This window comes from Podarcis tiliguerta (assembly GCF_965153285.1).
Source record: "Podarcis tiliguerta genome assembly, chromosome: 7".
Classification (NCBI taxonomy): Eukaryota; Metazoa; Chordata; class Lepidosauria; order Squamata; family Lacertidae; genus Podarcis; species Podarcis tiliguerta.
Window position 1 is genome coordinate 32,471,672 of NC_139540.1, and position 144,179 is coordinate 32,615,850.

General features: G+C 39.9%; 1 protein-coding gene and 2 long non-coding RNA genes across 16 annotated transcripts; 2 read left to right on the top strand and 1 right to left on the bottom strand.

The window, feature by feature from the left end:
* Positions 1–22,604: 22,604 nt before the first annotated feature.
* LOC310682573 lies at positions 22,605–25,944 on the bottom strand. Its single transcript, XR_014514010.1, has 3 exons — positions 25,809–25,944; positions 23,756–23,810; positions 22,605–22,678 (listed from the first exon to the last, which is right to left on the bottom strand). It is a non-coding gene; the product is annotated as an uncharacterized lncRNA (long non-coding RNA).
* EYA1 (EYA transcriptional coactivator and phosphatase 1) lies at positions 24,264–105,298 on the top strand. 14 transcript variants are annotated; one of them, XM_083451119.1, is made up of 20 exons: positions 26,237–26,558; positions 26,667–26,705; positions 31,817–31,866; positions 33,355–33,482; positions 34,785–34,847; positions 51,199–51,276; positions 52,969–53,038; positions 53,338–53,480; positions 57,218–57,355; positions 63,626–63,708; positions 64,084–64,270; positions 65,592–65,731; positions 66,326–66,409; positions 71,443–71,532; positions 90,842–90,900; positions 91,093–91,253; positions 91,431–91,545; positions 92,770–92,891; positions 94,898–94,998; positions 102,087–105,298. In XM_083451119.1, the coding sequence occupies exons 4-20, from the start codon at positions 33,359–33,361 to the stop codon at positions 102,165–102,167; spliced, it is 1,839 nt and encodes a 612-aa protein (XP_083307245.1). In that variant the 5' UTR covers positions 26,237–26,558; positions 26,667–26,705; positions 31,817–31,866; positions 33,355–33,358; the 3' UTR covers positions 102,168–105,298. The 14 variants fall into 14 exon arrangements, with proteins under 14 accessions (XP_083307237.1, XP_083307243.1, XP_083307244.1 ...); XM_083451114.1 differs by having other exon boundaries at positions 26,239–26,558; positions 65,589–65,731; XM_083451117.1 differs by lacking the exons at positions 26,237–26,558; positions 26,667–26,705 and adding an exon at positions 24,406–24,424 and having other exon boundaries at positions 65,589–65,731.
* Positions 58,457–59,682, top strand: LOC310682596. The gene is made up of 2 exons (XR_014514036.1): positions 58,457–59,357; positions 59,404–59,682. It is a non-coding gene; the product is annotated as an uncharacterized lncRNA (long non-coding RNA).
* Positions 105,299–144,179: the final 38,881 nt, after the last annotated feature.

Consider the following 144,179-nt stretch of genomic DNA (forward strand, 5'->3'; position numbering starts at 1 on the left):
TTGTGTGCTTGGGTGAGGGGCTCTCTGAGTGTGGGGCAGCAGCACAGCCCTGATTTGTTGTCCTTGATGACATTTCCAAGGTTGTTGTGGGCGCCTCTCATGGTCTCAGTCCATGTTTGTATTTTCTACTTGTGTGTTTCCCCCTTCCGTTCCTGAGCTGCACTCACATTGGAATTGGCAGTCATTCCAGCAGCATAGCAGCAGTGCATGCTGGGTTCCTGTGTAATGTGAGTATGGTATTGCTCTTTAATACTAATAACTCTGGAGCAAGCTTAGAGTTTTGTTCGCCCTCCTGCAGGCAGCCGTGAAGGCCTCTGGTTTCACCTCTTAAATTTATTAGTATTCAGCTTCACTGAAACCTACATGAATAATTGAAGAAAATAAACACCCCTAGGAAGTACAAAAAGATGTACAGAGGAAACGGCTCTAAAATTTGTTAGGAAATCTGATGAGAATTTTCTTTATAGTTTCTGCTAGGGAAATGCATCATAGTGTCTGGGATGTTTTAAATTCATGTGCTCATGTTGCTAAAATGTTAGAAGGGCAGAGACTCTCATGAAAAGAGCCATACCTGCAACTCATAGGAAACTTTCATGACCAGTTGAATGCATCTGAAATGGAAAGCATATGGTCTTTGTTAAGTTTAATGGCTAGTCTTTCCCTCAGATTAAGGTAATTTTTATTAGGATACAGAATCAGAGCAATATAGGTGGTTGTGCAAGAGGAACTTGTGCACAAGAAAGCTTCTATTTTGGATTGTTTTTAAATGGGATCTTTCCAGTTTGCAGCCATGTAAACAAATAACTTCATCACACCATGTCTTCATCCTCGATATAGGCCAAGGTTTTGGCATGTAAGAAAGCTGTGTTTGTATTTGAGGTGGATGGATGATGGATTATTTAATTTCTATACTGCTTAATATAGTTAAAATATCTCTAAGCAGTGTACAGAAAACTGAAGCATATTGCAGACAACTTAAACATATTGCAAAAATCCATATAGAAATGTTACATTAATACAAATTTACTAATATATATGAATAAATACCAGTTCATTTTTCTTCTGACACACCCTGTATTTGCTCAGAACCATAAATGTCAGGTATTGATTGCCCATGTTCCATGTAGTGTAGTGGTTAGAGTGGGGAACATGTCCTGGGACACCAGGGTTCAAATCTCTCTTCAACCATGAAACACATTGGGTGACCTTGGGGCAGTCACTGCCTCTCAGCCTAACCTACTCACAGGGCTGTTGTGGGGATTAAATGAGGGGAGGAAGAACCATGTCTTCCACCTTGAGCTCATTGGAGAAAAAGGTTGACTGACTGCACTTCTATTCCATTGGATCTGAAAATGCCATTAAAAAAACACTGCAGCTTTACTTATTTTTGTAGCGTTCACATTTTCAAGTAAAATACAATTGGCACTAATTTTGCTACTAATAATTTATATATTGTCATCTTTGCGCATGGTACTACTATGCAGACTGGTTAGACTCCTATCCCCAAGGAGCATACGATCCAAAAGCAGACCCAAAAGAAACAACAGAGGAAGGAGAAAGTGGGGAAAGAACAACAGTATGGGGTCATTTTAATGATGTGTACAGTGGTACATCTGGTTAAGAACTTAATTCATTCTGGAGGTCTGTTCTTAACCTGAAGCAATGTTCTTAACCTGAGGTACTATTTTTGGGTTAGCAGAGTCTGTAACCTGAAGTGTCTGTAACCTGAAGCATCTGTAACCCGAGTTACCACTATACTTATCTTACAGTAAAGTTTGGTGACAAGGAGAGTGTCAACACTGGATGGGCTGGAAGAAAATAGGGGATTTGGTCACACAGAAGCATGATGGAAGTCTGTTTTAGGCATTAGGGGCAGCAAGAGTGAGAGAGCAGTGGAGTCATTTCTGAGAGCAGGAGGACTGAGGATGGAAAAGAAGTCAATCTTGGGATTTCAGGATAGTTGATACATGGAGTGGCAAGAGAGATGGATAGCTATTATTATTGTTGTTGTTGTTGTTGTTGTTGTTGTTGTTATCATTATTATTATTACGGCAGTCTCCAACTAAATTGTTACACTAAAGCAACAACTTTTTGTGGAGCCATGTAACTTCTATACCCTCCCCTCTCCCCACATGCCCCATAAATCTGCTCTGGAGGCTCCCCTCAACCTTTCTGAGCAAATTTAGGAGGGACATGGGGAAGCCTGTGGTGAGAAGATAGAGTATAGAAGTTACATTGTGCAGGAAAAAGTAGTTGCTCTAATATAACTGTTTAGTGGGTTACTGCCCTTTGTTTATTTAATCCATGTATAGACCACTTTATATTAAAAAAATACACCATTAAGCAATTTACAAGGTAAAAAGCTAAAATGCAAATTACACACACACACACACACACACACAGTGGTACCTCAGGTTAAGTACTTAATTCGTTCTGGAGACCTGTTTTTAACCTGAAACTGTTCTTAACCTGAAGCACCACTTTAGCTAATGGGGCCTCCTGCTGCTGCCGTGCCACTGGAGCATGATTTCTGTTCTCACCCTAAAGCAAAGTTCTTAACCCGAGGTAATATTTCTGGGTTAGCGGAGTCTGTAACCTGAAGCGTATGTAACCCGAGGTACCACTGTGTGTGTATATATGTGTGTGTGTGTATTTATATATATATATAATCAGATAAATAAAGCTGATATATAATCAGATAAAATAATGAGAATACAAACAAAATGTTAAAATCTATAAAAATGGCAGCTTAAAAAATAGAATAAAAACCATACATTCAGGATTAAAATCATTTATATTTTCCTCAGCATGATATATGCTAAGGTTTAAAATTAAATTATTTAAGTAACTTATCTTAATATTTTCATCTCAATAGTGATTTTAAAAGATGGCTCTTTTCAGGCAAAGGAAACAAAAGCAGCACCAATTGCCCCCATTTACTGACTTTCTATGTGGTTCCTAAAAACTGTTGCAGTGAAAACAACAACAACAAACTCTTCCAGGTTTACTTTGCCTTCATTCCTATATTAATTCTAGTTACATGACACTTACAAAAGAGTCAGTTACCAAAATAATAAAATAAAGCGGGGCGGGGGGAATCTATAATTTTGAAATAAAAAGAAACCAATCAAAGTTAGATGTGGGAGTTGCCATGTGTATTTGATGTGGTAAAAGGGGTAATTTTTATATAGATATGTGCAAACCACCATTCAGCCATCTGGCAGCATAAATATCAAGGTGATCAAATGCCTAATTGGCTGCCAAACCTGAATGTTTAAAGGACCTGGCAGGAATTAACGCAAAGGAAAGTGAATACAAACATGAGGAGAGGTAATTTTGCCAGGAAAGGTTCTTTGTTCTGTGCTTACCTCCCACACCACAATTCCTTTTATCTCATACATCTTTTATTCTCCTTCTTTTAGCTCTTCATGTGTGCAACTGTGGGTTATAAAACAAAAGTTCCCAGTTGTAATTATGATCCATTTTATTGGCCATACCTTGTTCCAGATATGCTTGTCCGCAATGCCGTTTGTTCTATCACATGCTAGTTTAGAAGAGGGATTCCCCATGATCAAGAAACCTCTGGAGATGAAAGTAGTGGAGTGAAATGAAAGGTGCTCATTTAAATACAAATGCCAAATTATGTGACTACATCCTTATCCTTTAGCACTGATTTAGGCTAGAATCCTAAATCACCACCTACCTGGGAACAAGCACTATTTCAATGGAACCTACTTCTGATTAGATGTGGTTAGGATTGTACTGTTAGTCCTGGAATTTAGATTAAAATCCTATGCCTGTTTACATGGGAATAGGCCCCACTGATCTCATGTGGTTTACTTCTGATTATACATACAGTGGGACCTCGGGTTAAGTACTTAATTCGTTCCGGAGGTCCGTTCTTAACCTGAAACTATTCTTAACCTGAAGCACCACTTTAGCTAATGGGGCTTCCCGCTGCCGCTGCGTCACCAGAGCACAATTTCTGTTCTCATCCTGAAGCAAAGTTCTTAACCCGAGGTAATATTTCTGGATTAGCGGAGTCTGTAACCTGAAGCGTATGTAACCTGAAGCGTATGTAACCCGAGGTACCACAGTATATACAATGGCTTGCAAAACTGAAAGTTATCATAGGGACTACTTTCTCAGAGGTAGTTTGATATTACATCAGGTCCAGCAACGTTCCTAAAGAGCCGGGGGCATTAAAGTTGAATGGAGAATGTAAAAGCCAAAGATTATATTGGCCATTTCAAACAATTTTATATAGAAGTTTGGGGATCTTGTTTCGTCTGCGTTAAATAGTTAGATTCCTAATTATAATGCATGGATATCTACCAGCGCCTGGCCCCCACATGTTGCATGCTTGCTTAGTTACCATTACTAAGATCAGGGATTTCATTACATCTTTATCAGCTCTCAGATCACCTGCAGAGGATATGGTGCACCTAGAAATATTTAAACACGTTTCTGATTGGCAGACCCCAATGTTGAGTGAACCGGAAGGTCCCCAATATGGCACCCATGGACACCACAGTGCCCCAGTCAGGCTTCCTGAGGTCCCTTAAGAAATAGAGGTTTGGGGGTTGTTTGTTTCTGCTGAGCAGCTTCTTTTCTGGTCTGCATTTAATTTGTCTATGGGAGTGTGTAAGTGTTTTGCTTCTTTTTGGAAGGGTTCTGAGCATTGCCAGCTTTTCAGTAAAATCTCTCTCTCATGTGTACATAAATACACACACACACACACACACACACCCCTTAGATTTCCACATTTCTTCCTGAGCATATGAGGAAGAGTAATAGAACAGAAGGGGTCTACGGTTATCATCTATAGTGGTGAGCCAGAAAGAGGAAGCAGGAGAGGGAGCTGGAAAAGCTAGCAGGAGAGGTAAATGTACAAGTAGAGTCAGAAGAACTACGTAAGAGAAAACAGGAGAGACCACAGTTTATATAAAACGAAATGAGTGGAGTTCTGTAATGAGAGGGGGCAATGGAACCCTTCAAGTAAATTCTCCACCAGGGGATGCTCTGAGTACAAGGGATCACGTAGGGTTCTGAGGACCCCTGAGACCAGGAGCCTGAACGGAGTATGGTATACCTTCAGGCGTGTGAATGAAATAAAGCTTCATCCCAATTTTTTTTCATGGAGAAGGAGGCTGTCTGAATGATCCTGCTCTAAAATACTTCAGAGCAAGGGAGTGGTCCAGATTTTACATGGGGCAAAAGGAGGAGACTGGGATGATTATCAAATTAGGAAATTGGAATTTTTATAGAGAGCTCTGCATGTATATATCTTGTTATTTATGAAGCCACCCCATCTACGCATTAAAGTGGACAGAAAACCCCTGAGTATGAATGAGATCTTTGTTCATCTTGAAGCTGTCATTGGATTAGAGAAAATGTGTCCTTTGGCAAATTAGATGCATGAAAATGGACAAATATGAAGCCAGTCGGAGATTTGGATCACATTGCTAAAACAGTTTCATAGTAAATTGGCATAATTTGTCTAAATAGAGTGCAAAAAGAATGACATACCAGCCTGGTTCAATAGGCTAAGCCAAACCTTGGCCTAGAGAGTGTGAGGTCTCCCAGAAAAGAGCACAGCTCCCTTGCTCTTCCCTGGTCCTTTTTGCTGCTGTACCACGCTAAGGTAAGCCAAACTTTGTCTTGGCATGTCATCTGAACTAGGGCTCCTAGTGAGCTCACTCCTCATTGACCATGAGCTGGAACCAAGGTTTATGCTACAAGTCCCAAACCAGCTGTAAGATCCTCTCCAGGAGCCTGCATCATGCTCACATGGTCTCACTGGCCAGGCCAATGTGTGATAGCTCCTTCTGTATTATAAAGGAGAATGTATAGAGATGCATAAATTCTAAACATCTTCCAGGAAAGCTAAGGAGCAGCAGTTATAGTTCATTGTCGGGTATTAAAGAGATACATTTCCAAAAACTCTATTTATAACTGCTGTTTTCATGCAAAAGCCATTAACTTATTTTTGTTTGTTCCTTTAGCCTGTGGTCTCTTCTCTTGAACCTTTATTTGAAACACACCCTAACTGTAGCATGATATTTTTGTTATATATTCTTCAGATATAAACCACTGTTTTCATTAGCAAAGAAACTTTATGGTTGCATCTGCTGTCATGCTACTTAGAAATTAATTTATCCCAGATAACTTCCTTTTCCTTTTATTAACGTCTTGTATCTTGATCACTGTTGTTCGTAGAATAACATTTAGCCCCAACTTCAGACGCACAATTTGCCATTCATATTAATTCATAACTGATCACCTGTAAATAAGATAACTACTTAGTCTACATGGCTTGAGCATCCTAGGGTAGCTAAGTGCTCCTGGAGACGAAGCCCCAAACTCTGCTCGCCGAAAAAGCTTGTTAATGGGTCCCACATGACAGAGCTATCAATTTTTTAGTATCGTATATACATGCTGTATCCATTATAACTTTCAGTTAGACCTAACTGTCCAGTAGCTTGCAAGGTTTTGCTTTTATTTTCACTCTGACATGCAGACAAAATTTAATAATGTGATAATGTAGCAAAAGTATGCCTCTGAAAAAAGGAAGGATGAACATGTGACAGTAAGAATATGGCTATCTTACAAGAGAGCTGAAAAGTCTCTCCCCCCCCCCTTGAACATTACTCAGTTTGTTTAAATGTGCTTTGTAAGCAATGATAACTTGTCATTTTATCATTGATCTGTCCTTTCTTCTATCTCGGAGGGATTCATTAAATAATGCATGCACCCCTGTGAATTACCCTTCTTCACTCTAGCATCCCTAGACCATTAGCCAAATATAGCAACACCAGCATCTTTCAACCCCTAGAAACCCTTTGGCTTTCATTTAATTAAATTATCCCATTATGAAAACTCTTATAATGAGATTAAATTTAATTATTTATTAGACACTTATTTGCACTAGGGAGCCTATCAATTATGCATGGTTGTGCTAAACATTTTTCAATCCATCACCTTTTCTTTTCATGGAAGGTGCAATTTATTAAGTGCATTTGAAGTACCATGACAATAGATATACAGCAAAAGGATGCAGGTCATTGCAGTACAATTTAGAGCAAATTACATAGGAGAGGGGGGGGGGAGGAATTAATTTTCTCCCATATTTACAATGTTTTCTGATGCATGTATGAATGATATCATAGAGCAGCAGGGTTATTTTTTTAAAGGGTTGTATAATAAACTTTAGCCTTTCATATACTGCAACGTCAGTGGGCCAACAAGAAAATTAAAATTCCAGTTGGGCCACACTTTTGTACATTGCAGCCATGTTGATTACAGTCGAAGCTCCTTTGTATAAGGCTGCAGTCTGTGTTTGGGGGAAGGTAAATCTAGACACTGCAAAAGAAACTGCAGTGAAGAAGCATTTATTCAGTGTGTTGGAAAAGCCTTGATTTGAGAATATGTCCTACATGCCTATGGAATCAGCTGCATATGACATCACACTCAATGAATGTGCAGGACAAAGCAGATGTAGCTAGTTCTCACACTGGGCAGCTAGAACTGTAGCAGTAAGAGCCCAACATAATGTGAAGTATGTAAATCTTCCAAAAAGGGAAGGAAGCAGAAATTCATCTTCCTTGTGGACACGGAAAAGAAGTCATTGGTCCCAGTGCAATCCAGACCTTCCCTTTTATCGGACCTTGTCAATACCCAATTAATTATTTAGCTGCCGTTCTGTGTTGCTGAAGGCAGGATTTCAAGAGAGCTTGTAATGCTTAAAATACATTGTCATCATTAGGTGACCTGCTTTTTCACTTCTACCAGTGGTTTCTGCATAGGAGAACAGTAGCGCGTGACAGGGGAAAGTTACAGTATAAATGAAAGTTGCAATAGGCATGTTGCTACAAAACATAAACAGACAAAGCTTGTTACTTAAATACTTGGGTGAGAGGGTTAGTTGAATCATTAAGACACTATGTTTAACCCGCTCTAAATCAACATATGCAAACAAAATTAATGAACAAAATACCTGCTGAAAATAAACTCAGTCCAAGGCATAGCAAACAGAAGTCTTGGAGAAAATAATTTGAATATGCTAATCAATGCACAGTTTTTCCAACTCTGAAAATGTCTTGGTTTGTCAGTAAGAATATCTTGCTTTCTTCAGAGAACATGTGGAAGCAGACTTATGTATGCAGAGTTCATGTTGTTGTGTTTGGTGTCTGAATGGGCCTTTGCACCTGCATTCCAGTGCTCATCCCGAGTCCCAATGAAGTGGCTGGATGCCTCTTTTATATAAAGGTAAAATGTGCGGCCCCATCTAGTGTTGCTACTAGAGCTAATTTGTCCATGTCCAGTCCTCTATGCTGTAGCACCCAGAGAGAGATGGGGCAAGCAATTGGACAGAGGCTCCTGTGCCCATTTTCTCTGAAGGTGGCACTGTGCGACACCCTGTGTGAGTGGGTGAGGTAGGAGCTCTTGCTACCTTCTCTTGCTTCCTCACATCTCTCATCAACTACCAGAAACAGCAAGACTTGCAGCAGGAATTACAGGGGAACTTCCAGGAGAATTTCTGTTTGTCAGTGCCCTTGTCCACTGGGCCCACTAGGATCCTTTACTGCTGTTTTTTTCAGGCTGTCTACACACCGCAGACACTTAAGGAACATCCTCCTGAGAACTGTACTTTACTCTTCACAGAGCTATAATTCCCAGCACCCTCAACAAACTACAGCTCCCAGTATTCTTTTTTTGGAGGGAGGGCATGCAGGCAGCCTCAAACTATGGGCCCACCATTGGGCCACTTTCAGGTGAGTCTCAAGTGCCATAGCCTGCACGATGTCTCCTCATTTGCCTGCCTTACCCACTAGCTGTGCCATAGTTGTTTGGTTGGGACAATGCCAGCACCAGCACCAGCAACTCTTTCCATGCTGAGTAAAAGTGTCTGAGAAGCATAGGAGCTGGGCAGGGTAGGGGAAGGAAGGCTGCCCCTTTCTGAAGTAAAAAGAGGCAATGTTGGGAAGAAATCAAATAAAAAGATTAGCATTTACCTTTTATTTATTAATAACAGAAATAGAAAGGGAAGATTATGAGATAGGATATTGCTTGTCACGAGGAAAATGCAGTGGCAAATAATGTAGCTATTTCAAAACAAATAGATTACTGTCGCTAGAAAGTGATGTTAGTGCCTGCAAGCTGATTATACCAAACTCTGCCTCCATCTGCCACCATTTTGTGACTGGTGGGCCTATGTAATTTTCAGCTAAGTGGGCCTTGTGGGTAGAAAGTTTGAGAGCCCCTTTTTGCTATCTCCATTGTAAGGCAAGGGAATGGAGGAAGGATGGCTATTTACTGTTTTCTGTCTGATTGCCTCTTTTCACTAGCAGCAGCTGCTGATCGGCTGCTTTTCCTCCAAGTGAAAAGTGGTAATGTTAAGCATCCTTTAAAAAAAAGAAAGAAGTGTGCTTAATGTGCAGCTTGACCCTGACATTGGCCAAAGGGTATCCTCCTGTAGCCTTTCAAATGTGCATATTAAGAAGCAATATGCACAGATGTATGCACACATCTATAATGGGCACGGACTCATATGGCAGGATAGAGTGGTGTGGAGCCAAAGGTTCAAACTTACTCTTGAGAATTTTGACCGAATTTTCATTCCAAGGTCAAAAAAAGCAAGACAGTGTCAGAATTAGCTAAAACAGCATCAATCATTTAGAAACCTATTCAGAGAGCTACTTACCAGTAAGGTGATATGTCTCTGCAAAACACAATTCTTGGCCTTACATTTTGCATTCATTCATCTGGATGCTGCGTGTATCTAATCCCTTTGCTTTTTAAAATTAATTTGTTTACTTTAAAAAGAAAACAGCTTTTCTGCGCATAATTTCCAGTGAGGGAACTTTATTACCCTCACGGCTTCCTGGTCACAGAAAAAGGTAGCTATCAGGTGCTATGATCCCAAATAGGTGTTCTAAAAATGATTGGGGAAATTTGAGGGTGCCTCGGTTTTATATAACATGTAAAAGATCAATTTATCAATGGCATGCGCTAGTATTTTTAAGCATAGATAGGTGTTGAGGGTTATATCCATGTGGATATTATTACATTTGTTCCAAATAGATTTATTACTAGGAGATCATATTGGTTGGGATTCAACACACAAAAATAAATAACATGGATCTAAAACTGGCTAAAACCTAACTCCTCCCTCCCCCCCGTGCTAATATGAAGGGTCTAGCTGCACATACCCAGTTACAATGCCCTTGTTGAAGCTATTTTACAAAGTGCAAGATTGCATCAGCCATATCTTCTCTGGGATTTGACTCAATGCCAGCACACTGTATGTGTTCTTCAGCATCAGGAAGACCGGCCTGAAAGAGCAAGATTCATAGCCTGCTTCTCTGTCCCCTCTCTCTTTTTGAAAATAACACTGATCCTATGAGGGCATTTGAGATGTGCAAACATTTCAGGACTAGTGGAAAACTGAACCAAATAGGACCCATTTCTAGTCATTCTTAAATGAATGACAAGTAGAACAAATGGGTAAATATGGCAAATGTTAGATCCCAGACACAAGGAGCCCTGGGATGTGTTGTTCTCCAGATTTTTGATGTTAAGGACTCTGATGCTCAGGACATTTCCCAGAGTCCCTGAAAAATGTTGATTTTGTAGCATTTGGAGCACCAGAGGAAAGGAAATGAGCAAAAGTCTTGCAAAGAACAATGAAGGTGCATCTGGAGGCTATCTGGAGATGCTGAAGTATGATGCTCCGAGTCAGGATGGAATCCCCTTTATAAAGTTTTGCTAAGTCACAGTTAAGGTGAGGGGTCTGAGCTGTCCGCAGGACTTCTCTAGTATTGAGTCATACAACCCCCAGTGGCAGCAGCATCCCTTTTAGCCTGGGAGCTCTCCTAGGTCCTAGAGAGTTCAGTCTATGCTACTATCTTATGCACACCATACATTTAAAATACATTTTTTAGGAAAGTTTTTAATATTTAATGCTGTATTGTTTTTAACACTTGATTGGGAGCCACTCAGAGTGGCTGGGGAAACTCAGCCAGATGGGCGGGGTATAAATAATAAATTATTATATTATTATTATTATATTTAAAGCACACATACACCCAAGAATCCTGGCAACTGTAGTTCATCCGTCACAGAGCTACAACTCCCAGCATCCTTAACAAATTGGTTTCCAAGATTTGGGGTGGAGGATGTATGGAAGCCTTCCTGGAATCCAGTCTGTTGCTTGATGCCCAGTGCTGAATCACACCAGTGTCTCACAGGCTCTCTACCTGGTCAGTTAAAAAAATAGATAGACAAGTTAATAAGGCAGGGAGGAAATATTGTCTTGTTGCTGTGAAAAAGAAACATTTCAAATCAGTTAGGGTTGCTGTGTCTGCTGAAAATGGGATCTTCCATCCCTAGCTATAGTAGAATTAGCAGAATTAGGCTCCTTCTTGTGTTCATCCAGCTGGAGTCTGTGCTGGATTGCATTCCCTGCTTGGGGTGGAAGGGCAATTCAGGATCCAACCCTTAGCTTATCTGCTTGACTCAAAATGGACAATGATGGCCAAGCCATTATGGCGAGCAGCTACACATGGACACTGCACCGATTAATTTTTACAGGCATCTGCATAGCATTCTGTGCATGCATGACAGGTCTATTGTCACACACCCACGCCTTCACTCTGTTTTGAGCAGATGAGTTAAAAAAAGCACCACGTTAACAGGATGCAAGTTTATTCCTTACATTATTTATGCAAAACAAGTGGCAAGATGCCCGAGGCTTTATAACAATACCTCATTAGTTACAATCAATGTAAGCACCTCTGTATTGCTTGCAATTATGAATCCTGTTACTTTATGATCTGCTCAAAATATCTCTAAATAATACAGTAGAAGCATAAGTATCTGTTGTTTATGCTTGGTTTCTTTCAGTAGCATATTATAATAATTACTCAATTCCCCAATTAAAGTGAAAATATAATCTTAATTTTGCTTGTTTTACGGACTGAAGATCTAATTCAGGATAATTTAAGCATTTGTGCTTCTGACTGAGTACCAGTGTACAGTTTGTATATAGGATATACAAACTTTTTTCTCAGAGTAGCATTGGACACTTTACAAGTTTAGAGTATATGCTAGTTGAAAAGGAAAATGTTTGTGTTAGCTACAATTATTAAAAGATAGTTTTTGTTGGATAATTAACCAGTTCCCACTTTTAATCACTTTTAACTGTTTTTCCGAGAGAATCTCTGTTAAAGTGAAATGCTGATATCAAACCAGCTGAGTTTCATTTGTCTTCAGTGTGACTAAATTAGAACTCAGCTCCAAAAATGAAACAATTGATGACTCGGCTGATCTAAAACCATTGGATTTCATCTACTGATTGCCACTTTCTCTGCATCAGATCCCATCGGTCCATGGGGAGAAATAATTTTCAGAAAATGCTGACTGTTAATGCATAGAGGCGTGTAGCAGATGACTCAATGATCCCAAACATTCAGGATTATTTCCTTAATTTCTTTATTTTCAAGATGTCTAGACCACCATTCTGACCGAAATTATGCAAGGCAGTTTACAATAACGTGAAATCAATAACAATAAAAATCGAGGCATATGACCACAATATAAAGCATCACTCTCAAATGACCAAAACGATAATGCAGCACCTGCCAATAAACCCATACCTGTCACAGTCAAAATATGAAAAAGGGTGGTGGAATAAAAATGTTCATTGCATGCCAAATGCTATAAGTGAGCTGGCCTAGCAGGCCTCCTGGGAGGGACACTTTAAAGCAACAATAGCATCATGGATTTTGCTTGATCCTAAAAAGGTCTTGCCCAGCAGATTGTCAGCACCTCAAGTGCTCACATGGCAGAAGACATTCAAGGTTTGCTTGTTCAGGTCATTTAATGGCAAAGCGAAAAACCAGTGCAGCCGAACAGGAATGTAAGTATGTTGGAAGCTGCCAAATAGTGTTGGAACAGTGGTCCATCTTGCTCAGTATTGTTTACCCTGACTGACACACAATCTCCAGGGTTTCAGACAGCAGTCTTACCCATCCCGTCCTGCAGATGCCAGTTATTCAGCATGTGACCTTCTGCAAGCTCTGTTACTGAGGACCAAACTAGGTTGGTGTTAAATATGTCTTTGCACAGGGGGTTGGACTAGATGACCCTTGAGATCCTTTCCAACTCTACAATTCTATGATTTAATGTACACATTTTTATTTAAAAAATAAAATATAAATTGCTGTGGGGTGATAATTATCAGCATTATAGCAGGTACTGCAGTCCTGACAAAAAGTGCTGCTGCTATTTGCACTGGGAGGAAGTCCTGCACTGGCACTAATATTTAAGTAAGTGGGATGTAACTGCTGCTGTTGAATTATGGGAAGGGGGATGAATAATAATAATAATAATAATAATAATACATTTTATTTATATCCCGCCCTCCCCAGCCGAAGCCGGGCTCAGGGCGGCTAACAACAATAAAACAGTACAAACAACACTCTAAAATCATTCATTATAAAATTAATTAATTCAAAATTAAAATTAATTAATTCAAGCCACTGGCAACCATTGGGCCAGAGCTCTGCGAAGATTGCCGATGGAGGGAGTCAGGCTGTGCCCTGGCCAAAAGCCTGGTGGAACAGCTCTGTCTTGCAGGCCCTGCGGAAAGATGTCAAGTCCCGCAAGGAAAGAAGGCCCCAATTTTATTTTGTGATACCTGTCCTAGCAGCTGCTTTTAACAGGGACAAAGTGGGAGGTGATTTGGCTAAAGTTGGGGATATCAGATGGTCAGACTTGTGGATTTCATTAAGAGCCCAGTGACATTTCCCCAATAATTCAAAAACTCTGATTGTTTTGTTTTTTTACACACATACGTACATAAAATCAAATACAAAAGTTAACCATGTTGAATTGATAGTGTGCATATTTTTTTTAACTATCTTCAAAGATACTGTATGTGAAAATAGCAAAGAGGTGAGGTTTTCATTCTGCAGCCTTCCCAGTAGCCTATGCTTCCTGAAAGCCTCATGACGTCCACTGCTGGGCTTTCCTGTAAGCATGGGAAGCCTGTCTACCTGTGTTTCAGATGGTCCTCTGTTAGTGCTGTTGTTGAGAGTGGAGTCTTTTCACCGTTAAGGAAATCATTGCAGAAAGTGTTTTTGTCTTTCTTTAAAGGTAAAAGGGAAGTGTTGGCAGGCTGCTAGCTGCAAGAGCCTGGGAGGCATTTCGCTCCAGTATTGACTATGGTTTATTTTGCAATAAAAGCAAGGAGGCTGCTGGATGCCTGCCTGGTGGAAATTGGTCACCTCAACTGAGATGATGTTGCAATTGACATGCACAGGACCTCAGGCAATGAAACCCTGTCAAGCCAGTATTACAATAGGGCATCGCTCCAGAGATGAGGCTGGTCTAAATTTAATTTAATCATGCTAACTAAAGAGTGCATAACACTATTGGCCTCCACAAAAGAAAACTCTGCAGGGTGGGGACCCCATCCTGCCAATAAGTGCATAGTTACACTGTGCTGCAAGAAAGGCTGCCCAGGAATTACACCTCCCTATAGCAAATCAATTTTGGAATTCGCTTCAGAGATTTTGTTTAGGGCAGTATATAAACACCAGGCTTCGCAGCCAAATTCTTCAGTTTGCTGCTTGAAACCACTCATACTGAAATCACTTTATTTCAGCATGGAACTGGGGGACTGATTCCATTCTCTTCTGCAGCTTTTCCTCAACTGCCTCCAGTTTTCTGCCTGCCTGGATCCCTACTTGTTGGTGGTCCTTGTTGGTGGTCAAGAGTCCTTTTAAGGGCTCCCTTTCAGTTGCTGCATCTCTGGATCCTAGCTTGCTGAAGCAGAAATCTTTGCTCCTTGTTATCAGGCATCACTGTACTTCCCTTTCGCACCTACTAAAAACAATTTTGTTTTGCCAAGTCTATCCAGATATGTAGAATGTTGACGTCCTACACCTTCCTTATGAAGAGTGGTGTCAACTCTCTTTGTCTTATTCTTCTCCCTTCTCCCTGTTGCTGTCCTATGCCTTCAGCTTGACTGAATATGGTGTATGCTTCCATTCAAAGAGCAACAGGGGTCTGTTCAACCTGGCACATCCCCACTCCAAGACAAAATTGTGGTGGGTTCTTATCTGAGAGATGGTGTTTGCAGATGACGCAGCCTTGACAGCGCACTCCAAGGAAGCTCTACAGAGACTCGTGCCCAAGCCTGCATGGAGTTTGGGCTCACCATCAGCCTGACAAAGAGCAATGTCCTAGGTCAAGACATCACCAGCACTCCACACATCAGCATTGGTGACTGCTCTCTGAGTAGCTCATTCTTTAAAAAAAACACCATTGCCTTACACAGACCACTTGTTACTCACCCATCTTTCTCCTATGCCTTGTGTACGCCCTGTGTATTTGTTTGCTTCTTGTATGTGCATGTTAATGTAGTCCTAGTTAGATTTACCTAATCCTCTCAGTCCAAGGAAGTGTGTGTGTACACACACATATAGTTGCCTCATTAAACATGTGGGTGGAATTCAATGCAGTGCTAAGTGGGGTAGACGTGAGTAGAACAATTATTACTGCAGAGTACACAAGAACAGGGACGTGGGTGGTGCTGTGGGTTAAACCACAGAGCCTAGGACTTGCCGATCAGAAGGTCGGCGGTTCGAATCCCTGCAACAAGGTGAGTTCCTGCCAACCTAGCAGTTCGAAAGCACGTCAAAGTGCAAGTAGATAAATAGGTACCACTCCGGTGGGAAGGTAAACGGCATTTCCGTGCGCTGCTCTGGTTCACCAGAAGCGACTTATTCATGCTGGCCACATGACCCGGAAGCTGTACACCCTTGGCCAATAAAGTGAGATGAGCGCCGCAACCCCAGAGTCGGCCATGACTGGACCTAATGATCAGGGGTCCCTTTACCTTTACACAAGAACACTGGATAGCAAATCAGATCATTGGTCCCTCTAATTCAGTATTGCCTAAACCAGGCACCCCCAAACTTGGACCTCCTGCTGTTTTTGGACTACAACTCCCATCATCCCTAGCTAACAGTGGTCAGGGATGATGGGAACTGTAGTCCAAAAACAGGTGGAGGGCCAAGTTTGGGTGTGCCTGGCCTAAACTGACTTGCTGTAGGTCTCCAGGATTTCAGGTGGAGACATGCCCAATCCTACCTGGAGATGACAGGGATTGAACCTGCAACATTTTGCATACAAAGCATGTGCTCTAACACTGACACACAGCTCCTCTCCCTTGTAGTCCACACTGAGACATGCTGGCTGGTCTAAAGTCAGCCATTGTGTTGCATAATCAAATGGAGATTTGAAAGCAGGTCTCCCTGGATTTAGCACACTACACGAAACTGTGGTTCTTCAACATTTTCACTAGTACTAGCATGCATTTTGGCATAGGGCCCCATGCTACTGTAAACTAGAAAAACATGGGCTTTCAACAAAGTGAGTAAATACTATATTAGAAACTGGGCTAAATTATCCCCTTAATATTGCCGAATGAGTATTGTGCTGTATGAAGCAAAGTTATCAAAAGTTTCACGTTTTAATCCGTAACTTTAACTTCTGTTCAGTTTGCCCCCGCCTAGGAGTTTCTGTTTGGGAATGAATTCATATCTCACTGGCCAAGAAAAGAAAGTGAACAGCCTTCCGATTAGGCCTCAGCTAATTGGAGCTCTATAGATCAGCCAGCAGGGGATGACATGATAGCAGCACTACTATTATCCTTCTGCTTGCTTCTCAGTGATTTGTTTTCCTGAGGTAACTTGAATCCTAGACAGTCTCTATCAGCACAGTTAACAGCTTTTATTTTACAAATACTGGAGGAAATGTCATTTCCAGTTGTAGTTTGTCGTTTTATTTGGTCTTGTTCATCTAAACTAATAACCTGCAAGAGAATAAAACTCCATTCTTCAAGGCAGAATCCCTGATTTTTATATGATACTTCCTGAAACTGGTTTTATAGAAACATAAAAACAATTCACATTGATTATAAGAAAGGACATGCCCTTTAGAATTCTTAAATGGACCCATTTGCAAACAAAATTAAGACACTCATATTTGGCAAAATAATAATCATTTCCATATAATTTATTTCATATTCTGTCATATAAACTTATTGTGTTGGCAAAATGGCTGGGGATATGACTGAAGCAAAAGAAGTGGGAATATAATTGAAGGTCAGTATAAATATACAAATAATCCCCCCCCCCCCCTGAAATTTATGTCACCTCGTTCTCAACTGCAAAACAAATTTCCAGGTAAATTTTGTTCAGTTTGTTGTGCCTGAAAAAACCAGTTTCTCATAACAGGGTTAAATCTTTATTTATTTCTATATAATCCGAAATGGCTGGGGTTATTAGAAGGATATATTAATAGAACTGTCTCTCGAGTGCTTATTTATTATTTTGTCTAATTTTTAGTACCATGAAAGTATGGTACTAAATAAGATCTTAACCTTTGTTTACATTTGAGCTGGAAAAGGTACCTCTTTTAAGTATTTGATAAAACAAACCAAAGCTGTTGCTTTTATTACCAAATAACACACAGTCCAGTTTCCTCACCTCCTAGAGCACTAAAGTAAAATTCAGTGGCATTAGGCTACTTGATCTCTTGCAACCGTAAGTTAAGGAAAGGTTTTTTCCCTTCTCTCTCTATTTTTTTAATATAAATGTTTGTGTGTGTGTAATATGTATGTATATGTATAAATGTACTGTGTACAGGTTGTATACTTACTGACATTGCTTAATATAAGCCTCAAGAATGCAAATACTCCTCAGTGTGTTTCCAATAGCAATGTGATTGTAGTGTTCTGTGGATTAAGTTACCAGCCCTTTGAATTCTGACCTTCAGTCTAAAACAGCTTTAGAGGTTACTCTTTTTCCGATTTGTGAGACTGAAGAAAAAGAGCTAATGCTGCTGGAACGAAGGAGGAGGGGTAAAACTTTGAAGCTGCTGGATTCCTCCACCCCTACCATTGTTCTCCAATTATAACTCATTAGATTTCCCCCCCATTATTATTAAAAAATTTAAAGGAGAAATTTAAGCCACTGTGCAATCATTACACTTTAACTCTGAGATCAAATCCTGCTTGCATTGAATTTGGTTGGAATTTTGACATTGTATTCAATGGCAAACTAATGGATCTCTGGTAAATACAATTAAAATAATATTACGTATATGATATGAAGTATTGAAGTGAGTGACTACGGTTAATTGGAGTTAACGAATTAATAGGTGGGGGGAAGTATACAGCAAGTGATCCATCTAACTATACTTTTAATACATACAGACATCCTTCTTTGTCATTTACAGTTGACACTTCTACATGATGGTGTTGTTCATTCACCCCAAAACAAACAATAACCAGCCATGAACCATCCAAACTGAAATGATTGGTTGCAATAGCAGCAAATTAAGCATGTGCTTTTCTCCACCATGTGCTGCAATACAGACTACATTGAAAGATCAATGACATTGCTGCATTGGATCTGGGTTATGTGGTTGTGCATCTCCCACCCCCACCCCCCAAGCCCCACAATTTGATTCAGAGCCTGATTCAGCTATTTATACCAGCCCCAACTCGGGCAATCAAGATCCAGCCTGACCTGACACACAGATCCAAACCACAGTGGAGGAAAAAACAAATCAGCTGAAATGCCATTGACTTGGAATGGGAAACCAAAACAGCCATAACTTTCTTTGTTTTTAACATTGGTGCATGGACTTGGGATATACGGTTGCCCCTCAAGAAGGGGTTAATCCTGTCAAATTTCAAAATGGGTAGTTCCAGGTGTGTGTGTGTGTGTGTGTGTGTGTGTGTGTGTATTCAAAAATAAAAATAAAAAATACACTCATGTATGTATTATTGCATTGCATGTGTGCTGCTTGTGCACTGACTGTGTACAACATAGGTAGGCAAACTAAGGCCCGGGGGCTGGATCAGGCCCAATCCCCTTCTAAATCTGGCCCGTGGACGGTCTGGGAATCAGGGTGTTTTTACATGAGTAGAATGTGTCCTTTCATTTAAAATGCATCTCTGGGTTATTTATGGGGCATAGGAATTCGTTCAAACAAGTTCTGAAGGACAGTGGACCGGCCCCCTGCTGAAAAAGTTTGCTGGCTCCTGGTGTACAATGTACTCACAAGACTTACACACACAAAAGTACTAATAAACGGGAGGACGGAAACAAGAGAATGGGCCTTTTCTGCAGTGGCTCCCCATTTGTGGAATGCTTTCCCAAGGAAGGTTTGGCTGGTGCCTTCATTATAGACCTTTTAGGCACCAGGAGAAAATGTCCCTCTTTAACCAGGCCTTTGGCTGATTGACACCTAAGAGACAGAACTTATTGAAAGAGAGATGCTGCATTCTGACACCACCATCCCTCTGTCCAAGCACTGTGACTGGAGAGTATTTGGCGAGATTCTAGCCCTGGATTGGAAGCTAGAGCTGTCCAGCTCTCCTTCCTCTCCCCACCCAGCATTCTTCTTATATGGCGTGCTTAATAATTACAGCAGTGGAGACTGTCTAGCTTTAGAGATACTAATATTTAGTTTCAGACTAGCACGAATTGTTACAAATTTATTCGGGCACATGCAACCCACTCTGTGGTGTTTTGTAGCTGTGTCAATCTGATCCAAATTTGGCACAAATCTGTACAAATTGGCTGGTTCAGTTTGTATTTGGACAAATTGGTTGCACAGCCTTGAATTGCCTCCAGGGAAGAGTATTGTAAGCAACACTCTTTGAAATAATAATTAATGAAATGTATGTCATGGGCGACAATGTACTTTTCTGAAATAGCTGCCTAACCCTTTCCTTGGTGAAAAAAGAAAATACTTTAGGCCACCAAGTTTAGTCCAAGTTAGGCACTTAAAAATACAATTGACTTTGATGACAGTTAAGCATGTGCTTAACACTCTCTGAAATTAATGACTGAATTCCAGAAAACTCTGTATTACAGTATAATTTTGTGCATGTTTACTCAGAAGCCTCATTAAGTTAAATGGGACTTACTTCCAGGTAAATGTATATAGGACTGCAGCCTTAAAAGTACTTAGCCTTGGCTGCACTACACACATTGCTAATTTTTATTCAATTTTACAAAGAAAAATAATCTGTTTTATTGTTGATTTCAAAGTAATTTTTAAAAGGCTAGCTAACATTTCATAGCCACATGCATGCAAAACTTCTGTTTTTATAGTTTTGGTGAAGGCCAAGGAGCCAATAAAGTATTGGAATAGATCTGATTATTCTAGGAAGTATAATTCAATCTGTTGTTTTTCACACAATTAAATGTATTTGGAAGCATATACCCATAATAATTATGATCTAGTCACAAAGCGTGCTTATTATCTGTGTTGAGTGCTTTATTAAAATGAATAACCAAATTACCGTCAACTCATGTAGCAAATGATTATTATATTATGTTTCCCCCCTCTCATATTGAGAATGCATTAAAATGTTAATATAAATCATTATCAACAGTGTTTTGTATGGAGCCTATAATGTTCCCGATCTGTTTTCATCTTGGTCTTACAGTCATTTAAGTAGTATACAATGCTTGGTTCAGGAGCTTTAGACCCTAGTGGAACTATGCAAACGAATAAAGTTACTTAACTGAATCTGTGTGTTCTGAACTGGATTTTATTGTTCATTATTAAGTGACTTCTACGGTGACACAAACATTGTGTTTGAGAGAACTAGTGCTTTTAAAGCTAATAAAAGATGTTTTACTTGATGGAATTACAATGGCGTGACACAGACAATACCTACAGACTCCAAGAGCATTGTTTTGATATCGGGTCACATTATAGTGAACATACAAAGACATAGCCATGCCTTCTCAACCTCAAAACTCTACTGCAGACAGTGGCTTGCACATTTTATCACTAAATCCCAGTGAGCCTTTTCCAATAACTAGAGTTCCTTGTCCCCCTTTTCCTCAAGTGTAAGTAAAGAGCTGCCTGTTGCTAGAGATCTTGCTATTATTACAAGCATAGAGCCAGGTAGACGGATCGAAAAAGAAGGAAACAATAGATCTACTACATGGAGTGTTGGTGTATTTTAAGATTCCCAGAGAAAGACCCAAGGAAAGCCACAAACTGCTGTCTAAACTACATGAAAGGCCATCTTTCCCCACATGAACTTTCCTATTATAATTGTCCTTGGAGGCCCTTCTTCAGGTCTCACTGTCATTAGAGGAAATACAGGTGGTGAAACTTGTCTTTTTAATGCCCAGGTTATAGAATTGTTTCCCAAGAAGATTCATCTGACGCAAAGCCTCATTTTTAGAGGTTTTAGTGGATGCAACCCACTCTGAAAGTCTTTTGACCCAAAAGTAGGTTGTCAAGAAAAGCCAGGGCTGGGCATCTGTGGCTCTCTAGGTGTTGCTGGATTAAAGCTGCCACCATCCTTGACCATTTGCCATGCTGGCTGAAGCTGATAGGAGTTACAGTCCACAGGTTCCCTAACCATGACTTCTAACACCAAAAACCAATGGTTTTTTGGGTGAAGCACACAGTCTCCTGTATTACATTGATTAGGATAGGGTGAGAAGTTGCAAATGAAGATGAGAACCACTTTCTTGACCAATCAAGGTGCATCCAAAATCTGATGCAGAGCTATTGCTTTTGCTTCCTTTTGTTAACTGCATTGGCATATGTGCAATTATGGTTCCATACACATGATCTGCCTTGGTGGATCAAGATAAGTAATTTAGGAACAGAGAGTAAAGATTCAAACATCAAAACTATGAGTTCATAGAATCATAGTTGTAGCCAACATTATTCATATTCAGAATGAGATTACGCATGTCTATTAATTTCAGTGCGTCTACTCTGAGTATGATTCACACACACACACATTCTGACATGTATTTCTGACTAGGAGAGTCAAGATCCATTATGCATAGTGGAGTTTCAAAAGCAGTTTTTTTGATACAGCTTTGAGGGCTTCTGTTCAAAGATAAAAAAATTAGAATATTACACTGGGAATGTGCAATCTTTTGAGGGTGTTTAAATCAGCTCCTTAAGATGAGTGGGAGGGAAGTAATTTGTAACATTTGCATACTGCAAGATTTGCATTCCAGTACATAGTTACCAGATTCTGTTAAACAAGGACTATTTATGGAGTAAATTGCTCTTTAAGGATTTAAGAGATGGCAGGATATAATTTGAAGATGCCTTAAGCAAATGTATTGCCTTTGTTTCACCTTTTGCAAGTGATGCAAAATGCTGCTAAATATCAAACTCTTCAGCTTTCAAAATTCATTTGCTGAGATTTGAAGGAGAGGACCAACTTCTGTGTCTGTTGGGAAGGACATCCTACAGGACCTTCTTGGTTGTGGGGCCTGCTCTATGCTTTCTTTTCCTAGAGGAGCCTGCTAGAGTTCTTCCCTGTAGATTTTTAAGAGTCAGGTGAAAACTTCTAGTTCAAACCAGCAGTTGGCATGTGATTTGAATTAAAAAAAAAACTTTTTCTCTGCTATATTTATTGATTAATGTTATTTTACTATGTCTTATGAGTTATTGTGAACTGCTTGGAAATTTCTGAATTTGAGGGTGGTTTAAAAAAAATTAACACCATTTGACTTTTTTATTGCTTTATTGTATTTTGTATTTTTTTTAACAAAACAAAACCCCAGCTATGTCTCCTCAGAAGGAGTCTTCTCCAGTAACATGTCTGAAAATTTATTAGACAAATAAATAATATGTAGCATGTCAGTGGGATTTTAGAATGCTTTTTTCAGACTTCTCAAGCTTAAAAAGGCATATAAAGAAATAATTCCCATTGATTTTAGTAGAAGAGCATGTCCTTGCTTGGGATCACAGGCTATAAAGTTTCAGGATCATTGTCCAACACCTTGATCTTAAATGCATGTGTTGGATTAAGTCCTACTGATATTAATATAATTTAGTGCCAGATAAGTTGCATGCAAGAACTGTGAATTGGAGAGGGTTGATTGGACCTTGGTGACATTAAGAGCAGAAACAATGTATGAAAATTAACACATTTCCCTATGCAGAACCCAGGAATCTGCTCATATAAAGTCAAGAAGGGCGCTTCAGATAATATAAATAAGGCTCATAGTGAAATCAAACAGAGCTTATTTTACCCTTGCTGAAAATAGCAAATCTGTGGTTTGTAAATTACATTTAAAAAGGAATGCTTATGCTGAAACAGGTATTTTTTTTCAGATTCTACTGGCATTTTGTCAAATAATTATATACAAATAGTCAGATCAGGAGTTTAACACAGACCTACAAAGCTATGATCCTTTATATCTCCACTCACTGTATGAAGTATGAATGAATGCTTTACTAAAGGATTATTAAAATGTTCACCAATGAATCTCTTGCAAATCCAAGGTAGATTAGTCTTTCCAGACTTGAATATATCTATCTTGTACATAAAATTAGCTACTTGTCTGTCAACCACTGTAAATACATATTTGAGTATAAATGATTTTGACATTGGATACATTCAGACTGAATTCATCGTGTAACCTTCAAATGATTTCAGTACAAATTTTTAACCATGGAAAGCAATTGCTTTAGTATCTATTGTAAAACTTCTGAAAGAGCAATTTGATACATGACTTCTCGGAAGTAAGCCCCACTGAGTTCAGTAAAACTTACTCCCATGTAAGTGTATGTAGGCTTGCAGCCTTAATGTAGTTAATAAAACTGTATTGGGGGGGGGGAGACTGGGTTAGTATTGTATTTGTATAGTAGAAATATATCAGGCTTGGTACATTACCTCACTTTTTTATTCTTTGCATATTTGCAAAATTATTTCCAGCAGTTGTGTGTTTCTGGGGAAGAAAGCAAGGTTTAATAGTTATCTACATACAATGTGTACCAACTTTTCTAATGTTTTCATTTTAACAGTGTGCTGGAGAAACAAATTTATGCTGATAAACATCAATAACATATTCTTTTAACAGATTGCTTAGAATGAAAATAAAACCCAAAGCAATGGCTATTCCTTGTGTCATAGTAAATATAAGGATTTCGTTTTAGTAAAATCTTGCCTAAGAAAATTAAAATATTGCAAATAAATTTATTTCTAGTGCAGTTTAATGAACCATTATAAAGAACACTTTGAGTATGACGTTTAAGCGATATAAAGAAGGCAAGCATCTCTGTTTATACTGGCTCCATGAACAGATCCAATAGAAATATGTGGATTTTGACCTTAACCTTCCATATATGGTAGGTGTCTATCCCATGATATTTTTTTTTGCCAGCGCTAAGCAAATAGAGACCCTTGGTGTATCAGCTTAAGACTGTTAGGCACAACTTTTTTGCTTGGTGGAAAGTTTTATTGATAGATTTTCTTCAGAATGTATACCAGTTGGACATTGCAGCCAGAAGGTATTTTCTATTTATGAGAGTTGTTTTCAATCACAAAGTTTGTTAATGGAAGGTAAGGCTATACTCAATATATGATAACAGAGTCTGAGACAAAATTATGAATGTGAGTCGGAAACCAGTTTTAGTTAGGGCATTTGAACTTGTATAAGTAAGCTATGTGTACAATTCACAGTGTTTATCTCCTTGTGAGAAAATTATTTGTATTGTGGAAGAGGCTGTGCTTATTTATAAACGTATATCTTATGGTGAGATTGGTTTAAATAGCTCAGAATAACTCTGTTATTGTGGGGGGGGGGCACTGCTTCTCTGGTGATGTGTAGTTCGATTTTTCGAAGAACGGTAATTGTATTAAAATATCATTCTTTTAAAAAGACATCAGTTACCAAAAATATTCCCACTAGATTCTTTCCTAGCTTGAGTTTTTATGTACACAAAGGACAGATAAAAACACAATTAATGTAAAAAGACACTGTGCACCACCAAGTATGAATAAGGATGAGGTGCAATTGCTCTAAAAATGAAATCCAAGTCGAAGTGTGTTTAAATGATTCATTTTGCCCACCATCATTTGTATCTGCACATTATGAACTGTTGAAAGGTTTGTGGTTATCGTGTCAGATTGCTTGATGTTGGCACAGGGCAGGGTTTAGTGTAGGTTAAATATTTCTGAACTGACTTTTTATGTGGATATTTTTGCCCCTTTCCTTACGCAGCAGAGGACGAATCTGCTACGCGCGCCCAAGTCAAGTTCAGACGTGAATGTTGCGTGATATTATTATTATTATTGTAAAGAGTGGACTCGATCGTCCCCTTCCTTATGGAGCTTCTCCCGGCTGGATCCCGCGTTTTGTCGTCCGCTTCGGGACGGTAAGAAACCTCACTTAAAAGAAACTGCCCCGTTCAGAGGGGCTTAAATCCGCCCCCGCCCCCCCAGTATCCCCCAAGGCTCTCGGCTGAGGAAAGCTAATTATGCTCTCTCTAGCTCGGAAGGTGGAGAACTGGCTTTCCCGTGCCTCTTCTCCGAAGCTATAAATGGTTTGGTGGTGATGGTGCCTCAGAAGCAGCAGCAAAGAGAGAGAGAGGGAGAGAGAGAGAGGGAGAGAAATCCCGCGCGCTTCTTGACAGGGCGCGCTCGGGCCGCATTCTTCCCCCACAGCTGTTTATTCACATACCGCGGGATCCTTCATTTGCATACCCAAACTGCTCGCCAGCAAAGGTTTGCCTCTGAGGCAAGCCAGCCCAGGGCTCTCTCGGTTCGATTGTGTTAGCATTTATTTATTTTTTAAGGACAAGAGAATAGCTGTGGTTTGCATTACAAATAAACAAAAGGGGGAGAAGGAGAGAGAGAGAGAGAGAGAGAGAGAGAGAGAGAGAGAGAGAGAGAAGCCTCGAGGCAGACCTACAAGACTGGGCAAAAAAATAAAATATAAAACCACCTATATGGAGAGGGGGAAGAGATGAAGATTGGGCTGCCGCTCCTTTGTCTGCTCAGCTTCCCCACAGATAATATCTCCGGCCGCCTTCGCTGAGGAGCCGAGCGGGAGAGGGAGAGCGCGCGCGCCGCGGCTTCTTCCCGAAGCGGCGTTTGAGCGGGAATTTCGGAGCGGCGGCGGCGTCCTCCTCAGAGCTGGGTGCTGCCGCTGCCGGAGACGGGCCCCTCGGTGCCACTTCCGACTTTAAGCCTTCCTGGGAAAGCCCTCGGTGGCTGTTTTCAATTTCTTCGCCGAAGACACAGCGCCCTCCCTCAGCTCCGCTCCCCACAGCCACCCCACCTCTCTCTCCCTCACACACACACACACACACACACACACACACACACACACACACTCGCTTGGCAGGCACAGCCCGCGGCGGCGGCAGCAGCAGCAGCAGCAACAGAAGTCAGTCAGTCCAGTCAGTCTCTCGCTCGCTCCTCAGCCACCCTCTGCTCTCAACTCGGATTTTTCCCCTCCAGACTGAGCTGCGCTTCTGCTCGAGGGGGGACTTAAAAAAATAAAATAAAAAGTAAAAACTTTTTTTTTTTTAAGCCCAAACCAGGCTAGAGAGAGAGAGAGCTTTTCACCCAGGAATTTAAAAAAAAAACAACCAAAACAAAACTATGTGAGCAACGGTTGGTTGGGCTTTAAGTTAAGCGCCAGCGTGAAGGCAGCCCATAATACTTGGTGGATGCAGCAAAGCCGTTCACTGTAAGTACGAACCCGGCTGTTTCAAAAACTGCATGGATTTGACAACAGCTGCCCCATCTTGCAAAACAGGGAGAGAGGACACTTTTTTGTTTTTGTTTTTGCTTTCAGACGAAAAGCACCTTCGTCCGTGGCCTGTTTGCAAAACAAGTTTGTACTTTTCCAAGAATCTCAGTAATCTTCCACGACTGGATCTCCTGCACGTTTCTTTCTTTTTCTTTCTTTCTCTCTTTCTTTCTCTTTCTCTCTCTCTATCTCCTCCCCCCCCAACTCCCAACTCCAATTAATATCTAATATACGTCACTTTTTGCAGTTAATTGTGTTTCCCGGCTGGCTCCCCCCAAATCAAATGCTACATGGCTCTCAGCTCTTTATTTGTGTTCAACTTGCATTTTGTGCCTTGTGTTTGGGTTTTCTAAAGTGTTCGAGGGTCACTGAAAATAAAGAACACAATGCTGAGTGACTATATATATTCATATATATATATGAATTTTTATAGACGTGGCTGAAAGGCACAAGAATTCAGAAGAACAGAGAAAGGGGGACATATGGCAGAGACTGACAGCTCTTGCCGAAGCAGGAAATCCTGCTTAATATGTTTAAATGCTGGCAAAGCTCTGCTGAACCTTAAAGGAGGGCTTTATCAAAATGGCAAAATAAACAGCTCCCTGACAATATTATATATGACGTTAGGTACTGCTGGAAACTCAACACTTCGAATTAGGAAACGACCTCTTTAAAGCCCAGGCATACTTTACATCATGCTTATGAATCTCCTTACTCACAAATTTATAAAAATGTTTTTCTTGAAGCTGTTTTATGAACGTCAAAATATTCTTTAAAAAAATCCAAAAAACAACAACCAGCCATCAAATTATATAAAATTACCCTCGAGCCCAAATTTTAGGTGCACTTTAATGGGGAGGGGGAGTGCAGAAGTCACTTTTAAAGCCAATAATAAATGTAAGTTTATCTTTTAATGAAAGGAAAGTCCAGATGGTCAGCTTTAGGGATAATTTTTTTTAGATCATCAGAATGGTGTGAGTGTGTGTGACTTGTTTTGTTTTTTGTCTCTCTTCCCCCTCCCCTTCATGCATACTTTCTGGAATCTGCATTTTAAGGTTTCTTGGAGGTTTCTTTCTACTAGCCTCAAGAGAATTATGGATTTCATAAATGCATGACGCTGCGTGTGTATAAAATACATATTAATGGAATTTTGGCATTACCTGAGGTTCAGCTTTGTTGCTTAATGACCTATCTTTAGCTTTAGGAAGCTGAAAACCCAGCACAGTGACAGATTTTTTTTAAAAAAAACAAGCCATTGTTTCAGTTGTGGTGGTCGCAGCAGGGGTTAACACAGATCCAAATGAGAGGGAACAAATGAGTGGGGTTTTGTTGAATGTTTAATAGTAACTAAAAAGTTGTTACACAAAGTGCAACATACAATGCAATGCTGGGCATGTTTACTTGGAAGTAAGTACCATTGTGTACAAACTAAGAGACTTTAAGACTGCAACTTCAAAGTTACATTTTTGTTGTTTCAGAAGCATTGTCACAGTGACATATGTCTTCTGTTTTTAAATTTCAGTGATATGTCAAAATTTCAGATGTATTTAGGGAGATTATCATTATAATATTCTGTTTGGGGGATTGATGCACTAATTTAATCTAGTTTTAATAATACGGTTACATTTTTAAAGCACATGGTTTTAAAAAGTGCATTTAAATACTTTAGCATTTGGAGGTAGCCCATATTGAAGATTGGCAGGGTTTTGTAAAATACTGAAGTTAAGAATTGTGGTTTTCTTCATTTTTTTTATTTCCATTTTTGTCAATGTTTTATGTAGAAGGTGTTAACTTTGCGGGGGAAAATGCAGTTTCAGATATAAAAAAATATGATTAGAAAGTTCCCATTGTCTTTACGATTTCTGGTTTAGATCACAACTGTGGTTGAAAGTAAGTTACTAACTCACATGTGAGCTATATTTGTTTGAATAAGCATAGCATTTTTTACTTTGATTTTTTTCTTTCAGCTGGAAGAAATGTTCTAAATTATAGTCATTTATAAGAATTGCTTCTAGCAAGTGAAAAAAAGTCTGGAAAACCAATAATTTAGACAAGTACCTACATTTTATTTGTTCTATGGTGCTGAGATTTAGAATCCCTTCCCATTTACAGTTTACTTTTCACAGAACATTATTAACTTTTTGGCTTCATACATGATTTTCTGTCAGATGCTTTTGATTTGTAATTTACCAAAGTATAATAAACAGTGCAAAAGTCATGAATTTTCTCCTGCATCTTGAGCTCTGTGGTAGGGAAAATGTGATAAAATGTGTACCTTAAGTCTTGTTTGATGATCTCTCAAAGCAAGTTTGCCTTCTGGAAATAATTTCTGGGGTTGAAGAGCATGGTATTAACAGATTTAATGTGGCTATTCAGTGGATTGGTGGAGTACTATGTGAGGTTTAACAAAATGAGAGCGACAAATTGAACATCAACAAAACCTACATCTGTGAAGAATTATAAATTTAATTAGAAAAAACCCAAAATTAAAAGATCTCATTAACTAATCAGAATTAGACGTTACTGCTTTAAGATACTTAAGTGTCATTTTGGTGTTATTTAAGATGCTAGTAGCTTTGCCATCACAATCCTTTCTTTTTCATTTTAGAAATACTAAGAGGCAATGTTAGTCAAACATTTTTTAGCCTTTTAAAGCCACTTCCTAAGTAGTAATCATGTGATTTTTCCGAATGTTTTATTTAAAATATTGTTGGCCTGATTTCCCTGCGCATGGCATTTGCTCATTGTAGCAATTCTCCCTCCCATTTTTAAAGTATTCTTTCTTGAGTAGATTTTAATTATTGCTGTAATCTTCCTACTTGTGCAATAATTAATGAGCCATAGAAGACCATATACTTTGTTGGTAAGGCTGTATTAGATGACAGTAGATGCAGACATATTAAAGTAGCAGTAACTGTGAAACGCTATTCATACATATGTTGCTTTCCAAAAACTGGGCATCCTAAGTGCAGTTACTCACTGCACTGTAATTTCGCATCCTGCATAAAAAACTGAAAGCATGTAAAGTGTAGCATTTTGTAAATTGTAACTAATTTCACCAACATCTGTGTCTAATTGTTGTCTGCATTTGCATTCTTGAGAGTAGATTTATTTTTCCTGTACCACTATGTGGATTCACTTGACCAATCTAAGTAAGGATTAGTAGTTTTAAAGTTATTTTGATTAAAGAATCATTTTTAAATACCATAACACACAACACATGGTTTAAATAATCCTTAATAGGAAAAGGACTGTAACTGAAGTATGACGAATGAAAATGAAGGTCTTGGATATGAACTCTCACAGCTTACAGAATCTTAAAAAGATATGCTAATATCTGCAGCATATGAGATATATATATATACACTAGTAGTTATTTAAAGACAGAGGTAATAGAATATTTTCAGAACAATTTTTGTTCATTGAAATTGACAAATTATATTCTACAACATCAGCAAAATAATATACAAAACATTAATACATATTACTAGAAGTTCAATTAAAATTATTATATTTAAATGGCCTTCCATATTGTTAATAAGAGATAACTGTAAAGTATGCATCGTTCCCTCCTATAATTTATTAAAGGTGTACAGAAGTACAAGGAGAGAACATATCCTAAAGCCATTCCACCGCAGTGTCTAGGGTTAAGAGTAAAAAGTTTCCATCTTACACTTGGGTCCTTTGTATTTTCCTTTTTAAAAAATGTCTTAGCTGTTGCAAATACACATTTCATACTCCACTTTGATTTGGTTTGCTATGGTCTATTAAAAAGCACACTATGCAGCATTTTAAATACCTTTGGTGGGGGGAGAGTTACAGTTTTCCTATCTGTGTTAGTACATGCTTTTTGCTATTGTGTGTAACATTATATGTTGTCTGGCTGCTTATACGAGTGGTGTACTCCTGCTAAAGTAGTAATTCTGTCTGTGATTAAAAATAACAAAAACTAGAGGCACACAAGTGAGATTTTCCTGGATGACTTTTATGGCACTTAAAATGCCTCATCTTGCTTGTCTTTGTTCTGTGATCATGTAAGAGATGTCAGTTCAGGTTGGGTGGAATTCTGAATTCAGACATTTAGACAATGTATGTCCTTGCTGGGGAAGTTTTGTTTGTGCTTTCAAGCCAGCAGCCAGTCTTCACCTGGGCTTTATCACCTGCTGGCAGTTGTTAGTGGCTTTTTTGGCGTGTGTGTGTGAGAGTGAGTGTGGAAACTGGTATCAAAGGCTATTCATTTAAACACAACCTTACACATTTTTTAATAACATGCAACAGCACTGCACTAAACCAGTGAGGGTCTAGATTTCAAACATTATTGAATCTCTCGCCCACCCTAGTCCAAAGAGTGTACATTCACAGAGAATGCAAAAGAGCAATTCATGACCACAGAGTTCATTTTAGAAATATATTTTTGCGTACTGCTCATATTCATTCATTCTGAAGTGTATGCTCTTCTTTTTTGTTTAACTTGATTGTAGGAAGAGGTGCAGATAAGAGGAAGGGGAATTTCTGGCCTAGATAAACATAAACATTCGGAAACTTTCAGTCAAATTATAGGAGCATAGCATTGCATTTGACTTTAAATCCTTCAGCGTTGGTTTGCAGTCTTCAAAGTTGGCTGGAAACTGGACTTGCAAACTTAAATGACGGAGTGGAAGGAGGAGGGAGGGATGAAAACTAACATGATAAGGATAAGAGACTGTCAAGAGTTAAAGGAGTGGGAGGGTGCTGTGTTTCAGCCAGTGATAACAAAAACTGAAAGATCTTCAGAGGATGCTGGGGGAAAGCATTAGGGAGCTTCTTCCCTTTGCTAGATATATTTTCTCTGTTAATAGCTACCTTACCCAGGCACCTCTTCCTAAACTACCTTAGCAAGACTGCTTTGCATGTTGATTGGGGGAGGGGAAATCCAGTGTGCAGCTGTCATAGGCCAGTGATGAATCACTATCCCGTCATTTGGCTGCCTTCCCCATGACATGGGCAAGGGGGGGTGGATAGACCTGCTGGAGGAAACAACAGTTGAGGCTTCAATTTAAAGACAATATGTCTTTCACTGCAGCAGTAACCCCCTCCTTCTCTTTTGGTTAAAAGACAGCATTACCATCCCCAGGAAGATTTCTTTGTTTAGTTAGATTAAGACCTGACATGAACGTAGAATAACAGAGGCTTCTATTTGTGTCCCTGGTTTGCAGGTGCAAAAATCCCAAACCAGTTCAGATGTTGCTGTTTCATCCATTTGCAGGTAAGGATAAGATCAAAGTGGCCTTTCTGTAGCGGGAAAAACTACTTAGAATGAAGTTATTTTACTCCATGTGAAAGACATATGAATGATATTCAATTGTTGTTCATTTTAAACTGGAGAATATTGTTTCACTGCTTTGAGACGTAATTTAAATATGCACTTTTAAATAAAGGTTCTAGTCAGCACTAAAATGTTTTATAATTCATGTATACACTTCTGTGTATTTTAAAATTGTTTGGATTTGGTCATGAAAGTAACACCAGTAGTCTAGCATTTAAAAAGACTCCAACTGGTAATTTTTAAATGGAGCATTATTAGTGAGAAAATTTGTAGTGTAAAAGCAATATAACTGTGGAAAGTAAAATACATTTTTATGTTAGAAAATGTGCAATGGAATTCTGTGCACGCTTCCTTGGTAGTAAATTCCACTGAGTTGAGTGGGGTTTACTCTTAAGGAGGTGCACAGCTTTGCAACCAAAGTTAAACTGATTTGGGGGACTTCAAGTATACTGTGCAAACTTTTCCTGATAATATTTAATCCAAAAATATTACGAAAGCAAAATATGTTAGCATATTGTAAACTTTGGGCTTAATGCAAACTGATACTTCATTACATAGAAATGAATCAAGTGTTCCAAAACTTTCTTCATGCCGAAGGGCCCTTATTCTAGAGTGCATGATTTGAACATTGCCCCTTAACTATATTATACAGATCTTCTATTCAGTATAAATCTAATGAAAGTTGAGTATTATAAAAGCTATTATGATCAGGAATCGTAAGCACAGTTAAGATACAAGAAAGGCAATATATTCTATAAAATATTGACAATTTGCACTGATTCTGTTCTTGTTTCACTTTAAGTGACAGTTCAAGTACTGCAAAGTGCTAAGGCATACTAATGCCTGTATGGATTCACTGTATATTGGCCTTATCCCTTTTCAATTGGGCACGCTTTATGTAATCCACAAAGCAAACAAGAGAGCAGACATAATAATGTTTTAATGCTGCATTTGTTTCAACGGAAACAGAAGAACAATTAAGTAGTTTGCCAGAGTAAACACATACATCAGGAATATCTCATTCCTTGTCAGTTGAGCGTAGGTTCAACTATTGCTTCAAGTGTTTTATTTGGTTTGGAGGCCCATTAAATCGTAATTGGGTGGTAAATTATATGCAAGCGAACAGTGTGACTGTATTGCACTTGGGATGTACTTTTCAATGCATTTTAATTTTTGTCTCTAATTTTGCGCTTTATAAAAATGTGTAGACAAGCAGGTATAAATGTATTTTAAATCTGTTAAGGATTGTGTATTATACAGAGCCATTATGAAATGAGTGTATGAAATGACTCAAAAATGTAAGGCAAACTAAGGAAGTAATGAATGTGAATGAAATAGTAAAATCAATGGTAGGACATGGGTTGTACTTCCACAGTCAGATCTGAAAGCAGTAGTCAATTTTTCTACTCACTTTTTTTTTTTTTTTAGGTCTATGGAAATGCAGGATCTAGCCAGCCCTCATAGTCGACTAAGTGGTAGTAGTGAATCTCCCAATGGTCCAAAACTTGATAATTCTCACATAAATAATAATTCCATGACACCCAATGGCACAGAAGGTGAGTTGTTGGTGGGTTTTTTTGTGATATGGTGGGTTTACTTTAGACCTCAATTTTCACTGAGATGGTAAATGTGTGTCTGGACTATGCCACTTTGGACTAAAGGTGGGGGCTTTCATGACAGAATACTCCTTCAAACAACAACAGTCTTCTGCACATAGACAAAGCAGCATGTCAGGGAAAGTATCCTTCAGATTCCTGTCAGCTAGCTTTCTATCTGGTGGATTTTACTATTATTTTGGATGGAGGAGCTCCCATCTGGAAACTGAAATGGTAGAGCCTTTACACACTAGTTTACCACCTCAGATTGCCAGGCCTTACCTTTCTATTAGATATGAAATACTGTATAACTAGATAACATTCCAATGGTTATTCATGAGCACTTACTGAAGTTTGACTATAGCAATGACAGTGATGAGAAACATCTATCAAATGAGTTATCCATTTACTTACTATTCCCATGCCCTTTACCCAAAACATTTGTTTGGTCTCAGTTCTAACTGAAGACTATTTGGGTTATCAGATTATACTTTTAGCCTCCATTCCCTCTAAATCTAATGGAGCTGCATTGTATTTTGTCAGTTAGACCATTTTTGTCCCCTTTCTCTAAATTAAAATAATGCAAATTTGTATCTTTAGGATTGCAACCTTAGTCAATATTAATGACTGACCACTGCCTTTTGGATAAAGACATCTGATTGAGGATGTAGTCATAGCATACTTACCTGTGAATAAAGATCTTTAAACACAGAGACTTGATTCCAGACATGCAGAGGACTGTCCTGTTCATCTTTTTTTGTGTGCGCATACACCACTGACTTCTGATTTTAAAATTGGAATGTAAGCATACTGTTTTATCTTAACAAAATCCAGAAAACTTTTCCCGTTGATAGACACACTTACATCGAAGTTAAGTTTTAATGTGATGGCTCCAAGTAAAGAGAAAAATGGTGCACTGGTAAGGAGAAAAAGAACTCCTTTAATAGGACCAACCAATGTGTTATGAAATTGTGATTTCCCCAGAAGTCTTTATCAGGCAAGATATCCCCCAGAGCAAGGGATAGTGGGTGCATGAGGAAATGAGGAAAAATAAAAAGGAGTACAAAAATTAGTCTGGATGTTGAATCAAGGTTATATTTTAGAGATTGTAGACTGCAGGAACACAGCCTGAAGCACTGCCAATTAATTAGTTAACAATTTTAAAAAGAAATGGAAAACTTCTATACATTTTTGTACGTATTCTTTTGGGACATGTGTGGAAAAGGTACTAGCTTTTTCATTTTCTTTGCAATTTTCCTTTAGGTGACATGACTCTGCTCAGCACTGCAGACTGGTTGTTAAATACTAATACACAGACCACTGCAGGTTTGTGTAGTAACGGTGAATGCACAGTTATTAGCATGCATTTTAAGGTTTGCAAAATATGAAAAGGTTCTGACTGATTGTATCTTATCAAAACTGGAAATGCTGTGGTTTGCCCTCATTGATAAATAAGCAAAGTCATAACCCTTTATATGATTTCCATAGGTAAACTCCCTTGAACACTACAGCTTCCAATTTGGCATGCATAGGGTTAGGGTATAAATATAGTTTTCAAGCAAAATGTTAGCACAAAAGCCAATTTCTAAATCGGTTGCTGTGAGGCGGGATAAGACTTTGCTTCACAATTACTTATATAGTAACTAAGGAATACATGAGAGCTGTTTTATCTCCTTAAAATGAATTTGATGTTTTTTGTGTTGGGATGTATTAGTTACCCTTGTCCCTATTTGTTTTCCTTTTGTTTATCTGTTGGGGGTAGAGGATAATAATGGTCTAGGACAGACAGTTGGATAGTAATAGTAACTTGGAGGAGGGCAAGAGAGTATAAACTAATAAAAGGAAATCTTACTTTAAATAAAAGTATTTTGAAAAATCATAGGATTGATGGAGATGCTGTTAGTGTTTGGTTTCCACGTGCTTCTCTTGAAATTAATGTACATAATGTGTAATCTGCTTGTTTGCTGCATGTGAGATAGAAAGATGTCACTGAATAGTCAGGTGGTCAACGTCTGATGGTAGAATGGATCAGATTCTAATGTGAACTCTGATGTCACTCCTATGGCAATCTTAATCCTGTTACAGTATGTGTTTTAAATTAATTCTGAAGTAAAGTTAAGTTTTATGTCATTATAGACAGGTCAAGCTGCTTTCACTGATTTTTTTTTTTAAATGCACTAAATAAAACAGCTCTGTCCAAACCCCTTTGATTCCTTTCAAATGTGCTGCAGGAGGATGTGGTTGATAGATATCTATCTGTTAGTAGCTAATATTTTTCACTTCACACTTAGTGGTTAACCTTTCACGGCAAGAAATTGGGATGTAGATGGGTGCCAGTGGTCTGGTATAATCAAAGTTTAGTGTTGATTCCTGCAGCATTAGTTCAAGAATGAACTAAATTATAGAAACTCCTTGTTGCAGTATGTGGAAAATGTTACTTTCTTAACATGATCCTCAACATATTTCTGCAGAAGGGCATCAGGATGTGAAAGTATTTACTTCAGCATTAAGTATAGTTGCGACTGAAGTTTATTCATTTAGTTGTTTAACAGAGACTTAGCCATTCTTGCAATAAATCAGTTATAGAAATACTGTAGTTGTATGCCACATCTAATGGGCCATAAATTCATGTTAGGAATATACGAAATTTTAGTTTTCATCTCTCTCAAGCCTTGCTCTGAGCCAAGTTGGAAAACAGTAGCTTATACCTGATACGGGGAAAAATAATAATTGGTAGTTGGTGGAACTGCATAAGTGCTTCCCAAGAAATAACTTTTGTGGATAATGAATGGGAACAGAATTTACCAATACAAGATGGGATGTCATGATTGGCACAAAAAGCCTTGATTGTTCAACCAGATAGTGGGCATTCCGGCAACAGTCTATCAATATAGAACTACCTAGTGCAAGATGTGAATACTGAAGGGAATAAGCAAATTTGAGTTTAAATCAAACTGCTAATGGCATGAAGTGCCATTTTAGGATGTAAGTAGCCATGATTCTCAGAATAAGAAAGGAGAACCATTTCCTCAATTGCTTTCTAGACTACGGTTAGCAAACATAGTACACTCAATACATGTTGGACTACAATGCCCATCAGCCCTTACCAGCTTCTATCTGATCAAAAATATATATGCTACATTCACTTCGCAGTTAAGCTGAGGTGTGTACATTTGAGACAGGAGATGCATATGCATAGAGAGTTTCATGAACAGGAGTTAGGAGGGTGCAGATGCATGGAAACAAAACAGGTAATGCACATTGGTTGAAAATATCCCTGCCTCCTCTCTGGTGTGTACAGCAATGTGCAAGTGTGACTTGAAATTTGAAATGTGACTTAAGCAAATGTGATGTTTAAGCAGAGGTTGGATGGCCATCTGTTATGGATGCTTTAGCTGAGATTCCGTCATTGCAGGGGGTTGCGCTAGACGACCTTCGTGGTCCCTTCCAATTCTGTAATTCTATGAAACACAATTAGGAAGAACAACCTCACTGAATGATGGGTGTTGTAGTACATAATGTCTGCAGTGCACCTGGTCTGCTATACCTGCTACAGAATATATATATTCTTTTGCATATATATACTGTGCTAAAGTTGTCAGTTGGTTTTAATACTGCGGTAGACTAGCTGATATTAAAAGTTCTGTTTGGCTTGTTTTAATAGAAAATGGATAACTGTATGTGGCTGTTGTATGTGCTGTTATGGAATGTGTTGAGTATGTGATTTATATTTACGTGTGTACTGCTTCATTGCAATTACTTCTTTTATTGTATGCCTGCTTATGTAGTGGTATTGTGAGAAATATTGTGCAATGTTGTATTGGACATAGATACCTTTTACAGGAAAGGTACACTGTACTCCTTAGCCCAATATCCCCTTGAGCAATAGGTACAGCTCGCAAGATGAATCCATTTTGTGAAAGGGATCCTGCTGTAGGGCAGGCAGTTTGGACTTGATAACCCACTGAACTTTAGAACCTAACACACACAATATATTATTCTGATGCCAGCAGATCTTTTGGGGAGTGGCTGTGTGTAGGTGGGTGCTTTATAAGAATTAATGTATTTTAGGTGGTGGAATACTAACACCCTGGCAATAAATGCAGTGGGTGAAATCCAAGAGCTATGGGGGCAGTTTCTATGCATTCTAAGTTGCAGCTTCTAAGTTTACCTGCCTATTGAATCAGTTTATGATACCCAAAACACTTTTTATGGAAGTCAGGGACTTTTTGGGGTGGCCTCTGACGCAATATGTGCTTGGAAGAGGACACAACAAGTATTTGATCTTTATATCTTTTCACATCCCACATTGGGACAGCTGACCTAAAAGCCATTTTTGCAACAAACTCTGGCAATACATGTGGGAAAGTTGTTCTTTAGATCTGAAAGGAATATGGTTTGCATTTTCTGAATGAGTCATTTTATAGGCAAGACATATCTCAAGTTTTATGTTTCATTTATTGGACTGAAGGTGCAAGGTGTTAGATTCTACTGTGTATCTTAAGGAAAGAGGAAGGATAGCATTTGTTTTTATTGCAGGAATTAGGTTTTTTGTAATATTGTTTTAAAAACAATAAAACAGCTTATTAAACATGTGTATGATACATCTTTCTTTCCCCCTTTTTCTAATTGAAAGAGCAATCCAGTGCAGTGTTTGCACAAACTGACCACAGTTAAATCATATAGCAATATCTTGTTCTTTGAAAGCATTACTTGTGAAGGTGCATCTATTTTATTGTATTTTTACACTGTCATGATATTTTATACAGGAATTCATAAAAAAGAATACCTGTTGCTATATAATATCTGGAAAAGATACAGAGATAAAAAATGGGGGGATCAGAATTGTTACCTCCTTTAAAATCTAAGGATTTTAGGAAGAGATACATTTTTTTCTCAGAATGGATCAAGGAAAAGTTATATGTGTTGCCACTGTTCATTGATACCAAAGTTCTTGATACCACGTCCCTTGAAAGTTGGTTAGACAAATAGATTAAGAACCCTTAAATTTTTAATTTGTGGAATTAATTTCTGCGTTCTCAGAGTGTGTGCAGATATAAACAACGAGCATACAAACCTTTATGGCAAAGTTACTCAAGCATTTTCAGCTTGGGCTGTGACTTCAAAACTTACTCTTCTTTTGGAGCCCACACTCTACATAAATAATATTTTACGCAGATGAGCATACAGACAACTTTGCATGCAATCACAGCACTTTCATTATGGAAAGGCCAGAACGAGATTTTGTATCTCTTGCTCCACTCCTAGTAACATGTGCAGCAATTTAACAGGAGATGCTGTATGTTCAAATATCAGAATCCTCATTTTCAAATCACAATGGGATGGTGAGGAAGGTGCTGTCACCTCACAAATCCAGTGTTGATCAATAAGGGTCCTTGCCAGGTCCTAGAGAGGAAGAAAGGCAGCGCCTACTAAAGGTCCTATCCGTCCCTATAACTTGGTCCATTCTCACATCTGAATGGGCTTTGACCTATAAATATTGAAAATAGAATAATAATAAAATATAAGGCTGGATTCAGCTACCCTGTTCCACTAGTAGAAGCCAGCTTGAGGACCCCTGCTAGTGTAAAGGGGCTTTCTGTTCTTCCCCCCTATGACTCTCACCTCCCCAAAAAAAATCCACTCTAAGAGGTCAGAAGACTTCCCCACCTTGACCAAGGTACACGGGACAGAGGGGAAGTCATTTCATCAAGCAAGCAGAAATGACAGAACAATTTCTTCATTGCTCTGTTGAATTCCACCCACATACTTTAACAGATGCTTATTGCAATGGTTTTATGTGGACTTTTAAAGTGTTATCTAACATGGGGCATTTGAATGAGGTAATTGAAAATTCTAATAAATAAATTAAGAGTGCTATGAATGTCCAAGAAAAATAATATGCTCACTGAATATCACATACACACACATTCTGGCTCAGTATTATTATTATTTTAAGACATGCTAGTGTGAAGTTGTCCATTATCAATGGGAAATGGGAAATTATGGAGTATTCATGGACAGGAAGAAATTTCAGATGAAATTTTGGGATACTCAGTGCTGTTTGGAGGCTGAGCCTGCTCTGACGTATTGTGAAGTACAGTCGCTGCATGCAACAGGGAGAATGCAACAGGGCATGCAAAAGGAAGATGCTTAATTGTGATGGGTGACAAAAACGTCTTCCAATTTTTCAATATATTTTTGCTTAAACTTCAATAAGTCAAACAAATTTAACAATTAATGTATTTATTTTTAGTAAAACAACAGCAAAAGACTAAGGGTGGTGTCCAGTGTTAGTCATACTCAGAGTAGACTCAGTAAATCAATAACTGGCCCACTGAGTATGACTAATGTTGGATACCAGCCCAACAATTTTATTGTGGCTAAATGTTTGTGGGTCAGAATCCTTTTCATTGTATCTGAATTCATTAGGCTTAATAGTACCACAAAATTTCTTGCTATTTTTGATACAGCGAACTAACATAGCTGTTCCTGAAGTTTATTTTCTGTGAATATCATCAATAGTAAATCTATTTGGAAAATTGAATAGAGACAATAAATATGATATTTAGGTCTGCAATTGTATTTCTTTTAGTAGTAATCTCCATGAATGCAAAGATCTTTCTGCATAAACTGTTCATTGTGCATAGGACTACAATGCATTTGTGCTGTCAGATATTGTAGTAAGTACTTCAGTGGTCTGTGGGTCTCCTCAGATTTGTGTGGTCGTACATGCAGCCAATTTACTGCTGCGTCAGCCACTGTTAGTTCAGCATTACTGTAATGAGAATAATAAGGGAGTAATGCAGCAATGTATTCTGAAGTAGCAAAAAAACCCCACTTGTGCCTGTATAAAGCTGTAGGAAGAATGGGATCATCATAGGCTATGTTTGTAATCCACAAGCCTTTCATGTTGAGTGGTCCTGTTGTGGTTAGACATAGTACTACATAATAAGTGTTTGGGTTGATATGCATTTAGAAACCTTAACTCATTTATTTTGAGTAACCTTGTCATCTCATACTAATGGATGATGCATGCAGCCTTCATCATACACCTAAGCATTTTCGCCAGGAATCCATGTGGAGCTGTTATGTATAGTGAAGGCAGGGGTCTTGCTTTATCTTAAATTATTTCCAACTGAGAGCTGGCATTAGGAACATCTCATCAGTACTCACTAGCCTTCAAGTTGCACTGATTTAAAAAAAGAGGGATTACTATGAAATCCTATACATGCCACTCAGAAGTAAGTCCTATTGAATCCAATATGGATTACTCCCGGGTAAGCAGGTATAGAATGACATCTTTATAAAAACAAAATGAATTATTTAATAATTTACTTAAATCAAGTTGTTCAGTAAGTTACTCATGTATTTTCTGAACAAGAGCTTATAGTAAATGGCTGATGAAACAAAACATATTTAGTTGGCATATTTAGTTGGATCACTGGGGAGTGGAGGCTTTAAGGCCTTCTAGTGATCCTGATGCAGCCAAGATCACTATCTGCAATGGCAAAAGCAAAATGAAAACAGTGGCATGGATAGTTCTGGGATTTCTGGAGGGAGGTACACTACCCTGCAATTTTGCATTAGTAGCATGGGGACAGTAATCTTTTGATCACTGCGATCTCCTTTATATATTCCCACTCACCCACTCCAGTCTGTGGGACTAGCACTGTTACAGGTGCCATATAATGCTTGTTCTTCAATTGTAATAAATCAATCTTTTAGTGTGGTTCCCTGCTGTATAGAGGAACTCCCTGCCTGTAGACATATGGCAGGTGCCTGCTTAAAACCTTTTTGTTTAGGCAAGCTAATCTAGACATGCAGAAGGTACTTAGGTTTTAATCTGTTTTTAGCTGATTGTTGATTATAATCAGTGTTTGAATTTTTCAATACCTGTTTTTAACTGTCTTTTTGTTGATATTTTAAATGTTTTGTTTTGTAAACTGCTTCGAGGTTTTATTACAATCAAGCAGCTATGGAAAGTGATTGTTTTTCTTTGCCATCCAGTTGCTGCCCAATGAGCTGGAGGGAGTTAATAGGGCTCCCCGGGAACTTGGCAGGCTGTACAGAGTACAGCCAAGAGCTGCTTGCAGCCTATGGGTTACTGTGTGTTTTATCTTACTACTGTTGTTGTTGTTGTTGTTTAGTCGTTTAGTCATGTCCGACTCTTCGTGACCCCGTGGACCAGAGCACACCAGGCACACCTGTCTTCCACTGCCTCCCGCAGCTTGGTCAAACTCATGTTGGTAGCTTCGAGAACACTGTCCAACCATCTTGTCCTCTGTAGTCCCCTTCTCCTTGTGCCCTCAATCTTTCCCAACATCAGGGTCTTACCTAGGGAGTCTTCTCTTCTCATGAGGTGGCCAAAGTATTGGACCGTAAGCTTCAGAATCTGTCCTTCCAGTGAGCACTCAGAGCTGATATCCTTCAGAATGGATAATAATAATAATAATAATAATTTATTATTTATACCCCACTCATCCATGGGACTCTCAAGAGCCTCCTCCAAGACCATAATTCAAATGCATCAATTCTTTGGCGATCAGCCTTCTTTATAGTCCAGCTCTCACTTCCATACATCACTACTGGGAAAACCATAGCTTTAACTTTACAGACCTTTGTCAGCAAGGTGATGTCTCTGCTTTTTAAGATGCTGTCTAGGTTTGTCATTGCTTTTCTTCCAAGAAGCAGGCGTCTTTTAATTTCGTGACTGCTGTTACCATCTGCCATGATAATGGAGCCGAAGAAAGTAAAATCTCTCACTGCCTCCATTTCTTCTCCTTCTATTTGCCAGGTGATGGGACCAGTGGCCATGATCTTAGTTTTTTTAATGTTGAGCTTCAGGCCATATTTTGCGCTCTCTTCTTTTACCCTCATTAAAAGGTTTTTAATTCCTCCTCACTTTCTACCATCAAAAGTTTTGCCATCTGCATGTCTGAGGTTGTTATTTTTCTTCCTGCAGTTTTAATTCCGGCTTGGGATTCATCCATTCCAGCCTTTCGGATGATGAATTCTGCATATAAGTTAAATAAGCAGGGAAACAATATACAGCCTTGTCATACTCCTTTCCCAATTTTGAACCAAACAGTTGTTCTTTATCCAGTTCTATCTGTAGCTTCTTGTCCCACATAGAGATTTCTCAGGAGACAGATGAGGTGATCAGGCACTCCCATTTCTCCCATTTTACTAGGAACATCTAAAACTGCTAGTCATGACACTTCCAGTTACAGTAAAATACAAGGATACTGAGCAAGAACACTTATTATTTTTGTTGTTTGTTGCTTGTTACCTGGATGTCTGCAAGCGACTTACAGCATTTACTTGGGGAAAGGCTGTGCCTGAATAGAGATGAATGACTTCTTCCAGCACCACCAGATCATGTCAGGTTGGCTCAAAAATAGGTGAAAAATCAGGAAAAAGCTTATGTCTGATCTAATCTGATTTCAGAAATAAGCCGGCCTCCCTCCCTGAAACTCTCCTCTCTCTCATGGATTCTTTCTCCCTCCCATCCTCTGATCCCACAAATTCATTCTCTCCCTCTCTTCAACCCCACTTATCAGATATGGTGATTGTCGGGTGAAAGGAAATTGCATATAATTTAATTTATCACTGAACAGCAAAAAAAAGTGTAGCCTATTAAGGGCAAAAGTGTAGGCTATTAAGGGGACCTATCTGCTGAGCTGGTGGGGAAGGTTTATTTTTTAGAGGTTTGGGGGGATGGAAAAATATGCAGAACCGTGGTAGGACTGGCATCTCCAGATAGGACTGGAAAAGACTCTTGTCAAAGCCCCCCGAGAGGTTATGCCAGTCATTGTAGACCATACAAAGTCAATGGCCTGACTTTGTAAAAAGCAGCAACTTACTATATACTGTATAAATCAGCTGAAGGTATTGGTCTCAATATCATTTGAAATGGCTATCTCATGGGTGTTCCTGTTTTATTGTGGATGTACAGCATTCTTCAATGTGTTCTTGGCACAATAATAGTGGTGAATTTATTCCACTTTAGTTTCTTTTGAGGTGCTTTCACAATGCTATCATATTATTGCTGTTCGAAGTGGCTATAGCACAAAAAAGTGGGACTGAAATAACGAAAAACATTTGTGGTACATAAAGTTAAAGGATTCCAGTAGGAAGTTAGTACTGAAATCAGGCTTGCGTGTAACTGCCCCAGTAGCATCATGAGCATGGCTTATCATGATGCGTGATAAAAAGGACATCTGGAGGGGCCCTGGGTAGTTGTTTTTCTCATGGAAGGTGGATAGGAAGAGATATCTAGAATTTGACACACTTGCAACCCTTTCTCATGGCATAGCCTTGGTCTCCTTTTCTGCTCACTTTCCTCAAATGCAATGGTACACAGCAGGAAGAAGGATGTGTGTATTTCTCCTCCTATATTCCCATATTTCCAGTTCTCTCTTCCCCACTGCCCCAGCTCCACTCACTAGCCTCCACCCTTCTTTCAAAAGGAAGTATAATCAGGCTTCTTTGTCAACATGAACCATGAGAATCTATTTTAATTGGTAGTGCTTTTGGATAACCGAGGGCAAATGAGACATGGTACTAGATGTGTCATTAGCAATTATGTGTGTGCTTCTGTGTTTAAGTTAATAGGTACATCTGGGCCCAGTTTTCATTGGGACCACAGTGTGTGGTGGAGTGCAATTTGGCCAAAAATGCTATCTAAGCTGCTCTTAGGAAGGAAAGTTCCCATTGTCAAAGGGAAATTTTCATTGATTTCACAGCAGGAAGAAAAGGTTAACCCTTATCTCCCCATGCACAGCTGCTGTGATGAAAATAATATACACACCTGCTGTTTAAGGTTGTTGTTTTTTCCTTAAGGGGGCGTGCTAATGATGTGTATAGCCATTAGTCATCTAATTTGGTCCTAATATCTGCTAAGAACCAAGTTCAGATGTTATTTCTGAAAACCTAATTATGGATGTATGCACATGGGCCATATTCATGAATGGAGAGAAAGCATGTGCACAGCTTGAGCTGCTTTGAAGTTTTTTACTGCAGCTAGATCACTAAAAAGAATTGGCAAGCTATTTTCCATTTAAAACAATCTGCTTGCTCAGATGGGTACGTTGCAACAATCAATGCTGATGTGCTCCATGTCATGCCTTTCAGCTAAATCTACTCTTTTCTGTTCACATACATGGGCAAATGATTTGGGGTGGTCCAATGTGTTTTCCTTGAAGTGTCATTGTATGTAGCAGAACTTGTATGTCATTCTTTGAAACTGAAGCACTTTGTTGTCTTCAGTGTTCCTAAATGCTTAACTTCAGAGCATATGGTGGCTGAAGAACTCCTTTTTCATGCTGATGGGCATGAACACTAGGACACTGCATACATGTGCAATATTGTATCAACCCCTGAGAACTATAGTTTGGTTAAACCTGGCGTGACTCAACGCCACAGCACCATCCATTGCAGAGAGATCCTCCTGTAAGCAAACACATTTGAGAGCAAAAAGCGTTTTGAATCTGGATGGGGCACAACAAACAAGCATAAAATATTTCCATTAAACAATCAGGATAATTGGTTGAATTGGTAGAGGAGATGTGCATCAAAGGGTTAATCTGACCATGTGTTTCGCAGCAACCTGTGAGATTCATCAGATGTCAATGACTAACTGAAGGGGGGGGGGGGACTTCTGCAGATGCAGTTACCAAGTAGCAGAGTATGCAGTCATGTAATTTCACAGCAATGAACGAGAGAGGTTAGCTCTAAAAATAACCTATACAAATTCACCCACAAAGCACAGCTGGGTTGGGGTACCTGGTCTGTTGAATGCTAACTGAGCATGCACAACATAGTTTAACATTCTGAGTTAACTTTTCAGGGATATGATATACAATTTGTAACACAGTCAAGCATTACAGGCTGGACAAGTCAGTTTATGAAACCAGGTATTGAGCATTTCAGTGCCATCCCTATTGAAAAACCAAATGTAATGTGACTTTAACTTTGTACTTTCCAGCCTTCTGTAGTATGAATATTTAATTATTATTAAGAAAGTTATGTTCACTTAAAGATTATGGGGAATTACTCTCTTAGTATTACTTAAATAATAGTATCCTGTGATTCTTCATGTCAGGGATGTAGAATCTCTGACCTTTCACAAGATGAATTCCAATTCCGTAAGCCCCACCCAGCAAAGTTAATGGTCAAGGATGATGGCAGCTGTAGCCCAACAATACATCTCAGCTTTGCCTTCGTTCAGGAATTAGGAGTTGAGTGCCAGGCAGGCAGAATATGCTTTAAGTGGGTACACCTACACCCATACATGCTCCAGGGACTTCTTGATTGGCCATATTAGTGAAAGTAAAATAGATTATCTCCACCTGCTAGGCTTCTTTTCATGCTCCATAAATTTAGAGGAACCTCCTCATCCCTCCCAAAGTCTTTCCTACCTGCATTTTCCATGGATCAGGATAGGGAATTTTCAACCTTTGTGACAACTGCGATTAAGCAGTATAGCTAAATAAAAATAAATAAATAATGAGATGCTCAGTATAGTAATTTACCTGAGCACTGGAACGCTAAAGACATCTGCACATCTCAGTCTCATCATAGCCATGCTTTTCCCGCAGTTCTGCAAATTGTATTCCAGTGGAAAATAGAGGGCACACTTTGTTATCAGAAGCTGTAATAGTTCTGCATTTTATGAGTGAATCTAATGGGTGATTAAAATTATAGAAATATAATAGGAGCGTGCTCTGGTCCATGGGGTCACGAAGAGTCAGACACGACTAAACGACTAAACAACAACAAATGTTACCTAGAAAAGAAACATATGTTAAATGTTATTTACCTAGCATTTAAAATTAGGTTAATTTTTGCTGTAGTAATCTTTCAGTAATCAATTTTGGGGTTTATTGTAAAGATTGGCTAAATGGCTAATGCATTTTGAAGTTTGAATTTGTACTTTTCTTCCAAAAGCCCATGACCTATTTCTTCCCAAAGCTTTGACCTATAGTAGTGTGTCAACAGCACACAAAATATGGGTGATATACTAGCTGCTGTAGGAAGGACTGGATGGAACTCATAGGGCCAAGAGCAGGGGGAAATTCTTCAGAGAAGTATCAGAATATAAATATGGTTTTGGAAGAAGAAACAATTGGCAGTACAGGAAAAATGTATTCAAGGCTGGACCGAATTCCAGCATTGCTTGAGTAGAGTTTCAGCTTACTTGGATAGTGTGGTTTCTAAAATGTGGTAGAAGTGGTTTTAAGCACATTCACTGCATTCTGAGGCATTTGTTTCAGAAAAGAGGGTGTACGTCAAAACTCTTCTTTTCCACACTTAAAATATCTATTTGTTTTTAAGTTTGGAGCTCCTTCGGGAGTGTATTTTACTGCCAGATTTTGGGGATCCTCCAAAACTCTTACACCTGCAATAGGTTACAGTGCAGAATTGCTTATCTGCACTTTGGCAATGTTTTAATACAATGTGTGGGTATGGAGCAATCTGAGAAGGCGAAGCCCTTACAGCATAGCTGCTGTGTATGCCCTGCTGAGTGCTATTTTCTTCCTGATGGCCTTGGTGGTCTTTTGCGCATCAGGCCTTATGAAAAAAATAGGATGAACCGACTGTATGAAAACCCAGTTTCATCTTTGCAGACTCTAGTGTGCAAACTTCTAGTGTCATTCCCAGTAGTCTACAACTCCTATCATCCCAAACTATCAGGACCAGGGATCAAGGATGATGGGAATTGAAGTCCAAAAACAACTGGATATCCAAGTTTGGGAAACACTGACAATACATGATTTGAAGTCTCACACTTTTCCCACTCCACTGTGTCAGAAATATCCAGTTAACAGGTGATGTGAATGGGTTAATGTATCACAGGTGCTTCAGGTCTAAAGGGCTGGGATCATATAATGTGTGGCATAAAGTTGAAGGTTTAAATTATTATCCTCATTGGCCTGGTTTTCTCAGTTCTCACTAGCATTGCATAACACACTCAGCCAATAGAAACTCAAACTTTTACCCACAAGGGAAGCTTTAAATTAGGAAAACGTCTTTGGATATTGGTTGAGGAGAGGTGCTAGTGTGGTATAGTGATAATTAAAAGTGTTTTCAAGTTGGCTTTGGGATTTTTGTACTATTTGTAACCAAATGAAATAAAATTGTCTGCCAGCTATAATACCTGGCTAGGTATGAACTTCGTCATGGTTGCTTTTTGAACTGCTCGTCCTTCCAACCTGGTGCAGTTTGGGCTAATAGTACCAACTGCCCCTGTAGGAGTGTGGGACCCATTATTATGGTCTGTCCCTGGAGACTTGTGGACCACAATGGATTCCTGTGAAATTTTCTGGTGAATAGAACTGGCAATCCTGCAGAAGACCTTATTTTGTTATGGAATGACAAGACGCAGAAGGTTGTAGATATGATAGATCTTGAGCATTCTCTCCAACACTGTGGAGCATATTCAGCTCCCTGGTATACTGGGGGGCTGCATGTGATGAAAAAGACCAGGCGATAGCTAGAGTGCAGGTGGTGGAAGTCCCACTGCAAAGATGACCAAACATGTGAGAGCACCCTATTGTGCTTACTGCATGGGGGTGAAAACAACAAAGAAGACCTACATCATTGATTCCACTGGGTTCTCTAAAAGTCAGCAAGCGGAACTAGTGAATATGTGGTTCATAGGCTATTGACACCCATATTGGTGGATGGAGCCCAGGGTACCTCAGAGACCCTTTGTGACCTGCCTGAGGACAGTGCCATTCGTCTCCATGGCATGTGAGATGCCAATACTCCATCAAGCCATGTTTAGTGGGAGCAGTTTGTTTTTGCAGCCTGATTGAAGCTAGCTAGGGAAACATGGCTGTGTGGGTTCAGTGTGTGATGTATGCAACTTCATGATAGGGTGGTGCTAGCCACTGTGGAGGTGATGTGTGGTCATTCATGGGGGGGGGACCACCCGGTACCCAGTGGTATTTTACAACTACTACCCAGTTTTTAATACCCTTTTTGGACAAGAAACTTGAGAGGGTGACCCATTACAATCTGTCTTCAGACCCAGGTTCAGAACTGGGCATTCCTTGGTCACCCTACTGGATGACCTCTCTCAGGAGAGGGACAGGAGGAGTGTGATGTTGTTGCTGTTCCTCCTGGACTGTCATAAATCCTGGGAAGATGGAGCCTTGGTGGGTGAGTGACTCCCAGGTCAGAGAAGTTGATACGTTGCCTGTCCTAGATGAGGTTGTGCTCTCACTGAAGAAGCAGGCGCCTATATAGTTTGGGGATGTTCCTGGTTCCAGCTCTGTCATTGGGGGTCCAGCTGTCCCCAATGGCTAGGAATGCCTTTTACCAACTTTAATTGGTAAGACAGCTATGGACATTATTGGATCCAGATTGGCTTGACCACGGTTGTGCATGCATTGGGAACCTTACAGTTTGATTACTGCAATGTGCTTTGCTGGTGCAACCCTTGGGGTTAGTCCGGAAGCTGCTTGCAGGATTTGCACTGGCAGCCGATTGCTAACATAAGGCTCAATACAGCTCAGGACCAGGTTACTTGAGAAACTTCCTTATTGCTTATAAACCCTGTATGTCGCTGCAGTCTGTGGAAGATTTCCTCCTGCAAGTTCCAAAGATCTGAGAAGCCTGTTCCACAGTAACTGAAAGCAAGGCTTTCAGTGTCACTGCCCCTGTTCTGTGGAATAGCATTCCTTACAAAATATGACAGGCACCACCCACTATCTGCACTTTCCAAAACAATTGAAGACATGTTTGTTCCCATAAGCTTTCACAGCTGGATAAATTTTACTACAAGTGTCTGTTTCGTTGTATTTTAGTCTTGTTTTAAATGCATTTGCTGTTTTTGTGTTTTAAATTATCTCAGGTATAAATGGTTTTATAATGTGTAGAAGATTATTAATAAATCAGTATTAATAATGATCATTCTAATTTATCAAGTGCCTGTAAATTTCAGATTCCATAAATATATTCATGTTTTACTTTATTATAAGGGCTTTAGTTTACTCATGAACCGTACTAACCCACACTCAGCTTATGCTAGTCAAATTCTGGGAATCCTCTCTACTTACAGGGCATAGCTCATGCCCCACACCCTTCCCAGATTTGCTCCAGAGAGTTGGGGGAATCTCTGCAACAGCTAATTACCGTATTTTTCGCCCTATAGGACACACTTTTTCCCCTCCAAAAATGAAGGGGAAATCTGGGTGCGTCCTATGGGGCGAATGCAGGCTTCGCGGACCTCTCCGCAAACAGCAGGAGCGCTCCCGCTGCTTGCAGAGAGGTGCCTGCATGCTGAAGCCTGCGCGCGCTGAGCTCAGCGCGTCCAGGCTTCGCGGACCTCTCCGCTAGCAGCGGGAGCGCTCCCGCTGCTGGCGGAGAGTTGCCTGCATGCTGAAGCCTGCGCGCGCTAAGCTCAGCGTGTCCAGGCTTTGCGGACCGCTCCGCTAGCAGCGGGAGCCAGCACTGGGCTCCCACGGCTTGCAGAGAGCTGCCTGTTTGGGGGCTGGGGTCGGGGGAAGCTCGGGCTTCCCCAACCCCGCGCCTGGGGGGGAAATAATTTTTTTCCTTTATTTCCCCCCCAAAAAACTAGGTGCGCCTTATGGGACGGTGCGTCCTATAGGGCGAAAAATACGGTAAACCCAATCTTCCACTCCTGTTGCAAGACCAACTATGCATCTGCCACTATCCTAGCTAATAAACAAGGTAGGCTACAGTTGCAAGGGGCACTGTGGTAGTTCACATGTTTTGCATGTAAAATGATACAGATTTAATACCTGTGATCTCCAGGTAGGACTGGGGAAAACTCCTGTCTGAAACTAGGTGAGCTCCTGATAATGTGTACAATAGTCTTGCTCAGTGCAAGGCAGCTTCCTTTGAAATGTACAAAACTTGGAATATTAAAGATACCTGTAAATGTATAGTTTAGCAGAATGTAAAATAACTAAGAGTACTGCATTGTCTGTGTGTTTGTTACTGTATCATGAAATGTCCTGAAAGTTATAAAGATTAGGTGTAAAAAGTTAGAATAAAGTACAGGCGGTGGCCATTTTGCACTATCTACATACAGGTCCTTTTGGTACCAGAAGAGGACAGAATGGGGGGCAGGGCAGAATGGGGGTTGATTGGGGTTATGCATGCTCCGCCTACACCAGGAACAGAACCCCTGTGCAAAATGGTCGACGCCTGTACACTAAATTATATAATTGGTTTAGTAACAGCAGAATTCTGTTCCCGTCTACCCAAGTTCAAGTGGACTTGCTCCCAAGTAAATGCTGTAGGATTGCAGCCTAATATTGTACTGATCTGACAGTAACTTTTTGGCAGTTATGTAGATCACCTCAGAGACTTGCTAGAAAGGCAATAAACAATTCTGTTGTAATGGTTTTTACTCATTTCAGACAGATGTACATATTTTTGTGTATAATATGTTTATAAAAAATAAATGTACAAAATAAGCTTTGTGTTTCTTAGAATTAGTGCTGCATTAGTATATATGAACATAAGCAATTAGTGTACGAGTGTGTTGCACGTATGCATGAGTGTTTGTGCACAAGTATGAAATTCTGTGCATGTCTACTCAGAAGTAAGCCCCACTGAGTTCAGTTTTACTGACTGTCAGGGAAATTTGTCTGGACTGCAGTCATAGTGAACATAAAAACACACTTTATTTATATTTTAGTTAAAACAGAGCCAATGAGCAGCAGTGAGATTGCTACTACAACAGCAGACGGGTCTTTAGACAGTTTTTCAGGATCAGGTAAGGAAGCATTTGCCATGTGTAAATATGATACCCATATATATTTCAGATAATTAATTAGAAAACTGTTTCTGAGTAAAGACAACCATACATTCTGTGGATTTTCATGTGTGTATTCCCCTTATTGGCAGCGGTTGCCACTTATTAGCTGCCAAGTCTATTTTGAAATTAATAGTGAAATTCTATACATGTCTACTCAGAAGTAAGTTCTGCTGAGTCCAATGGGGCTCCAGTTCCAGGTGAGTCTAGCAGCCTCAGTTTGGTCTAGCAATATTTTCTTCTGTGTGTTCTGCTGTTCTTAGCTGAAATACAGAGCTGTTACTGGTGACATTTACTGGGCACCCTTTAGTCTCAGTGTAGTCCAAGCCCACATTTTATTTGTCATGTGTAAAGCAGATAGCTTTGCCTCAAAAAATCTAAGTTTGTGTGAAGACAAAAGTTTATCAGCTGTGGTGAGAACCTATTTTTTTAAGTGCAAAGCTGTCCCGGTTACTGCAGCAGGAGGTAACAGCCAATCTGCACTGTTCATAGCCAGCTACTGCTGCAAACTTAAAAGATCCTCCTACCGACCCCAATCTTGACAAAGAAAAAGAAATGTACATTTGAACAGTGAAGGTGCTTCAGCCGTTTTACTGCTGAAAAAAATGGGTTGTATTCCGTGTTAATCCTACTCAGAGTAGGTCTATTAAATTAATGGACATGAGTAAATTAGGCCCTTAATTTTAGTGAGTCTGTACTGAGGAGCACTTAGCTGGATGCTGCCCACCATGCCTGGCTGCAATACTTTTTGAAGGCCAACCAAAATGTCACAAAATATTATGCAAGGTTTCAAGTTTTATACGTCAGTTTTACAATCTCAGTATTGGTACACTGTCATTTTTTTTTTAAGATTCTAGCTGATAAAATCCAACAAGGAATGCTTCCTTTTTGGTTCCATAGCAGTGTGAATGTCTTCAGCCATCACTGTGCTTGAAAACATGCTTTGCGATGAAAAGGTTTTGAGTCCAATCGGTGGCATATCTAGATTGAATGGGGAAGTCCCTTGTTGGTAAAGCTATGGCTAGTCACTGCAGATAATACTAAGTTGGATGGCCTAGTGGTCTGACTCTGTATAAAGCAGCTTCCTAAGTCACACCGTCATTGGAAGGAATAAATAATAAAACGCTGAAGAGGAATTGCTCTCTTATTGGCATTTGTTTCATTCCTCACTACCATGTGCTAAATAGCTGTTTTCAGTAGTGGCTATAGTTCTTGGGAAGGAAAAATGGAAGTATGATTGTGGGTTTGAAGAATATCTGACTCACTAAAATGTCACCCTTGTATAAAAATGCTGACAATTTACAGCATTTAAATTTAAGAACCATGCATGGAGTAATTCATTTAATTCAAGTGCAAAATTGTGAGAAAAGTGGAGAGTTAATTAAATGGCTAGAAATATGACAGGGTGTGTTAAAAAGGCCTTAAAGTGTGACATATTTTTAAAACGGTCCCTTAAGAGCAATTGCAAAAGCCTAATTTGCAATAAAGATGTTGAGAATTGTTGTGCTAGCCTGGATCTAGTAAAGTATTACTTGGCGCTGTTTTAATTTTATTAAACTTCATTAAATTTCTAAAGTTCCTTTAACAGAAATAATATTTAGGTTAGATGTGTGTGTTTACACTTCCATGTGCTTTCTTTTCTCCTCTGTACAGCAATTGGAAGCAGTGGCTTCAGCCCAAGACAAACTCACCAGTTTTCCCCACCACAGATATACCCGTCCAAGTAAGATGTCTGTTACGTTTAAAAAAAAGAAAAAGAAAAAAAGTGGAGTTAAACCTCATTTATAATTATAATTGAATCCATCTGTTAAATCATAATTGAAATCAGTTTACCCTTGAGAGAGGTTGTACTTTAGAATAACTACAAATGTATCTTTAGACGTAGAAAATAGTTTAATTAATTAATTTGTTTTGCACAGTGGCCAAGGAATTTACATTCTGTCATGCAGCTTAACCAAAACGTTTGCATGTTTCTATCTAATACAAAGGCTTTCCTGTTTTCTGTCATTTTGCAACGAACAGCAGACCATACCCGCATATTCTTCCTACTCCTTCACAAACGATGGCTGCATATGGGCAGACGCAGTTTACCACAGGGATGCAACAAGCTACAGGTTATTCAACGTACCCACAGCCTGGTCAGCCCTATGGAATCCCATCATATGGTGAGTAAAGTTTTTGGGGAGGTGGTGACAAACAGTTCTGCATTGGGCTGTGAAGTCGCTTTGCTGATGAGTGCAGCGTTACTTAGTGACAGAATACCGCATTTTAGTAGCTTAAGCATAAGTATGTTGCAAAACCACTGAGGCCTGAAAAGAAGCAGAACATTGTTCCATGATTTTGGAATCGCACTCCTCAGTATTTAGCAGCATCTTAACTTTCACATCCCTATGTCTCCCACTTTCTTGTTGTGGGCTATTTCCAACTAATGTCCTTGCAGAAACACAAGAGTTTTTGATCCAGGGGGAAGTATCTGCTAGTAGAAGAGGGGAGGTTATTTTTAAAAAAATCCCTTGTCCCATCAGCAGTCCCCAGTGTCCCACAAAAATCTGTTCTGGAGGATATGCAAACCCAGTAGAACGGATTTTCAGGACGCTCCTGAAAATTTCCCCCTCCCCCTCTGTTGTCAGATGCCTCCAATGGAGTAACAGAGCAAGGAGGGTCATTTGGTTCCTAGTCTGTGGGTATATGTTGCTATATTAGGTACTTGAATGTCTTATGACAAGAACCAAGCTATATCTATGGTTTGTGTAAAAAACAGAAAGATCGGTGCACATTTTCTTTATGGAGCATTAAGAATGTTAAAGACGCTCCCAGCATGCATGGTGCATGTAGATGCCCTTGCTGCATTTGACTTATTAAAGTATTTCTTATGAAATATAGAAAGAATAATTCAACCAAACTTAAGTCCCATTAACATCAGGTGCCCTTTTAAATGGGTTGTGGGATTAGTATTGGTTTGTTTTTGTTCCGGTTTTATTATATATTTTGCGTTTTTTATCTTGTATTTTTGTGTTGTGAACCACCCTGGGATCTACAGATGAAGGACGGTATACTACTACTACTACTACTACTACTACTAGATTTCCAAGGCAGTTATTAAACATGCCCAATAAAAGCAACCCACAATTTTATTTAAAACAACAGTTAATAAACCAAGAAGTACTCAGAAATTGAAACAGGAACCAAAGAACTACATAATAATATATCCAAAAGTACTGCCTCATATAAAAAGGCTTTACACTTTCTCTCCCTAGATGTTGACTGAGAAGGGCACTGGCTCATCTCAACTGGAAGCACATTGCCCTAAAAGTTTTGGTGATCCCCACTGTTGAGCTCACCATTGAGGACTTCTGAACTATACTATCTCCCTATATAATGGAAAATAAGTCCACTGGGGTTTATTCTCTAATAAGGTGTGACAGGATTTCCGTCTTAACCAACAAATAAATTGACTGAAACTTGGAAAATAATGGGTTATGTTTTCTTTAACTGGCATTTACAAATCCGTTTCTTTTGTATTTGCTTAAATCTAGCAAATATAATCTTGTGACCTGTTTTAAACTTCATCTTAGTAGAGTGACTATCAGGATTATACTTTCAAGTTTATTTTTAAATGAAAGTAAAAATTAAAACTTTGGTCACTTGTGGTTTATTCCTGTAGTGTTAGAACTGATTTTTTAAAAATACATTTTTAAAAAATAATTGAAATTTATTCTTAAACTGTTAGAATAGGAAAATTGATCACAATGCAGTTTGGTTATTTGTTGCTACTTTGTTATGTTAATACAGTTTACATTCTTGTTTTAGGGTTCATATCCTTTTTTTGTAATATTGCCAGTTGGTCTGTTTTTGTGTTTCTTTCCCCCCTTTTTCTGAACAGCAAAATTTTAAAAACTCCTTTTGATATATTTATATATACTTGATAATGATTCAATATGGTGTGATACATCACAAATATAGGTGTAATAACAAATCAGAACTGAATTTTTAATTGAACACTGATTAATTTAATCTGTAGTAACTAAACATTTTATGGAACACTCTGGCAAAGGCTTTTTGTTATATTGTACAATGAGAGAATGGAGAAATAATGTTTGTAACAGAGTGAGCTTGGTTGGTGGAGATGATTGCCACCGACAGCTGGTTGCTAAGACTTTCTTGGCTCTAATGCTTCAGCAAAACTGTTAAAAAGACTTTAAAATGCAGCTTTCCCCCATTGCAGGATGGTTTTCAGTTACTGCTTCTTTATCAGACATGCTGTTGGAAGTTTATTATTTATTTGAATTAGGTTAAATACACATATTAACATACATATATTCATGCATCAGCATAATTCCCATCACTACCATCATACCATTCATGAGTTTTCCCTCTTAATGCAGAGAAGAGGTTTAAAAGAGTTAGGATTGCTTTTTCACAATAAAGGTGCCACGTGGGGAATGAAATTTTACTCCCCAGCTGCTTGCAATGTTATCATGACACTTGCTTCTCCTTTTCAATGCACCCTTGAGAGTGGATGATTTGCAGTGGAAAAATAATTGAGGGTTTTTATAAAGGAGAAGCAGCTTACACACCAATACATGGTCTACATGCAGCTTTGTCAGATCTAAAATTGCAAGTGCATAATTCACATGGTGATTTTATTTTGTATGCCAAATCACCAGATTAGCTCCAACAGATTTGTTGGTGTTCCTGACACCACCTGCATGCGTCTTGCCTCACTTCAGAAACCCGGGGCTGAGCTTTGGTTGCATTGCCGAATGTCGCTGATTCTCTGCAGCAGTTAAAGCTTACCTGTACAACTGGGCTGCAGGCAATACCCTTTTCCAACACAACATAAAATAATGGCCTATTATGGTGTGGATGCAAACCAGACAGTGAGGTGCCAATGCATATGGCAGGCTTCAAAATGTTATTTTTGTCTCTATCTGTTTATCAGGCTAAATACATTCTAATTTTCTGGATTGCATTTATTTAATGAAAACATTTGCAGGGTTGTAGATGTTTGAATTTTGATGAAATTCAATAAGAAAAGAAATAAAAAAGACTATATAATGTTACTCCAGTCTGAAGAGACATCTCAAAGGTGTGGGATCTGTATTGTTTACATGGCAAAAAGGCTGTATCCCTTTTGCAGTTAATAATGGATATGTGCCTATAGGCCCAAGCAATAATTTAAAAAGAGATAATTTTCCCACTTTCACCCCTGTTTGAAAATGTCTAGGAAAAATCTTAAAACTATTGAGTTGTAAAAGGTGCTTACTGTATGTGTTGGCCCCTGGTAACTAAATCAACTAAAGCGTTGGGACCCAGGTGGTGGAAATCCTGTATATGCAGTTGCCCAGTTACCTTGAAATCATGTACAGGATTGCACTGTAAAACTTGTCAACTTTGGTAGCTAAGAAAGTTTTAACTCACATGCTGGACTTTGTAAATATGAAATTCCCTATTGATATTGATATTCTGACCCTCTTTAATTATTAAGCTCTTGCATGTGAAAAGCTATAGAAGAAAGAAATACTTATATTAATAAAACAAGTTTTCTAATGTCTTTCTGAATGAGGCGAAAACAAAAAAATGTATAATAGTATCAAATGTGCTTTAAACATCTATAATTTCACAATTTTAAGCTAAAACTCTCACTGTTCCTTCATACTGCCCACTATTTCTAAACTGATAATGTAACAATTGCTAAATAGGTGAATCTACAGTATGCTCATGCAAGATTTAAATTAAACAAGAATTTAAATTAGAAAGGTTGCGTCAGTTCAGATAGTGCAGTTTAACTAGATTATGGGTTGGTGTCCTTTTGCATACTTACATGAATACTTGTGTGATTTTATTTAATGCCCTCTGTTAAAATATGAACAACTAGCTTTGCTATCACTAACTGATTTAGGTGCATTGTGGGCAGGCATCAAGACAGAAGGCGGATTATCACAAACACAGTCACCTGGACAGACAGGCTTTCTGAGCTATGGTGCAAGTTTTAGCACTCCCCAGCCAGGACAGGCTCCATACAGTTACCAGATGCAAGGTCTGTATAAAGTAATTAGAATTCGTTTGCTTTTCACATGTTGTTTTGGTTTTGTGGGTTTTTAAAAAATAATAATAATTGAAAATGCAGGTAGCCGAATGAAGATGATAGCAGTGTATATTACCATATGTGCAAAACTAGATAGATTTTAAATGAAATTTTGCATTGTTGATGATAAATTTGTGTTTTTAATTCAAACCTAAGTTTTAAAGGTCTCATCAACATAAGCATTTTAAACATGGCTATTTTATTATGTGATTCCAACATTACAATGACCTTTATTGTAAAATTCCATTTCTTGCAGCATAGTTCTCTACTGTGATAGAAAACAGAGCAGTGTGAAAATTTGTGTCAAGAATACAAATATAAACTGACATAATTTCATCCCTTAGGTGTGTTTTCTTTGTCTGTAAATTTAAGATGACATTCCCTACAAGTTAACTTGTCAGAATTATTTAGGTAATGTTGGCAGTATAATTTGGAAGTTCTATATGTATTAGATGCTATCAGTTGTGGTTTCTTCCCCAAAGTAATTTGAATGTTTACTTGATATTATACATAATGCCTAATGTATTGTATATTTCTTTGTGTTGGTACTTATGGAATCCAGTTCTCCTTAGGAATAGAGAAAAGGATTCAAAACTAACCAGAAACATGATCTCTAATTTTAGACTGGGTCAGTGGGAGCTATGCATGTTGAATCCCTTGGAAACCTTAGAACAGATGTTATGAAGCAGAGAAGCCTTAATGTCTTAACTGTATCAGACTTCGTTGATGCAGAATAGCTTTTAGGATGTATTGATCTAGTCCTTAGCCAGTAAGCAAAGGAAACATTTACCTTTAGAACTGACAGCAAACTTAGAATGGCAGAGGTGATGATCTGACATAAGGTCTGGATTAAGACACATTACCACCAAGTTTTCAACAGAAAGAATAAGATTTCTTTCAACTGATTATTATTTTTTTAAAAAAATGGAATTATGTCTGAGTCACATCTTCTTTTGTAGGATCTGGCAGCTGCTTCAGCCTTTTTTAAAATATTGTTTAATTTCATCGTCTTTTTTCTTTTTGTTTTGAATAGTGGCCTTATCATATAATAATTCAAATATGGTTAGCAGCAACATTGCTGAGAGCAAAAGCAGCAGAGTCAGGACCGTGATTCCTGCATCCTACATTTTTCGTACTCTAAATGCACAAGCACTTTTGCATCCTGCTGAGTTTTCACAAATCACCAAAGAGCGATTTTCACAGAGGTTCAAAGGGTTCAAAAATGTGCCTTGTCTTCTCTTAATTAGTATAAGTTGAGGACTATAGGGAAGTTGCATATGTTGATAGCTGTAGTAAAATAGTTTGAAAATGGCATTTGCTTCTTTCTTATCCATGAATACTGATTTGTACAATCTGAAATGGTACAGTGGATCTCACCTCTGCATAGGATTGATAATTCTAATCTGAGGTTGTGATGGTGAAAACTGAAATAGCTTTCTTTATTGTGGATAAGTTAATGCAAAACACTTTTGCTCCGGCTTTGCCCATCCTTGGTTTTAGCTCCGCCTGCTGCTGGCATGCAGCCTTCAACAGATTACCCCTAAAGAATGTGGAGTTCAGCAGAATAAAGGTTGCTCCCCTATATAAAGCATAATTAACATGGCCTTAAGTTTGGAAAGCTAGCTCTGGACCCTGTAATGTATATTCTGTTTTTGTTTTTTAATGTTACAGTTTTGTTGTCCTAAAAAAATAATAATGGGTGTCAGACCCTCAGTAAGTTAGGGACTTCCCCTGCATGTGACTCCAATGGGTTGAGCAGAAAAGACCAATAGTGAGTCCAAAAGTTATGAAGGTGGTTTCTGCATGTGCTGTAAAGGAAAGTGAGGGGCAGATGGGGCTCACCAACCTGGGAACGTAGCCCATCTAGGAGAAGGAGAACTCTGTACCAAAACCTCCGCTGCCTTGCGGGATACCTTCGGGAGAAGAAAAGGCCAAGGAGTAAACCCTAACAGGAGTCCCTGAGACGGTTGGATGGCGCCTTGGACACCTCTTTCTGGCAGCTCCTGCAGCCACGCTTGTGCCAAATGTATTGCTCTGCTTTCCTTTGGACCTCATCAGCGAGGCCGAGAGAGAGGTTTTGTCAGGATATCCATACACACTGCTCAGGTTTGCATCCTGGGGAGGTCACTTTGGTGCTTATAACACAGCAGTTTGACTTCACCCCCAGAGGTGCCCTCCATTTTATCACAAGACAGACGGATGCCAACAATAACACTGAAAGAACTTCCCATTTATTCTTACTCTCTGCTTCCTGTTTTTAACTAGTTGCTGTTTTTAACCAGTTGCTGTTTTTAACAAACAAACAAGACTTCTGTTCTTATCCCATGACTGCTAAGCTTACTCAGGAGTCTTTGGTGGGGTATATTGTCAAAAGTGTTCTGAAATTCTTACAGACACAGTGTTGTGGTCCTAGCATTACTCACGAGCCAATTGTTTCAACATGATTACTTATTTATAAAATGTACTTTTAATTTGTAAAGCTGCAAAAATGATTTTTGTATAATTTTATAGTTCATTGGGTTAGATGGTGGCACTCACTCTTTTTTTGTTGATCTTCATATCATCTGATACAATAGCACTGTGCTTTTGTGGCATGACATACCTTATTAAAATGTGGCAAACTTTAAAGAATGTTTTAAGTACTCCTAAACTGATGTCCTTGGGTGGTCTACGTAGCAGTTTTCAGAAACCTGTTTCACATTTGTTATGGTCTGTGAGACCCTACTTGCTCTCCATAGGAGTCAGTAATGGCATAAGATGAAAGAGATGTTTGTTGTAATATGCTGGCCTAGGTGCAATAACAGTTTTCATTGGCTCTTGTGAACTTTCTGCCAATATGCAAGAAAGGCAAGTTTACAATCCTAAGCATGTTTACTCAGCCATAAGTCCCAATAAGTTCAGTTGGGCTTACCTCCAAGTAAGTAGACACAGGATTGCTGCTTAAGTGTTATTTTAGATGTTAGGTATTTTTCTTGCATTTCTGTGAAATTTATACATTAATTGATTCTATATAGGAGTACTTCTATGTACATATCCAATTAATCACAAACAATAAAATGTTTATTCTTAAGAAATGTTGCATAAAGTGGTTACTTGGTCAGCATGATCCCACTCATGTTTACTTCAGAGTAGGGATATGGATATCTATTAGACCTCTTCACAGTTCCAGAAGAAACAGTAGCCAACAAGAATCTATGCTGAGCAACATTCGACAATTATTTTAATCACTGCCCCGAAATATTGTCCTAAATGCTTAGGCACTGATATTTATTTTTATTTTCCGTATTAATATAAAGGTGAATGCTTTTACTAAAAGCAAGTATTTGAAAAATTGGGAGTTGAAACCCCTTATTCCTGCTACTGAAATATCTCTTTGTTCTACTAAAATGTTAATGTGTGTCTGTTTTTTCATATACAACTAGTCCTGATTTCTCCAAAGGCAGTTGGTTGGATCCTGAGAACTGCAAGCAGAAGAAAGCTCACAGAAGGGGATTTTCCCCACTGCAGTCTTCTGCACTCCCCGCTCAAAAGCAATCTTTCCTGAGGGTTGCAGGATCATACAGAACAGGGTGAGATTGAACATGAGAGGACTGCTGTGGAAGGGGTGAATTGACACCTTCTGTGAGCCCACTATTCATTAATTCTCTCTTTCTGTTAATTTTCATTTGCTCATCCTGTTCTGTTCTGTGGGGTCCCCAACCACAAGGACCAGCTTTTTCGGGCAGGGTGGAGAGGGCCACTGGGAGGAAGTTTGTAAAGCCCCCTTCTGCAAGCTTGTTTCTGCTTATGGTTGTCAGGATCCAACCTGATGTCTTGAGGTATCCATAGTAAGTGTCTGCATAACTGGATGGCTCATGAACATGAGTATAAATAACTTTTTATTTTTTTCTCTAAGGCATTTAGAGAGAACACTAGTTATGCAGACTAGTTTATCTAAAGGATTACCATGTAAGTTGTTTATGCAGTAAATCTCATACTTCAATATGGAGCCCATTATATGGTGTTTACAAAATTAAGGAAGGAACATTTCTAATATACTATGTAGTTTAGATTTCCTTTATAGACTTTTCAAAGTGAGGATCTTTTTACAAAATCATTTAATTACAATCCTATGGAAGGGCCAAAAGGCAGTGCTATTTTTCTAGAAAAAGAGGTGCTGAAACTCACCATGAACGCCTCCCCTGTTCTATTATAACGGCGATGTTGCCCACCTGAGAGGTGCCGGCTGCAAAAAAGCCCTACCAAAAGAGATCGCTAGCCTTGGAAGTGGCTGGGATCTGAAGGATCCCTCTACCACTGTCTAGCTTGTGTGTGTGTGTCTTAGATACAGTTCCAAGCATATCCTAATGTCATTCTCTCAGATATCTTTGGACCATTGTTCCTCTCATTGGTTCTCCTTTTGGTACCTTAGTTATTAGCTATTCTGTAATCATGATAAATGAAAAAGGCAGATTATGAGGATGCTTTGCTACTTCAGTGCCTCCTGGAAATAGCAGCTTTTTGTATTCCCCATTTCCTCTCCCCTCCTCCATACACTTTCACTATTAAATGTCCATATGTTCACATTTGCTTTTGGGCCTAAAAGGAGGTTGCTGCCCTTTTAGAAATTCAGCTTTGTAGATAAAGGCATTAAAACAAGAGTGCCCATCTGTCCATTTTGGACAGCTAAGGTTGAGAGAGTATTGCAGTGTCCAGGCACATTTAGGCTATGGCCTTTCTACTTGAAATGTCATATAATAATTCTCGTAGTGTCAGGGCAACCATAACTTCTCAAGGAAAGAGAAAACTGCTGCCCAAGGCTGTATACTCAAGAACATTTAATGAACTATAATTATCTGTGCCATTATTGAGAAGCCCATAAGGTTCATAGTTGGTGGTGAAAACTTCCTTTGTGTTTCTGTAGCATGGAGGAAAACATTATAGCAATAATAAAAGGTTTCATTTTTTAAGGACTACAAAGTATAAGTCTTGTCAACAGCAATAGAAGTTTGGAGTTCTCAGTAACTTCCAGAATATGTGTCATTTCCTCCCCCCCAAAAACACACACACACACACACACACACACACAAAATGTGACAATGAGACATATTGTCATAATATTTATTTATAAACAAATAAATCAGTGGGGTTTTTCCAAATAAATGTTTTAGGACCACAATCTCTATGTAGTTTTGCACTGATTTGAAACTTACAAGGCTACATAAGCAGAATAACTGCATGCAGAGATTGCTCTGGATTACTATTTAAGACAATAGGGGGAGATCTCATATTTGAATGCTTATCCAAATAAAAAGCTTCCTCCACATATTTCCAAGGAGTAGCTGTATTCGTCTGTTGCAGTAAAATCAGATAAGATTAACCTATTTATTATGACATGGACTAGAGTTTATTTCATCAGTGCTTGACGTGTTATCCGGATACACATAGTTTGGGAGGGGGTGTAGTAAACAGGTGGTGGGGGAATGAAATATAGAGTGTACAGGAGGTGATAATTATGTCATTAATAAGGGCCAGTCACAAAACATGAGAACAGACAGCCTAGCAATTGATAAGCCAGTTAAAATAGATGGTCACCTCCATTGAACAAAATAACTTCAAACAGAGACCACAATGTGAAATGAATTACACACACCTACACACACACACACACACACACACACACGTGTGTACGTGTATCTGTAACACTTTAGCCTTCTTGTGAAGTAGACTCTAGTCTATGAAAGCTTATGCCATAATAAATGCTAGTTTTAAAAGTGCCACCAGACACTCTTGTTGCTTTTTCTCTTCACATAGAAAATCAGCATGTTAGTTTTCAATAGTGGAGGGTGTCTTTTATATGAGGAAGCATTCTTAACACAGGAACCTTCCACCTGTAGTTTGAAGTGGCACTTAACTGAAAGTGGCACACAGTGAAAACTGTGCCATTGGCTCTACTGATCAAGCTTTGCTCTTATGGGTACCTAACATAATAAAATGAAGCAAAGTGATTTTGACTTCTGATTCTACTCTTAATACATTTCATTTGAATAACTTTTTAGCTTTCATATAATCTAGAGCCCTGGAAGTAATTTATCACTTCATTCACAGTATAGTCTTACTGTGGATTACTTATTGTACCAGCATATGAAAAATTCTGTTTTATCACTGTTGATTTGTTGTGTTGTTCTTTTTAGAGACATTGTATTGACTATAAACTTTTTTCCTTTTTTTGTTCTGTTTCAGGAAGCAGTTTCACTACATCATCTGGAATATATGCTGGAAACAATTCACTTACAAATTCTACGGGATTTAACAGTTCACAACAGGTAAATATGTCAACAGGATGCCAAAAGTGTGTTTTGAGAAGGATAATACAACTCATATCTGTAATTCTACATAAAACCTTAAAGTTCTTTAGAATTTTGAGGATTACCTTAATGTTAGTTGTAACAGCCCCTCTTTATTGTCTTTAAAAAAAATGTCAGGATGATATTTATACCCAATTTTGATATAGTTTTTCTAAAATTCAATTGCCTATTTATGCAAAATAAATACTGGTTGTGATTTCCTACTCTGCAAAATCCAAGATGGCAGAGAAATTGAAGCATCTGTTTGCATTTACATTTTGGAACGCACACCAAAAAGTAAGCAGCATGTTGATGGGAAAGTCTCTAATACAGCTTTTTTCTCCACTCTGGTAGGAGTATCCTTCTTACCCCAGCTTTGGCCAAGGTCAATACGCACAGTATTATAACAGTTCTCCATATCCTTCGCATTATATGACAAGTAGCAACACCAGTCCAACAACCCCTTCTTCCAATGCGACATACCAGCTTCAAGAACCACCATCTGGCATCACAAGTCAAGCAGTTGCAGATCCTACAGCAGGTAAATGCATAGATTTGATTGCACCTATAGGCCACAATTTGGTACTTGAAATTTATTTTTAGAAGAATTCTGAATGTATGGTGGCACTTATTAAGTAAGGACTGGCTCAGCAAGGGTAAGTGGACAGCAGTGAGTTTTTAAATACAGGTTTTCCTATAGTTACCGCATCAAATAATTTATAAACACCAGCATTAAAAAGTAAAAACACAGATTACAAGATGTGTTATAGTCTTTTCAGATGTTGAGCTCATTACTCAAACTTTAGTTAATATTTGCCATCATGACTATCCCAATGTTCATGACTGGTAGGTGGGGTAAGCATGGCACACCATAGCTTCTCTGGTGGCACTGCTGGTGGTGGTGGCTCCACTGCAGCAAGAACCCGAAGTGTTGCCCAGGTGGGTCTGAAACTACCATCCATGGTACCTGGTGGGAAGTTCTGAAATGGGACGTTTCAGGGGTATCCACAGCTCTGCAGATCCCCCAAAGAACTTCTGGTTTTAGGGCATCTTAATTGGACCAGCCTGCAACAGGCATAGCCAAAAAAAGGATGTGTAAGAACTTCACTAGGCTTGCTTAGTCCAGCTGCAACCCTGCGTACATTTACTTGGAGTAGACACCACTGAACGCAGTGGGACTTCTGAGTTGGATTGCACTGAAAAGCTTGACTGCAAGTTGCAAGTCCATATTTAGCTATAATAATCCCCAGAAGTTCCAGTCATCACTAAGCATAAATCCAGAGGCTTAGGGAGGATGGTGGCCATTGGATGATAGTCAATGGGAGAAGCTCCAGCAGCGAGTTTTATCCCACCCCATTTGACCCTCTTTGCCCCATAATATTTATCAGAGATGTTGGTGCCCTACTTCCTCCACACTCCAAAATTTAAGCTGAAAGTTCTCCACAGAAGACATAGTTTTAAACTAATTCTAAACTATCTTTAAACTGATTTCAAGAGCAAAGAATGTGAGAGAACAAAGAACAAATTTTACAGGAATCAGTGAACTTTTAGGTTAACTTTGGCCGGCTTATGTTCTATGAATTCTTGGAAGCTGGAGGATGTTTTGTTTTTTAAGAAATAACCCCTCCAAGTATTGGAAAGCAGAATTTTCAGTTGACTTCATTGTTGTATATATTTGGGTTAGGAAGAATTCTGACTTCCAGCAATTAGTGTACCACTAGTAACATAAATACATATGGTAATCTATTACAAAAGTACACCAAAACTTTGTGTGGCCATTTCAGTGCATCATACTTAAAGAGAAACAAAATCAAAGAACTACAACTAAACTAAAATATAAGCAATTTTTTCTTCTGAAGCAGAGTACAGTACAATCCACAGCCCAGCAACACCCATCAAAGATTCTGATGCAGAAAGGTTGCGTCGCAGCTCAGATGGCAAATCACGTGGTCGAGGGAGAAGGAATAATAATCCTTCACCACCGCCTGACTCCGACCTAGAGGTATTGTATATGAAGTAGCTATTTTATTTATTTATCTCTCATACTCTTCAGAAGCATTGGGGCGAGACAGCATTCTAGGCTAAGAGATGCATAAAACCAAATTCCAGCACATGAAAATCCTCAAAAGCAAAGCAAAATTATAAATCCCAGCTAAAAACCATTCCACTCCTACTTAGTCTTATATTTTGACCCTTCTCACAAGGGAGTTTCCATCCCCTTCAAAATTACTCACCCCTAGACTGTGTCCTCTGCTTGCTGAGAGGTAATAGCTACCCAGGGCATCACTGCAACACTTCTACTGTTTCCTGCTGGAAGGGCTCCTCCCTAAATCTACTGCAGGGATAGGAAACCAGTCACCCTCCAAATGTTAATTCTTAGTAGAAAAGTATGTCGTTAATGTGGAGATTTTACATTACTTATTGACGTTGTTCTGAAATGTATGGGTTTCTCTAAAATAGTAAGAAAGGATAGCTTTGTTATGGTACAACATTCAGAATAGTTTGTTCACGTGTACATCCATTGATCAAAGCTTTTTTTCCTATTTTAATTATCAACTTTACAGAGGGACCCATTGATTTGGTTATCTTTTTACAGAGAGTATTCATTTGGGATTTGGATGAGACAATCATCATTTTCCATTCCTTGCTTACAGGATCCTATGCTAACAGATATGGGAGAGTAAGTACCATGACAGTCAATGTCTATATGTGTTTATGCAGAAAGAATCTATAGTATGGTGTGGTAGTGAAGTAAAAAGTAAAGTAGTCTAATGGTTCCCATCCAGGTTTTCAGTGCTGGTGGCACAAAAACAAAATTAGTAGTATACAAGATTGTCAGATCATAAATTGTTTTGACCTAATTATCAGTGTAATCCCATGCTTGTTTCCTCAGGAGTAAGTCCCACTACTTATTTCCAGTAAGTGCTGTTAAGGTTTTATCCTACAGAGTTATTTGACCTTGTTTATAAATTAGAAGTGAGGCATTAGATAATTATATTCTATTAACGAACAAACCAACCAATATTTGCATGATATGAATATCAGCCACTGGGGAACAACAGCAGAAGATGGCTATTGCACTCATATCCTTCTTGATTGCTTCCCATAGGTATCTGTTTGGTCACTGTCAGAAACACCATGCTGGACTAGTTAGGCTTTTGGCCTTAATTTGCAGAGTTACCCTTAAGATTCTTATTACTGTCTCTGGGAGCTTCCCAGCTGAGCATTCATTCTATTATGTTCACACAGAGGTTATAAGACATCATCAGCACTTGGTTGCTATCCTGCAATTTCCAGTTTAATTTCCCATCAGCTTTTTAATTGGCCTTTCTGCAGTTGGATAAATGATGGGCTATTTGCACTAGAAAGTGTGGATTAACCACATTTGTTTGGATTAACCACATAAATGACCTGAATGCAAGGGCCCTATGACATAAGAAGTCTCATATCATGCAGGAAGATCATATTCTATGGCTCTTCCCATTACATTAGTCCAGTTTTCAACCTATGAAGCTGCCTTATACTGAGTCAAACCAGTGGTCTGTCTAGCTCAGTATCATCCAAACTGACTAGATGTGGCTCTCTGGGGTTTCAGGCAGGACTCATTCCTACATGGAGATGCCATGGACTGAACCTGAGACATTCTGCATGCAAATAGAGCCTCTATCACTGAGCTATAGTGCTTCCCCTGTTCTCCAAGGATTGACACTGGTATGGGAACAGCTGCAGCATGATTTCCTGCCACATAGTCTAGGACTTTTCACAGTATACCAATGCACCGGAATGAGTAGTGCTGCAGCTGCTCCCACAGTGCTAGGCCCAACTATCACCCTCTCCTAATATTCTAAAATTGATAATATACTTGTAAAGAAATGAATGTGTTTGTCCCTATTACTTACGTTGCGTGAAAGCAAAGAACTATGTATAAGATTATGAAAGGGAGTTTGCTATGGCAGATGTCCAAAAAAAAGAGTGCTTGCACTGTATGACTCAGTGTAAAAAAATTATTTTAATTGAAAAAAAGGCACTGAAATTGCCTCCAATACTTTAATATAGATCAAGCAATTTAATCTATAGAGAACTGAATAAATAACTTTTGATGTGTGTATGTCAAAGCTATCCTGCTATTAAATAAATGGGCTCATGTGTATATCTCTGACATGCTTCAGAATGATGATGTGATAAAGCACTGCACGCTACCCTTAAAATATTAGTCAACGTAATCTCTGTTTCTCTTGTTCTTAGTATGAAGTGCTGTTTTTACAAAGGCTAGATAAATGTTTAAGAGCACAATCAAGCTTTACAGTGTTTGCTGGAGGAGTTTTTTCCTTCTCATCAAAAGGGTGGTGTGTGTTTTTTGTATATTGTATTGCAGACCGTGCAATCCTGATCTCCCTTGATGTTGATGTCTGGGGTGCTGGTGATTAGGATATTGTGTACTCTTCCATTTGGTGGCCTCCATTTGCCACCAGTTGGAGAGGCTCTACTGTAGCTGGCCTATTTGGTGGTTTTCCTCTCAGTGGAACTCTCTAAAATAAGGTGGGATGCTGGCAGCTTGGGATCCCCTAAAGGGCTTGATCCTAGATCTTCTCTGCTATTCCAGTTATATAACAAATATATCTGACAAACTGATGTGTTTCGTAACAAAAAAAATAACACTGATGTTGTGGATGCTAGCCATGGGGTGATCATGAGATTCACATTTCACATTTCTTACACCAATCATGATGGCAATAGATGTGGCTGGAGGGGATGTGTGTGCATTTTCTCATTAACAAAATACTGTCATTTGAGCGCAGGGCAAAAGCAATTTCTCTGCAATATAAGTATTATCTTAAATAAAGATGTTTAGATTTCATTCAAAAAAAATGACCAGCAGCTGTGCTAAAAAAGAAAGTGTGGAAGTGCTGGATATATTCTTCAAATGTTTACAAAGAGAGATGCCTTCTGCAGATTTGTGTCTCTAATCAAATCACCTCTTGCAGGGTTAGCAGCTGGCATGCACCACAAAGTGGTCAATGCCAAGTGCTTCATGAATGATTATTTGAAACTATTTTACAAAATCAATTGCTGCATAACATGAAAGACGCTAAGAAAAGTTGTAACATTAAATGGTTCAGATGTAACATCAAACCATGGTTTGATACTATATGAATGAGCAATTTTGGTTTGTCCACTCTCCACTTTTCCCATTTCACTGCCAGATCCTAGTGTTAAATCCTGATTTGCAGGACAACAAAAACCATAGTTAGCTAGTTCAGATGAAAGGAGGTAGGGAATTGCCATGTGCAAGGGTAGAAAAGGAGGAAGAGTGCTAACCCAAGGCTCCTTGACAACTCATTCATGTACCTCCAAATAATGGTTTAACATTATGTCTGAACCACCTTAATAGTATTTGAATTTTTGCAATCCTGATCAGGAAAGTTATTTTCTCTAGGGGGCGGGGAAGCCTACCTGATTTAATTCTAAGAGATCCTTATGTGTGCTTTAATATTCTGTGAAGAGGGGAGGGAAAACAAAAACCCTCTTTCACAGAAGTCTTCAATTGTGGCTTTCCAGCTTAACTGGAAAATAAGCCAAGACACGTACAATAAGTGAACTTTCCTGTTTTTCAACTACTTCTTACCCACAGAACAAAGGGAGTGAACATTTTAAAATCACATACTGATAGTTTTTGTACCCTGACTTCCATGTTCAAGAAAAGAATATGTGGTCTATCACACTGGTATTTCCCCTTTTAAACTGAACATTCACCTGAGATTTGCACCTTTATACCTTATTAGACATTCACATTGAACTAAAAATCCTAATAAACTTACAATGGATGGTAGTTTTCCTTAACTTTCAGTTCCCAGTAATTATTTGGAAACTAATGGTTCTGAATAGCAAAAGAGGACTTGGGTTATAGTATTTGATTACACCACGCTATACACCATTGTACTTGTGTTCAGTGTACACAGGGATTTCAAGCACAAGACTTTTTCTTTTTAAAAAAATCTTTATCCTGTAGATTGCTTGAGTCAGTGCAGTTTGGTTTGGGAACAGAGAGAATCTAGGAGAGCAGTGAGAAATTTATTTCTATAGATTCTTGGTAGTGTCAAAAAAAAAAAAAAAAATATTGCTGTTCCAGAGACTCTAGGTAGGAAAGTAGGTTATTCATAATCATAGGATTCTGCTCTGTGATGCAGGAGAAAAGGGTATAAGCTAATCAAAGAAATGTAGTCCTGGAAATAGTAGTTAAAATTGGAACGAGAAACCAGACTGGAATGTATATTATATAATATAGAAACATGCTTAATACTGAGTCAGTTCATTTGATCCATCTTCCTCCATATTGTCTACACTGGCTAGCAGTAGGTCTCCAGGAATTCATACTCAAGTCTTTTCAGACCCTGAAGCTTTTTCATTCAAAGCATATGCTCTAGCTCTGATCTATTACCCTTTCCTTTGAGATATAGAATAGATATAGATACATACACATACATATATTATAAATAAATCATGTTTATAAATTTTGTCCTGTTCTTAGCATTGTTCTTTGCCCCCACTTGGATGGGCAGCCATGTTAGGTTTAGAGATTTCAAACCTCATTTTTCTTTATGAATATATTCAGAGTAGCAAAATTACCTAAACACATCAGAACATTAAGTACAAAATAGTTGTATTTTGTTGTTTTAATGAATTTAAAGCATTTATGTTGAAACACTCTGGGACGTTATGGCCAGATGAATGATTGATTAATGTGGGAGATATCTATCCCAATCTAGTTTATTTATTAGCTTTTTTAAATTTATAACCCATTCTTTCAAAATTATGTTTTCATGTTCATGACCTTGAAAAATAATTTTGTTAAATTGCATGCCCTATGTATATACTAGGGCCCTGTTGCAATTCATAGATTAATAATGTATATTAAACACACACATCTGTATTGTATTTGCAAACCACAATGCTGAGCACATTCTGATTTTATTAGATCAGTAAGAAGTAACTTGTTATGGTAATGTCTGTAGAGCAATTAAAGTGTGTTGTACATGAATAAAACCCCCCCTATAGATTTCTTCTCCATATGGGTGGGCTATAGCTGAATGATTAGTATTTTATTAGAGTCCTTAAATCTATTGTGTAGTATTTCGGGAGGAGTCCATAGATCTATTTCAGAATATATGTGGAAGGTTCTGGTTCAGTTCCTAGTATTTTTCCAGAATTGAGCTCATGTAGCAGAGCTGAGGAAACTCTCTTGAGGACCTATGAAACAAAGGTTTGCCAAAGTATAAGGAAGCTTCGTATTTCTATTCAATTAGACTACAGTGACCTCCACCCCCCCCCAAAAAAAAACCCTTCATGCATAGGATCTTTCCTGGCCCACCTTTTTAGCAAATCACTTCATACCCCTCCACACCATGTAGCCCAAACTGCTCCAATCCACAATATCCCACATCCTAACTACTGCAGCAACAACAGTACTTCACTGGAGCAGACCTAGGATGGCAGACTCTGGAGGAACAGGAGGAGGGGGAATGGGAGTAGGAAGCTGGATCAAAGAAGCCCTTCCCCCCCTCTGAACACATCTGGCTTCAATGTATAAATAACCTAAATAAATAAATGTAAAATCTGGGCTCATAACAGACTGGTTTGGGTGGCAGAGAACTGTAGAATTCTAGGCTTCCTTTCTATACATTACCGACTATAATTGTTATTTTTTTCTTTGAGGACCCCCCTACTTCTGTTTCCTTGGGACTGAGGATGGAGGAGATGATTTTCAACTTGGCAGACACACATCTATTCTTTAATGATTTAGAAGTAAGTAATTATAGTTCTATCAAGACAAAATTTACTATTAGTTTCTTTTTATAGGCTTGTAGAGGGCAATCATAGCTGGCGCAAGGGAGGAAAATAACACTGGATCTGCAATGTCACTTCTGGTTCATACCAGCCTTGGCAGAAAATGAGGAGGGTTCCTCCTCACTTTTCACTCCAAGCTGGTGTAGCTGCCAGGCCCAAAGATCAGACCCTTCAGAGGATCTGGACGGTTTGGGGTCTGCTCCTGACCTGGTGGTTTGCTACCCATAAAAAGTCCAATTTCTGGGCTTTCCACTTGCTAATGATGGCAGTAGAATTATTGGCAGTAGCTTTCTACTACCTGGATGCAGCTGGAGCCTCCCCAATGCAGCAAAGCCCTACCCTTGGTGACACCTATGTGCCATCCTAGTTCTACACACACCAGCCATCAACATTGGAGTGAGGGTTGTTTTCACCTCTCAGAAATGCTTATTTGCTTGAATATGGCAGGGGTACTCCAATTCACATCAACTCGAACCAGCGTAACCAGTGGTCAGGGATGATAGGAGCTGTAGGCCTACAACATCTTGAAAACAGTATGTTGGATAATCTGGAAATATGCTGCACAAGGGCTACATGAATATATTTGCTCACACAAAATATCAGTTACACAAAATATCAGTTGTAATGTGTTTCACTTCCACATTTAGTAGCTGAAAACGTTGTTTGGACTGTTGATGGCTACATCTTATTCAGTTATAATTTTGATCAAAGTATGCAAGTTCAAACATCGGAACATAATTGTTTATGCAGATAATTGAATATTAAACCTTGCTGCCTTCTTAATGATCACTAGGTGTTTGTCTCTTTCTCAATTGCAACCCTCTGGGAGGAAGTCTGTCTTTCAACCCAAGGAAAATCATTAATGTTGAATGATTGGTAGACTCAGCTGCTTATTAAAACGGTGTTTCTGCATAGGACTAGGGCTGGGCGATGTTGGGTCTTCAACGTTGCCGTATATTGCTGGTGAAACTGCCGCCGCTTGAGTCCCTCTGCCTCTCTCTCCCAGCTAGTTTGTTTCTCCCTCTGTCCCGCTGGGCACTGGAGGCAGAGGAATTCAAGAGCAGTGACGGTTTCACCAGTGATATACCGCTGAATGAAGCTGTCATTGTGGTCTGCCCCCACGTACCAGTCCTGGGTGATATATTGATATATTGCCCAGGCCTACATAGTACATAGAGCTTGTTCCACTTCTTTTCATTAGGCATGCAAGTCTTGTGTGAAGACCAATTCATAGACATTTGTAGTTGATTGTGGTGGTTGTTTTCAGCTTGTCAGTAGACCTTTCCATTTGAGTAATGAAATGTGAACAGAGAACTAGCTGAATACAGCAGCAGGGACCTCTGTGATCAGAAGGATCTCAGCAGTAGAACTATTACATGAACTGGAAAAAGAAAAAGAAAAATGGGAAGTCATTTCAGTTGTCGATGCTGTTACTTTTTGGAACTTTCTGCATAGACTTCCAGTAAAGTGCTTGTCTGTTTAATCTTACAATGGGAAAGGCAATTTCTGTTGTTATTATCATAAAAAGAAAAGAATATATTAAAACAGTCAAGTTTTGCTCCCATCATAATAAAGACAGCTGTTTATTTAAAATCCAACCATTAAACAAGCTTGTGGCAGGGCTGCCAACAGGCATTAATCATCACGTTGTTGTTTTGTTAGAATTTATAAATGTATGTTATTCCAGACAGGCAAAAGAATCCAAAAGATTCAAATACAACTTTTGCTGATCAAAGTTAATTGGCAGCAATTGGCCTTTAAATATTTCCTGATGTTTCCTTTTCTAAAAAATCAAGCAAAATACACCTTATTTAATAGATGAGCCAATATCATTTGAAAAATGCTAGTGTGTGAGGAACCTTAAATGTGGTTTCTCAGACATCTGTCCTATATTTTGATTTCTTTTCATCTGCAAAGAAACTACTCACAGATGAATTGGCAACTTAAGAATGTAATAAAATTATTTAAATGTGCTTTATTTTTTCTTTCATTCCATAGTGAAGTATTTATTTCTTCACATTTAAAATGCAAGAATTCATGCATTTGCAAGTGTTTTCAATAATGCAATTTAATGTTAAAGACATTTATTGTTTTGGTATTGAATGACATGTATTGGATTGTTATTCTTCCAAAAAAGAAAATAACAAGGGTCCTTACTTTCCAAGGCTGTATATGTATTTTTGGTTGCATTCAATTTTATGCAAGCTATAAAAAATAGTATCATATCCTAAGCCTACATTCAATAGTTTATAGTGTTTTCTTTTGTTTTACCCAACCATAAATCTACATGTATACACATGTAAGGCCTTGCAACTACAATTGATGTCAATAGAAATTAACTATAAGTTTAGTGGTTATGACAAAACGCTGGCAACGTTAACAGAGATTTTTGGAATTTACTTCGTATGCCACACAGGGCTTGTGAGCTGAGTTTCCCCTGAGCAGCAGCTTCTCAGCTCACACTGTAAGCTACTTTTGAAACATGGTGACATTTCAAAAGCAGCTTCAGCCAGTCCATTTAAGCATGTGAATTTGTGATCTCATTGTACATGCCTAAAAATATTATGTGCAGTTCTATTGCCGCAAGGATGTTGAACCCAGTATATTGATGTGGAGTGCAGGAAAGTTTCTCCTGCAAGTTCCAAGGATCACCCATGCTTTTCAGAGCAGGACTTTTAGTGTGGCTTCCCTTGTTCTGTGGAATAGCATTCCTGTTGAGATACAACAGGTTTCCATTATCTGCACTTTCCAGAAACAAGTGGGAACTTTTGTTCTGACAGGCTTTTCGGGCTGGATAAATGGGTCTTTAGCACAAGTTTTGACTTGTTAGGGTTTTAGTCTTGTTTTACATGCATTTGCTCTTTATGTGTTTTTAACTGTTTTTAATTGTCTTATGTGTAAATCACCTTGAGACGGTTGTTTAGAAGCTGATTAAGAAATCAATGGTGGTGATTAAGAATGATTATGGCAGTGGTAGTGATGATGCTGTTTTCAGTGGCAGTCCCTTGTTTTCATAATATGTGGCTGTGCCTTTAGTAAATTATTCCACTAATATTTTATGTTAGTTGTGGCCCTGCAGTATTGTGGTAGAGTGGACATTTATATTCTAGATAATAGTTTTGGAATAGAAACTTTAAAAAGACCAACTGCACAGTAATTCTCTGAACTATACATTTTCTTTTAACGCTCTAAAGGACAGAAAACAACATTCTTTCAGAAAATATGGAAGATTTTAATGTGCACTGCACTGCAAAACCTCACAATAGGTTTCAGGAGGGGGGAGTTTCTAGAAAAGGAATACTAATAGTTACACCTCATGTGATCATTATAAATAGTTGAATAGACAATGTGACCGTGTTTGAGAAGTATTTGGTGCTTATGAAAAGTATGTGCAGATGTTTTGAACATGAAAACATTTTTTCTGCTTACAAGATTACCTGTGTTTCCGGCTTCTTGCTGGGTTATGACAACACTCTTTATTAGAGTATTTTGGCACATCTGGTCTCAGGCAGAACCAGGAAGTGTAGAGGCATGAAAAAAAAATGAAAAACAATGGCAAGGAAGTTATCTGAGCCTTTCAAACCCCTTAAACAGGTTTGTTTCCACTCTGCATTGAGTTCTAGGGAAAGCTTTGCGTCACTTTTGATTTAATCACCACTGGATGAACCTTCCTTTAGTTCAGTTTAGTGATGGATTTAACTGTGTGTCCTCCCTGCCCCCTGCCACCCACTGTTCTACTCTGGAGACAGACCAGTTGTAAGGTCATATAAGTTTCTTTCTTTATAGATCAAAGTAGACACTGAGCAACAATGAATAAACACCCCGGCTGCTGGGGTGTTTTCAGCATCAGCTTATTAGGCTGCCTGAAAGCACTGAATTATGTATGGGCTAGCAATACAATATATCTGACCTTTTGGTTTGTCAATTGTATTGTGTAAGAGCAGCATCCATATACATATAAGTTGGCTTCAGCTAGGAGAATTTGTTGCCTGCACTGGTCATTTCTCACTGGTCTGGCATGACCTGAAATGCTTCCTTGCAACTAATTCTTCCCACCCTGCAATGTTTTTCGTTTTCCTCCAACCCACCCTTCCTGCCTGCCTTCCCTCTCACCTGGTATGTTGTAAACTCTGTTTTTAACTTGAGGGAGCTTCACAGATTGCTTGTTATGTGGCCTGGGGGTTTGCAGAGATAGCATTTAGGATAAAAGCAAACCTCTTGGGCATAAACACCAACACTCTCAGTGAGTGACAATGAATTTATATGAATAGATGTTTTCTTAATTTCTTAATTTTCTCTCTCGGAATGTCTACGCCTCTGGAATAATATCCTAAACAGTGTGGTCATGGTGCATTAGCAGGAATACAATTTTCACTCTTTTCATCTATATGGTGTGTTTGTTATATCTTAGGTTTTTTCATCAGAAAAAATAACACTGAGTACTGAGCTTTGCATTTTGGAGTATGATGGAGCAGACAAATCTGTACAATCTCTTGGCAGCAGCGAGGCATTTTCTAGTGCAGCTGCTGAGAAGCACAGATCACGTCCTCCAAATTCAAATACTTTCTCATGTGTATAGTTTTCCTTTTGCATAATATGACTCTACCTCTCAAAACAACTTACTTACCCACCTGTCTTCATATCCATATTATACATTTTCCATGATACTCATTTCCCAACACGCTGAGCATTCTGTTGTAAACACCAGTGCTATTCCATGTTCCTGTTTAGCTGAATTTCTAATTATCCAGATAAGGTGTCATTTACAAACCATTTATCACCAAGTGTACTAGAAAGTAAGCCCCATTGTTTTCAGTGGGATTTGCTTCCAAGTGGCGCTGTGGGTTAAACCACAGAGCCTAGGACTTGCTGATCAGAAGGTCGGTGGTTCCTGCGACGGGGTGAGCTCCCGTTGCTCGGTCCCTGCTCCTGCCAACCTAGCAGTTCGAAAGCACGAAGTGCAAGTAGATAAATAGGTACCGCTCCGGCGGGAAGTTAAACGGCATTTCCGTGTGCTGCTCTGGTTTGCCAGAAGCGGATTAGTCATGCTGGCCACATGACCCGGAAGCTGTACACCGGCTCCCTCGGCCAATAAAGTGAGATGAGCGCCACAACCCCAGAGTCGGCCATGACTGGACCTAATGGTCAGGGGTCCCTTTACCTTTACCTTTAAGTTTTCTTAGAACAGCAATCTTCAGCCATTTGACAAATCTGATTGCTCAGTAGTGGTTTACACTGCTACTTTGTAAACATTTTGTCTTGGTAATGCTATAACCAGTAGATAGGTTTGAGGAGTTTGTTTGTTTTCTATAAAGGAATAAAATTTACTATTTCATTGTAGAAATGTAATGAAATTAATCAAATAAATAAATAAATGATATAGACATACCAATATAACTATATTTTGTTCATCCCTACACACATAAACACATACATCCGCACTGAATTTATACTTACTGATACCTGCTAACATACCTATACTGTGCACATTTTTGATGGGGTAATTGAGATAGGTGATTTAAATGTGGCAGAGATATACAAAGCAAAAAAAAAAAAAAAAGCTGCAATCCTAAATTCACTTATTAGAAAGTAAGCCCCATTAGACAAAGTCAAGCTTGCTTCAGAGAAAACATGCTTAACATGACACTATAAGTTTCTTATTCCAAGCAAACCTTATTGGAAGTAAATCCTATTTAAATTATTACAACTTGTGAAATAACTTAGGTAGGCTCAGTCTGTAGGATACATACTAGATATTTATTTTTTATGCTATTGATATACTGCTTTTTAACAAAATATTTTCAAAGTAGTTTGTCAGTCTGTGTAAAATAGTTGCTTGGAGCTCCACAATATTTTTTTTATTCTCTGCAAGAATATCATAGAGTGCTTTGTCAAAGGTCTTGCTGAAATCAAGATACACTATGTCCACAGCATTCCCCTCATCCACCAATCTTCTAACTCTATCCCCCCCCCCCAAAAAATGAGATTCATCTGGCATGACGTGTTTTGGGGATTTGTTTTTATTTTATTTTTTGCTACAAACAGGCAGCCCAAGTTGCCAAATGGTACTAGCAATGAAGAACTATACAGTGATACCTTGGGTTAAGTACTTAACTAGTTCCGGAGGTCCGTTCTTAACCTGAAACTGTTCTTAACCTGAAGCACCACTTTAGCTAATGGGGCCTCCTGCTGCCGCCGCGCTGTTCTCATCCTGAAGCAAAGTTCTTAACCCGAGGTACTATTTCTGGGTTAGCAGAGTCTGTAACCTGAAGTGTATGTAACCTGAAGCATATGTAACCCGAAGTACCACTGTATTAGCTTAAATGACTAAAATACTAGAGTTCATTTGATAGTGTATTTCCAGTCATTGTGGTTGCAGAAAGAAGCATGAAAACTTTATTCTCCATTCTTGCCCACAGAAAAATTCTAAACCCTGGCCATAGAGCCGTGGAGCAATCGCTGAATTCCAAGAAAGGAGGAGATAATTTTGTCTCTTTTGCTGTACCATCATCCTGCTCTGAAAGGTCCTGTTTTGTGGATTTTCCACAGGCTGTCACTGGTGGGAGAACCAGTGGCAGTAGCTTCCTGATCCCATGGATGCAGTGGGGACTTCTGCAGTAGCAGAGGCTAATGGAGCCTGAAAGAGGGTTGCTCCTACCTTAATCCTAGTCCTTTGTAGCAGCTCATATAAGAGGTTGGGGTTGCACTGCAAGTATCACTACCTGAAGTGCACTGAGCAGGGGGTGGAGAGAAAACAAAACTGTGTCCACAGACATATCCTGACTTAAGCCCAGAGCCCAACAAGAGGGAAGAGCTGTTATTAAAACAAAAACAGAGTGAAAAGTGCACAGTTCAAGCAGATGGACTTTTCAGCAGCTACAGCTGCTGAATTTTATAGTCTTCATACTTGGAATTGGAAGCTAAATGAGGAGCAGCAAGAATTCAAGAGGATTAAAAGCAAACATGAGATAGGTGTGTGTTTGTGGGAAGGAAGCAAGTGAGGGGGTGGAACAGTCATTACATGTGTTTTGCAGTGACTGTAAGAGGAAGAAGTTGTGGAGGCTGAAGTGTTCTGCATTACAGAGTAGTTGGGACCTACTACTAGAGAAGTAGAGTAGTAAGCCCTGGAGTGTGGCTATCTACTGCAACATCCCATGCTTAGACTGAAAACTGTTCTGGATTGGGCCAAAAGCTCTACCTGCTACATTATCCTGTTTCTATCCTGTAACCTTGCTTGTTAAACAAATCATCTTAAACTTATTTGCGCTTTTCTAAACTGGTATACATTCTAACTGAATTTTAAACAGGGAGTCGGATCATTACTTGTTGTTGTTGTTGTTGTTGTTGTTGTTGTTCAATTCTAGTTTCATCTGTAACTAACACTATTCTGGTTTAGTTGTGATTCTGTAACTGGCAGGTCTGCAGGAACTAGCTGGTTCAGTCTGCAGGAAAAAATAAAGGTTTATACCACTTCTTAGTTCAGATTCAGTTTGACATAATGCCCCAAGTTTGTTAAATAAATGTGTCTCCCCTCACTCTCCTTTTTAACTTTACCTCTCATTTTTGACAAGGGTACTCTTTGAAATTTAATATGACCATATTGGACTCTCTGGGCAACCTTCCATTTCTATATATGTTATGAAAGAATGGGAAATGTTGGGCTATTAGGTATTTAAGCGGGAGAGAGTTATTTGCAAAGTTGTCTGAAAACAATAAAGAGGAGTGGTATAATTCAGGCTTCCAGAATGAGCTTTAGATCCAGGGCCCCCAGAGTCTTCTTCTGTTTCAGGAGTACTACAATAAAACCTCTATGTGAGTTTCATTTAGTTCAGTGATTATTTTGTTCAGTCAGAAAACCTAGAAAGAGAATGACAAGAAAGAGAATTCATCCCATGTCTTATCAATCAGGCTTACTTGCTGTAGTCTATAAGTATGGGCTAAAAGAATTTAAAACCAATTAAGACAGCAAGTCTATGTACGCTATGGCCTTGACAGAATGTTTTAGCTGAATACTGCTTGGGAGTTTTTTAATTAAGAAAAGGGTTACTAACCAAAATCTGTTGTTCTAATACATACATATTTTAGTGCTGGTTCTGATAATTCCTGGAAGGATAATTTCAGAAGGTCATGAGGTGAGATAAGCATGTTATCACCTATTGACACCCAGAGAGTTTTATCTTGTTTCTCTATGATGATTAACATACATGAACTGCTGGAGGAAATAATCCAAGAATTTGTAATGTGGCATCCCATGCTATCCTTTCTATTGTCATTTCTGGGTGCTGAAATGTAGAGGTGCTGAACTGCTGTTGGAGGCTGGTAATAGATGGGATGGGAGCAAATAAATTAAAGCTTAATGCAGACAAGACAAAGGTGGTTAATTGAACTGCTGATCTAGTGATATGAGTTTACTTCTTCTCAATGCACATGCTTGCTGTCTGGTAGTACCTCTGGATCCAACTCTGAACCTAGATGACCTTTGTTGAGCTTAGGTTAGTATGCACACTAGAGGAAACAAATCTGGCATGGTGTCAGATGATTTCTTCACATCACAATTAGACTACTACAAAGTGTTGTACATGGAACTGCCTTTGAAAGGTGTCTAAAAACCTCTTTAGGTATGCAGTGCTGCACCCAGCCTACTGATTGGAACTGGTTATCAAGAACATATGACTTCCTTTTTACAACAGCTTTACTTGGTTTAAATTCATTTTTAAGCCCAATCCACAAGGCTGAGTGTGACCTTTCAACCTTTTATCAGCTTTGGAACTGAGATACCTGAAGGATCATCCTCCCTATACAAGACTGCTTGCACATTAAGACCTTCTGCAGAGGTTTTCTTTCACCTCCAACCAGCATCTGAACTGCGTTTCGTTGGAATGTTGAAGAAGGCCTTTCTGTGACTTGTCCTAAATTCTGGCATTTCCTACCAAGGAATACCCATATCACCCACTCTTTGATCAGCTTCCCCTTCTGTGCAAACTGGTTCCTCCCCCCCTCTTTTTGGCAGGCATTTGACTTGATCTAATCACTTCTGTTTTCCTTTCTCTTTTTTAAATCAGATAATCTTGTTATTGTAGTTGTTTTATTATATTGTCAATTACCTAGAGCATTTTTTTAACGTAAAAGTGGTGTTAATTAATAAATATAATCAGTAGGTGAGATGTAAAATGAGTTAGAAACTCATTGAAATCCTAAAATATTTGGTCTATCATACTTTCCTTTGTCTTATTTTTATATGGAATTTTTCAGTAAAGTGAATACTTCTAAACATAGCCTGGAAAAAAATTAATAAGACAAACAAATACAGCCAATTTAATTAGATTATGTAGAGTGCACAATCACAAAATGTGATGAAAATCATAGATTTCCTATTTTCCTTTTGAAATGCCTTTGAGACCTGACTCTATGGAACTTCCTACCATAGTGTATAATGAAGTTCTCAGATAGATGTCACTGTTAAGGAATGCTGCATTAACTATTTCCAGAGAAGTAGCAGTGCCCCCCCCCCAGCAGCACCTTAAAGAGTAAGACATTTAATATGGGATAAGCTTCCACAAAAGTTTATGCCATAATACATTTGTTAGTCTTTAAGATGTCGCAAGACTCTTTGTTGTTTTTGCATCGTCTATAAAACCTTTAACTTTTGCCACCCCTCCTTCTGTAAGAGAAACCCAGTGGTTTGGTTCCTAAAGACAAGTTTTCTCACACACACACAAACACACACACAGAGAGAGAGAGAGAGAGAGAGAGAGAGGTATGTTAAGGGAATTATTTACATAAAGAAATAATGTGTTGCTTTTCAGATGGCAGAATAAGATTGCTTAAGTGTACAGTTCTGAATTAATCAGGGTTCAATACATTTAGTTACAGTGCCTGGTATTTAAATGTCTTCTCAAGCCAAATAAGCTCTCAGTAGCCTATCCCTCTGGCCAGATTTCTCTGACTTTCACTCCAGTCAATTGCTTACAACTAGGAACAGATGCTGTACAATACTTCTTACTGCTGCTTTTGACTGCCTCTAGTTCTTCCTCCTGCTTTTGACTTCTATGATAGTCCAGATGCTTCATGGACTGCTTGCTGAAATTCACCCTTTGGTCAGACCTCTGCTTGAAGCCATCTGGTGATGGACTCTGCTGCCTACCTGAAGCTTCACCACAACTTCACACCACAGGTTCTTACTCTCTCCAGCCACCAGCTCTGGTCTCAGATTGCCAGCCTTAGATTTTTCTGAAATCCAAGTTCTATACTCTCCCAGTCAACAACTGACTGACTCTGTATTGCCTTTTGTTCTCCTGGTCCCCCTCCCATCCCATCAGAACCTCCTCTGAGCAATCATATTCTTGCCCCAACTGGGCTCTCACCTATTGGTCTTTTAGTGACCATTTACTGCTTCGGTACAGACCTTTTTACACCAATCAAAGTTACTGACCCCTTCAGCCAATACAGTTGCTTTTTATCATCCACCTGGTCCATATATGAACAAGTGGCTTCTCACGCTAGTTGTTTTCAGACTGTTACCTTGACATGTCCTTTACCTTTGCAACTGTTACTAAGGTATCCACAACTGTCTTATGCCCAAATTAAAGTCGCAGAGACAGGCTTCTGGGTTAATTAGTTACAGTATAACTCAGAAGTTTTTCACATATATAACATAACATTACGCAACATAAGCATGTTCAAATATATTTTTAAAGCTGTAGTTACTTTAAAAATGGGTTCCATATTGAATACAATATTTCAAGTTTTACATGACCCCTAACAATTTTTATGTCACAGTTTCTGGAGGGGTAGGTGGATGAGCTTGTCCATTAATAAAGTGTCCTGAAAACAAGCCTTGATAAGAACAACCAGTTGGTCACTGGTTCTTTATGGCTAACCAGATGCCCAGAAGACTCCACAAGCATAACCTGAGCACAACAGGGCTCTCCCCATATGTTGTTCCCAGAAACTGGCATTCAAAGGCAATCTGCCTCCAGCAGTATAACATAGCCACTGTGTCACTGATAACCTGCACAAATTTGTCTGATCCTCTATTAAAGCCATACAAGTTGGTGGCCTTGACTATATTTTGTGGGAGATAATTTTGCAGTTTTATCTAGGTGCTGTCCTGATTCTTCCAACATACAGCTTCATTGGATATCCCCAGATTCTAGTATTGTGAGAGAGGGAGAAAAACATTTCTCTATAATCTTCTCTTTTTTTTGACTGATAAATCTGCTGAATTCTTCCAATGGGAAATTATTGATTGCTCTTTCTGCTGCGAAAGAGTGCACAAGAAAAACCTTTTTACAGTGTAATCTGTAAATCTGTCAGGAAAATGCCCATGGCCATACCAGTTTGTTCAGAAAAAGGAACATTGATATGGTGTTTATTGTCCAATGACAAATACTGTTAGTTCAGACAATGAAAAGTAGCAGATCTTTTGGTCATTATTATGCGAGGAGTGCTTCCTCTGTGGAAGGAGTGAGAGTAAAACAGGGAGAATAGCTGCTTTCTACTGTTGCTTATATTAAATTTTATTCGGTCACTCTCTCCCATCCTCACCAAAATTTAAATTAAATTCTGCGTGTATTCAGTTTGCAAAGGAAAATCCTGCCTTTTACTACATAAAAAGACAGGCCTTTTCATGTAATTTAATTTTTGTCTTAGCCTTTCATTAACAGGCATTGTAGTATGAATGTAAATTGTGTAGGTTCATTACACTGAATTTAACTGGAAGTATTTTGAAACTCTTCAAGGTCAGTTTTAATTCCTTGACTGTTAATCCACAAATTGTCAGACGGAATGAAATGGATTTCAAGAGCTCTCTTTGTTCTCTATATCTTGTGCCTGTCCCACAGGTAATCTGCACCTTTCTTCCTACCCTTTGCACAGAATAATTATTGTGGGAAAGTTGAGGAAATGTCCAGGTCACAAAGTGCAGACCAGACAGGGATGACAGGTTCTGCCAATTGAGGGCTAGTATTGAGAACCTGCGAACTGTAGTCTCTCCTTTTTCACATGGATTTATGTTGTATGTTAACAGGAATTTTGTGATGATGGGTTAGGCAGAAGCACTTAAGCTTTTATTGTCAGTAACTAACAGGAAGTCAGCAGTGCTCCCGAATAGAGACGAAGGAGGTACAATTAAAAATAATTTTCCAGTTATTTTGGAATGGCTTTTGCACATAAGAAGACCTATTTCTGCAAATGGATGCTGAATAGGCACTAATAAAAACTAGAGATTTAAATGCAAAATAAGTCAGTTTTAGCTAACCTTGTTCTACCTTTTTCTAATTGGTTTTGCTAAACAGATGTCAGAAAAGGTTTGTTTATTAATGAAATTTGCTATCAGGCTATAAATTAAAATAATCCCAAGGAGGAGTACAGTACCTGTGAAACTCAATAAAATCATACATTCCAGCTATCAATAACAAAACAGGTGTGATCACACATACACCATCAAATAACCATTTACAAAATGCAGCGACTGCCTGATAAATAAGTCTTCAATTGGTTCACTACTTCCATCCTTCCTAATAAATACATCTTTCATTACGGCACTACATCCAACACAACTAAATGTACTCCACACTTTCCAACTAATTCATACTCAAAGTAGACCAACTGAAATTAATGGACACATGACAGGTTAGTAATTACAGTGGTACCTCAGGTTAAGTACTTAATTCATTCCGGAGGTCCGTTCTTAACCTGAACTGTTCTTAACCTGAAGCACCACTTTAGCTAATGGGGCCTCTTGCTGTCGCTGCGCTGCCAGAGCACGATTTCTGTTCTCATCCTGAAGCAAAGTTCTTAACCTGAGGAAATATTTCTGGGTTAGCGGAATCTGTAACCTGAAGCGTATGTAACGTGAAGCGTATGTAACCCGAGGTACCACTGTAGTTCAATATAGTTCCCTCTCATAAAACAACTTCATTTTATATGTACTATCATAGTCTAGAATAAAAATGTAATGCCCTATCCCACATGCCAGATGGCAAGTGAGCATTGATGGGGAGTTGCTCCAACCACGTTGCTGTCTACAGCATTTTTAAATGTTCTCACGAACCTTCCAGCACTGGCTTCTCTGGGGAGGGGAGTGCAGAACCAGAAGCGAAATTAAACAGCAGGTTTTCCAAACAGTTACTTTTTATGGCAGACAGAATGGGAAAAGGAGGCAATACCCTTAAGGCTCTTCATTGGCACATCCTCCAAGGATATTCATTTCTTTATGTAAATACCTATATATTAACAAATTAACTTGGGCATGGAGGTGGTGGTTTCACTCATTCCATGAGAGGAGGAAGAGGAGGAGGAGATTGTGAGCCAATGATAAGTAGGCACTGAACAAAATAGCAATGGATGCACTATTTTGAAATTCTCCATGTGCAGATGGGATCCTTTCCTTCATAGTTTTGTGTAGGAATTCCCTGCAGGTGCAGGGCTTTGATACATGGATACATGGATATTCCATGAATGGGTTTTAAAATTAAGTGCTTCATCAAAGACAAATGCTACACTGAAACATGTAGACAGTTCAAACAGTTCCAAAATAAAGTTGTTTGCGTTTTGTGATTATGATTATTTATGGGGCCATATTTGTATACCTGTCCTGAGGGGTTCACCATCTAAAGGTTGACAGTAGTGAAATAAAAAACAGAGAGGGCCGGAGAGGAAGAGGAGGAGAAGGGATAAATGTTTAAGCACATGCTTAAGTGTTGTTTCAGTTAGGAATGTCAAGGTGCACAAGTTTCTTGAAGTTTGTGCTTTCTTTGGTCTAATAAATTGCAGCATACGAAGAGGCAAGTAAAGGGAAGAATATTGTTGGAACAAACATGCTGTATTTTTCTTTTCAACAAAATAAATGCACGCACATACAAATATAGGTTTGAACCTTCAACGGCTTGTTCTCACACATATTTGGACCAATTTTCTCTACTGTTCGTTCAGTAGGGAAAAAAGTGAAGCAGTGGGGATAATTGCATAATGACAGATACAAGGGGAACAGAGAATCCACTGATCATTTCCTGTGAGTTGGCCAACATCCAGCCAGTCTCAAAGGACACCCTGATGTAAAGGCAAAAGGAAAAGAGCGAGCTCTGAAGGAGTTTTGTTTTTTTCTTTTTTCTCAGCTCATTTTACTTTGTAAAGCAAATCACTGAAACAATTAGTTGACAGCATGGTGTTAGTTTTCTCACGGTAAATTAGGAAGATTAAGCAAACATGGAAGTGTATTTTAGCTGTAATCAGCAGGTTTGGAACTCTGGCCTGTAATGCTTTCACATTCTCAGAGGATATATTTATAAAGTTATTCATATTGTCCCTTTTCATTATGTGCAAACTTGTCCAAAGCCTTTACACACACTGCTCGTTGAGGCTACGAACGACTTGGTTTTACTTTTTTTAATTTTTGAAGTATAAAAGTAGAGCCATTACATCATTGCAGCTGACATGCTTTTGGCAAAGTTAAGAGCCATTGTTACAGGTTTTTTCCCTTTGATTTTACTGCAGTATACTGAATAATAAAATGTATTTTATGTTATCATGTCATTTGTGCACCTTGAAAAATGACAAAAAGAACCATAATAATGTAATTATAGACCAAAATGGCCTCAGTTTAATGTTTGTGTACAAACTCATGTCCAGCTACCAACTTGTCACCTGCCTGAAAGTGTTTATTTCAGTTGGTTGAAAGCAAGAGTTGGGAAATGTAATTGTCTGATCTGGCCAATGAAATGTTATTCAATGAGTTGTGTGAATCATGTGAGCATGTGAAAAAGTGGTTTATTAATGTTGCAGGGCTTTGTGCTTAGTCTGTGATGGAGGAAAGATATTTTGCATATTACCAGAGGCAACCGTTCTTTTCATTATTACATCCTAAGGTCCTGGTCTGAGTCCATAGATAGATAGATAGACGTGTGTAGAACATAATTTACCATTTCAACTAAAACGTGTTCAAGGCAACATCCATAAATTGATACAATTGGTGGATTTAAAATACAACTTCTGTTGTCTTAGTTTCTTGTTCTAGTTAAAAAGTGAAATCATTTGTGGTATATATTGTTTTTGTTGTTGATGTTGTTACTATTCATTTCATTTCAATATCACTTTATATTTTTAAGAAAAAAATCTCAAAGTAATTTACAACTTACATTAAAACATCAAATAAAACAATTAATTCAGAATAAAACACCACAGAAGGAAGTAAGATATAAAGTATACATTCAAAGCAACATAGTATTTTAGTTTCCTGTTAATTACCTTAAAAATTTCAAAATATAACATTACAAAGGAAGTCAACAACAGAATGCACATTTAATGCAGCAAAGTTAACAAAAAAATCTTCAGCATTTCAAAAGAGAACATTACTCAGTATAAACTGTACATTTAAAACAGCATAGTTAATAAGAAATTAAGAACTACTGTAAGCATTGTTCAACTATTCTACTTAAAATCAGTTCATAGATAAATAATCTTCAAAAAAAATTGCATGGATTGGAAGACATGTAAGTTGCACATACAAATCAGAGACAATTGTATTTCTTGTGGAAATTTCATAGAGATTTAAATGTTTGCATTTAGAACTAAATGCTTTTTTTTTTTTTACATTATTACAATGTTGTGACCTGTTACAATTATAAATAAAGCACATGTATTATTTGTATATATCTATGCAGGATACATATCTTAAAACCTCGTTTGTTATCCATTGAAGTTCTTCCTTGTTTATTTTCTGTGAGCCTTTGAAGTTGTCAGTACATCAGAATTTTCAGAAGTGTAGCAATGAAGAGAAGAGATTGACAGGCTGTCAGTCATTCCACTGAAGTTCATTTGACTCAAATCCCAATTGTCCCAATTCAGCAAATTAAAGCTTTCAGAAGTTAAGTCTTGTAAACCTGTTGACACTTAATTATACCTAACCTACACTGAACAATGCTTTGAATGCTTCCTCCTTAGATCAAAAATCCCCAAAAGGCAAAAACAAACACAGGATGTTTAGAGAATAGGCACAATAGATTCATTAAGAATTAGAGGGTAATTGGATTCTATCAGCTGAATTTGCTGTTTAATTTTTTCCCCATCTCTCCCAGTTAAAGAATTTTTCTCTTTCAAAAACCTGGGATATACCTATAGATTTTATATCTTTGCAGTGCCATTTAAAATAGAACCCATCAGCCTTTTATCTTTTGTTTACCTTTCTCCCCCTTCATCCACTGAGCTGGTCATGGTGCCTCTTTTCATTTTCTCCACTTTTCTTTCATTCCTTTCTTGGTGTTACCTCTCTCCATCTTTTCTGACTGTTTTTGTTCTGAATTGCTTTTCCTACAGTTCCTTTTTCACCATCAATATTCTTCCCGCTCTCCTATCCAGAACATTCCACTTCTAATCTGTCCCACTTGTCTTTTTCCTACTCAACTCCTGAAAAAGTATCAAATATATATTTTTTAATTTTAAAAAGTCTCACTTTCCAAAAGTGGCAAATGTTAGGAGATGTTACTGCCTAGTTGTGTGTATTATTGCCACATTTAGAAAATGCATTTTATCTTTATGCGATTGTTCAGAGGCTATAGTGTTGCAAGAGGACCTAGAAGATCAGTCCCAGCAAAAAAAAATAATTCATAGGCTGTCATAAGCAAGCCAATAGTAATTCATTCCAGTGATTGAAAAGGGATTCATTATGACTACCTTGTTTCAGATTGTAAGCCTATATAATTTAAGGATTCTGATTGTACTTCAGAGTTTGAATAATAGTAATAGTAAATAGTGAATAATTGGATTCTGAATGCCTTGGTACTTGGACGTTTTGGCTCCCAAACATCACAAACCCAGAAGTCAGTGTTCCAGTTTGCAAACATTCTTTGGAACCCAAACATCCGACAGGGCTTCCGCGGCTTCTGTTTGGCTGCAGGAGCTTCCTGCAGCCAATCAGAAGTCGTGCTTTGGTTTTTGAACATTTTGGAAGTAACAGACTTCCAAAACACATTCCGTTCGACTTCCAAAGTAAAATTGTAATAATAATAATCCTATTATCCCTAGGTAGTCATATATTTTTTAATCCTCTTAGCTAGCTGTGATGGTTGGTTAGTGGAGTAGAGAAGAGAATGGCAACTAACAGAACATGTCACACTCAGATCCTGACTCCCCCTGGAGCCCCCATCACACCCAAAAATCTGCTCCCTCCAATTTTGGGTCTTGGAAGAGCTGTGGGTTCCAAGTGAAGGGAAGCAACTTTGGCTCTAACCCAATATTTTCCTTATGTTCCAGACTCTCTTAACCCCTTTGTAGGTATACTATTATTTCTTTTCACTAGGCAGCTAAAAACTGTGAAACAGATGGGAGCAGTTCTGCTCTTGTTAACTCTTGCCTTTCCTTCAGCTTTCCCAGAGTTTATATAAATCATATTGCATTATTGTCCTTTCTGTTTCCCTGCCGTTATTTTGCTTTGATGCCATGAAGAACTATTCTGCTTGCAAACATGTATGTAAAAATAATGAGTAACCAAACTCCATACATGTATGTGTGTATATGCATGCACATACATATGTAGGTGTGCACACAGGTAAAGTTATTAAACATATGTTAATTGATTCTCCTCGGACTGGTGCACATTAATTTTATTGCTGCTGCAAATGCCTGCATCAAATAAAATCTTGGTTCAGCACAGTGGTGATGGCATGTATCTCTATAATTTGCCATTAGCAATGGATTTTCTGTGCTTCCCTTTATGCATTGCTCCTGATTTTCATATTTAGAATAAATTTGGTAAGACAGTTTTAATGTTAATAAGGATAAATTCAGAGAGTTGTAAAGACAACTTATATATGAAAAATGTTTGCCATTCAATTAATCTTTTTTCAACCATTATTTTACTGCAGTGTAAACCTAACTGTGCTGCTGGCAGTATGCATTTTAAACTTCCAACAAACTTGCATTGAACAGTAATATTTAATGCTTCCAGCTTCTCTGCAAGCTCCCCCTAACACACACACATTGGTGCCAGTGCTGTGTTCCACTGTTCTGTGCTATATTCTCAAAAGGCAATCTGTGTTCAAAAGACTTAGACTCATAGCCATCATGTGAGGCCACATAGACTCCCCCCCTTTTTTTTCTTATCTGAGGTTGTTGACCTCAGGAGAGGAGAAGAAGGTTATGAGGTCAAAGTCTTTTCCTCCTTGGAGCTCACTGCTTGCTGGGAGAGGGTTGGCTGGAAAATAGATGTTTTAGAACAGGGGTTAAGGGTCATGATTTTAATTCTGTTAGGGAACAGCTGTTTTGAATTTCTTTCCACTTCTATCTCCCCTCCCTCCCTCCCAAGTCCAGAGAGAGAGAGAGAAATTTGTTCGGAGGGAACCAGCAACACAAAAATATGTGGCTCCAATGTATTAGTTCTTTTTAAAAATGGACCAACTTTGCTATTGGCCTTCACTTCTTTAAGAGAGGTCACAGACAATTGTTTAAATATCTGAGAAACAGAGCTTAGATTCAAATGAAAGTGCTATTTTTGGAAGGTGTTTTATTTACTCATCAAGTTCCAAATGTTACGTAGCAACTGATGTTTTCCTGCCCAATGTTGAAGCAAATGGAATGCACTCATGTGGCAATTTTCAGGCAGATAAACCTACATATAAAGGTGTGGGGCTTAATTTGTGTGCAGAGGTTTCAAGGAAGGAAAGAGTTACTTTGTAGATTTTAAAAGTGTTCCTGCAGCACTCTGGATTTGCTAATTCCATGTTTTAAGAAGAGATTGGGTAGCCAGGAGAAAGAAGCTCACAATTCTCAAGTGAATGGAAAACAAGTAACAGATTTTTTTTGGGTCTGCAGTATTCTGAAACATTGGCCTCAGGCTGTGTTGGTGTGTGGCTCAACAGCAATCAGAGGTCATAATTTCATTGGTGGTTAGCATCAGGTTTAATTTTTCTAATATGTTACATTTACCAAAATGTCTGGTTTTAGTTATGCACATACATTGCCTGAAACAGCTTTGAGTAGATTGAAGTCTGAAGGTACCCGAAAGGCTATAAGAACATGTACAGAACTAAACATGGTAATTGTTTCAACTACCCTCCTTTTTAAATATGCAAATATTTTCCACCAATTCCACTGAAGAATAACATCTAAAAATAGAGCATGCTTGTTACATTACAGCAACATAAAAAGTAAATTAATTTGTTGGTTTTGCAGGTTTGCTTGTTTTTTTAAAAAAATCCTCTGGCACAAATATTTTTTTGTATTGTAATTGTCAAATAAAAGTAAACATAGTGGCAACCTTCTTTCATTGTAGGAATGTGACCAAGTTCATATCGATGATGTTTCATCAGATGACAATGGCCAGGACTTAAGGTAAATCCATACTGATTTATATAAGAAGGCGACTAAAAAGGAAATACTGAAATAAATAATAATAATTTTAGTACAGTCGTTCCTTTGGATTTTTTTGCAACTCAGCTAAATTGCCCATGTTCAGTTGTTCTTGGTCTGGAATAGTCTGATTATTGTTTTGTTTTGTTTTTTAATTTCTTGCAACTAAATCAGCACCTATAACTTCGGAACAGATGGCTTCCCTGCAGCAGCTACCAGCGCTAATTTATGCTTAGCAACGGGTGTGCGTGGAGGAGTGGACTGGATGAGAAAACTGGCCTTTCGATACAGACGAGTAAAAGAAATCTACAACACCTACAAAAATAATGTTGGAGGCAAGTGCCCGTCATACTGCATGCTGCTTAATAGTCTCCTTGCTTTCTGAACCGTTTTCAACATGGCTGTGTTTACTCAGCTACTTAGAGCTGCACACTTTATAGATCTGTAAGATGTGGTAAGTGATCTTAGCTGAAATGCAAACACTACAGTGCTTGCTCCTTTCCTCCCTGCAGGTCTTCTGGGTCCAGCAAAGAGAGAAGCATGGTTGCAGCTTAGAGCAGAAATTGAAGCTCTTACAGATTCTTGGTTAACACTTGCACTAAAAGCACTCACACTAATTCACTCTAGGTAAGTGGGTTCAAGCTGGGGCAGCAACACATAGTAACATGAAATATAAATTAGAGCATTTCCGCTAATGACACCATGTATCTTTACCACTAATCTATCTTTGTATAGTGATGTTGCCCTAAAAGTGCATATTAAGAGTTTCACTTTTGCCTTTCAACAACGTAGTATTTGTTCTGCAATAGGGATGTGATTGTAGTGCAGCAGAGGGATGGGGAACCTTTGGCTTTCTGGAAGTGTTTGGACTGCAACTCCCATCACTCTTGACTATTGGCCAGGGGTAGGCAACCTAAGACCCGTGGGCTGGATGCGGCCCAGTGCGGATGGTCCAAGAATCGGCGTATTTTTACATGAGTAGAATGTGCCCTTTTATTTAAGATTCATCTCTGGGTTATTTGTGGGGCCTGTCTGGTGTTTTTACATGAGTAGAATGTGTGCTTTTATATAAAATGCATCTCTGGGTTATTTGTGGGGGATAGGAATTTGATCATATTTTTTTCCCAAAATATAGTCCGGCCCACCACATGGTCTGAGGGATGGTGGACTGGCCCACGGCTGAAAAAGGTTGCTGACCCCTGCTATTGGCCGTGTAGGTTGAAGCTGATGGAATACATAGTTCAGCAACATTTAGGCCAAATATTCCCCACTTGTGGCATAGCAGGAGTGTCTGCAGCAAGGGAGAGAGCAGGCAGGCAGATAGGGGTGAAAGGGGAAGTTTGTTATTTGGCTGCTAAATTGGGCACAATTACTGCTTGCCCCAGGCTAGAAGACAACAAAATTGCACCTCTGACTCTATATAAGTGTGATTTCACAAACCATTCCTTGGCATATCTTTGCCAGTGGAAATGTCCTGCAGGTGGAGGTGGTACATACGGTGGAGGAGGATCTGGATTTCTGCTGGCATAGAACAGCTTCCACTGAATCCTTTAGCCAGCAGATTTTCAGTGTAGGATTGTGCCCTTAGTCTTGTTAATATAGCAGCACCTGTCTATGCTGCTCTGCCAGTGCAGCGTCCCAGCGCTGACATGCTTCATCAGAAGAGCAACAGCTTCAACAACAACAGGTGTACTATATAAATGCTGTTCCTCTGCCTGTGGACGTTTTCTAACTATGGTTCAGTCTGTCTCTCCTACCTTTCCCTTTCCCGGTTTTAAACGAGGATAGTAATATGCTTGTAAAATGGCAGTCTTTGTTTGGTTTATGAAAGATACTTTCCCTTTCTTCTAGGACAAATTGTGTGAATATTCTAGTGACGACTACTCAGCTTATTCCAGCTCTTGCAAAAGTCTTGCTATATGGCTTAGGTGTAGTATTTCCAATAGAAAATATTTACAGTGCAACTAAAATAGGTGAGTTATTTTTACAACAAACAAAGCCTATTTGCTTGAAGCTATAATTTCAAATGAGATGGCACAATGATTGAGATAGAAGTGTCTCTTTACTAATACAGAAACACATGCTTTGTTTACACATGCAACAGACTTGTGCATCTTTCAGAATTTCCTAGGGCTGTAATTATTAAACTAAGTCTTAATAACAAGAAACATTGATTAAGTTAATTTTGAAAATCTCATTTAGTCTGTCCTATTATTCCATCTGCCACTCATTTTGTGATGTGTGCTTCTAATCTATCTCTGCTCATAGTTCAATGCTTAAGGAGATCCTTATAAACAATTCCACATTCTACTTATTTATTTAACTGTACATTACTCCACTAAAATACAAAGTCAAAAGGAGACTCCGGAACTGCTTCCCATGAGCTATTTTTATATATAGGCCAGGATCCAAAGAGCTACCTTAGGTGTGCCCAAGAACTTGTTTACACCCACTGAGATTGTTGATTTCCCCCTCCCCCTTTGAAAGCTGATTTGCCATACCAGAAACTGCCTGTGAATCCTCTTTTAAAAATGGAACTTTCCCCTGTGGCTTTGGGAGCTACTATTAAAGGAACATAATTCTGAAATATGTAGTTCTTTTGATGCTAACCATTGTGTATAGACAGAGATATCATCATTCTGGGCGATGTCCTTAAAATATTATTAATTTTTATAGTGTGTTTTTTGTGTACAAAGTTCTTCACCGTTCTGATTTTAGGAACGCAGGAAGCCACCTTATGCTGAGTCTATTGGTCTATCTAAGAGCTTAATATTGTCTACACTGACTGGCAGGCACTGGCAGGGGTTTCAGACAGGGGACATTACCTAAGCCTTACCTGGAGGTGCCAGAGATTGAACCTGGAACCTTCTGCATGCAAAACAGATGCTCTGCCACTGAACTATCTCTACAACAATCCTGTGAAGAAAGTTATGTTGACAGAGATGCACTTATATCCGGTCACTGCTCAGTCTCTACCTAGAAACATAAGCTTGGATCCAGAGTTCCTGTGAATGAGTTCTGCTCACAGGATGCTCCTGCTGAAGGAAGGGGGTGAGGTGATTTATCACCAAGATTCTCCTTCCCCTGTAGTGTTATGTGTCTCCTGAAAAACTGTTTCGTAAGGTTGGGAGTTCCTCTAGATCAGCATGAGAGGTGGCACAGAGGGTCCAGTGGGAATTGGCAAAAACTGCCTTCACACCCCTTCCTTCAGAGATAGCCTTCACTAGATCTCAGTCCTTTCTGTGAATAGAAGGAGCCGTTCTGTTTGATGAAGGAGCACTCTGGTTCCAACTAATTATCTTCAAAGCTATGTGTGCAATTACCCTTGCTTATTCCGTTCATAGAGTCATAGAATGGAAGAGTTGGAAGGGACCATGAGAGTCATCTAGTTCAACACCCTGCAATGTAAGGATCTTTTTGCCCAAAGTGGGGCTCGAACCCATGACCCTCAGAATAAGATTCTCATGCTCTCCTGACTGTTTCATTTCACTTCATTTTGCCCCTGTTGCACCTATATTAGCCATTTCATATTCACCTATATACACAAGTTCTCTTCTCAAAACCATGAGCTCTGGGGGTTTTTTATTCAATTATGCCGAATATTTACAGTAACTTTGATAGTGTATGCAGAAATAGCAGCCTTGCCATGCCACTGAGTCCCTTCCCTGGAAGAAATTGGCAACGTGAGAAATAGGGACCTTAGTGAATATCCATGGTGAATTGATGGATTTGACCAGGATTGGCTTAAAATACCAGAAAAGTAAGAAGCCAGGGAAGGGAAATAAGTTGAAGTGTAGGCTACATCAGAGCCTTGTGGTATTTTCAGTGACCATTCATGCAAAAAAAAAAAGCTAATGCCAGGATAGGGTTATTGGTATAATATAAAATGTTTTTAGCTACACTAGTTGGTTTCTTAAAGTAAAATGCAACATGGTTTTGGTTACACCACCTCTGGTGGTTTATGCTTTTTTGTTTTTAGGAAAAGAAAGCTGTTTTGAGCGCATAATTCAAAGATTTGGAAGAAAAGTAGTATATGTTGTTATAGGAGATGGTGTGGAAGAAGAACAAGGATCAAAGAAGGTAATAAGTCAAGGTTTACATTTCTACAGCAATGTTCCTTTGAATTGCAGGTTCTAAGCATCTCATTAATACACAATCTTTGCTGCTGGAGGTAATCATGTAGAGACTGGGCAGCCATCTGTTGGGGTGGCTGTAACTCTGGATTTCATGCCTTGAGCCCAGAGCTGGACTAAGGATTATTGTATTAGTTTTCCTGTGTTATACGGAACTGTGGTTTTTAGGTTGATATACCGCCATGTCACCCCAAATTTAATTCATACCAATGGGCATGATGTGACACAACAGCTGATGTTATAGACATTTTGCCACCCTTTTTTAGCATGTGAGCTTCAGTTCACCCATGAAAACTGGGTAAGAACTGTATTCTGGAATATCGCCCTAAATTTCATCACATGAGCAGTGGTAGTGTGATCCATGAAAATCATGGGGAAATTACTGTACAAAACTCTCATGATTTTCTGGGTTAGCAGAATTGCAATTCTGGAAGCAATTAACATGGAAATGAGTGCTTAGATTCCTCTGGATTTCCAGTAGTGCCTTTTACATTGTGTGGAAGATCAAATAAATCCTGAAGATTAACAGATAAGAAAATATCAGGGAAAGGAGGGGAGTGTTATCTGAACACCATGTGCATTTGGGCCATATAAATGACTTACATTTAGTAAGCCTTCTTGCCTAAATGAATTACATTTTTAAACTAATATCCAAAAGTAAGAGAAATATCTACATTTTGATTCATTTTTATATCCTGTATCAGGGGTGGGGAAGCTTTGGTTTTCCAAATGTTGGTAGACTCTGACTCACACCAGTGTAAGCCAGCACGGCCAATTGTTAGGGACAATGGGAGTTGTAGTTCAGTAGCATCCAGTAGCATCCAGAGGGCCAAAGGTCCCCCACCCTTATTTTTTATGAATAGCACTGAATTCCATGTGCTGGTGATTAAAAAGTCCTTTGCCAAAAGAACTGTGCACTTATATCAGTGCCTAATCTAAATAAGCAGTTTCTGGAAGTTTCCTTCACAAAACTTTTACATTTGTGGAATGGACAGATAGTACAAAACATCCTCCGGAGGCATTCCTTTCATGTGTTCTTTGTTGCCGGAAGGAATTTCCAGTTTAGGACAGAAGGAAGCATCTAGATTTTCTCCTGGCAAAGCAACAGTGAATTCAATGGGATTATATTAACAAGGAATTTTGTAACTATATGTATTTGTGCCTAAGAAAAACATCTTCCTGTGTCTACAACCATTCAGATTCTTATCTCACCTCAAAAATACTACTTTTCAAGCTCCCCGTGGCTATATTTATATGCCTTTAACTTAAAGGTCTCAATTGTGGCTTTGCGCCGAGCCCAGAATAATAAAGGACACCCTGTGGTTCTGTTGCTCCCATATCTGCCAGCAGGGAGATTTTCCTCCAATTTTTCCTGTTCTTTTGGGGAGAGAACAAACTGTGCTGGCTCTCTGCCCACCACAGCAAATGCACTTTCTCTGTTTTGTTGACCTAAGCTGGCACAGAGTTGCAGGGAGAGGCAAGCTGGAGCCAGTGCTGCACCCTTTTTAACACATCTATGGCACACCACTGCAGTTATATAACCAAAGAACTTCATGCTTCCTTTCTAACGTAGACCGAGCTTTCAGTCTGAATAGTTAAATAGCCGAAACTAAAATAAAAAAGAGAAATTGACTTTTGAAGTGAGCTGCTTTTCCATACAATGCAAACTAATTTCACACAGTCCCAGTTGTTCCTTGGTTCAAGTGGTCAAACCAGTTTCCCATCCCAACCACCAGCTGTCAGTCAAGTAAGCGAAGCAGCTATCTCCCAAAAGCCAGCTCCTCCTCCACTCGCTATGTCTAGTTCCTTCGCTGGCTGTGTCTCATCCATTGCCTAATGCCAGCTGAGATTTGATGCTGAAAACACTCAGTGCACCTTTAGATATTCCTTCATGAGGGAGTAAGTGAACAAAATTGTCAGTATATAAGACTGACAAATGCCATTGTACATTTTTTTTTAAAAAGTATTTAGAGAGTTTAATGTGTAACACCAGAAAACACATTTTCCTGTGTGAGTTGCTGCCTGGCCAACCAATCAAATACTCTATTCCAGATTTGTTTCTGATGACAGTGGCTTGTCTGTGCAGTTTATTAAGATTGTGTCAGAAAACAGTTAACCATCTAAAAACTTACAGATATTACAGACTACAGGGGAACAACTGGCACTAGGGATAATAGCAGCACTGATGGACTGGAAACTGATGTGGTTCTACAGAAACAAGCTAAAGGGCAGAAAACTACCAGAAGGAAGCTGCTAGGGGGGGTGACTTGTGGTTTCAGTTGTCTCTGTACTAATGCACAGAGCATGGGAAACAAGCAATACAAATTTGAGGTAATACGGGATGGTAAATAATAGGCATTACTGATATGTGTTACTGAAACAGGGTGAGATAGGCTCATGACTGGAATGTAGAAATTGAGAGGTATAACCTGTTCATAGGAATAGAACAAATGGGAAGGGTGGAGGAGGAGCATTATATGTAAAGGATATGTACATCTATCGGGGGAATGCTGTGGGCGTAGTGTGTCTTGATTTCAGTAAGGCTTTTGACAAAGTATTTTTGCAAGGAAGCTGGTAAAATATGGGCTGGACCAGGCAACTTTTAGGTGGACAAAACTATAAAATCAGTTGTTTGAGGAACTGATGTTTTTTTCATATATTACCATATATAACAAAAAATATTATACATGTTGTAGTGTGTTGAAAAAACTAGATGTACATAACAGAGAGCCCGTTTTTTTGCAATCTTAAACCAAACCTGTCAGAAAAAGAGAATGTGCATCCTTTCAAATGCACCATTTTTAAGGCATCCCTTTTGATTGATTAAAAGAAATATGTTTCACTCAGGATGCAACACACTCTTATATTTCACTTGAAGTGAATAAGTCATGGCATTGTCACCTTTCCATAAGCTGTTATTTCCTGCAGACTCATTTTATAAGACAATTAAAATATTCAGACTAAGCAGTAATATAAAATGGGGGAAGCGTATCTGGACTAGTTCATAGAACAGCTGATGCAGGTGGGATTATGAGGAGTTCGGGATATGATGCATAGAGTTCACTGTCTTTGTATTTGCCTCCTAGGAGAGAAATTGTTGTGCTAGGAAATCCCTACACATAAATGCTATTAAAATTACGTATAGAACCTAGCAGTAGATGTTTACTGGAATATTTGGTTATTAACCTAACCATTCCCAAATTGCAGTCTTCAGCATCTTCATTTGCAAACAGATTCAAATATATTTGGGCTCAGGTTCTTTTTATGAGTTTGCAGTAATATAAAATTAGTAATTGCCACAGGGGGTATATGGGACAACTTGGAGCATGTTTACTTTTCAAATAGCAAAGTGTGCAAAAAGTATTGAGCTTTGTTCTATGTAGAACAGTAAGAAAAGAGGATAACTGTGTAAACTGCTAACAATCAGTGAATCAGTTAAGTAACAGCACTTTCTGTGGCTGTTGTTACATTGTTGTCTGTTGGTTAGCTCCGAGTTTTTGCTTAGGACTTGAAACAGAGATGTGTTGGGGCACAGCTGAGACCACTTTTGTGCTTTTTCCACACTAGAATATGCTGATTTTACATTTGTTTTCTGAAAGCAACACTGTAATGAATTTAGCTAATGTTCCTACACAAGATACCGACATGAGCTGGTTTGAAATCAGCACAGACTGTGCTTTCTACATTAACAAAGTGGCAGATGAGAGACAGGGGTAAAGCACCCAAACTCAAATGCACCCCACTGCTGCTTCTCTGCTGAAAAATCACCCCTTCTTGATATCACAGTTTTGTTACATGTGTTTCTGTGCAATGTGTAGCTAGACCATAAGGCAGCTTCTAAATCAGCTAGACAAAAATCATAGCTAATGATAGCTAAATGGATGCTGTCCAAGCATGCTGTGTCTCTCAATGCCAGGTAGGTGGGACAGAAGATACTGCAACAGCTGTTACCTTCATGCCCTGATTTCAAACTTCCCAGAGGCATCTGGCTAGCTGCAGTTGTTGACTAGATGTACCCAGCAAAGCCTTGTTTTGTCCTTAGACTCTTAAACAGCAGCCAGCCTTGGAGTACTGACAAATATGGCTGGAGAATGAAGTGGATTAACTTGGGCAATTTCCCCTCTTCTGCTGTCACTCAGAGCTTATGCTGGACTGCTTCATCTTTCCCTATCTGACCACAACCTAGGTTCCTAAGTGGAGTAGCTTGAGCCCAAGCCCTGGGTGAGCCAAAGGACAGCAAAAAGGCGTTGGGAGGAGGAAAACACAGCCCTAACCAGTCCATTCCTTTCTTTGCCAGAAATCTCCATATTTCTCTTAGACAGACTCCGACTTCCTACTATTAATACAAGAGCTGCAGGAATGGCTAGTAGATAAAATCAGGGTTTGCTTCAATTATGCCATATAGATTGCCTCTTTCTCTGGTCTTGCTCACATGTCAAACCATGCCTTAGTATGAACATGCAATAAGATTAAGCCTGCTTCACCTCTCCCCAATTGCTTTGCTGCTAAACCCTGCTGAGCCATGCCATAACCTTGCTTAGTGTGTAATCCAAACACAGGCTTGTGATTTAGCCAGGCTCTCATATTATAGCAGTTTAAGATTTTAAAAAAGGATTCAGCTATTTGTTGCATACTCTAAAATGAACTGTGCATATCTAAAATAATAGAATCCAAAACATACTTCACTTCCTTTACATTTTAAATGTCAAATATTTTCCCATGGGATAGCTTGAATGTTTTCTCTCTGAAAGGTTATGGCTATCTTTTCTTATTATTTGTATAAAATATTTCACTGACATCAAAAGTCCTGCTTTTATAGCTTTAGGGTAGTATGGTTTCGCAATTACATTTTCACCCCTTGTGAATGATATTGTGTATTTCCCTTCCCCCACCCCAGTTGTTCATATCTTTGGTTTATTCAGGTGTCTTGCAAACACACTTGTAAGTCCAGATTCAAATTTTCCTTTTATTTAGCTAGTAGAATGAAATGTAAACATTCATCTTTAAGATATTTCATTTGGGAAATTTGCTACAATGTCAACATGAACAATGCTAGTATAATACGAATCACTGGGAGAAGGTTAGCCAGAAAATGATTTGGGCAACACAGTGATACATTTTGATTCTTTGCTTTAATAACCTGTTTAATTCACCTGCCAGAAAGTTTTAAACAAGCATGTTTTGGCAGCAAACAATACACTATTAAATGTGTTGTCACCAAATGCTGCATCATTTTGACATATGTGTCTTGTGGACAAAGAAAAGATTTTCTCTATCCGTAGGTTTCCAGTTTAAGAAACTAGCTTTCTTTCTTTCCTTCTAAGAAAAAGCAGTTCAGATTTGCTTCTTTAATGAGGCTGTTCAGCTATGTATTTTAGTACAGATTTTAATGGATTGCTGTGCTAAAGAAATATTAATTATGAAACAGGAAGAATTACATACTTAGGAAACCTCTGAAGTCATAACCACACTTAACAGGGAGTAAGCACTATTGAATTTCATAGGACTTACTTCTAAGTAGACATGGTTAGGAATGCAGCCCTTAACCTGGGTTTCAATGACAGCTTATGGATTTCCATATGAACAGTTGGGTCTTTCCAGTCCACCTTTCTACTGCATACCTATATTAACCTCTGAAAATCTGCTCTTGGTGGTTAGGAGAACCCTCTGAAATTTAATTCCAGCTTGATGCAAAGGAGTGCAATTTGAAATGAAAACTGGCATTGTGCCACTAACGCACCACACCCTTGAGTCACAGCACTTCATGCTTTTGCAGTGCTGTTTGGATTCCTGCTATTACTTTTTTATGTCGCTTTATACCAGGATAGCTAACATGGGGGCCACCAGAAGTTGCTGGGGTCCAAATCCCAACATCTCCAGCCAGCAAAGCCAGTGGTCAGGGATGATGGGAGTTGGAGCCTGAAAACATCTGGACGGCACTATGTTGGCTATTAATATGTTGTGTTTTGTGAAGCTCCCCTTCTGTAGGTCTTTAAACACCATATCATATGTAGGTGCACCAAAACAAACTAGGTTGTGTGTCTCTGTTGACAAAAACCTCTTTAATCCAGTGTGGAATTTCTGAGTGGAACAGGGAGGGAAGGAAGGTGACTTTTGCATATTCATTCCCTCCTCCTATGTAGCCCCATCATGGTCCCCTTCGGTTCCCTTGGAGGACCTTATGAACGATTTGGCAGGTGATGCAAATGACTGCAGTGAGGGGGTGAATCAGCAAAAATAGCTTCCTCCTCATTCTACTGAATTAAAAAATCTTCCATTTGTGGAGGGACACCATTGGATACAACCCAGTAAACTTAGTTTCCTTTGCCAAGTAACCATCAACAGCCCTGATTTAATCTACCCAATGTTTGTTGCATTCTTTCAGAGAAAAAACTATGATGTCTGACCACAAAGCCACTGCCAGCTATCAAATTAGTCTCAGAGAACATTAGTATGGAGCAGGAATACATAATGCAGCTTAGTATGTCTTTGAAACCGAGGAATATTTTATCACACTTCTTCCCAATATGATCTCATAAGTACATTTCTCACCACACTGTTAAGTCATCCCATTCTTTCCTTGGGTATTGGCAGAAAGAGGCTACCTGTGTGGAGGTGCTGAAGCTGCCGACTTTGGCCCTATGTCTTGTCTTGTACTACAGCTTTTACCTTCTGGCCACAGGGGGCACCTGGCTCCAGCTGTAGACTTCTAACTCAACAGCTAGAATTCTTAATAGAGAATTTGGGTCTGCATTTGTAGTAAACACTGTGTAGAAAAAAGAAGGGGCAGCTAAGCACTGTGGTTTTTTGCATTCGCTTTATATGGTCTGTTTCAATATGTTCTGCCTCTGTAAACATCCTAATGTTTTGCTTCTGAATCTTATGAAGTATTTTTAATGTTGAATAGATACATTTTTGCAGCCATTCTCGCATTTTCATCTGCCTGCTTTCCAATACGAAATGGGCCAAGCACAGCTGTACTCGCAAAATAACATATAGCTTTGCGTCCTTACATTGTGTTTTTATTTTTCACAGCATGCCATGCCATTCTGGAGGATCACAAGTCACTCTGACCTTATGGCCCTTCATCATGCCTTGGAACTGGAGTACTTATAGTAGCACTTTGTAACCCCAGAACTTCCCTTGCGCCCATGGACAGTGTGCCTGCAACTTGTGTCATTGCTGGGCTACAGAAATTTGTGATTTCATCATGTTGATGTACAGCTGCAACTGGTCTCAACCTTTGCCCTAGCAGTAAATGGAGGAGCATGTCTCTCGTCTTCAGAAACAGCTGTTGATTCTAGTACTGTGAATCTAATGAAAACAAGCCATGATGAGAATGTTTAACAGTGTGTCCTTATCACATTCACCACATTGAAACGTTGGTACCTGTGAAGAGACTGGGAAGTGCTTTGTGGTTTCTAGAATCTTCATTGTGGCGCACATACACCTTCTTAAATACAACAAACTTGATTGCACAACAAAAGACTGAGCTTTTTCTTTTCTTTTTAAGAATCCCATGCATACATTTCTTGAAAAGGTTTACTTTCCCCCACTCCCACCCCTCTCTTTCTCTCTCCCTCTTTTAGTTTCTCAGACCCAGGGTACTCTGTAAATCTTTACTTATTTATGAACAGACTCTGTTTTGGCACCATCACCTAAATGTGGAAATGTATGATAAATGAAAGGCTGTAATGAGTGTTTGCCTTCTGATAACAAATTGATTTTGAATTTTAGCACATTGCAAAGTAGTTTAAAGTATGTCTAATTTAAGCAAATAGGTACATCACTGAGACAATCGTGTACAGGAAGAATGTTTTGGTGTAAATTTGTAATGAATGGATGACGTTTTACATATTGTTTAGGCAAATACTATTGAAAGGTAGTAATGGCTTTTTGGTGAAATATGAGGCAGTGTATGCACAAACTATTGTGCTGTGCCTTATGAAAGTATTGTGTATAAATATGTAGATAATTGATTTTTTTTTAGATCAATTTGTCAAGACCAAAAGCATGGATGTCAAGTGTCAATAAGGAATCACTTTTTATTCTTTCTGCTCTTTCTTCTGGTTTTTTCATTGGCAAATCTATTATATCTAAACATACCTCCCCTACTTGCACCATGCCCATCATGGGCTTCTTGTTTACATTTTGTACTTGCCTATAAGTGCAAAATATATGGGCCTCACATCAGGTTAGAATGGTTTACGTGTTTAAATTGCCAGTTTTCTTGACAAAATACCTATGTTTGATGAAGGCTTGATCTGGCTCTGTTTCAGTGTGTTTTGCCAAAAGAAGCAGCAATTTAAATACACATGTGTACTTTCAACTGATGTCATTTTTTGCTCAGGTATTATACCTGAGTATAAATGGTATAGTCTTGAAGTGATCTCTTTCGTTTAATTGGCTTTAATTTAGCTTTACTGCTAAACACTGAATGTGGGAGAAGTAAATAATTTATCTGTTGATTCCCCCCCCCAAAAAAAGGTAGAGAACTGGGTTTTTTTAAAAGTATGTCATGTAACATATCTTGACTTTTTGAAAAATCGGAACAAAGTGTTCATGCACTGAAAAACTAAAACTGAATGCAACCACTTTATTTTCAAGTGCAAAGGGAGAGGTCTTTCTGAGATCTAGTGAGTACATACTAAATTAACTATGGCTCATCAGAAACTTATTGCCGTCTCGGTCCCTTTCTTCTCAAAAAAGTAATAATTTTTTTGCTTGAATATTTAAAATGCTTTAAACCTCACACAGATCTGTTGAAAAACGGGCAGAATGTAATGACAGTTCTAGTTTCACAATGAGCAGCTGTCAAGCAAACTGATGTAACACTGTGATAACCTAATAAAATATCAGGTGGATGGGGCAAAGCATGGCTGTGAGTGTTGGTTTGCATTAGCTGTTGAAACAGTTCATGCCCCCAGCCTCCCCTACCTTTATTGTGAGAGTACCCCCCCCCAAAAAAAATGTGGCTTGTTGAAATTATTATGCAGCCCAAAAATAAACAAACACTGATTTTGTAAAACCTTCAAACTTTGAGTGCGAGAATTTTGACACACAATTCTTTTACCTTTAGGCCCACAGTATGAAATTAGAAACTGGCAAATGTCTGGTGCATCCTTAATTTTAACCAGGAACCAGATTTTTCTATTGGTCCATTGCCGGCAATGGGCATAGTAAAAATAGTCATTGCCAATTTTGTTAAGACTGTTTGTAACTAGCTTCTATTACATTTGAACTGTTCCCATCTTCTGTAACATATGAAGATTATGAACAATCTAGTCACTTTCTTTAAATATTATCGGTGTGATTCTCTTAACCATGGTTAACATCCTCTTCCCTCCCCAGAGAGAATTCCTCCCTCCTGCTGATAACTGGGGTAAAGGAATACAGTAACATGAATGTCCTTATGGTTAGGGGTAACCAGCTTCCTTGGTTGGGTTTACTGGGCTGCAATCCTACACTCTTACCAGGGAGTAAGCCCAATTGAACCCAGTGGGATTTATTTCTGAGTACATGCACAGGATTCTATTAAGGTGGAAATGTCAGATTTGCAGATCAAAGGGTTGGGAGAAGGGAGTACCTGATCCTGCAACCTGCCCCTAATCTTGTAAATGTGGTTAAGGGAAGGCCTTTGATACAGCTGCATGTGGTTTATATGGCTCCCCCGCCCTTTTTTTTTTTTTTGCCTAAACCTTGGTACTTTTTTTTCCATTGGTGTCTTTGTTAGACTTCAGCAGCAGTTATTTTAGTCCTTTCCTAAAGTTCTTGTTGTTTTTTGCAACATAAACCAGCTTTTAAGCCAGCTACAAGCAAACATAGTAACTGTGAGGTAAACACCCTATTTTTGTGGAAGATGCATACTGCTGCTACACTTTATAATTATGTTATGGATTGTTTCAAATTGTTTGATTTTAAATACCCCCCCACCAGCCTTCAATAACTTTATGTACCAAGAGCAATCCAATTCAGGGACTACTCACAGTCTATAAAGTTTAGCACATATACACAAATCTTTTAATGACAGGGGCTGTAATTAGTTTCCCCCCCTTTTTTGCTTTAAGCAAAATAGAGATGAACTTTCCCCCCTTTGTTTCAATTTTTTGTAGTCAACATGCTGACTAAAAAAAAGTTTGTCTGGGCCTTATTGTACAAAAAGTGTGTTGTGTCCACAACTGTGTACAGAAATTTTCCTTCCTTCATTTTGTGTTTAAATTAATAAAATTGATTTGTGACATATTAAAGAGTTTTATCTTGGATGTATTTGATTTCTCCCATCCCTTAATACATATTTGCTCAGACTACTGCTTACAGTTGCCAGAGATTTGCACCTGGATATAGGAAAGAAAATTCAAGTTCAAACAGCCACTTATTTTTGAAGTTAAGCTACACACTATCGGCATAACCTACCTCACGGGTTCTTGTAAGGAAAAATATGCTGCTCTTGAGTTCCCTGGCTGAAATTTAGGTTACAATATTAACAAAGAAAAAATACCTTCTCATAATTCAGTCCCCAAAAGAATTGTGTGCTTCAAAATTATTTTATTTCAACTTCCCTTGGAGTTACAAAGGCCAGCCCAAGCATTTGTTGTGAGTCTCTTGGCAGAGTTGCACAATATCCATATAGAAAAGGGCCTGTTGAGGGGTAAGCTAGTCTCCTTAGAGTAGGAGATTTGATCAGGGCCTCAGCAAAAGAACTTAAGTGGTGGGCGGCAGGACTCATGAGAGAAGGTGTTCCCTGAGATAATCAGGACCCAAGTCATTTAGGACGTTAAATGAAAAAGACGGCATTTTGAACTGGTCCTGAAAACAGTCAGTGCAGATGCTCAAAGCAGGTAGTAACTTTCTGTAGTGATAGCAGAGTATATAACCCAAATTGTGGGGAGGAGGGCTGGTAGTAGTTCATTTTGAAAGGACACACACACACACTTTTTTTGCTCATTCTAAAAAGCTAGCTTCACTTCTGTTTGTTTAAAAAGAATAAAGATCATTGCTGGATCCGTATTGGGAATATATGAAACAAAATGACAATGTAAGCACTGACAGGTTGGTTTGAGAGTTTAGCCGATGTTATACGTACCAAGTAATCAGAAACGGAACCCCAGACCACAAATCAGAAAGCAATGCAAATGCCTACAAGACTACATACACCAATTCAAAACAAATGCCCACAAAGTTTCAACCACAACAGGAGATAGCATGATATCAGCCCAAGGCAAGACTTCATCAGTGGAACAGGCAGATCATCCTGCTCTCTGTTGTCCAGAGAGTTCTTCTTTGAAGCTGCACCTTCAGTTGACACAACTGGACCTAATTGTGTCAGGTGTTCACATTCACTTACCTTCTCACCCCCACCTTTTTTACCACCCTCCTCCCTTTATGCTAGAATTTTCCATTCCCTGTCCTTGCAAAAATTGACTGATGACCTCACAGGACGCTTGCAGGGATTTTTTTAGCTGATCCTATACAGTGAGATATACCCACACAAAACATATCTGTGCTTACACAAAGTGTCTAGGTGTATGAAGTTCCCTTAAGATCCAAAGGCATGATCTTTAACCTATTTTTCTAATGCCCCTCACCATTGAGCTTGAATATCCCCTCATTGTTTTCTTGACCCTTCCCTTGTATACACAGTACTACCTCTTTGTTACCTTCCAAATCCTGCCAGCTCTGCATGGCTCTGGTCCCAACTTTTTAGCATCCAGTCCAGGCATGATCTGCATATTCCAACCATCTGTATATTTTTGTTAGCTGCAAGTGTTAAGTATAAATGTCACACTGATTCAGAGCAAATACTTTGCTCATGTCAGGGCAGTTTGACCAGGATAGAGGTATGTGTGTATAGAACAGGAAATTAAAAGTGATGTGATTTATCTCAAAATGAGATAAATATTTTATTTTAGCCCATAAAATATTTTCAGTACACAGCACCATGAAATTCAAAGAAGCAAATGCAGCATTCTCATAAGAAGCATGCATACATCAAATTAATGGTTTATGCCTACAACCAGGGATTGGTCATTTATGACAGTTTTTGGAAATTGAACAGGAGACAGATATGCTTATATCCTCCATCTCTTCTGGTTTAGGTGTAATATGTAATGGTTGTGACCAAAATAGTAAAGGGTAATAAATTGCCATGTAGGATTCTCATAGTCTAAGGCTACCACATGGACCTGTTCTTGAAGTAGTCCTCCCATATATGCTACAGTGGCTCTACGGGATAGGCCTCCTAACAACAGATGGACTGGGAGCCTTTCTAGTAGGGCTGAATTTCAACCAATCCAATAAGTCATATGTTTTTTCTGCATAGCAACTCATGAGAGAGGCCTTATGGCTGAGTGATGTAAAGAACAGGCAAATGGAAGAAATACCTCCATGAGGTCAAACATAAAATATGTAGGGGAGTGGAAAGAGTGTGTGGCTTTGAGATTTTGAGGAAGGAATTTTTTTAAGAGGGGATTTTTTAAATCTGGCAACCCAGCCAGATGGGAGGGGTATAAATAATAAAATTATTATTACTACTATTACTATTATTACTAAGTTGCTTGACGTTTTCAGTGTGAGGCCTTTGCCCCATTAACCCCAGTGGATCAACCCGCACTGGTACCAACCTCCTGGAATTGAGGACGAAGTTCACTGTCATTGATCTGGTCTTCCCAACATATCAGGTTGGGAAGCATCCAGTTTTGGGGAGGATGGTTATCATGCCCTTTCCATGGACAATTCCCTGGAGAGGCTTGGATTGGCTGTGACTGATCCCTCTCTCTCCCCTGCCAGTGGGATGGGGGACCTATTAATATGGTCCAGCCCAGGAGGTATTCCTGACTGCTCTTGGGGAGCTTCCAATGATTTGGCTGGCACGCCTGTTGATGCCTTAGTCTTGTTGTGGTATGTCAAGATGAGGAGGGCTCATCTACCCCTGCCTGCTCTCTGATCTGGTGTAAGTTCTTGGTACACTGAAGAGTTCAAACTATAAAACAGGTTAGAGGCACGTGTGGCGCAAACCCAGTAGTGAATGCAACTCAGCAAAGGTTAGAGGAAGGGGGATTAAGAAATAATAATATTAATAATAATAGTTTTTATTTCCATGTGGACCAAAATGCCTTTACAATGAATGCCAAGATGTGCCACCTCCATCTGGAGCACTTATGGTCCCCAATATCTGTTTTCCTTTCACTTTGTTATTGCACCATGGTGCTATGCTGCAGTTGGCAATAGCTACAAAGCCATAACCCACCAGAATGCCTATATTACGCAAATCCAATTGAAAACACATGTAAACGTAACAAGCCGTATAGTAACAATTGCAAAGTTATTTAGAACTACTTCTCAAAAATGAGATACCACTTCTCATAATGTCACAATCAACCTTGTGACATAATATAATAAAAATATAACTTTTCGGTTGACCAGCAAGTCCAGTATGTACAAAATACAAGTCCTATATAGTCAGTGCTGTTGTACATTCTTTTCTAATTTCTTCAACTCTCTTGTATTTTTCTGTCTGACGTATTCCTTAGAAGAGTGGCATGAAATAATCTTCTAAGTGTCCAATAAAGATGATTGGGTTGGCAGACAAAAGAAACTGGCACTGATGGATGCTGGCACAGGCAGACAAGACAAGGATTCCTGGATATTCCCCTGTTTTGCCTGAAGGGGCTTCATAAGCTGTGCATAGTTCAAAATCATATAAACATAGACACTTTGTAGTATGATAGCTACATAAATTCCAAAGTAACATACAAGGATATAAAGAATGTACCTACCAGTACTATATGTAACAGCTACATGAAGCTTAGGGACGCGGGTGGCACTGTGGGTTAAACCACAGAGCCTAGGACTTGCCGATCAGAAGGTTGGCGGTTTGAATCCCCGCGATGGGATGAGCTCCCATTGCTCGGTCCCTGCTCCTGCCCACCTAGCAGTTCAAAAGCACGTCAAAGTGCAAGTAGATAAATAGGTACTGCTCCGGTGGGAAGGTAAACGGCGTTTCCGTGTGCTGCTCTGGTTCGCCAGAAGCGGCTTAGTCATGCTGGCCACATGACCTGGAAGCTGTATGCCGGCTCCCTCGGCCAATAAAGCGAGATGAGTGCCGCAACCCCAGAGTCAGTCACGACTGGACCTAATGGTCAGGGGTCCCTTTACCTTTACCTTACCTTACATGAAACTTATTTGTAATGAATTATCAGTCGTGGTGAATGAGTAAGTCTGAGTATTATATAAGAGGGGACCACTAACTAAGGCAACATATACGGCCTATTACGTTTATGTATGTTTTCAATAGCTACAAAGCAGCACCGACTCACAGCATTGGACGGCTAGAGTGCTGTGGGTCAACTCATGGTGCCACATTTGTGTCACTGCTTTGGTAAGTTGGATCCCATCCTAGCACAGTCATTCACAGTAGATTACTAAGCTACACAATGAGCTTTTAAAAAAGAAGTCTTGTTAACACAATGTTAAGGCATTATTTCAAATAAAACTTACATTTCTATAAAGGTATCACTAATCAGTTTGTCATCTGGATTTAAAAACCATGTGCTCAGGAGGATTAGCACCAGGAAGCTGGAGGCTTACAAATTCCATGTCCTTGTACTCTTTAGAAAGAATACCACAAGCATGCAATGGAAAGCCACAGTCTAAGAATTAAGGCTGTGTGTCATGTTGAATAGTCTCTTTTTTGCCAGCATGTTTTGAGCATTACTCGTATAGTTAAAGAAAAGCCTGACCAGAGACAATTTTAGAGCTCAAAATCATGCCAGATACACAAGTTTTAAAGCTTAGACTCCATACTGAGACAGATGAAAGAGTGTTTAAGCAGCTTTGGAAAATATCCAGCGTTAAAGATTTTCCTATACATTTCAGGTACTTCATTCAACTGCATCTAGAATGGAACAAAAGATATTATTGTGTGATTGAAGTATTAAATTCCTATTGTATCAAATACCAGTGCTGTGACATTGGAACATTGGAACTCATTAAGAGGTTAAAGTGAGAGGCTATGTTTGCAGACCCTCCAAGTGTCCCTATTTTCCAGGGACGTCCCTGATTTAGAGAAGCCGTCCTGGTTTCTGATTTGATCCCAGGATGTCCAGCTTTTCCTTAGGATGTCCCTATTTTCATTAGAGAAATGTTGGGAGGGTATGGAGTTATCTGACCCCCAAGCTGTCTTAAGGCAATCCTGTTTAGAGAAGTTTTGTTTAATGTTTAATGTTTTATTATGTTTTTATATATGTTGGAGCTGCCCAGAGTGGCTGGGGCAACCCAGTGAGATATGTGGGGTAGTAAATTATCATTATGTAAAATTATCATTATGGAATGGGACGTCCCTATTTTCATCGGAGAAATGTAGGAGGGTATGTGTTTGAAACACCAAAGGCGAATTTTACAGTGTGAAACCATTTTACAGTCAAGATTCCTCTTGTTCAGGTAAGCACTTGTGCTGTTGCACAGGAGAAAAGACAAAATGAAACACAATTCTCCAGTCAAACAGATTGCAAAACATCTGAAACCGAATAAAGCAATAATTGATTTGATGGTTTAGTCTAATCATGTTGTAGCATCAAATGAAAATATTTGAACTCAGGCTTAAACATGGACCTTTATGTTAAACATGCTCATTATAGGACAGCCTGCTTTCTCCAGGACTCCCGTAGATATGATACACAGTTATTCAGTGAGACAAAGTGTACAAAGACCCTCAACTGACTACGGATATTGAATAACTATCATCCTGGTACATGTGCCTGTAGTGGGTCTTGAACTGGTGAGGAGTGTCAGCAAAGTATTTGGTTAGGCATCACAACCTGACTCTGACCAGAGGAAGTAACTACAGGATAAGTAGCCACACCTGCCAAAAGTGCCTATAAAAACTGTGCTCTTCCATCAAAGGCTCTAGGAGAGCCGTCACTGCTGTCTATAACTGCCTTCATCTTTCTTTCCCTCTGCTGTTGTTTCACCCTGCCCTCATGTTCACAGGAACCAGGTTTTAGTAGCATTATACTTGATTCCGTTCAAGCAAGAGTAATTTGGAAGAGAGCAGATTGATTTATATGAATTCATCTCTCTGCAGACTTATTGTGTAGCCCTGGGTGACTTTCTGGGTTGCATCCAAACTAATAAAGGAGGCCCATTAAAATTAATGGTCCTATGTTAGTCATATCCCTTAATTTCAATTGGTCTACTCTGACTAATGTTAGAGACAACCCACTGCGATCATTCAGTCACCATCTGTAAAATGGGAATAATGGCACCCAACTTTAGAGGGGTGTTGAGACAGCAAACAATAAAGCTTTTAATTTTTATTTATATAAATTACTTGGAAAAATTGTAGCTTTGTTGGAAAGCTTGAAGTCTCTGTGTCAAGCTTGAACACATAGAGTAGCTAAAAAACCTTACTCCCTCACAGTTGAAAAACTACCTTCCTCACTTAAAAACATTATGTATTTCTCTCCTGTTTTAGGGACTCCTGTTTCAATAGTAGACCTGTGCATTGTGCCTTTGGAATGATTACCTTGATCTGTGTTATCATTCAAGTCCCCATCTGAAAACATCATTAATTTAAATAGAGATTGAAATAAAATTCCATTCATGCTTAACTCTCCAATGTGGTTTCAAAAAACCTTTCTTCTTTAGCCAGTCTTATGTTACATACTAGATGGTCTTTGCTTTGACCACCTCATAAAAAAGACTCATAAATACTTTTCATGTGTTACCTAAACTAGCGGTACTCCCTAGGGCACAGTGCCCTTTAAAAACATGTATATTTCTTAGGCATTTCTAAGCCAGTATCAGAGGTAAAGATATGTTTTAACGCAGGAAAACCATGCTCTGATACAACAACCAGATCAAACTTTGTTTCTACTCTTTGTTGGCAAGAATAAAAGGTGTGTATGAATATACATATGGAAACACACACTACACACATATATAATTTGATACTGTCATATAGATTGGTTGATATCTAGATCTATTGTTTATTTACAGAGGGTTACACTCAAATACCATGTGTCCGTGTGCCACATTACTGACATATACCTTCTTTTGTGGCCCTCCAAGGTGTAAAAAGCATCCCTAGCTTTTTGCAATGCAGGTCCACACACTCACCTCAACAAATTCTTTCCTTCAGCACTGACCCTTCTTGTTTTTGCAGCAAGTTGAGAAATCTCATATTGAGAGCATAAATGGAAAGCTCTCTTGTATGACATGGGCAGCAGAAAATGTTGGTGTTAGTTGATGTTTTGCATTTTACATGATGGTATACAGAAAATATGCTATCTGGTTCGGCATTGTTATATAAGCTGGTTTATATATATTTCTGTTATTGAGTTACTGAGGATTGGATCCCGATGTGCACAGTGGAAGAGACTTGGATCCAGCAGAGTGTTTGCCAAATGAGAGGGAGCTTCAATGGCAAGGGGATGCTGCTGAGTGCCCCCTTTTCTGTTCATCTCTGAATCCATCCACACAACAAAGCTCACATCAATTAAAATATAATACAATTAATGTTCAGTACCTAATGCTGCTTCAGGTGATCCAATCTGGAAGCATGATGAAATGTAGCTGCTGCCTCATTTTTCCAATCTAAAGTTCAGTTTCCCACATTTCTTCATCAATTTGCAGAAATTCACAAATATCTGTCAGTATTTCATTGCATATTTCTCTCAATACACACATAAAGGTAAAGGTACCCCTGCCCGTACAGGCCAGTCCTGACAGACTCTAGGGTTGTGCGCCCATCTCACTCAAGAGGCCGGGGGCCAGCGCTGTCCGGAGACACTTCCAGGTCACGTGGCCAGCGTGACATCGCTGCTCTGGCGAGCCAGAGCCGCACACGGAACGCCGTTTACCTTCCCGCTAGTAAGCGGTCCCTATTTATCTACTTGCCCCGGGGGGTGCTTTCGAACTGCTAGGTTGGCAGGCGCTGGGACCGAACGACGGGAGCGCACCCCACCGCGGGGATTCGAACTGCCGACCATGCGATCGGCAAGTCCTAGGCACTGAGGCTTTTACCCACAGCGCCACCCGCGTCCCCAATACACACATATCTGCAAGCAAATTTCCATGATATTGCTGGTAATTTTTCACTATTGTGTGCATTTAAACCCTACTTTCCCCTAATATAAGCATTTTGTACACACATTTTGGTTGGAAACCTGCATTACAAAATTCAGAGAAGTGAAAAATTCAAAGCATTTTGGTTTTTTTTTGGGGGGGGTAGTACAATTTAGGCAGGTTCGCAGTAAAATGTGAAACAAACCACAAATTTCCCTCCATCCTAGTTGTAATTAACATTCTAACGAGCAAAATCCTATGGAGGTTTACTCAGAACAAATACCATTGGCTTCAATGGGTCTTTTTTCCTCTTACTGCAATTGTTATCTGTTATAGCCTAATTAAGAAAAAAACCTGTCAGAAAAAGGAATCACTGCTTTCTTTTGAGCACTATATCCATGCATTATGTTATACACATGAACTTGGAAGGGATGAGCGGTAAAGGCGGCAGCACATCTCCAACCCACTCTAAACAATCATACAAAGAATCTAGTGCTCTATTAATGGCTACTTTTATGAAGCTATTAAAACCCAAGAGAAAGGCTGCATGAACTGATGTACCCCATAAAGAGACAGCTGATGTTTTATTTAATGTGATAATTAAAACTTTTACAAGACGCTCCCCAGGCCTGTACTATAATAGCCGAGTTTCAGCTGAATGCCCGAAGCAACAGGTTTAGTAAGTGTCCAGGAGATGAATTTTTAATATATCCAATAAAAGTTTAAACAGATTTAAACATAGAATCGTTCTTCATAATCTTCTGAGCCCAAAGGGTTCATGGTACAACAGAAGTTTATCCATTTGTATGCCAATACTACAAAAGGCTTGTCTGCACAAGCTGGAAACCTGTGCCCTGTCCTGTTAATTAAATTAATACTTCAGTTTATATAGCTGTGCATCTCTTCCCCACACCCACCCCTTGAAATTACTTTGTGCACATTCACTTTTAGACCTGATGCTCTGACCCTGTCCCAGTTATGTCCCTCTATTATTTAACCCAAATGAGAACATCATTAACTCATGACTTGGTACCTTCTTCGGTACCTGCAAATATCTCCTGCACTTTCCTTGGCTAATGGTTTTCCCTCAAAAGACAAGCTGAAAAGCAGTTTTGAGGTGGGGCTGTATTTCTGCAAGCGTACAACTATCTTCTTGTGTGCCAGAAGCAACAGAACTTACACATGGGAGGAGCTATGTGACACAGATCTGTGCCAAAAGTTAAATAACAGTGAGTTGTTTATAAATGATGCAAACAAAGAACTAGAGAAGGGGAGAGAGATGACATTTCAGGGACTTGGGCTCCATCTTTCCCTGTATATTGGACAGGGAACACAGGATCAGGGCATATATTGCGCTATTGTAACCCACTGGTGTACAAAACATTATCAACATAAAACCACAGAATCGAATGAACGAAGACAGTACCACACCAGCTGAAATGAATTTAACTTGTTGTGACACCATGCATAGGAAGAAGGTGTCACAGCTTAAGCTGGTAATTTGAGATGAATCTCTTCCATAGTTATGGCTGTTTTTTTCGTAACTAGGTATGCTTGGAAGCGATCATACCAGGGTTGGGGAACCTGGGACTGTGGCGTTTGCCTCCTAGATGGGTCATAAGGAAAGGGTTAAATGGGTGGGAAGTGATTGGCCAGAGAGAAACTGATAGGAGGAGTTAGAATTAGAGTAGGAGTTGTGTGGAAGTCAGTTGAGAGTTGGAGAAGGAAGAGGGAGGATATAAGTCTGTGGGTTGGTTGAGTTGTGTTGTGAGAGAGTGAGAGGAACTGTTAGGTGGAGTCAGATAGATAGTTGGGATAATCAGTTTGAAGTTGTTAGGAATGTATAAGACAGTTAAGGAACTAAGATTAAGAAACTGACAAGAAAAATTAACTGAAACCATAAACTTGTTCATGCTTATAAAAAATAAACTTGATTATTCGTTAATGTTAACAACTGTCTGGACACCGTGTGTACCCAAGAGTAATGGGTTGGTGGCAGCGGGGAAGCAATCACAGTAGTGGCACAGGGATCAATAGACCGTCAAACGTCCGGGGACCCTGTGTGATCGCTGCAGGGACCTTGTAGATGTTGTCAGCCTACAGTTCCTGTCGCCCCTGAGGGTTGACTGTCCTGGCTGGGGCTAATGGAGGTGGAGTCCAACACCTTCTGGAGGCCTTCTGGGTTCCCCATCCTTGCAGTGAAGGGACTTGTTCATCTCTACCCTTTTGTGAAGATCTCCAAACCCCATGCGCATAAATAGGCAAACAAAATGGCCCTAGTTATTCTTGTGGTGACAGCTTTAGGATTAGACAGATTTACTGAGGACAGGGCTGTCTCCGAATAGCTGTTGCTAGGAGTCACAAATGGGGTGAGTGCATTATATAACCAGTTTGCGGGTTTCCCACAGGCATCTGGTAGGCCACTGAGGGAACAGGAGTTTGTGCTAGATGGGCCTTTGGTCTGATCCAGCAGGGCTTTATGTTTCTTGAGAATGGAGGTGGCACATTAATTGTTACTAGCACATAATGCTCTTTTGAAACTTGACCTCAGCCCAATAGTCTGACTCATTATTCCTTTTTAATTTCCAGCATGATTAAGTGGCTTTGTACAGAGGTGGAGGGGGTAATCTTCTGTTGCTTCGTTGCCAAAGTTTGTTTAGGGATTAAGCAACCTAATAATTTAAATCAGTTTTTTCCCAGCACAGGCTTGGCCTCTTGTCACCACCCACATCTGCATGGAATAGTGGATCTTCACTGGTGCCAGGATCCACCAGAGCTTACTCCTGTCGACCCACATTCCACGCAAATGCTCAGCTCTGAAATCTGCAAAGCAGAGAGGCTCTCTGAGCATGCGCCAGGGCGTCTTTCCTCCTACACGTGTAACTAAATCCCATCTGGGGTTACAGCAAAGCCTGTCAGGTCAGATTGTATAACTTCCAGACAATCTTAAATTCTTTTGCTCTGGAAATCAGGCACTGCAGAGTGTGTGATTGCTGCTTTCCTCCCTCCACAGTATTAACTAAAATAAAAAGCAGCATGACTGGTGGAAATAGCATTGGTGAAGCTTTTCATGGCGTGTAGATAAAGTTCGCATCCACACCATACATTTAAAGCATGTGGCTTCCCCCAAAGAATACTAGGAACTGAAGTTTAAACCCCCCCCACACACACAGAGCTACAATTTCCAGCACAAACTACAATTCCCTTGATTCTTTGGGGAAGTCACTGAGGATGATCAGCATCACAGTAGGCAAAGACCCTTTCCTCCTCTGCTTCAATTCTGATGAAAATAGTGCCTTTGACGTTGATGTCTGCAATGAGAGGAAAGTCCTTATCAGCCCCACCAACAACTGCTAGCTGCATTTTTTTAAGGTGCACATTAAATGCAAAGCTGTATTTAACATCATGTCTAGTTGGATCATAGGGACGCGGGTGGCGCTGTGGGTAAAAGCCTCAGCGCCTAGGGCTTGCCGATCGAAAGGTCGGCGGTTCGAATCCCCGCGGCGGGGTGCGCTCCCGTAGCTCGGTCCCAGCGCCTGCTAACCTAGCAGTTCGAAAGCACCCCCGGGTGCAAGTAGATAAATAGGGACCGCTTACCGGCGGGAAGGTAAATGGCGTTTCCCTGTGCTGCGCTGGCTTGCCAGATGCAGCTTTGTCACGCTGGCCACGTGACCCGGAAGTGTCTCTGGACAGCGCTGGCCCTCGGCCTCTTGAGTGAGATGGGCGCACAACCCTAGAGTCTGTCAAGACTGGCCCGTACGGGCAGGGGTACCTTTACCTTTACTAGTTGGATCATAGGAGAATGAGCATTTTAAAATTCTGCCTGATCAGAATACTATTTGGTCCCATTCACCATTTCACACGGACTGGGAGAGGCCGTGTTCCATGACAGATGTGAAGACTGCTTGAAATGTTCCCATCTCCGATTCCCCACTTCTTTCTTCAGCATACCTGCTCGGCAAGTTTGTCACACTTTTTATATATATATATATATATATATATATATATATATACACACACACACACACACACACACACACACACAGTGGTAGCCAATTCTATACCCTCTAGGTGTTAAAATCTCAGCCAGTATGGTCTATGGACAGGAATTCTGGGAGAAAAATCCACATCATCTGTACACATCTTTTTCGTAAAGGTACCAAAATGAACAGTGATGCTTATTTTTATTCAGACTTGCTTCCTATTCCCAGAGCCTTAGTATTCTCCCCACCTCTGTCACAAGAACATAAGAAGCACTTGCTGGATGGTCCATTTAGTCCAGCACCCTGTCCTCACAGTGGCTGGCCAGATGCCCATGGGAAACTTGCAAGCAGGATTTGAGAACAAGAGCACTCTCTCCTTACGTGGTTTCCTGCAGCTCATGGTCAGAAGCACTGCTGCCAACCATCAATAGTCCTCCATGTCCACATACTGCCCCTTCCATTTATTTTTTTACTTTGAAATTGCCACACCCCTCTTCTAGAAGACAATGTGGTGTAGTGGTTAAGAGTGGTGGGTTCGTAATCTGGTGAACTGGGTTCGCTTCCCCGCTCCTCCACATGCAGCTGCTGGGTGACCTTGGGCCAGTCACACTTATTTGAAGTCTCTCAGCCCCACTCACCTCACAGAGTGTTTGTTGTTGGGGAGGAAGGGAAAGGAGATTGTTGGCCACTTTGAGACTCCTTAAGGGGAATGAAAGGTGGGATATCAAGTCCAAACTCTTCTTCTTCTTCTTTCCAAGCTCTTCCACTCTTTCCCTTACTTTCAACAATATTTTAATGGACATTTGTGTATCAAGAAAATAAACTTATAACCTGATTGCTTGCTAATGTGAAATGATGTTCATCTTCTCTTTCCAGAGCTAGCTGATTTGCTCACTGAATGGCTTTTTACTAGAAGATGATAGGTGCTGATGGCTGCCTGGAACCGTGAACAGGAGCATTCCTGTTATAGGCAAATATGTTACATAACAGCATTTGTTGCAGGTCTGATTTGCACCTCCTAGGCCTGCATTTGAGCTTTTTCCTCTTCTGGTTAGACTATAAGTTTACTGTGCTGTGCGAGAACACACACAAACACACGCTGATCCTTTTAGCCTGGGCTTTGTTGGTTTGTGAAGGTACACGACTTGAGGCAATGTTCCTGAAAGAGTTCTGAGAACCATGATAAATGAAAGCAATTAGTCCCTCTAATGTCAGATGCCCCATTCTTTGTGTAAATCACAAGGTAGTCTCTTGGTTTCAAGAACAGTAAATCACAGAGAAGGCATCACACCACCCTGCGAACAGCAATTTTATGGGTGCTGTTCAAAACAAACAACGTATCAGGAGAAGGGACTGTGTTTTGCATCACCACTAATAGACTCCTTTAGTCAAATTTTCTAGTAGCAAAACTTGTGTTTTGTCAACCGAAAGGGCCCAGTTCCAGATACTCTGCAATGCTGATTGTCATTTTTATGCCTTAAACACATTTTGTTATTTAACGGAGTATTAAAGTGGTCATTGACAATAGATTAGGTATCATATGTTTGCTCACATAAGTGGGGCAATTAACACATATTAGTAGGGCAGTTAATGGACAGTTTTCTTATTTAGCAGTTTTATTCAACAGTATATATGATATTATGCAAATGCTATCAAACATTTCTAGGATGGAGTAAGCCCAGCTTTCCCTCAAGTTTGAATAAGCCAGCCTAACACTTCATCCACACAGTATGATGAGAATTGTCAGATGTCAAGGAAATAAACAACTATCTGACTTTCAGAAGACGTCTGAAGGCAGCCCTGTTTAGGGAAGTTTTTAATGTTTGATGTTGATACTTTTTTATTAATGTTATTGGTGTTCTGTTGGGAGCCACCCAGAGTGGCTGGGGAAACCCAGCCAGATGGGCTGGGTATAAATAAATATATTATTATTATTATTATATTTATTATTATTATTATTATTATTATTATTATTATTATTATTATTAACTAGCCTGTCTATCCATAAGTAGTGGGAATGTAACTAGTGGGACTATACCTCCTGGAATATTCAACAATAAGAGAAAGAAGAATGGGGAAGAAGTAAGGTGAGCAGAAGAATGAATGACAGATATGTAAAGGAAAGTGTCAAAAACAAGCTGAAGTAACATAATCTATGTTGGGTGAAAGACTCCAGGGGGTGGACTAAATTATCCTCATGGTCCTTTCCAACTTAATGATTCTATGCTTCTACCTTGTAAAATAATCTACCTTGGGGTAACTGCATTTTGAGATACAGGTTCTAATCCATTTTCACAGTCATGGCATGAGAAATTGAACTGATGTTTTGTTATACAGTACATGAATTGATTGTGATAAAGCAAAGGCTGAATGTGGGAGGCATGTGGCCCAAACAACTATATGTAGATGATCACGGCACATGATTTGAATATCTGCACAGGACTTGCATCTTGCCATGCCTGGTGGCCTGGAACCTCGAGTTGCCAATGCTAACATCTCAGTTGGCTCAGCACGTTTTAATTTTCTTTGGTGTTGGCACTTTCTAAAGCAGGATGCAGGGCAGAGTCACATCCTTCAGATTTATAGCTGGATTAAATCAAAACAAAACATTCTCAACATTCCACTGTGCTCAACATGGTCCCAATTCAGCATGCTGTATTATTAAAAGGGGATTTGCAAAGCAACTGATGGTATAAGACAAATCTCCTAAGTAATCAGGGAACATGGAGAGAACCATCTACTTTATATCAAATGACAAAAAGAGAAGTGCAGTTGGTTTTTCTGCATATTTAAATTCTGACCAAGAGTTTGGAGTACCGATTGATCACTCTGCTGAGCCAGCTGCCCCTTTTCAGTTCCTAAGCCATAAAGTTCTCACATAAAGAATGTTGCTAGTACACCTAGAGACAGCAAATCATTTTGAGGTGTTGAAGCAGGTGAAGATTTACTACAGGCAAACACAACTGTGGATTAACTAGTCCCTGAGGTGCCTGAAGCAAGAGTGGGTTTCGTTTGTTGACAATTTCATTAAAAAGGTTGCCCCATAAATATTAGAACTACCTCAGACTCATTCGCAATATACATGAAAGGCTGTCCTGCAGAGAAGGAAGCAGACTTGCTTTCTGTTGCTTGAGCTAATGGGTGGAAACTGCAACATAGCGGATTACGCAGCAGATCAACACAATACATTTAAAGTGCATCCAACAAACCTTGAAAGCGCAGGACTTCCCCCAAAGAACCCTGGGAAGTGTAGTTTGTTAAGGGTGCCGGGAATTGTGTCTCTGTGGCGAGTTTCTCTCTGAGTTTCCTCTAATCCAAGCATGACCGCACTATGAAATTGAGTTTCATTGTTGCCATAACATTTTAGGATTACATTTATTTCTCATATAGGAAAAGCATTGTGGACTAGTAATAGATGCATTCAGAGTTAGTGCCATGCCTCATTCCATATTACTGAGCAGAATCCCCATTGGCTTTCAAAGAGCCCAGATTTTGCTCTCACTGTGAATCATGATAACACAATGCATTTGGTTTTCTTTTTAAAAAATCCACATGCTCTGTTGCTATTCTTCCATTATAGCAACCTTGTCAACATGCCTTTTGCATTTTACTAATGGTGCTTGATTTCGAAAGCTACATATGTAAAAACCACATGAGTTGGGCTGGAAAATAAAAACATAAATAAAGCCTTCTTATTTTGATATAGTCAAATCAAAACCATTTGTACAAATGACTGGCAGATGTTTGCATTTTGTTTATACTATCAGATACGCTCATTGTCAGAGTTGGTACTTTTTGGTGAATATCATTTGTTTAGACTATGGGAGATTTTAGAGAGAGAATATTTTTCTAAACTGGTCTTTTCAAAAGAAAACCCAGACTTTCTGTGTTTTCCAAGCACCAGAGAAGTCCAAATCCTTTACAGGACATTACATTTTTTGTGGTGGAATAATGCCATTATAGTCACTTTATACCAGAGTTGGGGTACCTTATACACCCAGTAAGTCACTGTGGTCTGTGGGAAAGTTTCTCCTGCAAGAGCTTGGGGAAAGTGTAGGAAAGTGCAATCGCCATGACCTAGAGGTTGGCGCAACTCCTCTAGGAGGAATGTTCACAACAGTTGAATATTTTTTGCTTAGAGAAAAGGTGAGGGAACATGACAGAGGTGTGCATGGTGTGAAGAAAGCGGATAGGGAGAAGTGTTCTCTTTTTATCATAACACTAGAATCCGAGGCCATCCAATGCATACTGAATGTTAGAAAACTCAGGATGGAGAAAAGGCACAGTGCATAAATAAACTATGGATTTTTCTCCCACAGGAGATGGTCATGGTCACCAACTTGGATGACTTTAAAAGAGGATTAGATAAATACATGAAGGATAAGGCTACCAGTGGCTACTAGTCACAATGGCTGAATACCCAATGATGTGAATCGCAAGTGGAGAGGGTGCTCTTCTGCTCAGGTCCTGCTTGCCAGCTTCCCAAAAGACCTCTGGTTGGCCACCGTGAGACGAGAATGCTGAAGGAGATGAGCTTTTTGCCTGTTTCAAAAGAGGATCTTCTTATGCTCTTATGAGGGGTAGAAGAAGCAGAGGTGGAAAAGACTGAAGTTTACATATTGACTTGAGCTCAATCTTTGGCTGCAGGCCTTCAGTTTAATATGGAAGTCCCAACCTTCAAATTTTGGTGCACTAAAATATGCACTACGGTAAGCTAAACGGCTGTTTGGTTTGACCATATCAGGTTCTCTGAAACCAGATTCTCGACAGCACTGCTCTGGCTGTGTCCACAGAAAGGCAGTATTGATTTAAGCCTCCTTAGTCCTCAGTCCACCAATCATGCCTTTGTAAAAAGGACGTACCCAATATTGAGCATGTGTTTTGAACCCTAACAAGTCCTGTGTGTTCCCACTTCTCAGCCATCGAGTATTTCTCTGCACCAGTAGTCATAAGTCAAGCAAATGTGAACCAAACTTGAGTGAGTTTTTTAAAATATGCAAACTGTTGCCCCTCCCCCGTACTGGGTGCTGCTGGTTATATAGCAGCTGTGTGCCAAGGTAGTAAGAATATAACGTACAAAGAGCCTGCTGAATCAGGCCAATGGTCCATCTAGTCCAGCATCCTGTTCTCACAGTGGCCTGTTCTCACAGTCAAGTACAACACTTCCTGTTTGCCTAGAGTGGACACAGACAGGGGGATGTTGATCCAGCTAGTTGAACTTCCTGTTGCACCTGGTCTGGAGCATCCTCCCCTTGCATGTGACCAGGTAGGTGGGTGTGACCCTTGCAGACCCCACAAAAGGTCCAGTCACGCAGCCACCTTCCTCTTTTGATGCCTTTTCTTCTCTTGGACTGCAATGCTGCCAGCAGCACATGGACCCATCCTTACAAGGATGTAAGCCACACTGTATCTATAACTACAAGCTAAAGCCTGCTTTCAGGGATGATACTGTGAACTGAATGTGAGTAAACTTTTCATTACTTATAGTAGTTTGTAGTTTGGATTTGATATCCCGCCTTTCACTCCCTTTAAGGAGTCTCAAAGTGGCTAACATTCTCCTTTCCCTTCCTCCCCCACAACAAACACTCTGTGAGGTGAGTGGGGCTGAGAGACTTCAAAGAAGTGTGACTGGCCCAAGGTCACCCAGCAGCTGCATGTGGAGGAGCGGAGCTGCGAACCCGGTTCCCCAGATTACGTGACTACAGCTCTTAACCACTACACCACACTGGCTCTTATAAGGAAGACTCTTGTGTCTTTATTCTTTTAAGAGGGAATCGAAGGGGTCTTACCAGGAATATACTCCAATCTGGGAATGCCAGATTGGATTACTTAACTAAAGAGATTCAAACGAATCTGCAACTAGCTTCTTGCTGTGTAAAGGGGAATTAGCTCTGCTATATGTAGGTAAAGGTAAAGGGACCCCTGACCATTAGGTCCAGTTGTGGCTAACTCTGGGGTTGCGGCGCTCATCTCGCTTTATCGGCCAAGGGAGCGTACAGCTTCCGGGTCATGTGACCAGCATAACTAAGCCGCTTCTGGCGAACCAGAGCAGCACACGGAAACGCCATTTACCTTCCCGCCGGAGCGGTACTTATTTATCTACTTGCACTCTGACATGCTTTCGAACTGCTAGGTTGGCAGGAGCAGGGACCAAGCAATGGGAGCTCACTCTGTCACGGGGATTCGAACCGCCAACCTTCTGATCGGCAAGTCCTAGGCTCTGTGGTTTAACCCACTGCGCCACCCACACGCCACCAGCGTGAGTGAGGAAGGATAATATTTCATCAATATATCCTCTCCTACTATCCTTAACATTCCCACACTACCCATAAACCCATGGGAAACCCAAGAGGAGGACCTGAGCACAACAGCACTCTCCATTTCTGTGGTTTCCAGCAACTGGTATTCAGAAGGATATTCCTTCTGACTGCAGAGACAGAGCATAGCCTTCATGGCTAGTAGCCACAGATAACCTTATCCTCTAGGAATTTGTCCTGCCCTCTTTTCAAAGCCACCCAAGTTGGGAGTGTGGGAATGAGTTCCATGTGCTTTGTGAATTGGTGCTTTCTTTTATCTTCAGCTTCCTTGGGTGTCCACAAGTTCAAGAAAGGAAGAAAGACCTTTCTCTAGCCACTTTCTCTATGCCATGAGTAATTTTATAAATGTCTATCAAGCCAACTCTTACTTGCCTTTCCTCCAAACTAAAAAGTCCCAAACGTTGAATTAGCAGCTCCCAGGCCTCTGTTGTCACCTCGTGACACTCTCTAAGAGCCACCTGATTCTTTCTCCCACTTGATTGCTGTTCAGTTCAGCCTCAAAATCATATGACTGCCTCACTGTCCGCTAATCCACAGCTCAGTCTATACAAGAGACGGCACTGTGTCAAAAATAGATAGCAGAACAGGTGCGTTACATGAATGTGCCTATGGTCTAATGATTACAGATGACTGAAGAAAAAAAGGGAAAGCAAAGCAGGCCCAAATGCAAAGTTGAGATAAGTGGAGGATCTGTGTGCCCACATCATTCATGGGACCAAGCTGGCTTAGAATGAGTATTCCAGCTTAAGAGATAATGTAAGTGAAGGACTTAGAGAAAGTGCTAAATAAATACTATCTTAGATTATTGTATTAATACTGAGCCTTGCAACCTTTCACATAAATATGAATATATGCCATTTAGGAAAGGCAGGGAAGCTTTCTCCTTCCCCTAATATTTCAGACCATATTAATTGTCCCGAAGGAACACACAGAGAGAAACACATACATGTCATCATCATCATCATTATTATTTTGATTTCTTGCCCATATATCACAATCAGTGGCAGATTTACATATTAGCTAAACGAGCTTTGGCTTGGGGCCCCAATCTCTTGGGGGGGCCCCAAAAATTTAAAGGGAAAAAACCCTGGATGTACATTTCCAAAAAATAAAATAAAAAACAAATAAAATAAAACCTACATACAGCAACAGTGTTTTGTGTTGTGTAGGCTGCTATGATGTAAGTAATGGGCCCTGCCTGCCAGCCTGCTCCCTAAAATATCACTGGTTTGCTCATTTCTATATATAGGGCGCCTACATTCTGCATGTGCAATGGCTTTAGATAACTATTAGGTCCTTAAATTACTATATAGCATATTTTCAAAACAAAAAACAGCGTCAATTTGTTGTTGGCAAAGGACAGCTGGACATACAAAGGGCCCCATTACCTTCAGTAGCTTAGGGCCTCATCAAACCTAAATCCGGCCCTGGTCACCATACAGGCAGACTACAACAACGTAAAAATTCAATATTAAAATATTTGAAAACAATTTGCAATCAGGAACATAGAGTGGGCCCTAAAATTATATGTTTCAGGTGTCAAAGAAGTGTGTCTGCAGCATATGATGAAAGCTATACAATGAAGGTGCCAAACAGATCTCTATGGGGAGGGAATTACACCTCTTAGAGGCTGTTATCCCATTAACTTCTGAGGGTGGTGGAACTACCCACGTTAAAACACCCACAAGGGTCTATAGGAATGAAGGGCATTTTTCATATACTTGGAACCTATGTCATTTAGGACTATAAACACTCATGTGAGCATCCTGAATTGAACCCAGAAACAAAATGGCAACCAGTGCAGCTGTTTAAAAACAGGGGTTATGAGAGTTGGAAATGGAACCCTAGCTAGTTATTTGGCTGTTGCATTTTGGAACAACTGAAGTTTCCAAAACTTATTCAAGGTCCTCCTTGTGTGCGCTGTTCAACATCTGAGACTTTGCTCCATGTGCTTATATTTAATGAAGCTTGGTGGGTATCCACAAACAACAGGGCCTATTCAGTTGTGGTGCCAGTTCTATGGAATATCCTCCCTTTGGAGGCTTGCTAGGATCCAATGCTTTGACTTTTAGGCACCAAGTTAAGACTAGCTCTTTAAACGATAGGGCATATTTGACCAGACATACTTTGTTTTCCTGTAGTTTTGTTTTGTCTTCTGTGCTTTGATATTTTTTTACTTTTAGTTGCTGTTGCTCTTAAAAATGCATTCTATTTAATCTGAGTATTGTTCAATAGCTTAGCCTTTTTCTAGTTGTAAGCCTCCTTGTTTCAGATTTAATAATTTATTCCCAAGGAATAGGTTGATGGCACTTGCTGAAACCAAGTGAGTCTGGATCTTGTCAGTGTCTGGATGGAAGACCCTCTGAGGACCACACATAATGCTGCCTTGTGTTCCATGGTAGAAGAAAGGTAAGATATAAATGTAAGGAATCAAATAATAGTCGTTACAGGAAAAGCCTACTTAAGTTAGCAGCTCACAGGTTTTACGTGCGTAATGGCATTTGCTATAAATCATAGCCGAGCCAGAATGGTATGTGATACAGGATATAAATACATTTTCTTAAAAAGGGGTGGAGGAACCCGCCACTGCTTGCTTGCCCTGTGCTAGTTATTATGAGGCATAAAAAGCTAAAACAACAACAACAAACTTTCTCAAAATCCACTCCTCACAATTTAAGCTTGAGATAAGGTGTTAGTAGAACATCTGCCTTGCTTGCAGAAGGTCCCAGAATCATTCCCTGGTGCCTCCAGCTAGAGGAATGGTGGGACACACCAGCTGGGGACCCCCAGGGAAAGAAGGCCCAGAGCCAGGTGATTGGGGGTGGGACGATGATGAATGGTTAGAGAGAGAAGAGGGAGCAGACTGAGAGAAGGAGGTGACGGAAGCAGAAGAGGTAACAGGGTTTCCTGATCAGGAAGAGTCTAGGGCAGAGATCAGAGGCAGAAGTGGAAGCTGCTGAGAACAGTTGTGTCCCCACCCCCACCCCCCAGCATGTCTCCCAAAACCAGAAGAGGTATGAAGTGATTGGAGAAAATACAGACAAGGCAACAGAGTCTCAGATTGCTTGGGAAGAACCCAGGGAAAGAGGAGATATAGGGAAGGTTGGGGCATTCAGTCCTCACAACTGCCTTACTGGGGCAAGATCTACCAGGAAGAGATGCTGTGCTCACTAGGCCTCCACTGTTTCGGTTCCTTTGAATGAGGAATTAACTTCATTGATGTCGTGAGAGTTATTGTTGACCTGTTCCTGACACCTGCTCCTGACATAGGACTAGGAAAGACTCCACTGCCAGACAGTGTGGGCAATACCAAGTGACTCATGATAAGGTAGCAGCTTATGCTCCTATGAAAATATTTAATATATTGTTAAATCTTGTCCTCTCCTACCCCCCAAAATCCCTCTGTCCATCTCATACATATTGAAATCTGAATGGCCCCCTAATTATTCCAGAGCTAGAGGAGCAAGTTCTTCCTGGAGTCATGGATGTCAGGTGGTTACCATAGGAGTTCTTACAACAGTATAATGGTGAAGGAAAGTGAAGTTTTGCAAATGAAACAGCTGCTTTGTTTCAGTCAAATGGACAGGAGGGATGAAAAGCTGAAGCCGCAAACAGCAAAAAACCACAAAGACCGCTGTATGTAGGAACCCACTCATGCACCATTTTTATTTGTAGGATCCACGGCTAGCAAAAATGCTACCACTGTCCTCTGCCAGGATAGACCCCATAGGGACAAAAGGAGCAACGTGTAATTTAGAACAGTCTTAGCCAGCTGCATGGAGCGGTGTCAGTCTCTGTTGCATGTTCTCCATTCATCAACCAATGGTAGGTGTACTAAATTTAAGTGTGTGTTTATAAATGTAGAACATGCAAAGTTTTATCTATGAGAGCATGATATCAGAGGGTGGAATCCAAAGTGATGCTCAGGAGAGTCCTCTATCAGTGTAAGCATTTCCTGCTTGCCTGATGGAATGATCTCCCCTCTTTTCCCCACGGCACCCAGTGGGGCAGTTCTGGGGGTTCTCCTGATACCCCAAAGCTGATTGGGGGGTTCAGGGGAAGAGAGGGAGAAAGTCCCATTGCACTAGCAAGACTTATCGCACCACCCTCCACTAGCACAACTGTTTCGTTGAATCTGACCCAGAAAGTGTGAATTGTTTTACTAATGGACACATGTTCACCTACACTTCATTTCCATTGATTTAAATGCTTTTCAGATATATGTTGAAGAACGTGAGTTGCTCATAAGCACTCCTGTTAGGGAGGAACAATCTGTTAAAACAGAGAGTACAAGACAGCTAACTGATGTAAATTGTTTAGAATGGATTTACAAGCATAACATTTGACTTGAGGATTATTTGTTATAAATATTGTTAGAAATAGGGCAGGGAGTAAAGAAGGAAATGCAAAAAATAAAATTAAAAAATGCACACCCACCCACATGAATGAGAAGCTGTGCATATAGTGATAACTGTTTGCCACATCATTTTCTTATGCTGGTTCTGAGTTTTCCTTTCTTTATCTGCCTTGCAAGTGTTTCATTAATATCCAAAGCGTTTTGAGTACTCAGGACCTACAGATGATAGAAATGCACCAGCACTTGTCCCATGTATCCAGGCACTTACCCGCTATGGAATGTGCATGTAACCATAATTACAAATGCTGGAATGTCAGGCATGTGCTTGCCCACAGAACATTGTTGTATCCGTGCCAGAACAGACAGCAAATGTATCACAGCAAAGCTAAAGTACAGATAATATGAAAATGATTATCACTAGTAATTTTATACACTACTGCAGCATATCACTTTTCACTGAACTGCATGAATTCATTTTGCCTAATTTCATGCCAGGATTCAATAACACCGAGTCTGATTTTTTTTAGATCATGAAACTCTGTGCTGTAGAAAATAAAGAATAAGAGGAATAATGGGCAAAACTCCAATCCTGATAAATAACTAGTTTGAATCAGCAACCTCTGAAATAGGGAGCTTAAAATATGCTCTGTGAAGACAGCAGACAAATGTCAAGAAGAATCTCTCTTTCTCTTTCTCCCTGAGTATTTCCATATGACCTATTTATTGAACATTCACCCTGATTTATTCACAGAGAGATTAAACAACATTGGCTATTTAATGCATTGTTTCCTGGGAGTTCAAGTGATGTTGCATCAAAGCACCCCCCTTCCCAGTGCATTTCCCCATCTCTTTCCTCATCACAAAAAGTCTGGTCTTTGGGGATGACACATCATTAGGGCTGCTGAGGCAACACCAGCTAGGCCTGCATTAAGCCCTTTTATGTCACAACTGAGCATGCAAGCCTAGGATAGGACCAGGCAATTCAGGCTAGTGGGAGGCAATGGAAGTAACTGCCTATGTGGCAAGAACGCAGTCACTCCGATTGGCCACTTTGCCCATAATGCCAAACCCTTCAAGTGTCCTGATTTTCCTGGGACATCCTGGAATTGCAGAAGCCATCCCGGCTTCTGTTTGATCCCATTTCCCGTCTCTAGCACCATCATCAAATTCGTGATGTCCCATGAATCAGCAGCACCAAAAGACGTGTGAGTCAGCTGGCTCCCACCAGTGGTGGAGCAAGCCGATCAGGCACCTGAGGCGGCGCACGTGCCCTGTGCCCGGGGGCGGGGCCAGGTACCTGCGGGACAGGGCAAGCCAGGGCAGGACGCTCCATGGGGCCTCTGAGGAGTCTGCCTACCTCCTCCCACTCAGCTGCCCTACAGCTGAGGGAGAGGCAGCGGGCAGACCATTTGAGGCAGTGCGGAGCCTGCGGGCTCCCAAGCCACCACGTCACTCCCAGGAGAGACGCACAGCTCAGGCGTGCTGCAGGCCCTGTGGTGAGTGCCACCAGGCATTTTGTAACCCCCCTCAGTGGTGACACCCGGGGTGGACCGCCTCCACTGCACCTCCTTCCTCCTCTCCTGGCTCCCACGAGAGTGCCGCAAGAAAAGACATGTGTCCTGATTTTCGTCAAAGTAATGTTGGAGGGTATGCAATGTCTCACTCAGGTGAAGAACCCCTTCCTCAGAACACGGAATGGAGAGCTCTATAGGAGACTTGCTGGCTGCGGCCTAGCAGCTGGATTAATAGATGGCTTGCCAGCTGGTTGGGGAGGCGGGGTGATGGGTAGGCCAGCTGGAAGCGGAAAATGAGCTAGGGTAGTATATAGAAGGGTTATTTGTATAGCTGTCCAAGGAGGGGAAGGCTTCAGCCAAAAGCCCTGCAGGCTGAGAATGGTAGCTCTGAGGCAAATAGCTTGCCCTTGGTCCAATCTCTGCTCCTTCTCACAGAGGCTTCCCTCCCGCTTTAGGTTTCTGTGGCAGTTTATGCCACAGAGGAATCAGTTGGTGAACCTTGGTGCCAGCCATTCTGTGCACTGTGCTGTAGTTGGGATAGGCCGCCGTCAGGCAGCCCAGCCTGTGTGGCCATTTTTGTCAGTGGCGTGCGACGGGCCGGGCGGGCCCTCAGCTATGTGGCTTCACCTGTCGTTCTGGCTTGCAGAGCACATATGCAGGAGCAGCAGGGCTGTGACAGCTCTGAGGAAGCAGCAGCAGCTGCAAAATAGCTGAGAATGAAGGGGGAGGATTCCATTCCATCCCCCCCCCATCCCTCTAGCAATCCCTGGCACAAAACCCACATTACAAGGCTATGCCGTGGAGCCAAGAGGTTGACCTCACACCTATTTTAGTTCATTCATTTCCCTTTATTTTATAGCCTCCAAAAGGGTTGCTTAAAATAAAAAACAGGGGTGGTGTGCTTTTAATAGCTGCAAGGCAGGCAAAAATTCAACAGGCCAAGTTTTGCTGTGTCGGGGGGGGGGCTGTGTTTCATAGGGTTATACTTCCATTCCATTTTCTGTGTGTCTACCCTGCTGCCCACTAATGCCAACCTCTCCAGCTAGCACATCTGCCCTGACTGGCAGTCAAATGGATTAGTAAATGTAAAGGGACCCCTGACCATTAGGTCCAGTCATGGCCGACTCTGGGGTTGCAGTGCTCATCTCGCTTTACTGGCCGAGGGAGCCGGCGTACAGCTTCTGGGTCATGTGGCCAGCATGACTAAGCTGCTTCTGGTGAACCAGAGCAGTGCACGGAAACGCCGTTTACCTTCCCGCCGGAGCGGTACCTATTTATCTACTTGCACTTTGACGTGCTTTCGAACTGCTAGGTTGGCAGGAGCAGGGACCGAGCAACGGGAGCTCACCCTGTCGCGGGGATTCGAACCCCCGACCTTCTGATCGGCAAACCCTAGGCTCTGGGCATGGTCACTAGTGATATGTGGCACAACTCCTTCTCCTTCTATGAACACACCATTTTGTATACTTGTTACATTTTTATTCTTTTTAACATTCCTTTAGGGCAGGGGTTACCAATGTGGTACCCGCAAAGGCTTTCTCTGGTGCCCATGGGCTCCTGTCCCTCCTCCCCCTACTGAAACTAGGCTTGAAAGCAGCTCTCTATTGTCGTTTGTGGTGTGTGCTTGGTGGCCGTATGTGTGTGAGAGACTCTCAAACCAGTGTGTTCCTCTGGTTTTAAGTGGTCTTCATAGGCATCCTATGCTGTCTAAGGGAAGAACTGTGGAGCAGGGCTGCCTTGTCCTCCTGGCCTGTATGTCATTGCCAGCTCTCTTCCTGGATCTGCTTCCAGAGTTATCAAGGGCAAGGCAGGCAGAACTGCCACGGACAATCTCCTGTTACCTTTGAGAACTGCAACTTTTCAGAATTTGTGCTTGAGCTTACTTTCCCTCCTCCCTCCCACTCCTTTTGCCTTGGGTGTCATGTCTTTTTGGATGGTGAGCCTGGGGGATGGCCCCTCCCAATCTGAGGCCCTCTATATGTTTTGGACTACAGCTCAGATGGCTGGAGCTGATGAACTATAGCCCAGAACATGTGAAGGTTGTGGAAGTCCCAAATGCTGCAACCTTTTCTCATTAAAAAGTTTCTCTTTGGTTGTCCTTTCCTGAACCCTTTTCAACTCTGCAGTGTCCTTTTGGAGGTGAGCTAAAGTAATTGGCTAACTTCAGAGCCACCATATATATTTTCCTATGCAAATCCTTATAGTCTGCATACAAACTAGGACATAAGCCGACATGCCTCATATGAAAAACCTGTGTTCGCTCGAATGGCTAAAATATATGGTTCAATGCTGTTTTGTCAAAGCATAACATTATTTCTGCAAGCCATTGCATTGGGAATAGTGAAAACATTTTCAATACAAATTAGCACAATTCACCAACCATCAACAACATTTTCTTCTTTGGCATGATGAGCCACATCCCATTTCATTGTAGCCCTTCCCTATCTATATCACTGGAGCTTAATTCCTCATAAGTGTCCCCACTCAGCAACAGCATTCTGCATTTGGAAACAGTTATCTGCTACACACCTGGGAGGATGAGAGTTGTGGTCCAAGATATACCCAACAACTGGCTTCCATGTGTGCTCTTCTTTCCATCAGAGAGAGGGGGTTACCCAAGCAGAATCTCTGCACGGAAGACCTGTGCATTTAGGTGATACTACAACACAATACAGATGTACTTTGGAAGTTGAACAGAATCCGTTCCAGAAGTCCGTTCGACTTCCAAAACGTTCAAAAACCAAATTGTGGCTTCTGACTGGCTGCAGGAATGTTCAGGTTCCAAAAGAAGGTTCGCAAACGGGAACAATCACTTCTGGGTTTGTGGCGTTCAGGAACCAAAATGTCCGAGTTCCAGGGCGTTCGGGATCCAAGGTACGACTGTACTGTAAGTTTCACAGTACAGTATTATACTGAATCATAGCTGTTCCTATATCCAGAGTGGGGTTTATGCTTATGCTGCAAATAATATGCACTGTTTTCTAGCATAGATATCTAGAACTATTTAACACTCCCGTAGTTATTGCATTTTCACAATTAGCTGGAACTAAAACTGAGGTTCCCTGCAGCATTTGCTATAGAGAAGCAATGTCCTTTCTTATCATCTCTCTTGGCTCAGAAGGTGTAGCAGAAAGTGAAACACACAGCAGTGTCTACTGAGCACGCCCAACCAAGCCTTGTAACAACTGACCTTGAAGCCAAGGGTGCAAATAGTTCAAATGGCCATATGATTGGGAAACGTGTGCTCTTGCCAGCATTTTAGCAAGCCCCATTCGGAAGCAGTTGTGCTAACACTGAAGTATTTTCAGATCTGAGATGGATAAATCTATCAGTTTCAGTTTCTCTTGCTTCCTCAGTTTCCTAGTCTTAAGTTCAGTTCTCCATGTTTCACATGAAAATCCATCAGCATTTTAGTGCAAATTTCTCCTAATATGCACATTTCAAAATTCAATTTTGTCATATAGTATTACCTTTTTAAAGGTCCTTTCCCTAACATAATGTAATTTTTGCACATTTTTCCCAAGTCACATTTGCATTTTTATACACACTTTACCCAATTATAGGCATTTTTTGTACACATTACCTGGCTGGCGAACTGCAAAGCAAAATTCAGAGATGTGCAAATTTGGAAAGATAGTGGCAGTTCAGTTCACCCAATGTTTTGCAAAGTGTGAATGAAGCACATTCGACTTGAAATGTAAACTGAACTTAATTTCTTTCCCATCCCTACCTTCATCATCCTTCATCATCAACAACACATAATGAGTGCAAAAGGCAAGGCCCATTGAAGAAAGGTCTGTCCCCATCCACTTTGAGTTATAAAGTAAATGAGCACCATTAATTCACACACAGAGCCTAACTCAGCATAGGTGTGCATGTGGATGGCTCCCTTTGCCAGTGCAAGAAGCTGCTGTATGCAGCCAGCATCCCACCTATTTCTGTTCATACAGTGATGAAAGGCTCCACTTGTGGAGATCCCACCTTGGTAAGGGAGGTGAAAGCCCCCTTCCCTTTCTCCCATTGATATTATGTTCATTGGTGGAAGAGGGAGGGAGATTATCCACAAGTGCTACTGCTCTCATGAACCTCTGGACTAAGGGGCTTGTCTCTGGTTTAACAAGGAGGTCAAAGCAGCACCTTGAATAGAGAACAGTGAAATGCAAGGAAGACTTCAACAGAGAGCTTTTGTCACCGCACTCTTGGACAGATGCATTCTCCCATCCAATCTCAGATTTCAGCTGTGTTGACTGACATACTATATATTGTGAAGGCAACTTCAGTAGTGACAAAGTTGTACAGGTGTGTGTGTTGGAGCCTGATTCCATATCATAGAATAGAGGTGAGAATATTGCAGAGCAAACCTTTTGTCCCTTGAAATGAGATTCTCTATAAATAATGCCGTTTCTCTTTCAAAAACAAGGCACTCTCGGGAATAAGTGTTAGAAAATTGTGATAATAATGCAACTTCCTCTTCAACTTCCTCACCCTTAAAAAAAATATTATTACATAACATGCAAGCACAGCTCACTTGTGACATATTATGCACTACAATCCACTATTTTTCTTTTCTTTTTTGCATCAAGCATTACAAATATAAAATATTTTTGTGCAGTTTTCACATGCGTCTTTACGCAGAAGAACAGAGCTAGACTGACCAATGCATCAACAGCACAATCCTATAGATGAGTTCATTGAGACTCAGCCCTCAAGTATTTATGCATAGGTTTGCAGTCTAAAGCTCAGGTGCTCAGATGTAAGCTGTTTTGTATGGGGCCAATAGGGGGTCCCCTAACAATTCATCACACTTAGCAAACTACCAAAACCAGGATTCTTGTGGAAGGGAGCATAACTGTTTAAAGTGGTATCAGTGATTTAAATGTACATAGTGCAGATGGAGCCTAGGGTTGCAGCCCCAGTTCCATTGACATTAATGGGGCTCTCCTGGCTTCCGTTCACATGCTCCAGTGGGTTATTACTTGCAGCCCCATAATTATGTTCCTAGACCTTCAGATAACAATGCCAAGTTAAGGCAGTTTATAAGCATCTAATTGTCTCAAATAGATGTCAATCAGCTAAGAAGGGCATGAGAAGGGCCTATTAATAATGGAAGCTCCAAGTCAATGTATAATGCAGGCTTTTCATATCATTACACACAGCTTGGGTACTTCTGGGAATCACTTAATGAAGAGATGTTTTGTTGAGAAGAGACTATAATAGAAAGGTTCAAAATGAAAGCCTGCAGAAACTTTATGTCAATGTCTTCGGATAATATACATCTAGTGAAAGTAAAAACACCCATAAGATATCGATTTTTGAAAATGCATAAAAAACTGTATGTAATTCTCAACAGAAATAGTCACATTGATTTTTGTTTGGCTCATACGATAATCCATAACAGGCACTAACTTGCTTCCTGTGGTGCTCATGCTAGGTTAAAACTGAGCAGCCATCTCTGTTGCCTGCAGCAGTGCTTTGTCACTTACAAGGACACTTTGCATTCCGAGGCTATATTCTTCTGTTTCTGGTGTCATGGCTAAAATGGCTGCTGTTTCTTTAATGCGAATAAAGCTGGGTCAGCATGACTCAATGGTCTGCACCAAGTTGTATATATAACTGAGAAATGTTAGTTTGAGGCTGAGGCTGGTGTTTGGGTTGGTTGGTTGGTTGGTTAGTGCTGGTGTGTATAGTTGTTCAGTCGTGTTTTGCACAAAGACTTTTAAGAATTAAACTCTGCAAGGATATTCTCGTGGACTCTTTTGTGCTGACAAGGGTCCGAGGACCAGGCTGAGGAGACAAAGGGAGATCAGAACCCTTTCCTTCTTTTTTTTGCTTTTTACAAACACTGACATCTGGAAGGCTGTAACAATAAGAGTTATCACCTCTCCATCCCCACCTTACTGAATGCTCTGAACAGGTCCAAGATACAGTAGACTAGGGGTAACCAATGGGATGCTGTCCAGAAGTGGTTGGTCCTCAACTCCCATCATCCCTGACCATTGGCTGGGACCGATGGAGTTGTCATGAGGGCTGGATTTAGGTTTGATGAGGCTCTAAGCTACTGAAGGTAATGGTGTCCTTTATATGTCCAGCTGTCCTTTGTCAACAACAAATTGTCGCTGTTTTATGTGTTGAATATGTGCTATATGGTAATTTATGGGCCTAATAGGTATCTAAAGCCATTTGCATATAACAAAATATGTATTTTATCAAAGTTTTTTTTTTCTTTAAATTTTTGAGGGGCCCCAAGAGAGTGGGGCCCTAAGCTATAGCTTTTTTAGCTTATACGTAAATCTGGCACTGGTTGTCATACAAAACCACTACATTATGTTGACTGCGATCCAAAAATCATCCAACAACCATCCAGAAATGTCATGGGGGTCCTGTATGCTAGCATCTGAACAAGATGATACCTGGCACTAGGACTCATGGCCAGTGGCCTTGCAGACCAGCTGATGTTTGTCAAGTGTACTACACCTCTACATTTCAAAGCTTTTGGCCATGCATCAAAGTAAATATCTTAAGAACGTTGTGATTTACAGTCACATGTCTCAGTCTCTTCCTTTAACTTCCAAACAACTGTATTTTTCTCTCTTTCACAAGCTCAGCACTCAGCCATGCCTTGCAGCTCCTATGAGAGATTTCTGCTTTTACCTTCTCCTAAAGCTTTGCTTTCTTTCTTTCAAGCAGAGAAGAAGCACTCCAACACTCTATTCAACTTAGCAGTGCTCACAGTGGATTCCATAACACAGTCATCTTGCCTCACATAAAATGGAGTGTCTCTTTCACTAGATACCTCCCATGTGACCAACGTTAGCCAGTCACATGAGAACTATTAGAGAATGCTCTAGAATTTAGTCACCAACCAATTTAATTTAAACACATAGGAGTGCATACAAGCACTTACCATTTCAGTGAATTAAATTGCCAACCAGTTCTCTACTCGCTGACTTGAACCATCTTCTTGTTTGCAGTTTCATCTTTTATCAGAGGGGTCCCATTTCCAATATATCACAAGGTTTACCTTCCAGGTGGCCCATCTTGGCATAGTAAATTAAAACACATTCTGTAGATCAATCTTCTGACCTATAAGATTCAAATCTTATGGTTCAGATCTGATTCTGATGGGAAATGGGAAGTGAATGAGGGGGAAATAAGGAGTCAAAGGTTAAGGTGGGATATTAGTAGATTTATTTTTATTTTTTTAAATGAAAAGGTAATTAGGAAATGGGACTCATCTGACAAAAGGTGCAAACAAGAAAAGGTGCAAACAAGAAAATGCTTTGACATAGGCTGTCTTAAGAAAAGACAAGGAGTGGATTAGAAGGAGCAAAAGCTATTTCCACCCTCATTTCCGAGGCTCTGTATGCACTGCAGAATGGGGATTACTCATCAATTAGTCTGTAGCCATTTCTTTTGAGTTCCTATCATACAAATGCTGACTGAGTGGCACTTAAATTAAGTGAAACATTTGACATAGATTTGGGGTGGGAGGTTAAGGTTGGGTCTGTATTATGTGCATGGGTTTATAATGAAAAACCATAGAGAGTGTTCAAATTAAAAACCTTTCAAAATGGACGCCCAGTAGTTGATGGGAGAATTAAAACAAGGGAAATGTTTGCCTCTGTCTGCTGCCAGCTGCACTGAGCCACACAGGCATGACTTTGATATGAGCTTGGGCACTGGGTGGCCCCACAGTTATGGATCTCAGCAGCACCCTCAGCAAAGCTTTGGGGTCTACTTTGGAGGGAGAAACCATATAACATTGACAGGAAAGTCTCATTATTAGGCCAAAATGTTAAAGAGATATTGAGCCTTTTATTCCATACGGGCAATAACTGATTGACACATGTCCAAATGATGTGCGATTGTGCATGTGCGCACAGCACCGAACCCAGAAGTGATCCAAAAATGTCAATAAAAGGGTAGAATGGGGTCAGGTCAGGAGCCGTGCGGAACACTTTATGCAGGCTCCGCTGATGCATGCAGGGGTCCATAACATAACCCCCGCACAAAATAAGAATTCCCTGTACTGAGAATTTGCTTACACTCATAGAAAGTTGCCTAATACTGAGTCAGGCCCCAGGTCTATCTAGCTTGGAATTGCCTAGTCTACACTGACTGGCAACAGCTCTTAAAGGCTTTTGATTGAAGCTCTTCTCAGCCCAGGAGATGACCATGATTGAGCTTGGTATATTTTGCATGGAATTTATGTGCTGTATCACTGAGCTATGGCCCTTTCCTAACTACACCATTTGAACCACTTTGGAAGAAGATGATTTGTATACATGTCTGGGAACCGCTTAGCTAGGTCACACCACCTCACCTTGGGAGGAGGGTAATTAAGCCTATTGTTCCCCTTCAGTGTACCCAAGAAGCATAACATGTGAGGTCTGAGCTGGTTGCTCTAAGCTCAGACCGCATGGCTCCAACAAGCCTTCCTTGAGTTTCTATACTAATGATTTAGAAACTTTCATCACTGTAACTAAGCCAAGTTTTACTGCCTGAGTTTTCTGACTGATGTATGGAAAAGCACATCAACCAGACCTTGGAAATTTTTGTAAGTAAATCATTTTTAACTTACCAAACATGTGGTATTTTTCTATGATGGGGGAAGAGGGGACCATTTTGGAAATCACAACGGTATATTTTAAAGGTATAACAGCCTGCATTTCCACAAGTTACTTAGCTGCATAAAACTCTGTCAGGGGTCTCTCACCAACTTACCCCCAACCTGGATCTTGGCATCCAGGGAATTTTCCTTTCCATATATCTATTTTTTTCCTGCCACCAACAATTTTGTCCTTGATTCTGCAAAGACACTCGTGCAGTTTGTCCTATTGGAATTCTTAGAGCTTCATGTGGCATCCCATACCAAATAGAGCATAAAATTAAACATTGCTGTGGTGGGGGTGGAGTGTGTACACAGCCAGCCACTCACACCCATGGGACCAGTTGTTGGGGGGAAGTCACTCTATGTAGACTCAGTGGACCTTGGAAAAGATCAGTAGACAAATGACTGGGCTACAGCCAGCCTGGAAGTTGTTCATGCAATTCAATACTATTTTTCATGTAAGGAAGAGGAACAGTCCGCACTGCATCCTGTGACCTTTTCCAAGCTGCTGCAAACATGGAAACTGACAACCCTGAATCCACCCACCATGTGAATTATAGTTGAGGGTACTTAAATGCAGTCATTAAACAGAAAGAATCTAACTTCCTTCCTCATGCTATTCTGCACATGACATGAAGGTTAGTCTGATGGATTGGGTCACAGAAGAAAATACACCCCTATATTTGTAGAAAGCTAGAAAAGCACTGTGTGCACATCCCCCCCCCCCACTTTTCCAGCTTCTGCTGATCCTGAAATCAAAACACGAAGTTGCAGCTGTTTGTGTCGTGAGAGGTTGTGAGTCCATAATGCATGTGTTATGCTAGGATACAGGAGAGCACACAGCAACAAGGTAGGCCTCTGAAACACAACAGAACTTTATTACAACATAAACAGGTCTGATATCTCCTGTTTAGCAACAAATTCTAGAAGAAGCAGTTCCAGGAGACTTTTTTTAAAGCTCTGACTTTGAACCATTAACCACCTATAAAGGAATAGCTCTGGTGGTTCTGGCAATACTATGGCCCAAACTACAGAGTGGCATCTCATGAGCTCTTCTGATATTTGCTTATCACAGCTAAAGAACTCACAATCTACTTTTTTAAAGTCAGGCACCCAATGTGCTCCTGTTTAAATGACATCATCATCATCATCATCATCATTATTATTATTATTATTATTATTATTATTATTATTTATAGCCCACCCATCTGGCTGGGTTTCCCCAGTCACTCTGGGCAGCTCCCAACAGAATATTAAAAACACGATAAATACATCAAACATTTAAAACTTTCTTAAACAGAGCTGCCTTCAGATGTTTTCTAAAAGTCAGGTAGTTGTTTATTTCCTTGACATCTGATGGGAGGGCGTTCCACAGGGGTGGCGCCACCACCAAGCAGGCCCTCTGCCTGGTTCCCTGTAACCTCACTTCTCGCAATGAGGAAGCTGCCAGAAGGCCCTCAGAGCTAGACCTCAGTGTCCAGGCAGAACAATGGAGACGGAGGCACTCCTTCAGGTATATTGGGCCGAGGCCATTTAGGGCTTTAAAGGTCAGCACCAACACTTTGAATTGTGCTCGGAAACGTACTGGGAGCCAATGAAGGTCTTTCAGGACTGGTGTTATATGGTCTCGGCGGCCACTCCCAGTCACCAGTCTAGCTGCCGCATTCTGGATTAGTTGTAAGCAAGACCTTCAATAGTGAATGGCACATTTAAATGATTGGGTTCTATCGCAGCAGAGAAGGAAACAGGGCACGGCACTTTCCTGACTGCCAGCTCCATGTTGATTTCAGGAAAACTTACACATTTCAGAATGCACATGCTGTTCACAACTGATTTTGCCATTGAATTTAGGCACTTCTCCCTACCCCTCACCCCCCCCCCCCTGGCTGGTTTAAAAAATAAAGTCTGAATCAATTTGCATGATGTATCTTCACTACAGAATTATACCTGTTTAGCAGCCATTGGCTCGCCCTGGGGATTGCAGTTCTTGAGAAGAGTTATTAATCTCTTCGCGGAGAATTCTCAGTCCCCTCGCCCACATTACAATTCCCAAGATACTTTGGAGGAAGCCTCTGAAGTTTAAGCTAAGAATGAAATGATTATCGATGGGATAGTTGCAGAGTTGCAGACTGATGGTGGAGTCAGTAGTTGGACAATATAGCCTGTAGCCATGGGAAGATTTCAAGTTTTGTCAAATGGGACCTTTGCACCAGAAAACAAAGCAGTGCAAGATTAGCTGTGTTATCCCTGCCTCCTGTTCCTAGGAAAACAGGAAGCTGCCTTACACTGTGTCCAGCCCATTGGTCCATCCAGCTCAGTACTGTCTACCATGGCAGGCAGCATCTCTCCAGGGTCTCCAGGGACGAGGAACATTCCCCGTGCAACCTGCAGGTGCTGGGGTTTGGACCTGGGAACTTGTGCACGCAAAGCATGGCCTTTGCCAGTGTGGTGTAGTGGTTAAGAGCGGTAGTCTCATAATCTGGGGAACCGGGTTCGCGTCTCCGCTCCTCCACATGCAGCTGCTGGGTGACCTTGGGCCAGTCACACTTCTTTGAAGTCTCTCAGCCCCACTCACCTCACAGAGTGTTTGTTGTGGGGGAGGAAGGGAAAGGAGAATGTTAGCCGCTTTGAGACTCCTGAAGGGGAGTGAAAGGCGGGATATCAAATCCAAACTCTTCTTCTCTTCTGCCCAACACTGCAACTGCCTCAAATAAAAATGCTTCTTGCAAATAGCAAATGATTGCCACGCTTGCACCTCCTAAAAATAATGGAACCCATAATATGTTTCATTTGCTCTTCCCCTGCTCCCATCCCCACCCTGGTCTTGCTTGGCTGCACAACATCCAGTTGCCTACATGAAAATGACAGTGAAAGCCTTGCCTTTGATATGGATGCTCCAGGGAGTGGTTAGTAACTTGCACCATGTTTTTTTAATACACCAACTGATCCAGATTCCTAAGCACCTCACTGCATATCTCGAGCGTCATGTGCACATGCCTAATCAATTTGGTTAAGACTTTACATCATGCTGTTTCATCACTCACTTAAACGCAGTAAATTATTTCCCAGCCAGATTTTACTTTCAGATGTATGCAGCCATTTGTCCAGTGTTAGTACAAAGGACAAGTTTGCCTCTCATCTGTATTTTTCTTGCCATACGCAGAAAACGATTAAGACCCTCTTTGTTATGTTAATTGTTTTGGAAGTAAATTCAGTGAAGTCCTCTGAACTCCTGACACTGATGTGATGCCAATGTGGAAGAGCTTGTTATTCAAATGTGACATCTGCATAAAACACAGCTTTGTGAACAAAATTATTTTCATTTACAGTGGTGCCTCAAGAGGCTCCTTCTTTAAAGCGACTAGATCATTCTAATTTAAACCCCTTCTATACCATTGTCTATATATGTATATCTGCTTCCAAGCATGGTTCAGATTGCACCAGATTTTCACATTTAAAGCTATTTGTGGGCAAAGGTCATGTACCTCAAATGTTGCTTGATCCTGCATGAAACTACTTGAGTGTTTAGATCTTTCTCACAGATCCTTCTACATACCCTCAATGTGTCCTTATTTTCCAGGGTCATACTTTATTTAGAGAAGCCATCTCGGTATCTGATTTGATCCCAGAATGTCCCACTTTTCCTTAGGACGTCCCTATTTTCATTGGAGAAATGTTGGAGGGTATGGAGTTACCTGACCCCTGAGCTGTCTTAAGGCAATCATGTTTGGGAAGTTTTTTTAATGTTTAATGTTTTATTATGTTTTTATATGTGTTGGAAGCTGCCCAGTAGTATGATGTGTGGGGTATAAATAGTAAAATTATCATTATGGAATGGGACATCCCTATTTTCATTGGAGAAATGTTGGAGGGTTTGCTTCTATGGGTTCCCCTGCCAATACAGGGCTTTTTAAAGTGATGGTGTCCTGCCTTTTGAATTTATCTATTCATTTATTAAATCTTTCCTCGCAATGGATCCTAGGACACCTTGGCTGGTGCTGAAAAATCTGTCCTTTCAGTATCAGGTGAAGACTAAAACGTCTAAAAATGTCCTCAATTTTTAGATAAAAGGTAAAGGTACCCCTGCCCGTACGGGCCAGTCTTGACAGACTCTAGGGTTGTGTGCCCATCTCACTCAAAGAGGCCAAGGGCCAGCGCTGTCCGAAGACACTTCCGGGTCACGTGGCCAGCGTGACATCGCTGCTCTGGCGAACCAGAGCCGCACACGGAAACGCCGTTTACCTTCCCGCTAGTAAGCGGTCCCTATTTATCTACTTGCACCTGAAGGTGCTTTCGAACTGCTAGGTTGGCAGGCGCTGGGACCGAACAACAGGAGCGCACCCCGCCGCGGGGATTCGAACCGCCGACCTTTCAATCGGCAAGCCCTAGGCACTGAGGCTTTAACCCACAGCGCCACCCGCATCCCCATTTTTAGATACTACATAACAAATGGTTTAAAACCTTACCTGGCTCTGGTCTTAATAGCTGTCTTTATTGTTCTGCTGCTTTGTGATTATTCTGTGTATTGTAGGCATCTAGCATGTTATAATTATAATTATTTAGTATGTTGATGGATTTATTATTTATTTAACCTTAGGATTTGGAGGGCATTCTGTGAACCCTTTAGGTTGAAGAGCAGGATAAAAATGTATTGTTATTTAATCAGTTAGGTGCTTTGAGTTTCTTCGAAAAATAAGGCAGGCTAGAAGTTTTAGAATGATAAAGAAAATGTGTGTATTTCAACTTATAGCTTGCCCCATCTTTGTGGTTCAGGATAGCTAACCCTGCATTATTCCCTCCTATCCTATTCTATCATTGACTGATACCCATGGAATTGCAATAAATTGTAGGGAGGGCTTTCCACAAGTAAATATACCAAGATTTGATACAAACAGGTGGTCTGTTTTGTACTTCTCAAAACAGCAGCATTGAATAAAAGGGAGCACAGAGTCTTGTGGGTGCTGTAGGAGAGTTTCCAGAGCACCTAGGGATAGTGAGTCCTGAGGTGTAAATTAATAGAGGTAAATTGATGACTCCAACTCGCATTGTTAGAAGCAGAACAATTCAGTCACAGTGATATTGCAGTCGGTTTCACAGTTGTTGAAACAAACTCCACTAGCTGGGAATCAATGGCCGTCAAAATGATTATTTGAACTTATGCACAATAAGATCATGAGTTCTGGAGTTCAAATCTGGATGTCAACATTACTGAAGAAATCATCAACACCTGCAGATCTGGCTTGGCAAGGGAAACCATCACAGCTTCTAGTCTCCCAAGTGCTGCCACCAGTTATGGGATAAAGGGTAATAGCTGCCAAGAGTCCCTGTCAAGAAGAAAGGCAGGGTATAAATAAATTAAGAAGAAGAATAAACAGAGGAGTTTCTGTGGAACAGCCTCTGGTAGATTAGGCCAGACCATGGCCCCTACATTGCCTATTGCACTGAAGAGCACACAGTAATTTGAACAGAGCATATACTGTTGTATATTCATTATATAAAACAAGAACCCAAAAGGGGAAAGTAATGAAGCCATTTTTCTGCACTGCATTCACGAAACTGATCACTCTTACAGGTCTTCATTTTACATCTACTGTATTCCACCCTTGGTTTACCTTTTTGGCAACCATAACCAGAGGGGCACTTTAGAACATCTGCAGGCAATTTTTATAGGCACTAGTGATTCATAAACTTTGATTTCAAAGACATTTCCTACAAGTCCTTGAGCTCTGTGGGACCACATGAGTTCCCCACAAAAATCCTTGGTTTGTTTCCAGAGTTTACTTCATGATTTCAGTTGTCTCAGGGATAAAGTGGTTTTGTTATAGCTCAATCACTGAGAGCTATTAAATCAAGCAACTCAAACAATTCCCTAACTTGGACCACCACCCCCCTTCTCCACCTCCACCCTCCCTTCACTGCTTCTCCTTTTGAAGTGGTTGGAAGCTATGTACTTTCAAGCTGCATTTGTGCTGGATTTCGGATTTGGCCTGTACATGTGTAAGATGGTTACAGCATTTTATTCGTGACATCTCCTGAGCTGAGGTGTGAGTAGGTGGGATAATGATATTGTGGAGCAACGTCATTCCGATAGGCTACCATTTCCTTCCCTTTGAATCAAAACCAGTGTCCATTCCAACCCATTTCCAGATGGTAAGGCTAAGGCACATTAGCTTTCCCAGCTTAACACCTCGTTTTTCCTGCGTGTAACCATTACACAAGCAAGTACTGTTGAATTGCTGCATCCAGCCACCTTTAACGAGCCTAACGGAATGGATTGTGTTTC

Excerpts from the sequence above, each read along its gene's own strand:
- EYA1 (XM_083451117.1), top strand. The coding sequence starts at position 33,359 with ATGGAAATGCAGGATCTAGCCAGCCCTCATAGTCGACTAAGTGGTAGT. Across the intron at positions 51,277-52,968 it reads AGACAGTTTTTCAGGATCAG|CAATTGGAAGCAGTGGCTTC; the intron begins GTAAGGAAGCAT and ends TCCTCTGTACAG. Across the intron at positions 57,356-63,625 it reads ATACAGTTACCAGATGCAAG|GAAGCAGTTTCACTACATCA; the intron begins GTCTGTATAAAG and ends GTTCTGTTTCAG.